General features: G+C 43.4%; 6 protein-coding genes across 12 annotated transcripts in view; 4 read left to right on the forward strand and 2 right to left on the reverse strand.

Moving 5' to 3' along the window:
* The first annotated feature begins 7,097 nt into the window (after window positions 1-7,097).
* On the forward strand, window positions 7,098-24,884 carry LOC115391946 (DNA-binding protein RFX7-like). The gene is made up of 9 exons (XM_030096387.1): window positions 7,098-7,336; window positions 11,247-11,280; window positions 13,675-13,760; window positions 13,968-14,090; window positions 15,564-15,681; window positions 16,838-16,921; window positions 17,018-17,231; window positions 18,852-19,132; window positions 20,253-24,884. The coding sequence occupies exons 1-9, from the start codon at window positions 7,209-7,211 to the stop codon at window positions 23,346-23,348; spliced, it is 4,164 nt and encodes a 1,387-aa protein (XP_029952247.1). The 5' UTR covers window positions 7,098-7,208; the 3' UTR covers window positions 23,349-24,884.
* A 3,719-nt stretch (window positions 24,885-28,603) lies between these two features.
* Window positions 28,604-58,807, forward strand: nedd4a (NEDD4 E3 ubiquitin protein ligase a). The gene is made up of 29 exons (XM_030089234.1): window positions 28,604-28,841; window positions 31,606-31,679; window positions 32,290-32,368; window positions 32,478-32,516; window positions 32,730-32,783; window positions 46,120-46,170; window positions 46,604-46,665; window positions 46,782-46,884; window positions 48,165-48,328; window positions 48,430-48,547; window positions 50,038-50,205; window positions 50,501-50,584; window positions 51,438-51,557; window positions 51,678-51,935; window positions 52,355-52,432; window positions 52,555-52,609; window positions 52,734-52,792; window positions 52,897-52,962; window positions 53,051-53,280; window positions 53,486-53,607; window positions 53,698-53,768; window positions 53,855-53,950; window positions 54,054-54,127; window positions 54,217-54,277; window positions 54,366-54,425; window positions 54,518-54,625; window positions 54,752-54,848; window positions 55,038-55,110; window positions 55,263-58,807. Exons 1-29 carry the CDS (start codon window positions 28,797-28,799, stop codon window positions 55,363-55,365), a joined length of 2,772 nt encoding a protein of 923 aa, XP_029945094.1. The 5' UTR covers window positions 28,604-28,796; the 3' UTR covers window positions 55,366-58,807.
* A 778-nt stretch (window positions 58,808-59,585) lies between these two features.
* On the forward strand, window positions 59,586-64,539 carry tex9 (testis expressed 9). Its single transcript, XM_030099094.1, has 12 exons — window positions 59,586-59,630; window positions 60,449-60,579; window positions 60,972-61,035; window positions 61,162-61,238; window positions 61,484-61,520; window positions 61,617-61,690; window positions 62,019-62,167; window positions 62,266-62,357; window positions 62,591-62,764; window positions 62,862-62,996; window positions 63,735-63,869; window positions 63,942-64,539. The coding sequence occupies exons 1-12, from the start codon at window positions 59,589-59,591 to the stop codon at window positions 64,017-64,019; spliced, it is 1,188 nt and encodes a 395-aa protein (XP_029954954.1). The 5' UTR covers window positions 59,586-59,588; the 3' UTR covers window positions 64,020-64,539.
* Window positions 63,079-68,144, reverse strand: mns1 (meiosis-specific nuclear structural 1). The gene is made up of 10 exons (XM_030099081.1): window positions 68,005-68,144; window positions 67,719-67,925; window positions 66,796-66,923; window positions 66,612-66,714; window positions 66,173-66,402; window positions 65,788-66,004; window positions 65,452-65,559; window positions 64,882-65,139; window positions 64,407-64,517; window positions 63,079-64,315 (listed from the first exon to the last, which is right to left on the reverse strand). Exons 1-10 carry the CDS (start codon window positions 68,005-68,007, stop codon window positions 64,241-64,243), a joined length of 1,440 nt encoding a protein of 479 aa, XP_029954941.1. The 5' UTR covers window positions 68,008-68,144; the 3' UTR covers window positions 63,079-64,240.
* Window positions 68,145-69,330: 1,186 nt separating this feature from the next.
* Window positions 69,331-87,616, reverse strand: znf280d (zinc finger protein 280D). 3 transcript variants are annotated; one of them, XM_030096334.1, is made up of 18 exons: window positions 87,481-87,616; window positions 81,145-81,275; window positions 79,049-79,257; window positions 78,862-78,961; window positions 78,556-78,780; window positions 78,386-78,460; window positions 78,166-78,272; window positions 77,773-77,948; window positions 76,265-76,422; window positions 76,073-76,173; window positions 75,840-75,986; window positions 75,151-75,285; window positions 74,844-75,073; window positions 74,115-74,255; window positions 73,946-74,014; window positions 73,746-73,861; window positions 73,629-73,650; window positions 69,331-72,299 (listed from the first exon to the last, which is right to left on the reverse strand). In XM_030096334.1, exons 2-18 carry the CDS (start codon window positions 81,266-81,268, stop codon window positions 71,954-71,956), a joined length of 2,481 nt encoding a protein of 826 aa, XP_029952194.1. In that variant the 5' UTR covers window positions 81,269-81,275; window positions 87,481-87,616; the 3' UTR covers window positions 69,331-71,953. The 3 variants fall into 3 exon arrangements, with proteins under 3 accessions (XP_029952194.1, XP_029952187.1, XP_029952204.1); XM_030096327.1 differs by having other exon boundaries at window positions 73,629-73,653; XM_030096344.1 differs by lacking the exon at window positions 73,629-73,650 and having other exon boundaries at window positions 72,139-72,299.
* A 21,717-nt stretch (window positions 87,617-109,333) lies between these two features.
* The window catches only part of tcf12 (transcription factor 12), a 78,446-nt gene continuing 77,571 nt past the window's right edge, over window positions 109,334-110,208 (forward strand). For all 5 annotated transcript variants that reach the window (XM_030098106.1, XM_030098270.1, XM_030098180.1 and 2 more), the window contains exon 1: window positions 109,334-109,490. The gene's annotated coding sequence lies outside the window, so the exon portion shown is untranslated. The remainder of the gene's footprint in view (window positions 109,491-110,208) is intronic.

Here is a 110,208-nt window from a genome sequence, read left to right on the forward strand (position 1 = left end):
GGACTGAAACTCTTCAGCTGAGTCACACAAAAGCCCTCAACTACAGAGACAGGAATGAAACCTCTCCACACATTGCTCATTGTAATATGAGTGCCCCATTGCTGTTGGTCACCTGAAATATATCATATAGTAAAAAGCAAAGTTTCATCTGTAGAAATATTTTGCTCTATTGAGATAATGAAACATAAGAGTGTCCTGGAACCCCTGCTTATTTGTTGAGATGATGGCTTTAAAACTAGCTGAAAGAAAATGCTTATTTTCTATCAATGATCAAAACAAGAGACCAGAGGATCTCAGGTTCTTCTTTAGAAAATGAAGGGAAATAAAGTTTAAGTTTGTTTGATTGTCCACATGTCTCAGAACATCTGCTTAGTAACGTTTGGGAGGATTATTTCATCCTAAAGATTTTCAGATGAAGAGTTTCTTGCATGTATATAAACTGTCTGTTTTAAGTTTTCTCCACAATAAATTGGTGTTTTGTTTTGTTCTGTCTGATGAAATCCTGGTGGTTGACTTGATTGGGTTGATCCATTTCTTGGTTTTTCCATGTAAGATGCTCTTGTCCAGTCCCCTTCCGTGTAAAGCCTGCCTTTGCCTTTGTCCTTTCCATTTAATTTTGTACTCACCTGTCTGGTCCATGTCAACATACACTTGTTCTACCTGAATGTCTATTAGTCCTCCTCTCTTCAATTGTGTTTCTGGGCTCGGTTGTCTTTGGTCCTCTGTGGCGTTGATGTCCCACAGCTTCTGTGTTTTTTTCCCAGATATTAACTGTACTGTGCTTCTGACCTCTCACTTCAACCCTGGATTGTGCTTTTTGACTTGGCTCTGTTAAATAAACCCTGCTGAAACTCAGTTTTCTGCCTTTGGATTCACCATGATTGGTGACAGTTCTGTGGTAGTGCATTTGAATCCATCCACACATTTGGGAAATGAAGCTTGGAACTTTTGAAATAAGAAATGAATCTTTGTCTCTGTTAGATATTTTTGAATAAATGAGGAATTAAGTGTACTAAAGACATAGCAAAAGGAGGAGTTGAATCACCATCCAGTGTTTCTTTTCCCTATAGGTGTCTTGTACAGACCTACCAATAAAATTAAAATATCTCCCAACAGACAGTGCTGCTGTGTAGCAATAACTCTATCATCTGTCCAGCTCTCACTGGTTCAGATGAACTTACTAGCACTGAAGAGGTGCTGGTTAGACATCCACATTAACAACCGCATGGATAAAAGACCCAGGAGGAGTGACTGTCTCCACAGGGACCTGCCACTGAGATGCCTGAGCCTGAGTCAGCTCTGTGCTTGTCTCAGGAGGAGACCTGAAGACCAGAAAACAGGTGCAGTCGTTGAATTTACCAACAGTTTTTAATCCTCAACTCACCTACTTCACAGGTTTACAAAAAGAACAGCTTAGAGCCACGACATGTGTCTGAAGCGTGTAAATACGTGGCTTATGGAGGAAGTTCTGAAAGAAGTCAGAGCCGTGGACACTATTATCATAGTCAAAACTGCAAAAACTCTTGACTTGAGAAAGGCATTATGAAGGATTTGCTTCAGAAATTGGGCAGAGCACAGAAGATCCATGTTACTGCAGAAAGGAGAACTTGCCCGGTATTTTGCTTTTTGTCTAGATGAGATGCACGCAACACAGAAAGAAGAAAAATGCATTTAGCAGGTTCTTCTCTGCTTTGAGTAAAATAATCTCACGGCCTGTCAGGCTCAGTTAGAATGGAAAGATAGGCTAAGTTGCTCTTTGCGGTAACACTGCAATTCTGTGAGGCAGAAATAAGGAAATCAGAAAAAAAGATTGATGATAAAATGCAATTGTAGCAGACTGTATGGTGGAACAATAGATGGTCCTCTCACCTCACAGCAAGGTCATGGGTTCAAATACTAACTGGGCCATTCTGTGTGACGTTTGCATGATTACCCAGTGTGTGGAGCTTTCATCTGTGTTCTCCAATTTCCTCCCATGGTCCAAAAGGACATGCATAAAATGTTAACTGGTGATCTCATACTGGCCCTAGGTATGAATGTGAGAGTGTGTGGTTGTCTGTCTCTCTGTGTTTGTCTTGTGATGAACTGGAGACCTGTACAGAGTGCATGCTGCCTACACCAATAGTTGGCTGAGATTGACTCCAACACCCCAGGGCCATGAGCAAGATAAAGCAATATACAGTAGAAGATGGACAATTGGAGTAAAATAATAAAATAAAGAGATGAACTAATCAGAATAAATTTAATTTGATCTGTATTTTCATAATTCATTCTGCTCAACAAGAACAGTTAAACTTGAAAATCTCTCCTGCCTCTGGCGTGTAGTTCAAAATACTGATATATGACAATCAGACTTTACTTGCTATAAGTCCGGTGTGGGCAGAAGCAAAACGGCTTCAGTCAGACTTTATTTCAAAATCTACACAGGTCCTTCAGAAACATTGATTGTGTTTTATCGCCCCCAACTGGAGCATCTCAGTACTTCAGCAATTTTAAAGCTCGAACGTGGTGTGTCTCTATGTTTATTCCGATTAATGTTGCAGCTAAATATGTAAATTGACAAATGAGAAGGGTACACAAAGTCGATACCCACCAGGGGCGTCACTAGGTTTTGAGGACAGGAGGGGCTCACCCCCCAGGAGATGCACAAGATGTGACTGAACATATAGCGCACGAGCACAAAACTTCACAAACAGGTAAAAATGACTGAGAAATTATTCATTACTATTTCAGTTTCTTTGTTTTTTAATGCAGTACAATTACAAATAAAGGTTTGCAGAGCAGCAGCATGTTCAGTGGCTCTCAAACAGGGGTCACCTGACCCCCAGGAGTCCAACAGCCATAGCTTGGTGGTCCATGGGAAAATTTCAAATAACATGATAATAAATTAGTAACTATGTTGTACCAGTTTTTTTTAAGTATATATCTACCAATGGGTATAGGAATGCACCAATAACATTTCTCCCAATATAAACTCTGACATGACTGTCAGCGATACTCTCATCGCTCCTGTTGCTGCTTCAATGTTTCTAACATATTTAAATAAGCCTCTTCATCAGGTGCTGCTGACTCTAAACCAGCAGAACTGAGAAGATATCATGACCATGATCTGGAGTTTGGTTTCATTGAGAGCAGAGACAGAAGACCAGGATGTGTGGAGAGTCTTCAGCTGGTAGCAGATGAAACCAAGAACCCACCAAGCTAAAGCAGTTCCTGATTACCAAGAACCAGAGTTCAATCACTAAACGAACAATTTCTTTTTTAAGAAAGAAGTGAAGACTACATTTATGCACACAGGGAGCTTCTGATTTATTGGTAGAGGAATAGAGAAACTGTGTCCTGAGAAACAGACTCACCTTCTCACTATTTTAACCTGTTAGTGATCTGAGTGACTGAGATGTGTGTGATACGACTTGTTATACATATTTACTGGATAACTGTTATGTTTGTCAGTTTTCTGCCAGTGATTCTGACAGAATCAGTAAGTGCTGAGTAAGTGCTGAACCACTTCAGAAGGTTTTGATTTCTTTGTTCAACAAACGGGTTCATCAGGACTGAGTCAGTGTTCATAATGTTTGTAGTTACTTGAAGATGAAAGAAAATCTGTGGTATGGATCTTCAGATCTCCAGACTTTATTAACAGCTGCAGCACAGAACATCTCACTGCTCACACTGATTAACTCCTTAACTTCCTGTTGCCTGCTCTAACTGCAGGAATCCAATGAGCATGTGTGCTGACCCCTGACCTGCCTGACTAGAACACAACATCCACATTACAACACTGCTCATGTTCTGAAAGCTGTGATATATTATAAATTGTAAATACTGTGAAGTGAAAATGTAGCATCATCAAGCCTTCACCTGTGTTAGCTTAGATAATCCATATAGCATTTGTGGTTACAAATGGCAGACTGTAGTTAATTAACATGAGGATTAAGAGGAGTGAGGCCCCTGGAACCAAAATATTTGAGAACCCTGGTCTTTAATGTTAAATCCAGGTTTTATTTGTCAAACAGGGAGCATTTCTCTAGCTGACGCTATGAAGTGAGGGGAAACGGACAGATCATAAGTCAGTGCATAATAATCGCTTAGGGAGACCGGGGACAGTTGTAACACAGGGACAGTTGTAACACTCTCAGTTTCACCAATCAAGAAGGAGCTGTGGCGTTGTCCTCAATATAGCCCATACCCACTTCTAAAGTGAGCTCACAGGTGGATTTGCATGTCCCTATTGTAAAAGCTCTCAGTTTTAGAGAAGAAAAACTATACTCAGGCAAGAAAGTAAAAATTTTCTCCCTAAATATTTTTTCCATAGTATCCTTTGCAGATACAGTTCTTTTACTTACATAATTTCAATCATTAGTTTCTCTAGTTTAATTTGATGTGTTACAGTAGTGCCAGCTTTGAAGCTAAAAGCTAAAAATGGTTTGCTTTTTAATGGCTGCCTGGGTCAGGGATGGTTGTAACAATTTTCAAGAAGAAAATGGCATTATCCTCGTCACATTTCCACCATAATGCAGTTACAGATTGCAACCCCTAGATTGTAGCGTGTATGATCTGTTTAAAAAATGTATCAACACAGCATGGATGAGGATGAATCCTGCTAAAGCCATGAGCATCTACAACATCCTGAATCTGGTTAACACTGCGATCCCACTTGTGACACCAAATAACATACAAGCTAGATTTCAAAGTACACAAATATGGCCTTTTAATCTCAGATGACTGACTCCTCAGATGATAAAAACATCTGCATTGTCTGCTTGGAGCACTTTGGTAATTCATGGCCAAAGGAAGTGTGGATCAGATGTCAGCAATGTAGATTTTGGGCCCATGAAGCCTGCATCCCAGGCAAGGACAGGTACATTGGCCACAATTGCCTGTCTGATTAAACAAAATGGCAGTTTACATGGTTAATAGGTTCAAGAGCGGTTTGTTGATTGTTCCATAGATCTCTATTTTATTTATTTTTTTCATTTCTCTATTGATTTATTTCATATTATATATTAGTATTGTATTTAACTTGAATTTTTTTGTTATTTTTATCATTGTTTTTGCATTCTTGGATTTATATTGTTCCTTCTTTAAAATTAATTATAGCTCTTGCATATAAATATTAGTGTGGATCTTTGTTAAGCATAACAATTTTAGTGTTACAACTATCCCCAAGTAGTGTTACAACTTACCCCAGTGCCGGGGTAGGTTGTAACAACATACTACTTTGTATTTGACAATAATTTACATAAACTGTCATGGTGTCTTAAAAGTACAACTGAATGTACTTTATAGAAGACAAATGTGGGTACTACATGTCAAAATCTGAGATCTCCAGCACAAACAACAACCGAGTTACACTTCTCAAACAAAAAGTGTTACAGTTGTCCCCAGTCTCCCCTATATTAATTGAAAACTCATATTCTGGCCCATTTATATTGAATATGCAGGCATTTTTTGCTCAAAAGATTTTTTTTTCCTTTTTTTTTTAACAAAACAACACTAAATTATTTGTGGGGTGAGCAATATTTTAGGGGGGCTTCAGCCCCCTAAAATAGGTCTAACAACGCCACTGATAAACACACACTTACAGACACAGACAGATTAACAGTTTTACTTAGAGATTATGCTTTCAGGGAGGCCCACAAGTGAAAAGAGACTTTATCTTCTGTCTTTATTTTATTGGCAGATTATTGCCGTCGTAATAAGTGTCATACAAGTCATGTTGCAAATATTTTTCTTTTCTAAAACATTTTTATTTCAAACATCTGACTTTGAAAAAAGTTGTTCACTGACATTTTCTCTCTGATTAGCACAGCCACAGTGTGAGAGTCAGATTGTCTGTTTCTCTGAGTTTGCCTTCTGATGGACTGCCGACCAGTCTATGATGTCCCCAGACTTCTGTTCAATGTCAGCTGTGGTCAAGCCAATGCATCTGCAGTCCTGAACAAGACAGGTCAGGTGCAAAAGTATGATGGATGGATGGACGGAAAGAAATCACTCATTTCTTTCTGACTAATAGTTAAGTGTAGTTAGCATGCCTGTCTCACAGAGAGAATAGCCTTGTTTCAAGTCTACTAAGAGATCATCTCTATAGAATTTGCATGATCACAGATTGGTTGATTGGTCCTCAAATGGTGAGCTGCCTGCCAAGAGTTGCTTCGAGGTATGAAGAATAAATTATACAACAGTGCAACTTATGCATGTTTTAGGATTTTCTGGTATTCTCCCAGTCCACAAACATTTCTTTGAGAAATTGGGCTCCTTGAAATTGCCTGTACAAATGAGTGTGTTGCCATTCTGTGTGTTTGCCCTGTGGTGGAGTGTGACAGAGCTGGAGAAGCAGAAAGGTTGGATGGATGCAGCTTTATCCAAAGATGAGCAATTATTATAAATGCTGTTTTTAAAAAAATAAAGAAAATTAAAAAAGTACTCATCTCAAGCTACTAAAACAATATGAAAATATGAGTTATTCTTCATGGCATGTTCAATAGAAAGCATGAATTTACCGGTACATAAAATACCTTATTCAAAGTAGTTCTCAAGCTGTTATTCTTCATGTAATAACTATAGTGTGACAGGAAATTTTTATGGTAAAACAATGGATGCACTAACTTCAAAAATGCTAAAGGTTATTATTTAGTAGTACCTTCTGGTTTTCAAAGAAATGTACTATATAATGTGAAGTAGTTATGTAGTTAATACATATTTCTAAAGTAGAAAAGGAAGCGAAACCCCTTCAGCAAAGCTTGACTGAAATCAATGAGAAGTCATGTTGACCGCGTCTGATTGACTGTAATGTGCGCGTGTGCGTGCGTGTGTGCGTGTGTTTTGATCGCTGGGCGTGCCAGTGCGCATGCGTACGCTCGGCATTTAAAAGCCGTGCCACTGACAGACGGGAGCCGCGGCCGTGCCCTCCACTCATCCACTTGTTTACCAGCCGCCGGGTTTCCGCGCAGAGAGCCGCCTGAGAGGCTCGGAGCTCGGCTTCACCGCCTCTCCGGAACACGAGGAGTGGAGGGAGGGGGGCGGGAGGGCAGAGGGAGGGGGGAACAAACAACAACAACAACAGCGGCAGCAGCAGCAGCAGCAGCAGTGCTGTCCCGTTAGCATCGCCGCGTCCTCCGGTGCGTGGGCGACCGTACCGGGCGGCGGCACCCGTCCACGCCTCCTGTCCCGTCCGGATCCGTGCACCTCCGAGGCCCGGAGGAGCCATGGCGGAGGAGAACCTGCACGGACAGGAGCAGCAGCAGCAGCAGCAGCAGCAGCCGAACGCGGAGAGCCTCCCTGGCCTGCTTCCCGGACTGCAGGGCGCTGAGCTCCGGATCAAGAGCTCCATCTGGTAGGGGCATGGTCTCATGGTCTCATGGTCTCATGGTCTCATGGTCTCTTTACTACTGTGCGTCAAGGGACGACTCGTCCGCACGCGGGCCAGGGACAAACAACAGCGCGCAAAATGCGCACGCTAGGCATTTATACACGCTCAGATTTAATGCATATGTTTCGATTTTATGTTTTTGTCCAATCTGAAGTGTGATTGTACGAAAAAAGAATCAGTATGGTTTTTTTGTTTGTTTTTTTTTTTGCTGTAAACATCAAATAGTGTAACCACAGAAAACAGAATGATTTGAACAGTTTCGTTCACATTTGTGAACCTGAACTGTTCAGTCAGTGTACTTCACATTGAAGTTCAAGTTCATAAATACACTCAGTGGTTACAGAAGTAGGTCCACCTGTTCAACTGCTAATGCAAACAAGTAATCGGTGGAATCGCAGGGCATGGCTCAGTGCGTTCAGGCATAGAAACATGGCAAAGCTGAACATCAAGGTGAAAGGAAAGGAGATAGAAGTGACAGTAGGAATATATCCATCAGTCTTCTGATGCTAAAATTCAGAGGAAAACAGCAAACATAAACGTTGGACTTGTTTCATCTCAGGTTTGCACTTTGTGTGAAACAAACAGAATGCTAAAGCTGATGTTTCAGTTGATCCTGGCTCAAAATACAGTAATAGATTATTGTAAAACTGATGTCTGGTCTACTGAACTTTGATTTCTTGTTTTAGAATTTGGCACATAAAAGCACAGATCCGTCCTGTTTTGTGTCAGCAGTTCAGGCTGGTACCAGTGTGTCAGGTGTTTTCTTAGAGACACACAGACACACACAACAGGTCCATTTGGTTCCAGTTGTTAAACACCACAGTCTACCTGAGCACTGTTGCTCCTTTTATGATCTTAATTTGACCAGCGTATATGAGCATCTCATGGCAACATCCAGCAGGATAACCTGTCATGTCACAACTCTCCAGTCAAGTAAAACTGGTTCTCTCAGCACAATGATTACTGGACTCAATGGCCTCTGCAGTCACCACATGAGAAGACACGCAGCTGATAAACCTGCAGCTCCTGTGTGATTTGGTTCTGTTAATAAGGAGCAAAATATCAGATCCCCAAATATGTGTCTGGGTCTGTTTTAACTGGACCTGTTGTGTTTGTTTTTCATGATGTTGAACATTGTACTACAGTGTAACAATGTGCTCATATGAATTCTTTGAGTCCCCAGATACATGATACATGACACTAAAGTAAAAGCTACATTTTGTTCTATAAAAGTACAATCCTGAAGTACAGTCAAAATATGCAAATCACTAAGACTTGGGAAAGACACTATTGAAAGTCATCATCACTAACAGATTAGATTATTGACATCTTGAAGTTTATGAATTTTACTCTTACAACACAGATCTCTGCAACAAATGACACTTCCAAACAAGTCATTGCTGGATATCATTATTAACTAAAACCACAATAAGACCTACACACACTCAAGACAATTTGAGATGACCAATGACCTCATATTACAGTCATCTTAGCTAAAAAAACAAGGATGCAAATAATTACAGGGGCAAAATCGGCTCTTCTGAATAATACAAAAAAGTACGACTTCAGTAGTTTTGGTCTTAATGTAACACTGCTGCGGCCGTGTGAAGGAAGCAGTTTGATGAAATACCTGAATCTATATTTTTATTTCTGGATGTGGTTGAAATGTTTTCAAATACTTTGTTGCCATTCATTCTCACCAGTTTACATTTTAGGCATTTAATCAGGTGAAGACAAAGTTAGACTCTGAAAGAATTCACTCAGCTTTTACGATTTGACACTTTCAAAATCCATTCATCTTCTGTTGCTCTACCAGTCCGGTGCAGGGTGGCAGGGCGCTGGAGCCAACCCCAGTCCATCACAGGGCACGAACACTCATATTCACACTTAGGGGCAGTTAAGGGTAAACAATTAACCACATGTATGTGTTTGGCTCATGGGAGGAAACCCGCACACATGGGGAGAACATGCAAACTCCACACAGAAAGGTCCAGCTGGTATTTGAACCCAGATCTTCTTGTTGTGAGGTGAAAGTGCTAAACCACTGCCGCACTGTACCGCCGGCATTTAAAACCTTTCTAACATTCGCTGGGTGTTTGGTGTATTTTTGATTGAGAGCTGACACGAAACATTTGAAAGCTGAAAAACTGAAATCAGAATAAAATAAAACCGACTAGTTTTCAGTGTTATGCATGTTTTTTCCCTTTGTTTTGTCTTTGCTGGTTAAAAACCAGTACTGCACAGCACTGAAAAGCTGATCGTTTCTAAACAATCAAGTGGTCCCCTGGATCTTTTTCTCTACACACTGAGGAGACGGCCTGAGCAGGCTCTGCCTTTCGGTGTGTGTGTGTGTGTGTGTGTGTGTGTGTGTGTGTGTGTGTGTGTGTGTGTGTGTGACGACACACTCGTCAAGACACCCTGGGCGATGCTGGCAAACATCACTAAGAGTCTGATTTAACGGCAGGCAGGTCGTGTTCCGGTTACAGCAGGTTGACAAGTCGTCAGCTTTGGATAAATTTAAGATGCGTAAAATATTGAAACATGTAAAACAATATATCTCATTGGCTGCAACGAACTGTGCAGGAAGTCAGTTATAACATCACACTTCTTCACACAGCTTCTGCCTAAAATGAGAAAAGAGGTTTTTGAAAAGGCTCTTTGAGGGGAGTAATGCTCCTGAGCTGAATCTACTGATGGTTCACATTAACGGCGCCTGCTATGTTTGTAAGACAATGTTCTGACCTTTTTATCTTCTCGGTGAACTTGAGTACGATCGTTTAAATACCAAAGAGGCATGAAATGCCGAAAAGTCGCCCGACCAGCAAAGACGACAGTTCAGAGTTCAAATGTCAGCATGAAATATCCTCGACTGCCCCGTCTGACCGCGCTGCCGCCAAATTATCAATAGCTCATTGGGATATTGAATATTTGTCCCACGCCACAAATGTTTAACCTTTAAGAGGATTAGAGCACAAACACTGACGCTCACCTCGGTGACCTGCTGCCAGGAGGTTCACGGGAGAACAAGACGGCTGTCGCCTGGGTCAGCAAGTTCATGTGCAACAATCAGTCCAGTGATAGTCTGAGCAAACGCACCGCTACCTGCCGGTTTCCATTAAATCCTCTACATCAGAGAGCTGCTCCTGCACACGATCGCGCTTTAATTTAAACACCGTCTTCTTTAGTTTCTAATAAAAGTTCTTGCAGAAAGTTGCATCAGGCGTCGTTCAGTTTACAAACCAAATCTGATGACAAACAGCTTAATGACGGCCTCCCGGTCCTGGGAAATCCTTGGCCCACCTGGTAACAGTGAATTAAAGCGAACTGTTCTTGTCGTGGCTTAGACCGTCTCCTGATCGTGACCTGCTCGGTGTTGTCGTCAAGTAAGAGTCTTTAAGTGTGACCTGCCTTCTGCCTCTCTGTCAACAACAGTCTGACCTGTCTGTGGATTGCAGAAGGAAAGACATTTTCTTGCCGTCAGAATGGACGTTTAGCCGTTGATCTGTTTCGCGTGCGCTATCTGCTGCTCTTGATGATCTCGTTTCTTTAATCATCGAGGACAATTCGAGATGGGTTTGTGAATAAAATCAATCGACAGAACACATCAGCTATATTTTACACACAGCTAAAAGATGAAAACCTTTTTTTTCCTTTTATTTCTACCTTTATTATGTGCGTGTGCGTGTGTGTGTGTGCTTGTGTGTTTTACATATGACATGTGTTCCTGGTGGAGGGATACATGACCTGAGAGATGCTGAAGGGAGGGTCGTCTCATGCCAAACATTCCTCTGCTTTATAAATAAATACACTTTGAACACAGGAGCTCATGTTACACTGACTTCATACTAATCTATACTATGTCTCTATTTTGCAGCAAATCTGTCCAGTTAAAGGTAGAAAGCATTCTGGTGAGTACTGCTCTTATTTTTAATGTATTTAGTTCTGTTTAATTAAAACATAATTTCTTTTTTTTACATTTAGAAACCGTGTATTGATGTTTTCATCATGTTCATCCAGGTGGTTTGTTTTTGTCCAGAGGTGATTTAAAACAACAACAAAAAAAATCAAATCTGTGCAGCAGTTTTTAAGATCAGCCTGGGGAGAATGGCTTATGGGGATCACCGCAATGCAAAAAAACACATTGAAGCTCAAAGCTGAAACACTATTAGAAAACCTGGTGTTGATTCTTCTGAGCCTACATACAGTAAATTCAAGCTGTGAGCCCAAATAAATGGGCTTCATTCATAATAGCTATTTTCACTGCTCCAGGAGTTTTGAATGACTTTCAAACTTTACATGCACACAAGATCAGATTGATCAGCGGACAGAATGAGATGGGTAATCAGACTACCAACCTCAGCAGTGAAAGGCCTCTTGCTCTACTCACTCAGCCATCGTGACCCCGGGTGGCGAGGATACTGGATGGTCTTCTCTCAGCTATTAAAAACCCTGTGAAGTGAAAAATACATTTCCACAGTGTATAGTTGAGTGTATGAGCTGTGTTAATTTTGATCTGTGACTGAAAATGTCAAATATGAAACGCGCTCCTTCTTTTTGGTTGTGCATAATCGAAGAGTAGAGATTGACTCAAGACACGTTCGTTGGGGCTCTGTTTACTGTCTTCGCTCATCATAGGTGTGTTTGGTGAACCAATCAGTCCGTTACCTAAGAGATGTGAAATGCTCCTGCAAAAATAGGCCTGGTGCATAGCTATAGCCCCGCAGGAAAAAAACAAAAAAGCAACGTGTGAAATGCGGACCTGCAGCAGACGGATGCTGCTGTGCTGGACATGTTGCTCCGCTTTCCCAGTAACGGAGCAGAAAATACTTCAACTCTGAGTTTTACAGCATAGTGAATGACATCGGTGCTTTTTGAAGGACAAACTATCTGCAGTGACGCCAGTTGATATTTCTCTGCTGCAGTTGCTACCGAACAAGGAAACACAGAATTCAATTTAAAGAAAAAACAAACTTGTAGATCAAATAGACTGAAACCACTGCTTTTCCCATTACATCTTTAAATATCTAATTTATTATTAATAAAGCTGCACAAAATGAACAAGGTGTCCAAGTAAAATAAAAACAAAAGCAACAAATACACAGAAGTAGCATTTTGTTTCTAGTTTAACTAGAGGACACAGTAACACAGACACTGATGGTCACTGCCAGCAGAACAGGAAGTGAGCCACCCTGAAAATGACATTTTCAGAGTGAAACTCTACATTTTAAAGCAAACTGTTGTAGTATTACACTGCCACAGGGAAACGGTGTTTAGATTCACTCACGAAACACAAACATTTGCGTTACATGCCTGCAGACTGTCAGAACACGTTCGGAGCCGTTCCTTCAGACCACATGATCCCGGTCTGCTCGACGCGCCGGTTAAACAGTGACGGCTCGGCGGATGCTTCCTTCTGTTTTCATGTAACGAGGATTTGGATCATGTTTCACCCTCAGACAGACATCCTCTGTTGTTAACGGGTCAATGCCTACTTTAATGTCCTGCCTTTAACTGATGATGCTTCAACACTTTTCTTTTATGCTTTCTTTATTATTTTGCCTGTACTCTCCGTCTTTTACTTTGTCTCTCCCTTCGCTTTTATTTGTTGCATGTGTCTATGGCATCTGTTTTTGCAAAGCATTTTGAGCTGCTTTAAAGCTATGATGGGGCTCTTTGAATGTAACAGATGATAATGATGCTGTCATTATTGTTGTGATGGATAAAAAGTAAATAGAACTTTTTTTTAATTCTACGTGGCAGATTTCAGATGTGATTAACATACACAACAGATGCAGAGTCTTAGCAGAAATGACTTCTCAGTCCAACACTTTAACCCACTGCAGTCTCATTAATGCACACAAAGCAAAAATGTCATGTAAGAAACGAATTAAGATGGTCGCCTTCGTTCAGGTAAAATTTTTGCCATGGCTGTTCTACTGAAGCACATAACACTGTACACTGAGCACGTTGTTGTTACAGTGATTTGAAAGAACATGGGCTTGCTGTCTAAACACACGTTGTCACTATATTTCACCATCATCTGACAGCTGACACTCTTAGATTTAATTATTTTAACTCTAAAACTGAATACTTCTTTTCTTCTCAATTATTCATGGGTTTTTTGTTAATCTTTAATGTATTTCGTTCATTTGTTGTGCAGAAGTTTGTGATTATTTTCTTTTCTAAATACATATTTGAAGAAACTTTGTTAAAACCTTATTTGTCGCTAATCTAACTTGCAAACATTATTGTTTGACGTTTGACTGTAAAAGCCTTAAAAACCTCTCTTTCCGTTCTCACAGCAAGATGTGGAGAAATTCTCCGACATTGAAAAACTCTACCTCTACCTTAAGTTGCCTTCTTATACCAGCAGTACTACTGATAAAAGGTAAGACATGTCTTCCTAAAACGTTCACGACACAGAAAGGCATTTAAATAATTCAAAGAAGCTTCATAGCGGTGATGTGAAATGGCAGCAATGATAAATAAACACACAACTTCTCAGTCTTGAAGTTACAGTGACTTGTATCCTGTGTTGTTGGCCATACGTCACTTGAGTTTTTTTCTTTTTTTTTTTTGTCACATCTTTCATCAGTGACCACAGTGGCCTGTCGTCAAGTCGTGTACAGCAGGTGCACGCCTTCAACTGGATCCGCAATCACTTAGAGGAATACCCAGAAACCTCTCTCCCCAAGCAGGAGGTCTACGACGAATACAAGTAGGTAGAAACCAAGTGGAGGCAAGATCCACTTGAGTTAAGTTTATGTTCTGCAAGTGTAGCTCTCACAGTTTTAATTAAACATGTTGGAGTAATTAACACATACATGCACATGAAGAAGTAATCAGTGTGACCAAAGTGTTCGCTGGCGTTGGTGTTTCGCACAGCGACTGGCGCTTTGAGCTTCTTTCTCCTCTAAATTGCTGCAGGCTAAAGCGTCAGTATAAATAGATGCTGCAGGCATGAGAATCACAGAGCAGCATGTGTCGGTAATATTAGAATGGAAAGTCTGAGACAGTCATTGAAATGCTCTGACAGTGTTATGTAACGGTCTTTTTAACTCTACTAGAACAGAAATACAGCACCCTCCAGAATTATTGGCGCCTTCAGGACACATAGGTGAAAAGGCTTTGGAGACGCAGTGTGTGATTCTACGGTAAAAATATCATAAAGGTCTGAAATTAAAAAAATTTAGGCTTCAGTCACTTCTGAGTCCAACCTTGTGAAGTCAGTTTAACTGTTATAAGTTACTTAAAAAATGCGGTATTGACCACAGACCAGGTGGCTTCATGATGCTTACCATTCTTAATATTCATTAATCAGTTTGCATCAAACAGACTCAGTATAAAAACACTCAATGACAGTGTTGATTAAAAGTTAAATTTGGATGTTGGTCTCAACCTGAACATAATTTAACCTTAATATTGTTTAAATTGTACAGATTCATTGAAGAGTTACTGACCTTTATTAGACTGACATGAGGTTGATCCGACAAATTATCTTATTTCTGAACCTCATTTAATAATATAGTTAAATCATTGCTGAGCGAACAATTAAATAGTTGAGCTACACAAAGCTTCGCAATTTTATGACAACTCATAGCACCTCTGCTTTTAACTTGTCGTAAGCACAGAAACACCCCTGCGTCTTTTCCCTCTGTTCTGACTCACCTGTTTATACTGACAGCCTGTGCTGGACTGCAGTGGGGAAGAATGGAAAAGCATAAAGTGCAACATCAGAGTTTTTGGACACGTTTTACTGATGCACAACAAGCTGTAAACAAATCAGTTCACCTTATTGAGCAAAGCAATAGTAGTTGCCTTTTTACCAATCTAGCAATTGAAGAGCATCATTTGGAGTGGTGTCTCTGGATGAGCATTCTTTTAATTCAGCTTTACAGCTCCCAAGACCTATCGTGCTATTCAACAGCAAGAAGTCTCACTTTGCAACAAGAGCTGATTTATGAGTTGCTGATGAACAGAGCAGATGGGCAGATGTGGGGTTTTCAAAGTATTTTTAAGCTTTTAAACAGAGAAAACCAAAAAAATGCGAAGTAATTGGATATCAAAACAAACCAATCAGGATAAAGAAACCAAAACACTGTGTGGGCACATCACAGTCAGGTTATAACTCAGTCAGTCATTGGATGATCTCTGTCCTGTTTTTAATTTTACTTATGTTGTTGTGTTGCAGGAGCTTCTGCGACAATCTGAACTACCACCCGCTGAGTGCTGCAGACTTTGGAAAGATGATGAAAAATGTCTTCCCGAACATGAAGGCACGTCGGCTTGGCATGAGAGGAAAATCAAAATATCCTTGACTGGAATGGATTGTAACAGTCTGGCCTGTGTCTCTGGTCACAGACCATCTGCTGCTGCAGTTCATAAGCCCTCTAAATATAGACGTGAAATGAAATAAAGTCCCCCCTCAGCCTCAGAAGCACAGGCATAATGCAGGGACCCTCAGGAGAATCACTGTCATCTTGACCTTTAGGACACTTTTCTTCCATTCAGCTGGTGACGTCAAAGTGCCTTAGTTTATTGTGGTGGCATTTATTGAAGGTAAAGGCAGGAGGTGAGGTCCATAGTCTGAAATGTCTGGTTTAAAAATCTTCAACAGCAAATTCGGGTTTTTTACTTCTTTTTTTTTTTTTTCAAAGAAGTTACATCCATAAATCCTTCATATACGTATTTGCAGTTTGAGCATTTGAACTGAGGTACAAAAGCAGACTGCTCGGAGGAGCACAAAAGCTCATATACACAAAACACTTTGGACAACACTGAACTGGGTGTACTGGCTATGAGGTGAACACACCGGCCACGGCGCCATAAACCTTCTTTCTAAATACAAGCTGCACTGACGCAAATATTCAGTTGTAGCTTGTGGAATCACAGCAACATTTGAACCAGTTGGTGTTTTGTTCATTGCCAGTGGCTTAATATTTACTGCTGAAACACTTTCTCACAGTAGATTTTGCTCTTTCTTGCAAGAACTCTTGTCGAACTCATGTTAGAAAACAGTGATCACACTCATTCACTGCTGGCTCCTTGTGTCAACCTCAGCAGACCGTTTTGTTCAGTGTTACGCTGAAATGCAGCTGTCACTTTGAAAAATGTTTCAAGCAATTCAGGGAGCCAAACCTGGAGGTTCAGAATCCTGCAGCTTTCACAGAGGCCCTCCTCCACCACACCTGAAGTTAATCATTTTTCTATCGATACACTCTTGTGTTGGAGCATGGAGAGGACCAAAACCTCTGGACTTTGGCCCCTCTGGACAACATTATATCTGAAATATAACGCCTTGTTTCATTTCATAAGTAATAAATGTGAAAATTACTTTTTATTCAGATTTTTAGACATTCACTAGTATGGTGATGTTGTTCTCACAGAGTTTTCTGATGTTTATTTATATTGTCTGTTTCAATACAGTATGCTTTTTTTGGTCATTTTTCTTAACACTGAGTCACGTATTGCTACAGCGGACTAAGGAAGAGACCTTTTGTTCACATGCCATCTTTACCTACTCTGGATCTACATAAGACAGCAGATGCAGTAAGATCACTTCAACCTGTCTTTTGCATTGTTTCAGAATATGATCTTTGTACTCTGTCTGTATTTCTTACTCTTATTTCAATGTGTTGTGTGCAGAGTCAGTGTGATGTTCTGGAGTCTCCAGGTCAGCTGGGCAGCATCAAGGAGGATGTGCGATTTGCAGCGTGCGACCTGGTGTGCGAGTGGGCTCAGAAGGTCCTGAAACGGCAGTTTGATGCCGTTGAGGACTTGGCTCGCTTCCTAATCGACAGCCATTACATCAGCAACAAGTCTTTGGCAGCTCTCACCATAATGACCGGCACAGCAACAGGTAAGATGTGAAACTGGCCTCAAGCTGTGTGAACTAAAAAGGGATCAACAGTGAAATCTGGTGGTCAAAGCCTGTTAGTGCATCTGATGCAAAAATTAAAACAGGATCCATTATTTCCTCCTGTGTCACCACAATGCCCAACGTAAATGTATTTTTAAAACATCTTTACATTCACTTGGAGCCTGGCCATCTGGTATTGGAGAAACACTGCAGTGTCCAGCAGATGAGATGACAGTGTTTTTTTTTTTCAGCTGAACGAAGTCTTAAGCATCCAACATAAAGCTTCCCTCAGAGTTACTGAATAAAACATGTATTTCCTCATGACTTAAACCAAAACAAAGATCAAAATCAAAGTTCCTCTAAAATAACATGATGCTGACATTTAAGTTAATATTCAAGATTTAAAATGAAATTTTATATGTAATAAGGTGGTGCAGTTAGGCAATAAATGAGAGGTTTTTGAAGCACCTTTTTGTTTAAACAGCTCACAATACTTTTATAAAATTACATTTTTGCAAGTGTTTGTCTCCCATTTCTCAGTTGTTTATGGGCTGTTTAGCTTTTATTCTGTTTGTTAAATTGAACATACGTAGGTGCAGGTGTTGATAATATTGCATCAAAGATAGCAGTGGAAGCAAAAGTCTAAAGGTTACATATTGTTCCTGTATTGCAGGATGAAATCCCATCTTCACTTCATTCCTCTGTTAATCAAGAGAAGCTATGGTTTTATGAAGGGAGGCTTCATTACTGCACTGTTGGCAATATTTGTGTGGATGAGTCAAAAATGCTCAACTTAAAGCTCGTGTCCGGAGTTTTGAAAGAGAGAGGTTTTTTTTAATCCAATGTCTCGAGGTTCCGCCCTCCCTCTGCTTTCATGAGCGACCAAGCCACGCCCCTTTAATTGTGCATGCGTATTATCTGTCGGGTGAAAATGAGAGCCTCCGAGTCCTACAGCGTCCTACATGTTTAACTGTTCACGGTGGATGTTCAGCAGACAGTGGATATATCCAAGGTAAGCGCGGCGGCTGCTGCGGAGCTAACTCTCCTCTGCCTGGGCGAGCGGCCGTGCTCTCTGGCTCCGCACACGTTGATTGACAGCGTGACAAGGCGGAAGCTCGCAATCTATTGGCTGAAGCTGACCGGCGCTTTTTCGGATAACATGGGGGTCTATGAGGCGAAGGCGGGGCTCATAAATAGATTTTTATAGTGCTTTACGCTAATGTTATAATATAGTATCGAACAAGACTGACACATTTAAGCTCTGTTAAAAAATGATACATACTCTGGAAACGAACGGAAACTGCGGACACGAGCTTTAAAATGTTTGTGTTTCCATCCTCAGAACAAAAGCAATCAAAAAACTGTTTTGACTTCAAACAAGAGAAAAGGAAAAAATAGAAATTCCTTTTAAATTGGTCATTATTAACATCAGAACTAAAACACTAAGTCTTCTTGTCAAAGTTTGAAGATGATTCAATTAAGAAAAGTTTAAATTTTGATTAAACAAATTATAAGATTATTAAAGCATCTCATGCATTTTGAGGTACATTGCTGCTTCCACTACCTCTGATTATAGTTACATGTGAAATGTTTTTGTATCTCTCTGCTTTCTGTCTTCAGAGGTCAAAGCTCAGCAGACTGTCTCAGCCTTCGTCCCCACAACGGAGGCTCAGACTTTCCAGCCTCACTCGGCGACACTGTCCTCGCCGTCTGTCGACGCGAAGCAGCAGCTCCAGAGGAAGATCCAGAGGAAACAGCAGGAGCAGAAGCTGCACTCTCCTCTACCTGGAGACGGTCAGACCAAGAGGCCAGACAGCAGTGTGCCTTGCGGGACCCCCACCCCTCCGTTACCTCCCCCGACCATAGGCATCGTGGTGACTGCTGTCCCAAGCCCAATCACTGTAAGCAGACTGAACTCACCTGTTGATGAAAATCTGTTATTGTCATCGGGTTAGGAAAAACAACAAAAAAACATCTAGAATTACTTTGAATATGCAAGATGATGAGCCTGAGCCTTGTTTTTTTTAAACAGTCTCATGCTTGGACACTGTTTTATTTCTTGGCTGAGTTTATTCCAGATCCTCACTCTTCTGCTCATCCTCCTCATTGTGGTTCTGAAGTCCAGATTCCTCCTGTAGTTACACCCCTCCTCTCTATCAGTGAAAAGTTTCTGAACGATGTCTGGGAATGATGTTTGTTTGTTTCTAGCTTTGTGCATTAATTTAGCAGTTTCAAATTCTATCAGATGTGGGAGTTTTAGTAGGCTGTATTTTTATAAATAAGTCGCTGGTGTGGTCATGGAAGTCGTCTTATGAACCAGTCTGATGGCTCGTTTCTGCAGTGTGCTCAGTGGTCGGAGTGAGGATTTGTTCCACAAAGTAACTCAGATATGCCAGTATTACTGAACAGTACAGAGTGTGTAAAGCTTAACTGTTGAAAAAGTATTTTGCTTTACTGAGGACTGTAATACTCTTTGGTATTTTGGTTTGCACATATTTGAACTGAGGTTTCCAGCCAGTGCTTTGGTCGATTAATACCACTTTTTCAATTGATCTGAGTCTGATGACATTTCCCTCATGAATTGTTATTGGCTTTCCCCTTTGCAAAATATATTTGTATCATTAGCCAATTAAAAAAAATGAAGTACTGTGTAGACCTTGCAGATGTCATTTATATACAGAATACTGGTAAATAGTTTTGGTCCCAATACTGACCCCTGGGGGACACCACAATGTCCAAACATGAAGACTGAAAATCCCCCACCTGTTTTTCCAGTTGTTGTTGTTGTTTTTTTTTTTTTTTTAATAACAAGACTAAAGATCACAGTAAAGATCTTACAAATAAAACATTCAGCAACAAATAATGCAAAAATTTAACTGATATCAAGATAAACAGCAGCAATCAAGAGTTTATGGTAAAAAGCAGTAACCACAGAGAAATGGCAGGATATTACTTTGTGAATATAAAATATTATCTATTATTCATTGTTTCTCGTTTGTGCTTTATCCTCTCTCTCTGCAGAGAAGCGGAGAGCTGATGACCTCAAGTCCAGTGGGAACGCTGGAGAGCAAAGTGCTTCCCATCAACTTCCAAATGGTGACCCAGCCAGTAAAAGCAGCCAAACCGAGTCCCAAACCTGCCCAGAATATTGTTCCCAGTGCGGTGGGGGAGCGCACGGCCCGGCAGCGCTATGCTCAAATCCTGCCCAAACCTTCAGCCGCCACTGCCATCGCTTTGCGCTCGCCCTCCACCATGATCATCACCAACAACCCCGTTAAGACTGTGATGACCTCGTGTCACGTCAGCCCGGTCAGTTTAGTGAAGATGACGGCCATATCGCTTCCGGCCACCATCAGTGAAACCACCGCTTCCCTTACAAACACCGCGGTGTGCGCGGCATCTGCAGACGTCAGTTCTGCCCTCACCGAGGACAGTGGCTCTGATCAAGCCATAAGGCGCACCCCTGCGGCGTCCATACAGACCCCAATGCTCAGTCCAGGACTGGATATCAGCAGTGATGTTGAAATGGTAAATGAAGATATACACAGAAACAGCCTAACACAAAGTCCCAGCAATCAGGGTTTGACCCAAAGAGCTAATATGTGTCGAGTTGGAGGGGCTGCCCAGAGGGCTGCCAGTGTGCCCATCCCTCAGACTAAATGCTTTCCTGGTCTGGAGGAAACATGCAATGGAAAGGTGTCTTTAAGCATTGACACTGTGACAATAGGTGAAAGCAGCAATGACAACGTTTGTGAAACAAGCGCTCCGTCCTCTCACAATGCCAGCACCGTTTGTTCTTCACTCTGCTCCAGCAGAGCACCTTCATTTGAAGAAAGCTGCCACACAAAGGAAGGTAACATATCCAGGAAACGTTCAGGCCTCAGCCCAGACACCACCCCAGTCAAAAGGGTATTTGTACCCCAGCAGTCAGCAGAGGGTGCTGCTGGTCTTGGGTACATTTCCAGGCCAGGCGCTCCAGTTAGACCTGAAAGTGCACCAGTCACCAGAGAGGTGGAGATGAAATTGAACTCTACCTTGTCCACTCCAGTCAATACACTCTGTACGTCCTCTTTCAGAGCCAGTGGATTTTACTCTGTTGCCAAAACATATAGCTCAATACAGAGGAAAAATATTTCCACTGTTATGGAAACTGGCACTCTCGTCAGTCACCCATTAATGCAGCAACATCAGGGGCACACAGTGGCGAACATGCAAGCTGTTCCCAATAATCCCGGCTTTCAGAAGTATTTGGGTGTGAGTTCAAACTCGGTAATGGGAGGTCTGGAAGGGCAACAGCAGAATTACACCGAGTCCAGTCCTGCTCCTGAAAACCTGGGGTTTTTAAGCCAAGCGCCGTCGAGCGGTCAGCTGCCCCTGCAGTCCGTCATGGACTACTTTCACTTTGATGATGACGTGACTCAAGACAGCATCATGGAAGAATTGGTGCAGATGGAGGAGCAGATGAAACTCAACCGTCAACAGGAGTTCAGAAGCTGTGCGGCGCTGCAGGGGCAACAGGCTGCGATACCAGACAGCATGACGTCCACCAATCAGACCGTGACTGGCTTCTATCAGACAGCTAACAACAGCGGGAACCCACTTCCAAGTCCAACACCCACACCCACGCCAACGCCAGAAATGATGGGTGGAGCTCAAGGTCTGACTGGCGAGAGCCCCTGCTCTCATATCGCATCCACGACCCCAGTGGACAGCGCTCTGGGAAGTAGCCGTCACACCCCTGCAGGTACGCCACACTCCAACTGCAGCAGCACGGTGCCTCCCAGCCCGGTGGAGTGCAGGAACCCGTTTGCATTTACGCCCATCAACTCCAGCATCACCGGCTTCCACGACGGCAGCACCGTCTCCAGCAGTCCCGTCAAGCCCATGCAGAGGCCGATGGCCACCCACCCTGACAAGACCAGGCTGGAGTGGATGAGCAACAGTTACAACAGCAGCGGTGGGAGTGCAAACAAGTCCAACAGTGGGATGGGTATCCTTCCCAGCTACCAGGGCTACCAGTTTCAGAAGCCTCACGCCTTTGCCATTCCTCATGCGCGACACCATGACAGCCACTTTGCCCGTCTCACTCCAGTCTCACCCGTTCAGCAGCAGTTGGCTAACATGACCCGGCAGGAGGGCTTCGCTGTGCCGGCTCCTCTGGATAACAAAACCAACGCGGCCACTACAACGTTTCGCTGCCGCAGTGTGAGCCCTGCTGTCCATCAGAGGAATCTGAGTGGAAGTACAGGAAACGGCTCTCTTTCCAATGTACCCCGTTCACTGATGTCTGCATTTAATCCTCTGGCAACACCCGAGGAGTTGAGCATCTTTCCGAACAGCCAGACGGGTTTTGGGGCGAGCAGCATGGCTCAGAGGAGTCGCTCTGTGCCTCTCAACATCATGATGCAAACTGAAGTCCTGCCGATGTCGGCCCAACTGTGCAACAGCAAAAATGTTTCCAGTGTCTCCCTGAGCAAGCTTGATGGGGATCGTGATGACTCTGTGCGGGGTGTGGGCATAAATAATTCACCTTCCACCTATACAGCACGCATGAACCTCACTGAGATCCTGGAGTCTAACCCTGACCCCTCCTGCACTGAGGGTCACCTCAGCCTCACTGAATCCACTGCCATGTGCAAACTACAGGGGCCCAATTATCTCATAGAAAATGCTGTCAACGATCCAATGGGTCTCCCAGCAGGAGACAGCCAAGTCCAATCAGTCTCTGGAGGGCAGTCCACAATGTTAGCTTTAAGCTCACAGCAGCAGCACCAGCAGCTGGATTTCAGCAGCAGTCAGGAGATGCTGACCGGTGGCGGCCTTGCTGTCGGCACTCAGTTCATGGAACAGGTGTCCGAGCTGACGACCAGCGGAGCAGAGTTCCCCTGTGAGATCAGAATGACGTCGGAGCTCTCGAGTAGCATCAACGACCTGAACGCACTGGACACAAACCTACTGTTCGACCCAAATCTGCACCAAGGTCCTTATCAGAATGCTGTTCCAGAGGAACTGGTGAACAATACCCTGTTTCAGCGTATTGCCGGCGAGACGGCACATGCAAGTGATCTGGACTGGCTGGACAGCAAAGATCATCCAGCTGTCGGTTTAATGGGCTGAAGAAAGAGCTTCTTTTTTTTTTTTTTTTTCAAGCTGTGTTGATCATGGCAAAGTGTGGTTGCTGTTTGTTGTATTTATTTTTAGGCATTTTCACTTTATAATGCAACACTGGACACAGTGATAGGTGTCCAGTTTAAGTGCCAGGCTAAAATGAGATAAGGCTTATGCTGAAATGCTGGTCATTTCCCTCCAGACAGCGCGTCGCCTCACGTTGCGTTAGCAGAACACACAGAACAAACCAAAACAGAAACCTAACTCAAAAACTAAAATCTTTTATGCATAATATTTATCTCAATCATTGATGTGATTCATGATTATACAAAGCCATAGTAAAAAAATTCCTTGTATTACTTTAAGGAATCTGAGAGGAGAAAAGGGACACCATGTTTCAATCATGTTTTATTAGTTTATAACCACATAAAAAGTAACTATGCCATTTTTTTAAAATTATTATTATGAGCAGGTTCTCTTCAATTAATAATGCACTACAGTATTTGTATAGAAGCCATGAACGGAAAAAAAAAAGAAATATGGTGTTTTCCACATGTTTCTCGGCCAGAGGTGTTCCTCCCTGCCTGGATGGGGAAAGTGAGGTGGATTTAGCAACTTCAAACTGATGTTTTTTTTTCATATGAGTACACAAAAAAATTATTTTTCTTTCTCACTTGATGCCACTGAATCCTGCATACTGCAGATTTACATTGTGAAATTTCGACTTATGAAGGTGACATGTGATCAAAGCATAAATTACAACAAAGCAATTATATCAAATGAACATGTGTGGAACATTAGTATGTGAGAAAACTTTACCTTTGTTCAAGATTTAGATTTCCCCCCCCCCCCAGCTTTAAGACATGTTAAAAGAAGAGAAGTCCATTGATGGGAATCCCAGAAATATACTCTGTCATAATATATCAAACGTATAATGCTATGCATTTAATATAACAAATTTATTGCAATTTTATCTAATCTTATCTAATTCTTAACACAGTAGTGTAACATATTGATGGGATACCTGGTATCTTTTTGAGCAAGCCAGACCACTGCAAAGACAAATTTTGTAACCGTTCTATTTTATATATTTATTATCCCTTTCAAAGATTATGAGAAATGTAATGTGTTTAGTGTCTATAAAACTGGGGTGAGAGGCCAAATTCTGTAATGTTAATCATAGAGTTCAACCATTTTCAGTGCTTTTCTAAAGTGTGTCATACTTTTTTTTTTATTACTATGCATGTTATTAGTAATAATATTGCACTAACGTAAATATAAAATGTAGAAGGCCAAGCAATTCACTTAAATTTTTTTTTTGCGAGATTAACAATCAAATGCACTCTATGGATAAAATGTCATGCAATGCTGCTCTGCAAAGATATCGCTAAAATATATGCACTAATTATCCATGTCAAACAGAAAATTGTGTAGAAAAATCTGCAAGCTCTACTGCCAGCAAAGTATCTGTGTTTATTGCCATGTCACTGGAAACTTGTGTTCAGCACTCCCGTTACCATAGTTTGAATAAAGCATGAATGACAGGATGGATGGACAAATTAAATCTATTCAGATGCTTTTTTTTTTTAACTTCAACAAATGATTGATTCAGATAAATCATATTTGAATGTGAACTGATGGGAATAATTTTTTTTTAACCTCTTACTCTGTTTATGATACATTAACAGTCATAAAGGCTTTCTGTGTATGGTTGATTGTGTGATGGTGGATCAGCCCAGACGTGAAAGTGGAGTTGACGCAGAGCCGCGGTGTGCGGACGTCACACCAGCACTGACTGCAAAGGTGCTTCTGAGGGCCTTTGGTTTCCGAGCCTTATGTCTATGCCAAAGATGTAACCAAAAACAATCTTCGATGTGATGGACAAACTGTTACTAGATATTCAACAACTGTATTCATTCATTTCAGGAAAAAAAAGAAAAGAGTGAAAACTTTTTTCCTGAAACAAGTCAGTTGGGAAAGCGTTTTCTCTTTGTTTACTCTTGTAGATGTTTTCTTCAAACCTGAGCAGTACATACTGTTTCTAAAACACTGCATTTTACTGATGCACTGTTTCACTGTGTTAGCGGTAGATCCGGATGTGTGTGTGTCACATTAACTTTATTTGTTGTACAAATCGTGAGAGTTGCCTCTTGTTTTGTTTCACAACTATTTATTTATTGTGTGTGTGTCATGGCCATGTAAGACTTTATGTTACGTACGACTTTGGGGTTTGCATTGAAAATAATGTAATATATGCACTGATTTGGTGTTTTGTAGCAAACAATATTAGTGTAACACTACATATCCTATAAAAAGGTTTTTTTTTTTTTTTTTTAAGCAATGGTTCATATTCATATGGTTCATATGAGAAATTTTACCAAAACACGTAAGATTGAATTTGTTACCTGAAATCATTTAGAATTAGACTTTGGTGGGAAACATTTAAGAAAATGTGTAAATCTGACTATTAACAGTATATCTCTGTAATTTTATCTGAACACACTGCAAACTCCGTGCATTGAGTCTAGCCCTACACATTGATAAAAATAAACAAATAATGCTGAATAAGATTATTGTGAGAAATGAGCAACAAGTGTTGTTTTTTTTTTATATATAAATGCAGCTTTAGTGTTTTTGTTCCTGTCAGTTCTGTTATTGAACTGAGCTGAGTGTGCGGTATTTGTTGACCCTTGCTCCTCTGTGTGGTTCAGAGCTGTAGTGCTGCCGTCCACTGTTGTTGGTTACAGACATCTTTTGTTGTTTGCGTTTTTGCAGTTCATTAAGGGCTTTTATAAAAGAAAACTATCTGTTTATACAAGTTTTCTGGTTTTCAAAGACCTTTTTTAAACTTATTAAAAATTTTCAATGATCTATAAAGTCTGTTTTGTTGTTGCTTTTTTTTTAATAAATGCATAATGGTAAAAGAAGTGGTTTTATACAGGGAACATCTGAATTGTCACCTCTGACATGTAGCTCGCTTGGAAAATGTTTCTTTAATTAATTAGAAAAACTGCAGATTAACAAGCAAGCATTTTCATTTCATGAACCCTAACACAACAATAAAATATCTAAATTGTATTCAGTCTATTTTGATTGAAACTCTGGATTATCTTTATAGCATGTCTTCTCTCACAGTGAATAAAGCCACTTTAAAGCTGACTGGGCAAAAAGATAATAGTAAAGATAAATGACTGGCTAGAATTTAATGATATGGACTCAAGATCGGGAGCTCACAGGTTTGAATCCCACTGAGGATCCCTGAGCAACACCCTTGACCCCTATCAGCGCCTCCTGCAGCCTAAAATAGGATTGATCAGTGGGGGGGAATTTTAATTTGTCTTCATTTTTTAGATTAATTTGTTTGAAATATGTATATTTTTAATTGAATGATTTATTTCACTTACTCCATTTTACAATTTTTCTTTTCAAAAGTTACTTCTATTATTAATATTAGTTGTGATAAGTGTGTGTTGTATGAGCATTTACTTCAAGGACACTTCCGAGGCAGGTTTTATTGCAAGTGTTGTTGATCTCTCAGCTCAATCATCTTTATTTCCTAAATCATCAAAAATCACTTGACACTACCCTCACAACACTCCCCCTGATTAGACCAGATTAATCAAATCATTATGAATTCATTTCTGAAAGGCACACACACATCAACACAGCTGTGTACGATTCACCAATAGCTTATTACTGCTCTTATCTCTTACAGCTGCACATGAAACAGATTGTCTTATTTCACACGTCACATGGAGCCAAAATTATAGAAGAAAAAAAGTCAACTAAAGTTATAATCTACATGTCCCTGGCTGTTTTTTTTTTTTCTTCTGCCTCTCTGCTGTTTCTTTAGAGTTACCCCTGTGGTTGGTTTTCCTGCTGGGACAAGACAAACATGTATGCTGAGGAAAAAGGGCAAATTCCATGAGCTGCAGTCTGCAGGAGTTTAATTAGGCAGACTAAACTAAATGAAAACACCTGTCTGGCTGGATGTGCAGGTTCTATAAAGGCCACGTGCACTTTTAAAGAAATACACATATTTTACAAAGCGTTCATTTAGAGCAAAAAAAAGTGAATGAAGACCCATCAACTCAGTAAGTTACAGATGTTTTGCACAGACAGATGTGCACATACATAGTTATAGGGACCTAGCTACTTCACATATTAGCTGGGCTTTATTTACATTTTGATTATCTGCATAGTATTTACATTAAAGGATTAGAATTTTTCACTCATAAAATTCTCCTTTTTAAATCATTTTAACATTGATTTAAACCAATGTGGGAGACTTGTAAAAGCAATATAAATGACCTATTGTGATTGTAGTCTCCTGTTTCTGAGCCAGCTTGCTGGTCCAATTTGCAAAAGAAGGGTTGGCTAAGTGGCTGGGTCTATCGCCTCACATCAAGATGTTCCCTGCCTTTTGAAATCAATTAGTGACTTCATATCACCCCTCGGTGTGAATGTGAGAGTGTGACAATCAGCCTCTCTGTTTGCTCTGTGGTGTGATGGTGACCCCCAGTGACCTGTTTTCATCCACAGTCAGCTGAGTTTTGACTCCAGTGACCTGTGAACCTGAGTCAGATGAACTATTGGAGAAGATGGATGGATGAATGGGTGGAGTGATCAACAGGCTTTCAGTTCATCTTGCTCTGAGTGTCCCTTAGCGAGGCACTGAGTCCCAAATTCTTCTCAATGGTCTACAAGCCCTTCAAACATTACCCCTCCATACCCAGTGTGTGAAGGTGTGTATGACTGATCATGTCAAACCAATTAAGGCATGAAAAAAAATCATGAATTAATTATTTTTATTTACAAGACAAAACGTAGCTTTGTGTGAAAATAGTGTTACACAGATAAGCATACACAAATGAATATAAGTTATAAGAGAAAATATAGCATTGTGTTAAAACTGTGTTATATAAACATACATAAAAAAGTTTTTGTATGGTTAATAACTGAGTTCAGAGGAAGAAAATCAGAGCTCATACAGGTCTGGGGGTTTGGAGGGTGACTGACTGGTGTCATCTGCTACAGAAAGCTTGGTGTACTTTTTGAGTGGAGGGTGAGTGTTGTTGAGTGCTTCTTCCACCAGGGAAATGAATACAGATGTCCTCTTTGTGGTTTCCTTCTGGATTTCCTCCGGCTCTGGCTGAGACAAGAGGAGGAGGAGGAGGAGGAGGAGGAGGAAAAGGAGGAGGAGGAGGAGGAGGAGGAGGAGGAGGATGGATACAACTGGGAGTGACTGACGACGGTGTCACAGGCGGCTGCAGCCACTGGGTCAGGTTGACGGTAGCAGCAGGGTAAACGCACGGAGGAAAACCAAGAGGCGGAGGACTAAAGTCAACCAGCTCCGGGCGCCTAGTGGGGCGGACTACTGTCTTCTTCATCCACGCTTTTCTCTGGCTGTTGTCGTCGCTCTCTGGGAAGAAGAAGAAGAAGAAGGGCGAGGATATTATGGCTGCTCCTTCCCCACAGATCCGCGGACTTCAAACAGATGAGGTAAACTTGGGCATTTGTCAACCAGCTGCTCGCGCGTCGGTCGTCCAGCTGGCTAACTAGTTAACCAGAAGTTAAACAAGGGAGGAGGTCAAGCTGGAGTTGGCTCCGAGCCAGACAAACATATTACTTAACGTAAAACCAAACAGAAACACCCTGCTTGGCGGTACTTTTTCTGAGCAGGAAACCAGCAGGAGGCTTGTCACCGCCTCTCCGTCCGCTCCCCACGCTGATATCGAACAAACTCTTCATTAATAGTTTAGATTCGGGGCCTGGCTGCCACCGAGAAGAGCCCCCACGAGCCGAGCGGGCTGGTTGCGACATTTCCAGGAGATGGACCGTGAACGAGGGGCTGTGATGGGAAATGTAGAGAAGTGCTCGGAGTCGAGGCTGTTACGTCATCCCCGCACTGATTGTACTGCGACGTGCACGCGAGAGGACGATCATAAAAAACACGCGCTCCTGTTGACGCTGTCAGCAACGCACAACACAGCTAATGCCTGCTGGGCTTCACCTGGTCTCCTTCTAGGGTTTTCAGTTTAGGAATTAATATTTATTACCTTTGTTTTATGACTTTGGATCTTTGTGGTGTTTCTTAGTAGCAAATGAAAACTGATGAATTTAAAGTAAAAGTCTGTTTCAGTGTAACAGTTGTAGCAGTTTCGGGCTAAATTGAAAATACTTATTAGTTATTTAAAATTAAAAACCATCTAACTAGTGCAAATACAGTTGTGTGTTTGTTTGTTTTTTATTTCTTTCTAATGGATCTACACCGCTGATAAGGATATGGGAAAACATCAGGAAGTGCAGGAACCAAATGTGACTATCTGATGTGAGTCAAGGCATGCAGCAGAAATGGGAGGTGGAAACTCCAGCAATGCAACATTTTGTCGAGCACTAACCAAATAGTTGACGTTTTTATGGCTGGAATATTTTTATTTTTATTTATTAAGGTTTTTATTGCATCACTGTATTGTATATTCAATTCAATTCAATTCAATTCAATTCAATTCAATTCAATTCAGCTTTATTTATGAAGTGCCAATTACAACATGGTCGTTTCTCGACACTTTTACAGAGAAACCCAACAGATCCACATGAGCAAGCATAAGCGACTGTGGAAAGGAAAAACTCCCTTTTAACAGGAAGAAACCTTTGCAGAACCAGGCTCAGAGGTGGCAGCTTTCTGCTATTCCGGTTGGAGTGAGGGGACAGAAAGAGAAGGAGATAGGACAGACAATTTCTTGTATCTACATACAATTCATATATAAACACAGGCTACAGGAGGAACAATCATCAATGACATGGAGCAATACATGACATGTAGCAATACAATGAAATTACAGTAGTACAATGAAATATATACATGTAAATAATGCATATGAGCTTAAATAAAATTGACATGAATGCTCTCAATGACTGACTTATGAAAATATATATTTAAATGAACTATATTTAATATAATTACATTGTCAGTTACAGGATCTTGTCTTGTATGTAATATATATGGCACCTACAGTTTAAAAACATAGTACATCAGAATCATATCGTGGTAGATGAATGAAATCTTTTAAAGTTTCTTAGTACATGTCAACAAAGACTGAAAGTGTCATTCACTTGTAATTACAAATATCAGTGACTTTTCTATGACACAATCTAATCCAGCATTATCTGTAAATCATTCTTAAATGTATCTGTATCTACAAGTGCACGAACACACAGGCACATATTTGTAGGTGCAGTCCAGCCATCGTGACAGAGCAATTTTTATATTCAGTTTTTCCCTATTTGTTTTGTATATATGCAGGTTTGGTGTCCTAACCATTTGTGTCTGATTTTTTGTTTAGCTTTTCCAGCTGTAATTACCTCCACCAAGGAGATCATGTTTTTGGTAGGGTTTGTTTGTTTTTGAGTTATGTTGCTAAAAGACAAAGTTATGGACAGATTATGTTGACATTTTCAGGAAACGTCTGAAATGGGACGAGGAAGAAGTGATTAGATTTTGGAAGTGATTCGCATTAAACTGAAGGGGGGCTGGGCTGTTTGACAGAGGTCCACGCTCTCCGAGTGCTCTTCTAGTTTTTATTGTTTGGTGTTAAGTTAAACATTACACTACAGTATCTTTCTGGCATTCAACATTATTATACATAACTGTGTAATAAATAAATATAGTTCAGATGAGTGTCTTATCTATTCCCATAAAATGCATGGTAGACAGTCGAAACAGTAAAGTCAGGGCTGTATTTTTGCTCTCTGTCCTGGGCCTGGATGAGGCCAGGACTTCAGGCTGGTCCTGGTTTCTCGGTGTACAGCTTGTCAAAATGTCACTAATCACAAAAGGTAAATTGTAGCATTAAATCTGCTGCTGGGTAACCAGTGATCGTTGCTCTTTAATCGTGTTGTGTTTAACAGTTTTATAGCAGTAAACAGCACTGTTCTTTAACAGTTATATTAAAGTATTCCAGCCACATTATTTTAGATTTTTGAAAATCAAAATGTTCTAACACTAGATTGCCAGGTAAAATGGCGGCTCTCCTGCTTTTTGGTCATTAATGTAAAGATAAATTTTAACTGATATTCATCTTTGCTCTGTGAAGCGTTACTTTACATTGTCTGAAATTTGATGTCATTAATCTGTTTTGTTAATGTCATTATGCTTTGTACACTATACCATGATTTCATTCTGACTTCTCTCCACATTTGCAATTTTCCTTTCTTCTTGATCTGTTAACAATGTTTTTTGAAGGTTTATCTTTCATTGTTCCAGGACAACTCCAGGATCCTAAAAGTGAAAGTCATCGGTGGAATTGGGCTGGCAAAAAAAGATATTCTCGGGGCTAGGTATGACGGGCAAACTCGAGGTTCACTCAAATCACATGATGCATTGTTAACACACTAGTAAGTTGCTCTATTGCATCACTCTCACACGATTAAATGTTTATCTGATCAATAGTCTGATGCAATTTTGCTAAAACAGGCAAAAACACTAATGTCCTCTTTGCAACTTTTTTTTTTTCACCTATAAGATTAAAAATGCACTTTGTGCTCTTAAATCTGCAAATATAGTGAATCGTTTGTGAAGCGTTGTCTGTGATTTGTCATTTCATCATGAAATTATTGAGAACTATTGTTATTGCAAAAGAGCAGAATTAGTTCCACTCTAATGCAGCAGTCTTCACTGTATACGTCTCCCAACAAAAAACTGCTGCCGGTTTGACTGGACAAGAAAATGTGAACAAGATGTGCCGCACATGTTTTCAAAACTGCCATCACAGCCAAATGGTGACTGTCTGCTGATCAAACGTTGACTGAAAGGAGAGACTCACTCACGGCAAATAAACCCCTTCATAAACTTTTAAAACAAAGAGTTCAGAGAGTATTTCATATTCTGAATCTTTATGGATGATATCTGTAAACCTGGATCTCAGTGTGAAACTGCTTTTCCTTGCAGCGATCCGTACACCAGACTGTCTCTCTATGATCCTATCAATGGAGAGCTCACGAGTCTTCAGACCAAAACAATAAAAAAGGTGCGTACTTTAAAAGATAGATGTCCTTTTCAGACCTGGAATATGTGTGTGTGTGTGTGTGTGTTTTTTTTCAAGCAATTTTTTCTCTCCCTTGTGTTTCTTTCTGCAGACTCTGGATCCAAAATGGAATGAAGAATTCTTTTTCAGAGTAGGTGAAATGCCAACAACATTTACAGAAGCCCTTCTGCCTCTTGTGTTAATGGATGTGAAGAAGTTTAGTTTGAGGAATCTGGTTGAATATAAAGCAATAAAATGTCAACCTAACACGTTTAAATCTGTCAATCACGTTGGCGTCTTTGACCTTTGATCGTCTTAACTGTACTTTCTCCAGCTTTTAATGCAGCTCTGCATCTTGTTTCAGGTCGATCCGCAGAAGCATCGACTGCTGTTGGAGGTATTTGATGAGAATCGACTGGTAAGTTGCTGAGTCATGTTAAATTTTCAACAATTTGTTGTTCGGGTTGGCTTTAGATGTTTGTGATGGACATCTTTTTCACTACAAATTGCCTTTCCTTTCTGTTGTTTTCACAATAGAATCTATTTCTATATATATATATATGGATGTGTTTGTAAAGCAATAGTGGAGAAATTTACCGGTGCATTTAAACAATTTGCATAAAACAGGAAAATCTATTTTAGATATATAGATTTATCCCACATAAACTAAAATATTTCAAACCTTTTTCATTGAATGATTTATCATTTTATTTTGTAAGTCCTGAAAAACATTATTAGCATATTGTTTTAATTTTAATTTGATTAATATAGCGCCAGTAAACAACACGGAGGTGATGGCTTTCTGCTGTTGTTCTTTGGGTTAGAGGGCAATATATTTAGTATGTAGCTGTTGACTTATTTACTCACAATGATTCAGATTCACATGTAGTGCATTAAATATATGGCAATGAGAATATTTAAAAACAGCTTTGCAAAATTAGCTGTGACATTAGTTTTATTGACAAATTGTTGCAGCCGTATTGCAAAAAAAATTATACATCTGGACCCCCAAAAAAGTTTTGTTTATGTCTATTTCATAATCTTTATTATCGCACAAGCTCACATAAATGTTCTTTGAAAGTGAACAGCTGACTGCGTGCGTGAAATTGATGGCGTTTTGTCATCTAATGTGCTCATAGGCTGAAGGCAGACTGATGTGCTGCTTAGACTGGCTGCAGACATATCTGACAGTGACTCAAGTATTGAAAATCAATCTTAAAAGCTTCTTTGTTGCAAAGGGACATGCTTAATTGATAGCCATGGCAGACCTTATGCTTACAGTTTGACATCTCTGGAGTGTACCCTGAGGATTAATCTCAATAAATTAAGCTGCACAGAAATATAATAAGAGAACACATTGTTTATACAGAGCTGTGAACACCAAACTTGTAAATGTGTAATATTTTCTGTTGATGGGGGCGTAATCCAGCCTTGAGGCATTTAACTTTGGTTTGTCAGATACAGTGGCCCTTATTTTGCCACGACATGTGACATATTGTTGGAAAACTAGATTACCTTACTACACGGGGCAGTAAATACGGGCAAATCTGGTGTTGTTAAGGGCAACATGTCATTTACACGTGCAGGGTCGGTTCCAAACAGTCACGTCACGTCTCGTGTTGTTTGGAGGGAACGTTATGGAGTACGGTGTGAGGCTGTGGGTTTCGGAGAGCTCCAGCAGGGTCGGGGTTGAGACTGGTGGTGGGGACAGCAGGAAGGATCTGGAGGTGGATCATGGGGATGCCTCCCCCAACATAATTTTTTTTTATGCCTTTGATTTTTTATATGCATATAAAGAGTGATCACTTGTTTAAAAAAAATCTCTTGAATTAAATGATGAATTCTCTAAAACCAGAACAACACCACAAATGTTACAGTTTCTGCAGTTTCTGGACTGAGCTGTCCTCGGGGACAGCAGAATGTGTGTTTAGGATTTTTTAATTGACTGTGTCTGTTTATAATATCAACATGGTGGAAGTTAGCTGACATCATTGCCTTTAAACTTGTGCAGTTGACCGTGTACAGCCACGCTGGGGCTTGAAATATGGAAAATAATCTGTTTACATAAAAACACAGATGACTTAATAGGAAAAAGTGGAGAAACCTAAATATGTAAGCAAAGAAAGCTTCAGGAGCTAATGCAACACAGCTCTGATTGCTTTTTATGTTGCATTTTCCGCATTTGTTATTTTGAAATTTGCATAAAACAACATATTTGAAGATACTTCTCTGAGCTAATTAATTGTCGTAACAGTGGTTGGACAGCAGCAAAGAAACTATGTTTTATTTCAGCTTTTCTCCTCACCCTGCTGTGTTTTCAGCATTTGAATTATAGTTTTTCTTCAGAGGGAATATTTCACTGCTCCATTAACCTGTCCTACTGGCCAAGTCTGCTGAGTTATAACATGAATCAACAAAAGGACAAGTCAGTGCACAACCATTTGTCATATAGTGGCTGGAGTTGCCTTCAATTGTTCAGAAATTCGAATAGTTCATGCACAGTAGGCCACATTTCTAGGAGGTTTTGGCACAGAGCATGCAATTGTTTGGTTCTACTTCATCTTTGCTGCCGTGTTCCTGATCGTTCTGGTTTTCTCGTTGTGGTTGTGCTTGCATTCCTGTTGTTGGTCATGTTTAAACCAATGCAGTTTCTTCACGAAACTGCTGTGGCTGTTTGACGTGTTTCACAAGATTTCTCTCAGACTCATTAAGAACACTTTGTTTCAATATTACGAATAGTAAAAAGACACAATGACTCACAGAGCCCATTGACATAAGTCAGTCACTCCACCTTCACTCTGCACATTCTGTAGTTGAGTTGAATGTTTCTAGAATGAATTTCTACATCACACACTTCAGTCACATGCTGAAATTTAACTGGGTGTGACTGAAGTGAGTCTGCCTTGGCAAGTTTCAGGTAGAAATTTTGAGGGTGTGTCGGTGCTGAGTGTGTGTGTGTGTGTGTGTGTGTGTGTGTGTGTGTGTGTGCGCGCGTGTTTTGCTTTGAAAAGAGCATTGGGAAGAGAACACAAGGAAACTTGTTCATTTTGGTTTTGCTGAGAATGAAGCCGAGCCTGATTGTCGTCCCCTCAGAAGATGTGCTCAGTGGATAGCTGTTGCTCCCCAGTGGCAGACTGTTATTTACTCTTACTATTATTAGTCATGCAATCCAGAGTTTGACCTCTCACACAGTGACATAATGAGATTATGATTTATCCCGGAGCGTGTTGAAGCACACGCAGTGTTTCATAAATGTTTGTTACTGTTTGTTAATCTTTTTTTCATGAAAAAAAACAAATAAAAAAAAAACAAATCAAAATCAATGCTACTGAGTGAAGACGTTTCACCAGCAGAAATATGTCTTCAATCGTCTCCAACGTCAGTGTAACAGGTGCACAAAATCAGCAGTGAGAAACACAAATGTTTAATTAGGAAAACTACTTCTTCACGAGATAAGACACACACCCCCACACCCACACCCATACTTAATGTGGGTGTGGGTGTGTGGGTGTGGGTGGTTAGGCCCCCTTGTCTCCCACAGACAGCTTGAATAGAGGGCATGCACATGACATCCACAGCATGCACACGTTGCTATGGTTACACCCCCCCCTTGAATTAATTGCCACAGTGAATTCACATGGGAAAAGAACATGGAAACCACCGATAAAAAGCTGTTCAGCAACCAACGACACAGATTCATAAAAAAGCTAACGGCCAAAGGAAATGCAGCACAAACACAGGAATGTGTGTGTGTGTGTGTGTGTGTGTGGGGGGGGGGGGGGGGGGAAATGTACATTCACTGTTTTTCAGATTGAACTTCTGTAGAGGGTGAAAGTGCACAAACTACCTAGAAACAACCACCCAGTTAACAACCAGGAACCAGTGGTGTTTCATGCTTTTTGAAAGATGACCGTCAGTGTTTTGTCGGACAACATCTAAACAAATGACTAAGTTATTCATGTTCGGTTTTTTTTTTTTGTATTTATGGTTTTACCTGGTAACTTGCATGTGTACGAGGACGGTCCACACTTGTTTGGCTCTGTTCTGCTCTGAAACATTTAGATGTACACGCTGAGATACTTGTGCTTTTTCAGTATTATTCAAGTTAAGTGGAAACATACAAATTAAACAAACAGCTGGCTGTAATAATGCCAGATGAAGTCTTCAAACTCTCAAACATTGCTCAATGTTCAAACATTGCTGATCAAGTATTTGCAGATAAAATAAGGTGGTAAAAGTTCACATATTTGTCATTTAGGTTAAAACATTGATAATTTTGTGACAACAAACTCTGTAAAATTCAAAATAGTGATTCAACCTTTTTCTTTTAACTAACAATGTAAAGGCTTTACAATTCAGGCTTTATTATATATAAGCACCATATAAATACCTGATGCAGTAAAGAAACCTACAAGATGAAAGACAACTAGAAGAGTAATTAGTGGTTTCAGAAAAAAAAAAAAAGAAATTGCATAGCAAGTTTTGTTGATTAAATATATTAAGCATCAAACTCTGTATTACCACTTGAGATGTTCTTTTCTGCTGATTTGTTTTCCCTCTGCACGGCCGTGAACTTGTCATCAAAAGAAGAACAAATACACTTTAGCAACTTGTTAGCTGATCTCACTCCAGGTGTTGATTGACAGAGCCACCCCGTCTGACATGCCTGACCACAGCCACACCCCACTGACCCAGTTTGGACTGACAACACCTGCGATGATGTGTTGTCTGAAGAGTTTATTAAATATAGCCTGTCCTTCAGTGTTTCCTCTGACCATGACGCTCAATACATTCATGCATGTATAACCAGCAGCTTGGCTTTATTTTTGGCATATTACATCTGACTGCATGACTTGGCATATATGTGAAGCAAGTGCGTCACTGGTCTGATCTAATGGCTTATGCAGCGCTATCAACATCAATTCAACCTGCCTTTGGCTTGAAGGAGTGATTAATTGCCAATCATGGGCTTTCCTGGCAATGCGTCGCGTTGGTTTGGAAAATAGGCGATGAGTTTCTCTGCAGTGGCGAGCCTCCTCCAGTGAATCATGACTTTATCCTGGCTGTGCCACTTTTAAATATACTGAAAGTGACAAGCGAAGTAATTCTGTGAAATGGGCCACCATGTCTCACAATAGGCTGCCATTAATAAACAGGACTGTCAACGGGCTTGTAGAGGAAATCAGAGGAGCAGCGATGGTTACATGAGGTGTCAAATAACAGGTGTCAAGTCACTGCAGCGGCCGCACTTCCAGCCACTTTTCTTCGCTCTTATCATCCTGACTTTTCTGGAGTCGAGCGGATAATGTATCACAAATTACCCTGTGAAGTCTTCTACGAAATATTTTACAGCTTTATTTGTTTTTTTGTTTGGTTTTTCGCTTGAAATGTTTCACAATTTTTTGCAGTTTGTCAGTTTTTCTTCATGTTATGGTATTTGTTTTTTTTTTTTAATATGCTTTGAGATTTTGATCTCAGTTTGGCACAGATTTATGTTGAAAGTCATTTTAGTGTTTTCCTGTAATTCAATAGCAGTGGGTAAAAATATTTGTGGGAGAACCGAGCAGCAGAAACATTAGAAGCGAGGCTGCAGCAGGAAGTAGAGTCTTGAGTGAGAGGCCCCGAGCAGATGTAACAGTTTACCAGAGCTTCACTCTGTCATGCAGCGTGGATCACTGCTGTGGTGTTTTGTTTTTTGTTTTCCTGAAATGATAAACAGGAACGAGGTGGCTACAGAAGATAAGAGTTGTTTAATATTAGTCCATCTGGATCTTGAGGAACTTCCACAAAGCTAAAATAAAAATTGGATCGGAAGCGGAAGCTGGATCTCTCATGCGAACTTTTGTTATTTTTTTAAGAGGATATCCTTAAAGGGGCAAGGAAAAGGCTTTGCTCTAGTTTCAAAGGTTGTGTGTTTGGGTCATGTCTCCAAACAGAACCACTGACCTCCTCTGAGTAAAAGCTGAGATCAGCCTGGAGAGGAATGTAGGTTGTCACCAGAGCTATTTTGGCAATGTACAGCCACTAATGATTGTGATCACAGAGCGTACTTCGGAGCAGTTGCTTCGCTCGCCTTTTTTCCTGCCAGCAAGTTTGATCATGCAGCTCTCAGCGGCGCTGCAGGGATTAGAGAGTTAAACGAATGGCACGGCGGCTCCGCTTGCATTTTGCGTCAAGGAGAAGCCACACGGACCCCCTGTCAGAAAGCCTCGGCAGCCATGGTGAGGAGAGAGGAGTCGGAGTGTCAGCTCACAGCCCCGCAGAGAGTCTGGCGCACAGCTCTTTCCACTTGAAGGTGACTCCTCTGTCACCAGACTATAGTCACAGTCGCTACTCTTCAGTTTTCATACCGAGGGTGAACGCCGGAGGATGTAATAAGAAGAGCGTTGTCCAGATTTCACTGCAACCCTGCGGAAAGCTCAGTGGAGACGCTAATGGCAATGTAGAGGATGGAGACTCGGGGGCTATCGAAGGAGGAGCAGGTACGGGCTCTGACGGAGGCTCATGCAGCAGCAGCATGGCCAGCGATGCCGGATACTGTAGCAGCAGCAGCATCTTTGAACCGGAAGCTCCAGAAAAACACAGGACCACCCAGGAGAGAAGTCACTTCAGCTCCAAGTCCAAGGTCCCACTGAGGAGGTGCTCCTCCCTGGTTATATTTCCAAAGAGCCCCTGCAGCACCCCACCCGCTTCCCCAGTAAGTCCAGTGGCTCTGCCTGCCCTCCCACCAGAAAAGGAGTCAAATCAGTTGTCTCTTCAGACATCTGCCGGCGAATACTCGCAAGACGACGACGAGGTGACTTGCAAAGGGTCCACCGCCACCGCGGCAGTCAGTGGCCATCGTCCTCCGAAGGGAAGCTGTCCGGCCGAGTTCAGGGACATGAAACACATGGTGCAATTTAATATTCCTTTACAGGACGAACCAAAATGCAAAATGGAGGAGAGGAGTAAGGTAATGGAACTGTCATCTGCCCTCGACAGATCAAACCGTCACTCTAGCCGAGTGCTACTGCACTTTGCCCACCAGAGACCAATCCCGTCGGGGAAAGGAGCTACGACCGACGCTCAGCACCCCAAGGGTGAACATGACGCTCACAAGAAACTGTACCGCAGTACCTCTGCTTGTTTGTTTTCTTCAGAGAAAAACCATAAGGTGTGCTCGCCAGGAAAGGGCCAAGAAAGGCCGGAGGAAAACCACTGTCATCGTGCAATACAGAGGAGCTTTTCCCTCGAGGTGCCCTACGCGAACACTGGAATTTCATGTCATGTTTCAAACCCAAAACTCAGCAGCCCTTGCTCTCCACATGTCCACATCCATTTGTCACCTTTTTGCCCAGCTAAACCACCAAGCTCCGTCACTGACGTTAACTCGGGTCACAAAGGGAATGATTCTAAAAGGACCCCTTTTGACGACACGAAGGTGAGTGCTAAGTTTCTTAACTGGAGAAAACCTCTGCTCGGTGGTTTTCAGGAAGAAACTGAAAAGTGTGAAACTTCATGTTGTGCTGAGAGGACACCTTCTCTGAAATATATTAGAATATAATCTCTCTCACCCCCACCAAGAAAACCTGACATATCAGAGCCCTTTGAGCGCAGTGGACTTGCCTTGTAATGTTGTTGAACTGGCTCAAGTACATTCCACTTTGCATTACTTGGACTGAACTGTTGACACCAGCTTTGTTATGTAATTAATAAAATCAGCGTTGGACTTTCACAAATAACATTAACTGCTTAAACTCAAAGCTGTTACAGAAAACGTAGCTATCTTCTAAACAACGTGCAGTGCTGAAAGTTTTTCCCCTCTCCTATTCAAATCCTTAAAACTGTTTACTCAAGAGTCAAGCATTGGACTCGCTGCAACACGGAGTGACATTCAGTAACTGAAAAGATCGCTGCAGCTAAGTCATGCAATTAACAAGCCCAATGTGGAGAGACTTTCAGAGGTATTTGGTTACATTACAGTGAATTCACTTCCATATCAGTTTCTAAAGAATGCCCAAACAGGAGGAAAGAGCATGTGGATCCGTTTGTCGTTGTGTGAATTTGACTTTAAAACAGTCCTCCATTTTTATTATTCTGTTAGCGCTATGAGTAATCGACTTAAGTATTTACCCAGGCTAATTTTAGTGGTGGGAAAAGCGGTGCCCCTTGCTGGTATAAATAAAGTGCCTCTGAAATATTCCCCCTGACTCCAGATAGTCTGGTGGTCTGCAGCACTGCTCTGTCAAGTGGATTCAAATTTAACAGTGTGATACGAGAGCAAGCGCTGTCATACCAGGGCCCCCCCCCAAATGTGTGTGTGCGTGTGTTTCCCAGCAAACGGCTGGTGCGTTACCTTCTCTGTGGGTCCCCCTACCAGGCAGTGTTTGTGAAGTGTCAGGTGTCAGTCGTCCACTTTGCATTTAGCGGGTTGTCAAGTAAGACACTCTTTAAGTAATTAGCCTGTCTCTTTACTAAAAACAAACAAACAAAAAAAAATGCTCCTGTAAATCTGTATTGCTATTTTTATTTTCCTCCTGCCACCAATGAAATACTCTCTTCAAAAAGTCTAATTATTTTTCACTAGAAATGACCAGCTCCACACCTTTGTATACATTTTGACTGAATGACTCACATTCAGACATGTGACCCTCAAAACTGTGTCTTATCTGAAATGACGTGGAAACAAGGGAGATGGCGATCAAAACAAATGTCCTGAGGTTTCGCAATGGAATGGAAATTTTTCGAATGCGATTTATGGCTCAATGATCTTTATACTTTGCAAAAGCTCTTCCTTTTACAGCACAGTCATGTGACACCAACAAACAGTCCGTATTTAAAATACGGACACGTGCTGCATTGACAAAACATTTCCACTCTCTTTCCTGAATAGCAAAGACAAGCCTTTTAAAGGTACAGATTTGAATTGTCATTTTCCCAGCCTAACACTATCAATTTTTCTTTTTCAAATGTTTAAAAACAACATCCATAGCATTGATTAGTTGATTATGAGTTGTGCTTTTGCTTTGTGGATGTTCTTTTTATTTTGTGAATGCACTGTGCTTCCATAAACAGATATGTTTTTTGTATGACACAGTTGTACACAGTTTCTAGATGATTACTCAAAATATTACAAATAGAAAACTATGGTTTTCAATATGATATCTTTTAATTTAAATGCCTTGAGACAAAACTCTATCTGAATCTTCATGACGCAGCAACAAATAGAAAGCTTCTCGCTGCAGAGGTGAAGGTGTCTGTCATGCTGCGTCTTATCAGCATTGCAGTCATAATACCACGTTTCCTCCCTCAAGTTAATGATCAACCGAGTGTGATCACATTACAAGTGAGGTGAAGAAGATTAAAGAAAGAAGCTTCATCTGAGCAGTCATCGGTACAGAGTGATGTTGAGACAGGGACTCCACCCAAAATTTCAGCGGTATCTCCTTGTATTTCAGCAAAAGCTTCAGAAACCTGATGAGTTCTGTGTGGCTGCCTAAGTGTTTTTTTGTAGTTGCTTTGCTCTTAATGTGTTATTCAAGTTCAGCCTCACTCAGATTCCTTCTGACACGGTAGCATGTGCTTTGCTTCCGGCATAGTGTCCCTCCTCCACATCTCACCGAATTTACCAACTGCAGAAAGGCTTAAAGACTGGATGATGGCAAGAGAGGCCCTTTTCCTCTTCTGAGAGATAAAATAGACGTCATACGTGTGTCTGTTCTCCTTTCCCCACAACGCAGCTGCCTGAAACAGCTCCATGTGGTAAAACACAACAGTGAAGCTCTGTTCTGACATCAGGTGGAGCTGCGGTTCAGGACGGGTCATCGTCACTCAGTGTGATCAGCCTGCTCCGATAACATTAGCCACGGAGCTCTTCAGAAGTTTATTTTTCACAGGCTGCTGTCCACCTGTCAAAAGTAGTTTGTCGTTGCAGACCTAAGATGGATTTCACTGCGCTCACTCCGTGGATGCCCAAACGTGTCTGTAGCCGTACAGTATGTGGTCAGCACTGCTTAATGCCACATACTAAACTGAGGTGCATTTAGTGTCACATGAACCTTCAGGGGAACTGAACTCTGAATGCACGTTTATCTCTCGTTATCTTTTCTTGGACAGCCTTGTCACATGTTCATATATGTATATATATATATATGTGTGTGTTTGTGTGTGTGTATATATATACATACATATATATATATATATGTATATATATATATATATATATATATATATATATATATATATATATATATATATATATATATATATATATATATATATATATATATATATATATATGTACACACACACACACACACACACACACACACACACACTCTGTATGTTGCTTTTGTTCCACCTCAGGCAGGGAGTTTTCTCGGAATAATGTTTGCTTCACTTCCTAGTCCGTCTGTTACACATATAAGGTAAAACACTCAGCTTTCCAAACTAGCAGGAGCAGATAGTATTAGTTAATGTTTGATTCAGTGCTGGTTTCCTGCAGACTGAGCCGAGTCATTGTTTGACCAACGGATCAATTTGTGGACCACCATATAAACAAGCTGGCAAGAATTAAATGTAACAAAGGGGAGCGCTGTCTCGATTGAAGACCCCGTGGTGTGATGACTCCTGATTATGCAACAAACTTTTTAAGTCTGAAATTCAAGCTCAGTTCACAGCAACAGAGAAGTTGAAATTTCATGTGAAAAAGTGTGAAAGGATTCTTAACGATTTAGGTCCCTTTTCCAATTAAAAGTGTGAAATACACTTGAAATATGAGTGTTAGATGTTTTTGAAGTTATGGAAGATGTCAATAAGGATACTTTTATGTAATGGGTGGCAGTTGAGTTTTAGTAGTTACTATGACTGTATTTTGGCTCTGTTGGTTGGAATGAGGAACTTTCCTGGTGACTAATCCCTCAATGCACTACCTGGTGGTAAGTAGTGATATTACAAATCAGAATATGTGTTGGTGGTTGGCTAACTTGTTAGCTACACAAGCATTTAAGTATATGATGTTGATGTCTTTGTGGTTTGGGATTTGTTCTTCAAAATAACATTTTCTTACTGAACCCAATTAGACCAAACTCAGTTGTGCTGCATTTGGGGTTTTTTTTTTTTCTTGCACATTATATTCTTCCGCTATGATTAAGGCCTAGATACTCCAGACACCAAGACTAGTTAAATAATACTCTGAGCTAAACAATGTCGACATAGTTTAAGACAGGACAATGAAGTTGAGCTTCAAGTTTTCATTAAACCTAATTACTCTGTTGCTAAACTGGGAGAGTTTATATCTTCATATTATGGAAACTTGTATTTTACCATAACTTTTTGGAATAAATTAAAGCTGTTTTTTTACGTGACCACAAATACTGTGTATATATTTTGCAGTAATATATGCTGTCCACTTGATCTCCAGTCGGTGGCTTTTGTCGGAGTCTAAACATCACACAGACATATCCAAACTGAGTTTATTAATATTCTGTTAGCTGTAATTTTTAAATAAACACAGATGGTAGTGAGGATATTAGCGAGTCTTTTTCATCTCAACAGTAATGACGGTGCTTCATTTCAAAGCTGTTGTTTGAATGACATGAGTTTTATCAGGGATATAAAGGATCTGATGTTCACAAAGACATATAGCCTGTCTGATGTTCCCGGCTGTAAGGGCAGGACGCAGGCGGCCTCCATCTATATTTGTTCACGTAAACACTCTGTACTTCTGTCAGACAGTTTGACCTGCTCCGGGTGTTAATTTGGTCCCAAAGCTGACTCCCGCTGCGCGGTGTGTTCGCCTTCAGCCGCCCGCTTTTCAGACTCTAACCACCAAAACAAAAGGCACGCAGTGAATCTGCCAAGTGGTCAAAGTTAAGACGCTTTATCTGCCAAATGTTATAAAGTTTTAACCCCTGTATCGCCGGCGATAACACTAAACCGCTGCTCAGGAGTGGGCTGATGAACACACACCTCTCTGCATTATACGCTAAACGCAGTGCAGATCAAGTGAGACGACTCTTATTGTTTGAAGGAGGGTATTAGAGCAGTTTTTCTGCTGAGACGTAGTGGGACAGTGTTACCTGCTTTATCTGATTTAACAGAAAGGAAAAAAAAACAACAACTTGCACTTCTTAAAGGATATAAATCTCCTACTATGATTAACTAATGATTCTTTGACACTGTAGCTTTTCTTTTCCTTCCTGTTGTGTTTGTTACCAAATATCAGTTGTGGTCATCCAGCTAAAACATTTCAAGTGGATTTCATTTCCTTTTAATTTTCATGTTATGAAAATGAAGGGGGAGAAGACACAGTATGTGAAAATATTTTATTTCATAAGATCAGATGGTCTTTTCCTGTATTTAATGAGAAACCATTACAACAAATAAAAAACTGGAAGTCTTCTATTGATTATTTTAGTTTTTTGTTTGTTTGTTTTTTGAGACGATGGTGCCTCACTAGTGGTAGCATATTACAGGAGCGCTGATCCCTTCCTTATGGAGCCGCTCACTGTTGCGTAACAAATTCACACCGCTTCTTATATATTTGTTGACCTGTGAGCTGCTATAGCATGTAAATCCCCCCTGAGTGAGATGAATAACATGACCTTATGAGTGGAAACTATCTAGTAAAACAATGAACTTTCAACAATTTGCTGACATTTTTATTTTTTGAGATGCACCTGGAATTCAGATTTGAGACGTTCCCTGACCATAATAAGAAAAGACAGACGCGAGTCCTTTTATATTTAGAAAAATGAAATAAAACATTGCCTTTATCAATATCAAACACGGTGATGTGTTGGGAGGGATCAAGGATATATGTGCTGGCTGTTTCTACACACTTCTGATCTATGCTGGTAAATTATGAAGGCGAGGTTAATATGATCCAGTTTTGTTTCGCTTTGAAGACTGTATGAAAGTATTAATTCCCCTGATTTTTCTGCTGGGACGATTGGATAGCTCTTCATTTATATGTTTATCAAGCCAAGTTATTACATGGTATAATGTCAAATGTCTGATGACTTGTAATAATGGGAGTCTTTTTTTCAATCTGCATCCAATAGAAATGCCTCAGTGCGTTTCCTCTGCACAGCAGCAGCACCAAACACTGACAATCTCTTTATATTTTCTCTTTAGAATGCATCAAGTTGATGTGCTGCAAGAAATGCTTGTGGAGGAATATAGGTTTCAGGTGTACTTGACAAAAAACAGTTTTTTTTATGTTGTAGAAATGTGGTTTGAGATGGACCTTTACTGGTGGCTCTTCATAAAGGAAAGCAGAGTATTTTGAATATGTCTATAACCAAGTGTGTGGGATTTGGTTACAAAAAGCATGATCAAGAAAGGTTTGGGAAAATTTTTGTCACAATAAAGTTACAATAGTTGTTTTGGGGAAACTGTTATTGTTTCTCCTCTCCAGGGGTCAAAAATGACCAAACAGTCCTAAAACTGATTTTATTGATGAGTATCACTGAGTCAGAAATGTATAACTATCTAGTTTGGACAAACTTCGCTCAATTCAAGCATGGCTATAAGATTGCATTTTAAAAAGTATGTAAGTTAATTAAGATCGATGTGAAAACCTTTTTTCCAACGTTAAGGGTCACAGTTTCATGAGTTTACTTGTGGGTTCTGAGGATCAATCATGCCTGAGCCAATCCTCTGTTAAAATCAATCCTTTCTCTGTTGCTGTATGTCGGAGGCCATGATCATGTCATGACACTGGTGTGTGTGTGTGTGTGTGACTCCCTCTCTCTCTCTCTCTTTTCCACCAGACTCGTGATGACTTCCTCGGACAGGTGGACGTCCCTTTAAATCAGATCCCAGTGAGTGCTTGGTCGCTGTACAATGTGTACAGTTGTGTACCGGCGCCTTGTGACCGCTGCAGCTTCACGTGGCTCCATTTGTTTCACTGAGGGTTTTACTGTTCCAGCTCTCGACCTCAATCTCACCCATGTCACCGTGTAAACATAAACACGCTCGCCCTCATTCTGCTGCCTGTTCCACATCGCTGTGATTAGTTTTGGAAACACAGTTGGTCGTGTTTATGTTGCAGTCCGGCTTTTGTTTTATTATAAATACGACACCTACAAATTAGCCCTCATGGTTCATTGTCACCACCACTACATACAGACGTGTTTTAAATGATTCACTGTGTCTGTGGTGCGGCGTCCGGCTGCACATTTATTCATTCAGTTGTCAAGTTATGAAGCATTGGAAGATTTTTTTCCTTTTATTGTGTTGTTTTTGTTTTCTCAGACAGAAAATCCTAACACAGAGAGACCATACACATTCAAGGATTTTCTGCTCCACCCACGGAGGTTGGCATGGTTTTATTTCATCTGTTTTACATTTCATCTTTTTCGTCTGTTTGGTCGTATTCTTTTTCTTCACCCCCATCCTCCAAGCTTTGAAATGTTTCGTTGTTGTCGTGCAGCCACAAGTCCAGAGTCAAAGGTCATCTCCGTCTCAAGATGACCTATCTGCCAAAAAACTCCGGTTCAGAGGAGGAGACGGCCGATCAGACTGAGGAGACGGATGTAAGTCAGTGCTGAGCCAGATTTCCCGTCACCCTCACTCCTCTTGTTTTAATCAATGAGCCTCAGTGTGAAGTCAGCCGTCGCTGACATAAGAACATCTAAATGATGTTTTACAGACTTTGTTTGGAGTTTCTATTGTCCTTAAACCACAGTTGCATATCAATCATCTCTTTTTTTTTAAAATTAATTTATTCAGTATTTAATCACCAAAATAGAAATAAAAATACTTTTATCAATGTGTTTATGTAAAAAGGCTCTGACAGAGTTAGACTATTTAACACACATTGTCTTTTCCCCACCTGTTGGCTTCGCTTGGTGTCTGAACACAGAGGTGTTATTCATCCGCCAGCAGCACAGCCTCTTTCAAATAGTGTCAGACAGCTGCTGAGCTGCTGGCTCACACGCCCGCACGAATGGATCAGCAGTCGCTGGCTTGTTGGGTTTAAGATGGCGAGGTGGAAAACATATCATCCAACACTCGTAAACACCGGCAGAACCAAACTGAAGCTCTCAGGGAAGACAGCCTGCAAAGTAATCAAACTATTTTCAGTGTCTTGTATCCGTGTGTTTGAGATAACTGCTGATTTTACCCACAAATTCTCAGTTTAATAAAGAAACGTTTATTTAATTATTCATTGATTGAAAACGAGGGAACCCTCCCCGTGAATGTGAAAGTGAAAAAGAAAAAACGCCAACACTACGTACAGTATAATCTTATTGCAAAACAGTCGTTAGCGAAAACTTTTCCATTTCCGTTTGATTGGCTGAACATTACTGGACAGAATCAATATCGTGATGATTGTATTGCTTTCTTTCTAGCAGTCAGCCGATGATTGATGGTCGTCTGTCTGAGGACAGATCGCTGTGTTCAGTGTCCTCTAAACATTCTTTTAAATAAGGAATCAACAAGTATCAATATGTGTCCAATTTATTGAACAGTTCGTGTAATGAATACTGAAGAAAGCAAATTAATTCCAGTTCGTTAATTTCTGTGGCGTTTTGTTCTTTAATGATAACAATAATCTCATTGAAGAGCCAAGTATAAACTTGTTGCTTGTTTTCAATGATGCAACAGTTCCTAAAGTTGTTTTAGCAAATCTTTTGGCTTCTTCTCGTGCTCAGAGGCCTGGAGGCTTCAGCTCTGGCTCGTATCATACTTTGTGAATGGTTTCCTCCTCCTCCGTCTTGATGCTTGCTCTTATATATGTTCTATTAAGATATCTTCTACCCTCCAAGGGCCTGGCTGGGAGTGTGAGCCTCTCTGTGTTTGTGTTGTGCAGCCTGGCTGGGAGCTCCTGGAGTCTCAGGACATGTCGGGTCCCAGACAGAGCCAGCTGCTGCCTCCTCTGCCCCCTGGCTGGGAGGAGCGGCAGGACAACCTGGGGAGGATCTACTTCGTCAACCACGAAAACCGAACCACGCAGTGGCAGCGTCCCACCGCACAGTGCGCCATCTCCACTCTCTCCAGCAAACTCACGTTTCTTCTTTGTTGGTGTATTCCCAGTATGTGAGACCCTGTGTGTGTTTCTGTCTCCCCTAAAACAGGGACGGTAGTTTGGAAGTTCAGCAGAGCCAAAGCAACAACCGAGATGTGGAGCAGGCTTTCATTACGCGCAGACAGATCTCAGACCACGATGAAAACGCCACGCAGGAGTCTCCCGAGGTAATCCCTCCGTTTCTTCATGTTGTGTGTGAAAGTTTTCAAAACTATCTCGAGTTTTCCACTAAACAGACAATATAGAGATTTCAAGCAATGGTTTGTACGTATGTTGGGTGTTCATGGTGAGTGTTCGTCCTCAGTTTGACAGTCAGTTATAGTCTTATGAATATTGTTTTAGTTGGCGTGCTGCTTATTCTTCATTTGCTGTACTAATGGCAGAAAAGTTTCACTCTGAATGTGAGATTGGTGACGGTCCTTTTCAGCAATAAAAGCAAACTCTTGTATTCCCTGCAGGCAGTGCTCTGCTCTGGTCTGAGAATACAGCATGAGCGTGGTCAGCCCTCCATCTTCAGCTGAAAACCACACACAAACAGCAGCAGTCTTGTTTTCTGACATTCCTCAGTTTGACATGGCTCATGTATGGGTCGTAACACTGCCCACACTGAAGAGTTTACAGATACCAAGTCAAGTTGTATGATGCTGAACTTCAGTCGGGGAAAATCCAGCATTTCATTTTTTACTTCTTTTCTGGAGGAGAAAATCTTCTCGATGCCCTGTCAGATGTGTGAAACCAACAGATGACTGATCTATATAGAACTGTTCATAATTTGTTGTTTTCCTTGTTTTATTTGCTCTAATCACACACTGGTTTACAGCTGCAGCAGTCACACTTAAGATGGTGAACGTAGCGTGATGTTGAGCGGGTAAAAAGTGAGACATTTGCCCCAGTAGATCGTAGATCCAGAGAGCAGGGGGCGGAGAGTGGGTGCCGAGCTTCATCCTGTGGCTTGAAACTTGACTCCAGATGAAAATGAATGTGTTTCCTGGGTGTGTGTTGCTTCATCTTTTCCATATCAAGTCGATCGCTGATATTATGGCTGTCTTTGTTTGCAGCGTGTTTCTACTGCACAAAAATGGGAGGAAAAGGCTGTTGCTGTGATTAAACAATATAAAAACGGACTGCTTCTAAAACTGCAGCCAAAGAAATGTGCACAGATGTGTCAGCAGATGTTGGAACCAGGTGTTGATGGGGGATTTTCTACGGTGCTCTTCTGGCTGGTGTTTTTCTCATAAACATTTGAGAAAATCCACTTAACAAACTCACTGAAAGGTTCATTATAACATCGATATCCCAGTGGTTTCAGCTGTAAATACACACACACTTACTGACCTTCAGGTCTCCTAACAGTTTGATAAACATGGCTGTTACATTTCTTCAGGATTTCGCAGACAAACATTGTAAATAAATTGTGAAACGGGATATCTGGTTTGATTGTTCAGCTGAATTCCTCATCAGGATGAAAGCTGTCCGCTCGGTTCTCATGGAAATGTTGGGAAAACAAAACAAAAAACAAACAGAAACCTTCTTCACCTATGCACAAAAATAAGAACTTAATATTTGGTTTTAACTTTAACTTTAACTTTAATCAAATAAACCGTCAAGTTTGGCCAAACTGCTGTTGATCATTTTGTTTTTTTTTCTCATCTTCCAGAGCTGGGAGATCATCGCCGACGACGAATGCACCTTGTACCACAACAACAACAACCAGCTGGCGTCTCCTTCGTCCCACGCACCCGCGGAGATCCAGCCGTGCTGCGACGGGGTGAACATCATGCACATTTCAGGGGCCACAGCTGGCGAGCAGCGCTCCTCGCAGACGGTGAGTCACGCTCCGTGCATTGCAGTCGCTGCGTATCAGAGGAAGTGGCTCAGATTCAAGTAGAAGTGAGTGAACGGAAGCTGCAGGGGAAGTGGAAATGCAAACACATTAACCCTTCATCAGGCATATTTGGTAGCTTGTTGCAGTTCTATCAACTGTGTTGGATTTCTGAGACGATTATTAAATATTATGTAAAATACAAGCAAGATATACTGTATGTAAAATTGGATTCTTTAAAGTGTGAAGAATGTACTTTCCCAGTGTTCATTTTCGTCATCCTTCCTCTTTGTTGCAGGATCATGTTAGTAATTCACGCCATTCCAGTCTCAGAGGAAATGCCCACAATTCAGCTGCAGAGGAACATCCTGCGAGTCCTGTGGTGAGTATTTCCCTCACTGTTGAAACCACTTCTCCTAAGTTTTTTTCCATGCTGGTGCTTTCTGCTTCAATGCACACAGTAGAATTCATAACAGAAATGTAAAGAAAAAACTCAAAATACTCACATTACTATGATTAAGTACTCTTTTTATGTTAGTTTTTGAAGTATGAGAATGTACAACATTGAGTGTTGATGACTGACGTCACAACTTGAATGACGCTTTTTAACCAACAACTTTATTTAAAAGAAGGATCTCCCGATTTCAGTGCATATTTATTTACTGTATTTTTTTATATCCATTGTTGTGTGTCTGCTGATTGTGCTATGAATGCCGTTGACAACAAAACTAATCTTCCAGTAGTCATAAAAACCTGTGTTACAAATAATCTAACTTCTGTTAGATTATTTGTAACAAGAGTGTAATGCTATCAAGGACACTTGAAGCGTTGTCATCATTCTTGTACTCAGGTGAAAAATCAAGTTTAACTGTACTCTAAATTAGATGATTGCAATAATATAATTAGTTGTAACCTCAGATAGTACTGGTCTCCAGTTGTTGTTGGTGCAGCAAGTTGCTGTCAAGTCTGACAGATTGACAGTTTTATTCCCATATCTGCTTCTCATCCTGAACCTCAGACCACTGACAGGCCTTTGCTGTCGTCGAGTGAGTGAATGTGACTGATGTGTAAATGGAGCTGAAGCTGGTGCCACATTAAAATGTGCAAGAAATATTAAATTCCTTTGATTTTTTTTTTTTTTAACATGTAACCCAACGCTGATGATATCCAGCAACTTGACTGTTCTTTTTGGGTAATCATCCATGTGTTTGCTTTATTTCTTTATTATTGAATAGTTGCTTGCGACCTCAGCGGGGTTGCCTGCAGGCTGGGAGGAGAAGCGGGACAGCAAGGGAAGGCGCTACTACATCAACCACAACAGCCGAACCACGACATGGACACGACCGCTCCTCCAGGTCTCTCATCGATCAGCTGCATTTTTTTTTATATTTCTATCACTGCTGTTGTTCCGTTGCATGAACTCCTGCTCCTAATTCCATATGTCTTCTTAAACTAAATTGCTCATTGTTGGACAGAGAACCTCAGAGGCAGCAGCTCCAGCCCAGCCGCCAGCAGCAGCGGCGGCGGCGGCACCGGCAGCACAAAGCAGTGCGGGTTCGTCTCAGAGCGCCACTCCACCACAGCTGCCTTTGTCCCCCGAGGACTCTCCTCTCCACACGCCGAGTCCTGAAGCCACGGCCGAGTCCGGCTTTCTGCCCGCTGGCTGGGAGGTTCGCAGCGCTCCCAACGGACGACCTTTTTTCATCGACCACAACACAAAGACGACTACCTGGGTAATAATTATTAGAAAAAAAAACTATAAGTAGATTCCTGTCAAAAACCAAGATGTTGATCTGAAAACAGTTTTTTAATAACACTTCTGTTTATGGACATTAATGAAACCTTAAAATGAGCGATTAGCTGTCAAGGAGGTTTTTAAGGCCATGACTGCTGCACAGGTGGAAAAAAAGCTTGTTGGGTGACGCTGATGACGTGTGATTGAGACAACAGGCTGCAGTCTGAGAAAACAGGGTGTGAGGAGACTCCCGAAGTGTCGAAAAGAAAAGACTCCAGGGTTTGTTTGGACAAACAGAACCTACAGTTTGTTTTCAGGCCCCTGCAGTGTACGACTCACAGCGTGTATATCACCGCCGGCCCTTATGCAAGCGTTTCCTCTGGCACTCACACACACACGTTTGTGTTCTCTGAACAGGAAGATCCCAGGTTGAAGATTCCAGTGCACATGAGGAGGACTGCCTCTCTCGACCCCAATGACCTGGGTCCTCTGCCGGTAACTTCATCCACTGCTGAAAACCTGTAAAAATGAATCGGAAGACAGTGTGTCACAGTGTAAGTTCTTTTCAGAGCTTGTGTTGCTGTCGTCTTAAGTCTGTCTGATTTGTTTGTTTCCAGCCTGGATGGGAGGAGAGAGTTCACTCTGACGGGAGAATATTCTACATTGATCACAGTGTGTATATCTATTGAGTTCATTCAAATAATGACATTGATTTTATTCAAACTGACTGTGCATGTTGGAGCATCTTATCAACAAATTGATAGACGGCTCTGCTTTCTCTGCTTTTCTCTCTCAGACACCAAAACCACCCAGTGGGACGATCCCAGGCTACAAAACTCTGCTATAACTGGACCAGTCAGTATTCAGTTTATTTCTTACTAACGTAGCTCTGTCACAGACACGGCACGAGGTCAGAAGTGTTTTTCCCGCCCCTGAACGCCGTTCTCTGTTGACCACAGGCAGTGCCTTATTCCCGAGACTATAAACAGAAGTATGAATACTTCAGAAGGAAGCTGAAGAAACCGGTGAGTTTCCTCGTGCGGCAGCTGTTCCTCTCAGATCGTCACCTTTGACCTCTGAAGGATGACTCGCCGCTTCGCGTTCTCGTTGCAGGCCGACATCCCAAACCGCTTTGAGATGAAGCTGAGACGCAACGCCGTCTTCGAGGACTCGTACCGACGCATCCTGTCGGTGAAGAGGCCCGACCTGCTGAAGGCTCGACTGTGGGTGGAGTTTGAGGGCGAGAAGGGTCTGGATTACGGCGGCTTAGCCCGGGAGTGGTTCTTCCTCATGTCCAAGGAGATGTTCAACCCTTATTATGGACTCTTTGAGTACTCTGCCACGTGAGTCCCAGACGCCGCTGTCTTTTTGGCTTGCTGTTCCCGCACTCGTGTCATATGTAACCAGAGGCCTCTGGGACCGGGGTCGCCCTCCCTGTTGGCTCGGACTTCCTGTTGTTTTTCGTCGCTGTTTGAGAGAAAATGTGAACAACCCATAGTAGTGTCAGTTTATGACATTCTTTTAAATGTGGTAATATTTGTCTTTCAGGGACAACTACACTCTGCAGATTAACCCCAACTCAGGTTTATGTAACGAGGACCACTTGTCCTACTTCAAGTTCATCGGCCGCGTGGCCGGCATGGCCGTGTATCACGGCAAGCTCCTCGATGGTGAGAGACGCCCGGTGAAACACACATTATGGAAAGTTTCAGACATTTTGAAGGTGTGAGCGGATCCTGACGTCTCTGTCTTCTTCCAAGCTTTCTTCATTCGGCCTTTTTACAAGATGATGCTACAGAAGCCAATCATCCTCCAGGACATGGAGTCTGTCGTGAGTAATCACAATATTCAGGAATTCAAATGTCTACATGGAACCAGTGTTGAATCTTTGATTGGCTCTGCCGCTTTTCCCTTCAGGACAGTGAATATTTCAACTCACTGATGTGGATTTTGGAGAATGACCCGACAGATCTGGATCTGATGTTCACCATCGACGAGGATCTGTTTGGACAGGTTTGTCAGCATTTTCTTTTTGATGCTGATGTTTCACTAGTTCCTCGATGTTTAAGTTACTCTCTGTAAAACTGACACCTTATATCTGACCCTCACTGTTCAGACTCACCAGCACGAACTGACGCCGGGCGGAGCAGAGATCGTCGTCACTAATGAAACCAAGAAGGAATACATCCAGTAAAGAACAGAGCTCCTCACTGAAAAGAGAACTGATTTATCTTGTTCTCGTCATGTCTTAATGCTGATCTGTTGTTTGTGTTTGACAGTCTGGTGATGCAGTGGAGGTTTGTGAACCGAGTCCAGAAGCAGATGACTGCTTTCAAAGATGTAAGTTTATTTTCTATGATAATGACAGACCCTCACTACTCGTACATGCAAGCATGTGTCAAAATCTGGCTGATCTTTTGTGTTGTAGGGATTTTTTGAGTTGATTCCACAAGATCTGATCAAGATCTTTGACGAGAATGAGCTGGAGGTGAGTTTGTAGTTGATTTGATGCACAGAATAGGATCCAGTTAAGATTTCCTTCATAGCTGATCCGTCTTCCTGCTTTCCCTTCCCTGACAGCTGCTCATGTGTGGCCTTGGAGATGTGGACGTGAACGACTGGAGGGCCAACACCAAGTACAAGAACGGCTACAACTCCAACCACGTAGTCATCCAGTGGTTCTGGAAAGTAAGACAGCTTTCAGCAACAGAAGACGATAAAGGAGTTGTTGTCTGACCCTGCTTGAATTTTTTTTTTTTTTGAAGTAGCTTTGTTTCAGCGATTCAGCTGCTGGTTTTCTGTGTGTTGCTGCAGACGGTGCTGGTGATGGACGCAGAGAAGAGAATCCGACTCTTACAGTTTGTGACGGGAACATCGAGAGTCCCGATGAACGGTTTTGCTGAACTCTACGGTAAAATAACACAGTCCGTCTGCATTACTGCTTTCAGTTTGTGAGTCAGCTGTACTTACATTCTCATTATTCAGGACTGGTCTAAACAAATGTCCTTCTCTGCCTCTAGTTTTTCACAGTTTCATAATTTTTTTTAATTTCAGTTGTAATTATGTCGTCTTCGCTCTTTTTATCGCTTTTATTATTCAGGGTCTAACGGACCACAGCTGTTCACCATCGAGCAGTGGGGCACACCTGAGAAACTTCCCAGAGCCCACACATGGTGAGACGCAGTGTGATCATGGAAATGTAGCCTGAATATAATCTATTATTTTATAGGATCACATGTGATTCCTGTTTTGTTTAATACTCCTGATTTCTGGAAATTCCTTTCTGTTTTTCCATGTTTTTTTTTCTTGAAACTTTTCCTTACAGCTTCAACCGGCTGGACCTTCCTCCGTACGAGTCTTTCGAGGAACTGAGGGAGAAACTTCACATCGCCATCGAGAACGCCCAGGGCTTTGACGGGGTGGATTAGAGCGTGCGGGTGGTCGCAGGAAGCCCAGATGACATGACTGCCGCCGGAGCGAAGCCGGGCTGCGGGACATGGTGACGTTGATGAGGAAAAACAAGCTGTGCGTCAGATTCGGGGTCTTAACTCGTCAGCTGTGTGACACGTGAAGGACAGTCACACCACCCTCGCTCTGGTCCTCTGCTTAGACAGACGTTTGAGAAAGAACTTTCAGTCTGGAGTGAATGAGGTATTTCTATATCGCTCCGCATGTTCTGAAGTTTACAAATCAGGTTTTCTTATTTGATTCTTTATAAGTCGCTCCAAGATGTATTCACTTTTACTCGTTCAGCTAAAATGCCTAAATATGTAAAGAACTTGATTCTTTGAAAAAAAAAGATGATAGAAATCAATGTGAATGCAACCTGTACAGTATCGGACCGAAACTTCAAACCTTAAAGAGTCGTTGTTTTCATGTGCTTTGAATTTAAATCTTTTTATATGTAGTGCCTCAGCCATCCTGGAGAATTTTTCAGTGTGGTTCTGTTGCTTGAAAACTAACCGTCTTTCCAGTATAGAGATCAATTCTTCCTATTGTTCTGCTGTTGGAATGTTTTGTTCCAATGCATCCTGGAATTAAAATCGATTTGTGAAGGATTGTAACTTTGTATTAGTCACTCTGACACTCACATGAGGCAAAACATTTATTGTGACACAAACAATAAAAGCAAATAGAATGCCAATCTACGTATCAAATCTGCAAATACGAGTGTTAATACCTCTCTTTTATTAATTGAAAATGTGTTGTTAATATCAGATTAATATAAATCAGGTTCAAAGTGTGGAAGAATGAAGCCCCTCTCACAAAGCCTGATCCACCTGTGCTCCCAAATCTGACACGACACAAGCTGTGTTTCTTTTGAAGAATTTTGAATGTTTTCACATTTTCACAATATTATTATTATTGATGGCTGTTGAGATCCAGTGGAAATAAAAAAGCACAACTCTTGTTAGGATAATAAGACATCTATAAAGTCTTTTCACATAGTCTACAACTGTCATATCTGTTACACCCACAGTTTTGTACTAAAGCTTATTTTATCATTTTATAAATAGTCTCCATGACTCTCATAATAAATTTACTTTAAAAAAGTGTGTTTTAATAATAGAATTATTTATTTTACCCCTACTTATTTGCTTTTTTTATTGTGATTTTTTTTCTTAGAAAATTAGATATTTAAAATGCTGTGAAAATACCATTTTGATCAAACGACTTTTTCACCTTTTAAACAGCATTCCTAGTTGGCAGTATTTTTTTTCCACCTTACCTGTTACTAATCGTCTCTTTCCCATATTTTGCCTTTAGTTGGCCAAAGTCCTGGTCTGACAGTGAAAAATTAAGAAATAGTATGTGAGTCAAATTTTTCATCCCTCTTCTGACATTAAAATCTGGTTGGAGACATTAATCCACAGACAAAATGCACCAAAAATATAACATTCAAGGCCAGCTAGGTGGGCCTGAAGGGCCTGTCTTATTTGTGGTGGAGATGACGGTGCTTCTTGACATGCTCAAGAGCTTGGCTTACAATGTCAAACATCTGTTTTCACCTCTCTCAAATTTCACCTCTGTTCTCTTTTCAGGGATGATTGATATGTTGCAGAATCTCAGTTTATAAAGCATTTTGATTCTGATGTAATTTTAGTGATTTGGACTGATTTGTTTGGTCCGTTAGCAGTCAAGATAAATGACTGTTTAAATTGCAGTTTATGATGCTGCAAAGCAGAATGAACTCTTTACAATGGTAAATAGTTTTCAAAAGATACTGTACAGCTTGGCATTACAGCAGGGCCACGGGTTGCAATAATCAAACACTGTGACAAAGTTGTTCCATTAAGCCCAACATGAGAATGAAGAAAAAAAAAGTGACTTATGATGTGTCTCTACTGCAATTTATATCAAATATGAGTGTTCAGCCCGCTTTGAAATATGTCAGTGAACCACCTGGAGGGGAGAAAAAAATCTAACAACTTTATTCTATTTAATTTTCACCTTCTTTTTTTTTTTTTTTTTTTTTTCCATTCCACTGCATCAGAAAACAGTAGATCCCAAATGTGGACTTCAGCAGCAGCAAATGTGCAGGTTAAATACAATTTGAGTGACTGTAGTTAAACTCATAATTATTATGGTAGTGATGTACCAATACCAGGACCAGAAAAAGATGAACTCGTCATACTGTTCGTCTCCATGTGGTCCACCGATCCAAAGAAACTGTGTGCAGACTGTGTTGAAACCCGCTGTGTAAATGTACATACTGACATCAGATCACTGAAAACTACTTGATTTTTGAGGTAATCAAATAGCTTATAAATATATTGAACATGTAAGGATAATGTTAAATGTACAATGCTAAGTGCATTTCTTGTCAGGACTGTGAAAGTCACAAACGGTTGGCAAAAAGGCTAAAAAGCAACCTTCGCTGTTCAGTCAAGTTCAACACTGATCACATACCAGAAGATTAAGCCTTGTGTCTTCACATTATATCTCCTAACCATTAGGTTTGTATAAAAACAAAACAGACAAACTGACTTTACACAGTTTCAGTACCGTATGGTAAATATATTTGTTTCCTTTTGTCATTGAATGATAACAGCTTGTGTTCTTCTACTTAGCAAGAGTGTCTAATTGCAGTACAGTGCTCTATTTTAAAGAGTGCAACTTTAAAAGTTGTTTTGTTGGTTGTCAAAATTGTGTACAGATTAATGTTTTCAAAATGAGTAATCGCTCGTGATGCCTTTGTAAGAAAGTAACTGTACTTAAAGCAGGGGTTTTAACATTTTCTGAATGGTGAAACACGTGTTTACACTACCTGCCATGTTTACAGGTCGGTGATAAAGGAAGAAGTTGTGGGTTGGTTCTTGTCTCTGACAACACAATTTTATACTTATGCTTTTATAAAGTGAAGCACTTTGTTGATATTGATGAGTCTTACTTCTTCTAAACTGTCTGAATCTTTGCTAATCTGTCAACTGCCGACTGCTTCAATCACTCTTTAAGAACACGATCGTATGCTTCAAGTGCACATGTGTTAAAGTGTTTACATGTGAACATTGCTGAAAATAAGCACATTCTCTTCTTTCGCTTGTATTTAAAAATAAATACCAAGGCCACCATTTGTAACATGTCTAGAGTTCTATTATGGTAAAAAATGTTCTGATCTCTGAATGAAAGTACTGTTATATATGTATTGTCTCCATAAGAATAATTAATACATCAACACTTCATTTCTGAAATATAATTTTTTTTGTTGTTGTTATATCATTGTAACACCTATAAGTGCATTACAACAATAGCATACATGCAACATATTTATATGACAATTTAAAGGGTGAAATGAAATGGAGCTGTTGAAATGCATAGCTCAATAAACTGATTATAAATATATTGAAAATAAACAAATATAAAAGCAAATATCAAGTGTGTTTTGCATACTTTGCAGTTCTTCTGTTGATGTGACCAGTCCAACGACCTGTCCACCTTAAAACTGACAATAACAGTGTTCAGTCATAGATTCCCCTCGGCTGTGCTCACAGCCATTAGTGCAGGTTGATTTCACATATCGCTGCTTTGCATAGATAGCACAGAGGGTTTGATTGGATTTCACAATGTGACATGACTATATTACAACTGGCGCTTTGTAAATTGAATGAAATTGGCTGCACAGTGGTGTGGTATCATTTTCAGGGAGCACAGTAATGTATTAGTTAAAACACTGCAGCATGAAGTTTAGTTCATGCTGTTTCAGTGCGTGGAGTTTGCATGATTTCCCTGTGCTTGAGTGGGCTTTTCCTTCCAAGTAAAAAAAAAAAAAAATAATTCAAAAACTTCAGGAGCTTTGGTGCTGGAAGTATAGTTGCCTCAACTTGCCTGCCTCCCTGGTTAATAAGAAAAACCTGGTTTAGAAGCGCGACAGGTATGTGTTTGGTGAGCTTCTGCTGCTTGGCCCTGACAGAAAACAAAAGAAGTCAACAGTCACACAAAAAGATGAGTTTCGAAACAAATGCGTTTCAGTTTGTAGAAAAATGTTGCTATTTTAAGAAGAAAAAAAGAGCCATAAAGGTAAAGCATTCTTTACTGTCTTCTTACATATTCGAAAAGCCAGTTTTAGAATGTCCTCACTGCGTTTCCGTACCCTCACAAAGGCACGTGAGTCTGTTGCTAGGCAACCCCCATCGCGTTTCCTCACTCAACAATGGCTGACAGAAGTTTGGAGAAGAAGTCCGTCGTTTTTCAGGTGTGTATAATGTTTTATTTCACGTTGAGAGGCTGAACAAACGACTTTAACACTCGTCGAGAGGACTAGAGCCGCTAATCAATGTTTCAAATTCATGAAGCTGATCTACTTTATTAACAAATCGAACTTGCTAACTGTGCGTCCTACAGTCCGGTCGTGCAGTCAAGCAGGGAAGACTCACAGTTTCCAGTTATCACATCGAATTACTGCGCTGGATGATTGTGTTTCAAATGATCGACTTCAAAGTCTTGTCTCTAAAAACTCACATGGTCTTGTGGCTAAATAATTGTCAGAACATGAAACATCCAGACCCCTGAGGTCTGCTCAGTGTTCCAAGAGTCAGAAGCAAACTGACTGTGACAAAATTGACAAAATAAGTGTAAATAAATACACCTTTGGAGCAAACTTCCTGAACCCCTGAGAACTGCTGACACACTCACTTCTCTGAAAACTCTGTTCGTTGCTCAGGGTTTCACTAACCTGGAGGTTTACTTATTTTATTGCCTTTATCGTAAAAAAAAAGCTTTTAGTGTATTGGTTAGTGCCCTCGAATTACAGTGAGATGAAATATGCTTTTTTTAGTTTGATTATCAGATTAAGATATCTTATCGCTTAGTTTTATTGTATTCCTTTAATTTCTTGCAAAACACTGAGTTGCCTTGTGTCTGAGTGGTGCTTCAGAAATAAACCGTGAGTAGTTGAAGATTTTATTTGCAGTAAAAGTTAAACTCAGAAAGTGGCACTGAGTTGTCAGTTAATGAGAAAATACCCACTTGAGAACCAAGTATTGAAAAACCGCCTCTCCTCCTCATGTTTAGAAGAAACGTCCAGTGTCTACCAGCAAGGCTGAGAAGTCCAAGAAGGTTGAATTCAGACAGAGGGCTAAATCTGCCTCTTGTCCAGCAAAGACACTCACAGATGATCTTCTGGCCAAGGAAGAACAATATAAGTAAGACTGTTATTGGTTTATTTTAATAAAATTATATCTATTTCCCTTGTCTGTGCACCAAGTTAACAGTTTCGACTAATTTTCCATGAAAATTCTGTTTCAGTAAATGTGTTATTGGATCATTCATTCAAACCTGGAGAGACACAGTGTACATTTATGTTTTATGATATATGTCATAATGTCATAATTCACAATGCATGAATGTCTTTCTTTATATTTGTGCCACATAACAGCGTTCTAATACACCAGAACTTTAGAACTGCTTTTACGATATATTTGACTCTTGTGGGCAGTGAATATTGGAAGTTGTCCTCATTTTTCATCTTCAGCAATACAAAAGCAATACATCTCCTGAAGTTAATTTTATTTTTTTTTATTATTTTTTTTATTAGACTCCTGAATGCAGAGATAGAAGCCAAAACAGCAGATCTAGTGAGACAGACAGAGCAGCTGATGGTAAGTACATTGTTTGCATGCTTGCATTGAGTTATTGATAATTGTGTTCAAGTGAGTTTATCAGACAGGATGTCACTTTCAAAACTGATAACTCAAAAGCACTTCTGTGTTTTCGATGGCTTTTAGAGAGAACAGAATGAAGCTCTGTCAAAGCCCAATTCCAACTTCCTTCTCACTGACAACGAGGACGACAACAGTTTAAGGTGGAAAAAGAAAATCTCTGAATCTATAACTCACCTCACTGCTTCTAGTGCTTCATACAGTGCCTCATCAAGGCGTTGCAATAGTCTTTGTTGTAGAATAATCTAGCTTCTGTGCTACTAGGTACATTCAGAAAGGTATTGTTAATTAAGTGAACACAAAAAAATATTTAGATAAAGAAATTTTAAGTGAAAATCTTCACTTACCTTGCTGTTTTATGTTTTTTTTTTTTTCTTTTCACCACAAGGTTTTCAAAACCTCAACTGGAGCCAGCTGGCCTGAAGGTATTCACTGTCTGCATCTCACAACCACAAAGATATTCTGTGGAACTGACAGCAGTTTAAAACTGTATTATATAATACTGTGTTTTCATCTCTCAGGTGGTCACTAAGAAAAGGACCCCAGCCTCACTGCAAAATAAACAACAAAGAAAAGAGCTTCACAATGAAACAACGTAAGTTTCATGTGTGTTTGTGAGTCAAGGACTGAGTGAAATTGATCGATAGATTGATTGATTGATAGATACTTTATTAATCCCCACTTGGGGAAATTCAGGGTCATGCAGTAGCAACACATAAAACAGGAGAATAATAATAAATAGCATTAAAAACAACAGATAAAAAAAAAAAAAAGAATCCCGTGTATAAACCCCAGCACATTAATGTTACATTAGCAGTGCTCATTATAAAATCGAATGGCAGCAGGAATGAATGAAATAATTAGCAGTTAGGATTCTTTGGAGGCTGCTGAAGGTTTTCATCCTGTTTTTTGCTTGTTTTCAGAGCCTCTAAGGAGTCTCACCTCAATGAGCCGGCTCAGGATTCTTTCTTGGCGAAAGCAATTCAGAGCATGGAGGAAAAGATGGGCGAAGCTGTCGCACCTGAAAATATTGTGGATGAATTGTGTGATGCTGGAGACGCTGTAGGACCAGGTGAGGCTGATATAGCTTTAAAAACAAGTAGGTCTTATGAATGATAATCTCTTACTTGTGTTTTTTTTTGTTTCTCGTTTTTCTTATTCTCTGTTAAGGCATTGCAGATGCTCAAATCCGAGTTTTAAAGGCAAAATTAAGGATAATGCAGGAAGAAGTGGATCACCTGTCCTGTGAATATTACAAGAAGGTATTGTTACATTACATGAAGAATTATTAAAGAGAGAAATACTCTTTCTTTAAGGCTCTGTATTCTTCTTTCTAAGGCTGAGTTTGATGTGACCAGATCAGCATAAAGACACGTGTACTGTTGGAGTAAAATGAAAATGATCATCATGTTTCTGTTCTTCACTGATACACCAGAGCTTAAAACTAAAGGTATCATTAATTACTTTAACCTGTATGTCCTTTCTGATGTTGTAGGAAGATGAAAACATGAAGCTGTGTGCAAAAGTGAAGGAGCTGGAGGAGGATCGAGCCCGCCTGCTGAAGTCCTCAAACATCCAGCAAACGCAGATAGAGAAGCACAGAGCTTCAGCTGAGGAGTCTGCCAGGAAGAGCGACGGTCTCCAGCTGGAAGTGTCGGGGCTGCGCAAAGTCCGTAACAGCTGAAGCACAGACTGAGAGCATGTCTCATATCTGATGTGTAAAGACTGACAGAATCTCATCGGATTATTGGCTGTGCTCTGTGCAGGAAATAGAAAACCTGAATCGAAGCCACAGACAAGCAGCAGCTGTCCACAGCACCGTGGAGGTCCGCCTGAACAGAGCTCTGGAGGAGGTGGAGAGGCTGAAGGCTCAACTCCACAAGATCAGACTGACCAACAAGGTAAAAAAACACACACAGTGACCAATGGCTTAATGTTCGGCTGAAGGTTTATTTACATTTGTTTTATTATTGGCTTTATGTTATTTGTAAGATACTCAAGCCTGATTGGTTATCGGTGTTTCTCAGTTTTTGATCTTTGATATTTATTAAACTCTTCCTCTCAACTGAACCAACATACCAAAATGTTTTTTTCTTGAGTCGTTCAGGTGAAATATTTCATCAGTACAAAGTGCTTGACTTAATCACAGAGTCCTGCATCAAGAGTAAATATTATTTGATAGTTTGGTTGTTAATCCGTGATCGATTGTAATCTCTCTTTCACGCTGAGAAAATGTTACGAAGGTGCAGTAAGACACTTCAGTTCCTGAGGATTTCTAGAAAATGTTCAAAGCAAAAGAAACATGGTTTGCACTTTTGGGGAAAAGAAAAAAATATTCAGTCTTTATTTAAATACACCATTGAATTCCTCCACATGAGGGGGCATAACAGCAAAATTCTGAGTGCTTTCTGAACAAATTCACCTGTTTCAGTCTCCTGTAAGATCAAAAATATTTAATAACATTTTATGTGCAGCAGGTGAATTTTAGTCTCATAGGAAGCTAAAACATATTTGTGCAAAAAATGGAAAAAGACACAATTGTTGACAGCGATAGTTTAACCAGATCTGATCTGAAACATTGAGCAAACGAGGGAAGACTCGGATCATCTTTTACACGACTCTTTCAAATTGTTTCAAAGGAAAAGATCAGCGAGGAACATCAGGGTAGAGAAAACCTGGAGGCCGAAAACAAAATGCTGAAAAAACAGAAAGGAGAACTCATCGTGGGATTCAAGAAACAGCTCAAGCTGATCGACATTCTCAAAAGACAGAAGGTAAGCGTCTCCACAGCGACCCGATTAATCTGACTGGAACTGGAAACCCGAACAGAGTCTCTGTGTGTGCAGATGCATTTGGAAGCTGCGAAGCTGCTGTCCTTCACAGAAGAAGAGTTCCTGAGAGCTTTGGACTGGGGAAAGTCATAAACACACACATATTCAACATTTTATGATTTTCTCTTATGAAAGAAAACAGTCTTCACACTTTCTGAATCACAGTTCAAATTAAAAAGAAAAAACAACTTGAAACCACATTGTAGAGTCCCTAAACTGCAACACATTCACAGTGACCTTAAAGTGCCCTCTGGTGGTGAAACTGAAGGAGAACCGTGTAGTCTCAGCTGCTCCAGCCATCTTCACTGAAGATATCAGAGGTTTAAACTGTTAAAGTTTTCACTTAGATCTTCATCATCATCTTCCTGTTCTCTTCTCTGGAGCACATCCTGAGAACAGACAAATCAATGACACCTTTGTTATGTCTACATCTGATTTGTGACGTGCAGAACGATTTCTGACCCACAAAATCCCTCAAACCTTTTGAAAGTGGTCGAGGAGTTGTAGACGTCGCTGCTTCTCCTCTTCGATTATCTGTCTGCGCAGCGCCTCCCTCTCCTGCTCAATCGCTCTTTCTTTAGCTTCCAACTCCTTCAAGAGAAAAAGCAAAATACATTTTTAGAGATTAAAAAAAAAAAGTGTTTTAGAGAGAATTTTGAATAAACATTCAGTCTGTGGTGAAATTATTGTGTTATGTTTTGTTTTTTTTTTTTGGGGGGGGGGGTTCTGTTTCAGTCTTTTTATTCCTGTTTTAGTCGTGTGTTATAGTTTAATCTTTTTTTATATCCAGCACTTTTTTTCAGCCATGGTTGTGTGAAAGCACTTTATAAATAAAAATGTTCATAAATAATTTAGGTAATGGTCTAAGTTGCTCACATTGTTTTGTTTTTTTTTTTACTTGCTAAGTGTAAATATTCATCTGCAGATTAATATACACACACGGTGTGGTTCGTACCATGTCCAGCTCACGCTGGCGCCGTCTGTCCTCCAGCAGTTTCTCCACAGCCAGCTTGTGTTCGAGCTGCTTCAGGCGTCGCTTGCGGTCGTTCATCTGCTCGATGCGGTCGTCCTCCGCAAACTTAGCCATCATCGTTTTCCTGAAGGCCTCCTCCTCCTCCCTCTCCGCCTGCCTGCGCATCTCTTTGAAAGCCAGCTGCTCCTGGATGGTTTTCTGCATCATCAGCCTCTGTCTGGCTTTATTCTCCATCTCCTCCTGTAGGGCGAAACATTTCTAACTTTTAAAATCATTCAGGTGGAAATACTGTCCAAAGGTCCAGGCTTAGAGGTTTTGTGAATGACAGCAGGGAACGTTGTCTTTATAAAGAGTGAAAGTTTGCAAATTTGGATCCAAACTCACTGGACGATGATTATCAGGTAATTCTGACAGTAAATAAAATTCAAACGTAAGCAGGGAATGGATAAAATATAAGTTGTGATGCATTTGCAGTGGTATCAACAGTCTTCTCTCTTGACGTTACAGCTGTAAAATGTCATTTTGAAGAAGTAAGACAGTGATGACTCCTACGATATCGCGCTGTCTGTTGGCCTCTTCTTGTTCTTCCAGATAGAGCTCCTCACGGATCCGCTCCATCTCCTCCCGCTGCTGCCTGTCTTTTTCAATCTGCTCGGCCACCTGCAACACAGAGATGTTTATTTTGTCACTCGTTCCAACCATAGGCACAGTGGTTTGTAAAAGGATTCATATTGCTTCAGCTTTTCCACATTTGATCACATTACAGCTACAAATGTAAATGTATCGTATTACAATTTAATGTGATAGAACAATACATGTCCAAGCTCAAGGAGTATAAATACTTTTTGGATTGGCTTTATGAAAAAAAAAAAAAAAAAAAAAAACAACCTTTTTATAGAGCTGTTCCTTCACATCATCCTTCTCTTTCGTCTTTGTCACTTCCTGCTCCTTTATCAGCTGTTTCTGCTTTGCGAACTCCATGATGCGTTTGTTCTCGGCCTCCAGCTTCTCTTGCTCCATGCGTCTCGCCTCGGCCTTCTGCCTTTGGAATTCCTCAATGCTCTGCTGTGTGGCTCTGACTTTCTCCAGCTTCAGCTCTCTCTCTCTGACGGGAAAACAGGAGTTCTCTCTGAACCCGTTATACTGCACCATGTCAACACAGAATCCAGGTGTGAGAGGATTCTGTGTTTCAGACTCACACACAGATATATAACAAGTTCTGACTTCAGTCAGACAATGCCATTGGATGAACTGAGTTTTCATGCTGACTCACTTCCGATCCTCCTCATAAACTTTCCTGACGATCTCGTCCACCATGAGCTTCTCGGTGAGGTACTCCTCGTACGCCTCTTGTCTTTTTCGCTCCCTCTCCATCATCTGCTGCTCCAGCTCTCTCTGGTACTGCACCACCTCCTGGTGATGTTTCTGCTCCAGCTTCTGCTGCTCACATTCTGCCCGCTCCCATTCACTCCTCATCTGGCGGGTAAATTCGGCCTCCTCACGCTAATGTCACAAAAGATGCAACCAAGAAAATACTGTTTTCAATTCTGCACATTAATAGTTCAGTCTGTAGGAATAAGAAAGATACAACCTCTGTCCCCATTATGTCTGAGAGGAATAAAAAGATTTTAAATCCGTATTTAGACAAAGTATACTATGTACTTGAAGTACAACACAACATAAAACATTGACTGAATCAACAATGCACATACCATGGTTTCCAACCTCATAGCTTCCATCTCTGCGATCTGTGCAGCTACTTCTCTATGGGCATATACACTCTTTAGTCTGGAATCCAACTCCCGGAGCTCCACACTGTAAAGCATAGATTGTCAATTACTTGAGAGAAGAAGATGGAGAATAGAATATTCAGTCATTCCTGAGGCGAGTGAGTACCTGTTTTCTATAATGTGCTGCCTCATCTTCTCCTCTCTTTGCTTCTCATTTGTGATTCGAGCCAACTCTTTAGCGATTCTCTCCTCTTGTTCCAGCTGTCTCTGCCTGTTTAATCTCTCCTCCTCTGTCTGCAAGTTCAGTTGAATTTTGATTATTTGCACCAACTGATAAAAGGACACTAAAAGACAGACTTTCCTGATTAATACCAAAAATAGAGATACAAAAAAAAGCAACAACAGACGGGACATTATCACTTAAAGACAACAAATAACAGATTGCAGTTCAAAATAACAGTAATATTGTAAGATTGGTGCATCTAACATGTTTGTTTTGTTGTAAGCAGCCACAATATGAAAAGTAGGTTTATATGAGTACTAAAAAATGACTTAACAGTAGCCTTCCTCATTGTTTGGACAGTAAATCTTATTTTTGCAGATCAAAATCAATTAATCTGCATGTCAGCTTTGAAACAAGAGAAATGTACTTCAAGGAATTTCACAAACACTCTAAGAAAAACTGAATAAAAGATATATGTATAGAAGCATTTGCATGTCAGTATGTATGTCCACAAATTCCAATACAAGTACAGAAACTGAGATTAAAAAGTTGCAGAAAGAAAAAAAAGAGAGATTATAAACAGTCCTCATAGCTACTTAGCCAGTTTGAATAACTGGAGATCAATGTTTACAACTTTGTTGAACAGAACACTAAACTGCTGTACCTCATCAGGCAGGATGATGTCTGCATCAATGAATTCATCAGGCTCTAAAGTGTTAACCAGAACTGTGATGAGAAAACAGAGAACCTATATAGTCTTTGTGAATCGATGGGGGAACAGAGGAGGCCCGACAGGTCTTTTTTGCATTCCACCTGTGAGCAGATCATGACAGCTGATGAGACGAACTGTGTGAATAGCACGAGACCTGGAGCTGAGCGCTCTCGCGCTCCCTCTGCTGGAGCTCCTCCTGCATCTGTCGGAGGAGCCTCTTCCTCTCGAAGCGCTCCTCGTCCTTCTGTCCGGCCTGGATCTGTCTCTCCTTGTCCAGACGCCTGGTCTCCTGTTCCCTGTGCTGCTCCTGGTTCTGGCGCTGGATCAGCCTCTGCTGGTGGGTCCGCATCCAGTGGCCGCTCTGTCCGAGAAGCGAGAACAGACCGTGAAGCAGAAGCCGCTAGCAGCCAGCTAACGGACAGAGCACGAGGAGGATTTACCATGTCTGCGCTGTTTGTCGGCTCCCGCCTCCTTCACTCTGTCCCTGCGCAGCTGTCCTGCACGTTAAACTCACTCGATGAACAGATTTGAAGTTGATTACGTGACGCCGTAGTTAACCCCAAGAGGTTCTTCCTCCTCTCGCGCGCTTGTTTGGCATGTTGTTGTCCTGGAAACGACGCAGATCAGTCGTTTCAGCCAATCAGAATGAGTGTAGAAAATGACGTCAGATCCGCGAAACTTGAACAAACTACTTGCTTGAACATGCAAAAGTTTTTGGAGCCATTTCTCATCATTTTATCATCTAACGAAGTAAAAGAAGTATCTTTCAGACTATAGTAAAAGTTGTCTGACGACGTGTTGTGGATTTTTTGTGAACACACCGAAACAGTTACTTATTTTTCTCTGTCCTCACATCATTTCTGTTATTTTCATCTGTTGTAAATTATCAATCAATTTCAATTTATATTGGAAACAAGTTTTGTTTGGCCTGAACCGGTGTAACAACAAAAATTCAGTGGTGCACTGACCCAAACTCCACATTCATAAAAGCTAATTTAGAAAACCTGTTGTGAACTTTTCTGGTGGAGATCAGATATTATTAGAAATCCATCCATTTGTTTAAAAATCAGAAGGCTTTGAATATTTTACAGATCTGTACCCAATAGAACATTATCTGATACTGATCTCTCTTATCCACCCCTGATATTTGGTGTATGCTACATTGTACTTCCTTTTGTTTTCCCCCTTGCATGTTTTCACTTTTTGTACTGTAGAACGTTTTTTTTATTATTTTGCTTTTTATAAGGTATTCATATTTGTGCATTATCTGTGCAAATAGTTTTCTTAAAAAAAAACAAAACAAAAAAAAAACCTAAACAGAATTGTGTCTTGTTAGTGTGCCACATCATCTGGCCTGTCAGCACAGAGTGGATGAAGCTACATGGAGAAATTGAGCAAAAATTATTCTAATCTGCCTGAGTTAATAATTTTTTAAAAGTCAGGTACTTTTAACTGCATGCGCTGCAGAATACAGCTAGTAGCAGACATGCAAAACTCAACAGAGTGTCATGGAATCACGAATTAATGAGTAACAGCAATAAATCAGCTGCGCTACATTACCAATATGCAGACAACTGTCAAAAGCAGGGTTCAGGATCATGAATACAGAAGTTAATGAGGAGGCTGACATAGTAACAGGTAGGTTGTGTCAAGAAGCAGCACAGAAAGAAACTCTGCACCTGATTTCATGGATTTAATGAACTCAGATGTTCACCTGTCACTAGGCAGGTGCTTTGTCAATACAGAAACAACCCAACAAGTATTGTAATAAAGATTTATTTACATAACAAAGCACAGGAAAACTCCAAACTAAGCCGAGTTATTTGAGCACTAAGAGCAAAGTGTCCTCAGAGGAACACACCGTCTTTCAGGAATGTGGTTAGAACAGGTTTTGTAGATTACAGCTATGGAGCCATCACAGACAGAGACGCATTTACAGACTTGCTTTACTGTATATACAAGTGAAACTCTTTTTAAAAAGCTATGAATAAACAAAGTATGTCTCATTCTTTCACTCACACACACAAGTCATTTTCTTATTTTACTATCAGTGTTCACAACCCAAAAAAGCAACATAGTTTAGTTCATAAATATTTGGACATTGACACAAGTCTTATTTGTTTACCTGTATGAAGAAACATGATCAAATTATAGTTTTGCAATGGACAGATTGTGCAGACTCAGTTTTCATTTGAGGATATCTACATTCAGAGTGGAAGTACGATTTGGGAGGATCAGCTCCTTAAAAAATGTCACCCTCTTTTTAATGGGGCAATCTTGACAATCTACTCCATGGACAGGTGTGAGGAAGTCCTTCCTTATGTCATGATCAGTTAAGCAGATAAAGTGGAGTTGTTTTGAGGTGTGGTGCTGCATTTGGATGCCACAGTCCAAGGAGCTCTCTATGCAGGTGAAACCAGCCATCCTTAGGCTGTGAAAACAGAAAAACACCTTTTTTGTTGCCGAGGAAAAAGAAGAAGAAAAAAAAGCCAGCACAGCTCTGGAAGAACATTTTTTGTTGAGGTTCAGAGGATGGGGAAAAAAAAGTATGGAAAAGAACAACTCCTGATCCACAGTAGTGGATCATAATGTGTAAAACATGGCGGAGGCAGCATAATGGGCTGGGCTGCATGGCTGCCAGTCACTGCTGTTGACTGATGATGTGACACAGGACAGAAGCAGATTCTGATTTGTTCAGAGACGGACTGTCTGTTCAGATCCAGCTGAGCTGATTGGGCGGCATTTCAGAAAACCGATGAACGATGAAACAAAAACATTCAGCCGAAGCAACTAGAGTTTAAGAAGCAAAGTGGAAAATTCTTGAATGACCAACTCCTGATCTTAAATAAAATGAGAATGCATTTCATCAGAAAGGCCCACAAATGGCAGATGAAAGGATGAATTGCAGCGCCGGGTGACTCAATGAGTTCAAGACTTCAGGCAGTCACTGCCAGCAAAGAGCTTTCAGCCAAATATTAGAAATTACATTTTATTTTCAGTTATTGAATTTGTCCAATTACTTTTCAGAGGTTATAGTTAAAAACTGCTTTGAATATTTCTATATTCATGCAACTTGTTGAGTTAAAGCTAAAAGTCTGCACTTCAACTGCATCTGAACCGTTCCATTCAAAATTCATTACGATAAAATGACAAAAAAACTTTATCTCTGTTCAAATATTTATGAACATAACTACATGCCACCGGCATCTGAGTGGTGAAAACAGAGAACACAGCAAAGTCTCATGTTGTTCACCTGCACCAAACGCAACCTATACACATCTTTTTTTCAAAAGCTGGAAGTCACACTTAAAACTAAAACCTATAAGGGGGACTGTGTTTTTCAACAAACACCCCACAGTTGTCCCACCTATAAAGCCTCCACCAAATCACATGATTCACAAAGCTGACATCCCCTTTTTCCGTTGAGAATCAGACTCTAGTGTTTCATATACATATGCTTTTAACTGTCTTTAGAAAAGAAAATAAGTCTGGGCTCGCTTTTCCCCACTCTGGAAAACATAATTATAGATATGTGTTGGTGTTGCAAACTCAGACTAGAATCAATCAAATGGTAACTAAATATAAATAGGATAGAAAAAAAATACAAACAAAACTAATTTGTCTAAAATATGCCCCACGCTTCCATAAGACCACATGCATATTTTAAAACTGAAATGTTTGAGTACGTAGCCGCAAGAGAAAAGTCGGTCTAAATTCGACTGACGTTTTACATTCAAGTCAGAAATTACTTCAAATCACTCTTCATGGTCTCAAAGATCATTTCCACTAATTTGGGTAGACTGATTTCATGTTAATAGTTGGAACTGGGAGGAAGCTTTCTGTATCCAAACTTAGCTAAAGCCTGTAATACATCAACTACAAAACAACAAACAAAAAAAAAAAACAAAAAAACAAAAAAAAAAAAGGGAAAAACCCAGGCAAGCATCAACCGGAGGGCTATACACAGAACCAGCACGGTATAAATGAGGACATTTTCCTCAGAATATATAAAAACAATCAAAGACACCATCACTCCTTAAAGTGCGATGAAAGACAGTCAGTGGTCTGGAACACGTCAAAGTGCAGAATATTAATGTGACGTTACTGCAGAAATCCCCCACCACAACGTTCACCAGGCGAGAAAGAGTGGATGCACTTTCATCTAGAGATAGAACTACATTTTACATGGTTAGGCAACGCACGTTACAGAGGAGTCAACAAGTTTTTACCAGTTTTATTAAAACTGGCATTGCCAATCATTCCACTTGAGATTACTTCCCTTAAAAAAAAGAAGAAAAAAAAAAGCATCACAACTATGAGAATTGTGAAAGAAAAGCTGACAAAGTCTTTTTTTTTTTTTTTTACAATGTCAATGTTCGATCTTCGGACTCAGGCTTCAGGCTGCTCCTCCGCTGCGGGCTCCAGCACGGACGCCGGCGGCTTGTCGCTCTCTTCTGGACTTTCTGAGCTACTCGCCGGCTCCTCACGGCGATCCGAAGCCTCTTCCATTTGGCTGGACGTGGAGGAGGCGCACGCCTCAGCCCGCTCCGTTTCTTCTTTCGTGGAAACATCAGTCAGGCTGAACTCGGTGGAAATCTCCTCCTCGTACACTGCGGGGGACAGGGGCTCTAGAACGGGCGGCGCCACACTGGCAAAAGTCTCGTTTGGTGTTTTAGCGGGTTCTGACGGTGACAGCAGCACCTGGGTTTTGGCTGGCGGGCTCATGTGGAGAAGCCTGTATGCATGCAGTGAAGCATCAGAAAGAGGTTTATCGTCAGCAAATCAACCTGAATCGACAAACGACGTCGTCAAACACTAAAAATCTTATTCTTTTGGGACAAGTCAGCATTTATCAACAATTTCTGTAGATTTAGCAAAGTTCAACACAAGATTAATTTTCTAAATTATACAGATATGTAAAATACAAATGCCAACAAAAAGAGAGAAATGGGCTGAAGCCAGCGCCCTATTTATGACTATTCCATGGAATAACATGGACACAAAAGCAAAAACTCAAAACAACAAAACCAACAAAAGAAAGAAGAAAATGCAATAATTAAATGTTAACATGCAGTTTGAAAGGATGATGTTAAAAAAAAATGATTTGCATTCTTCAATTGATCCATTCTTCCAGTTGTTTTCAAAATCTGTCACTTTGTCATGTTGAATGTGGCAAAAACCTACGATCAGGCTTTCATTTGATTTAGGATGAAATCAGTTTCCTCGTCACAGAAGCGGCTCTTTGTCAACTTCACTTCTCTACATTTGTCAAAGAATTAAATAAATAAGATCAACAGTAAACATGCATCAAAGCATCGGAATTTCATCTAATCCAAGTTCGTCTAATTTCTTATAATTAGCGAACTGCTGTATCAATAAAGAATATCGCATTATGCAGTTTACATGATCACTTGAAGAAGTACAGACTGTACTTAAAGCTCGCAGCTCATCACTGCTACATTGATGAATTTTGCACTTTTTTTGTTGTATATTCTCATTTAATTGACGTGAGGTTGATACAGACTGACTCAGTGCCTGACTGACTCTGGTTTGTTGCTGTCATTGGATCTCCACAAACTCAAATGACCACAGTGCATTGTGGGAATTTTCTGGCTTCCCTCCGAAACAGCTGATCGTCTCTGTTGTTTTACAGACATTTACTATTTTTCTTAAGATAAATAATATTTTGCTGTAATGCTCTCCTAATATGGTAACTTTTAAGCTGAACGCTTACAGATCAGACAGTGCGGACTGCACAATGACAGATAAACAGCGCTTCCTTCAGACAGGAAAGTAAAGTTTGTACAGACGGATATTCAGCCCTGAACACTTCTGCTGGTGGGTAAAGAAAGCTTCATGTTTCCCTTGTGGGTGTCGGTGTCCCAGCAGAGCTGCTCCGGGTTAAGCAGCAGACTCCACTGTTGGTGACACTCGGCCACATTTCCATCGGAAAAATCATGGAAGTGTGGAAGCGCAGTGTCACCTTTAAAGAATCAATCTCCGGCCTTGAGCATGATTGAATTAAAATAAACAGGATGTAATGTGGGTAGTAGTTTCTACTCACACTCGATCTTTGGCTTTGAAATCTGCTGGGTTAAAAACAAAACAAAAAAACCTTTTCAAGAAAGTTGTGACACTGAATGCAGGCTGACAGTGGTGGCGCTCAGAGAGGAAACTCTACCTTTCTCCAGGATGACCTTGCAGGAGTGATTCGGTCGGTCGTTCAAGTGTTTGGTCATCAGGTCGCCACCGGACGAGTCCACAATTAGGTCACAGTTGAGACAGATCAGAGTTAATCTGGAGAGAGAAACGATCCTGTTATGTTCAGGCTCAAGCGGGATCGGGCTCCCTGGTCTGTAGAGTTAGAGCTCCTGCGCTCACTTTAGTGCTGACGAACACTTCTTGTGGTTCATTTTGTGAAATCTGTTCTTGGTGATGGTGCTGTGGAATCTGAAGAAAGAAGGCACAGGAAACATTTCCGTTACAAAATCCGCACAACGGAGAGAACGCAGAAGGCACCGATACACATTTAAAGGAATCAGTTGCTCACCGTATCATATGATTGCTGATGGACACTTTGCAACTTGTTCGATATTTGCAGGCGCCACAATTTGAAACCATCGGGAAGTGAGAGAAGAAGTCGTCAATGTCTGCGTTGCATTCGATGCAGGTATAATGTCCTGGATAGATGCTGCAAGCATAGCATGAAGTCAGTGAAGCAGTTTCTCCTCGTGAGTTCAGTCAAATTTGCTGACAGAGCAGTAAAAGTAGTATAATTATTTGATTTCCTTCATTAGCGATGCTGCTTCATGCATCCGGCACAAAAAACCAGTATGTAACTCAGTGCCTGTTTCCATCGTGTAAACACAAGTCGTTATTTTCTGAAAGCCTGTGACAAAAACCAGTCCTTTGTTTTTGATTACTGTCTTATAAAGCAAATTTAACAGTCATCTACTTAAAGAAGTCCTCCTACACACTGGATTATATTTAGTCTGCCTAATGAAGAGTGTCCAGAAAATTAATTGAATCCCAATTAGCTCTTTTGTGAGCAGGTAGGCTTTAACAACATCCATTAATTTGCTCCCAGCCTGTCCTGAACGCTCGGGAGGCGGAGTCGGGGCGGGATGAGGAACCCTGGAGGACGACACTGGGTTTCTGTAGCAACTTGCATCATAAAGAGGTTACCGTTAAATAAAATGATATCTGTGTCTTGTATGTAACCCCAGCTAGTGTGTGCAATTTGAACTGTGCTGCTGTGTAGAGACGCTGAGTTTACAACCTGAGGTGTCTGAGGGACAGGTTGTGCTTGGCCATTCGACGATCTTGCTTCTTGGCCTGGGCCGTCTTGGCTTTGCCCGCTCCGGTCACATTTAGCTTGAACTTGGAAACACTGAACGGAGGTTTGGTCTGATGGTTGGAACTCTTCTCTGGGCTGGTGACGTAACTGCATCGGTCCGCTGAGGCGGCCATGACTGGTGCCTTTCCTGTGAGGGACGCTCGAATGGTCACCTGCAGACAGGAACGCAACACGTGTGACAACTGCGTCTTAAGAAAATGGAAAAATACAAAAGATGGCGGGCTCAGACCTTTGTACCCGGAGGAAGGCCCTCCAGGGCTTTAGGTTTCCGGAAGGTTTTGTGGACGTGAGTCCGATGCTCCAGTTTCTCCTTGTAGGTGAGGAAATTCAGTCGGCATTTCCCACAGCGATGGATCCCTTTTTTCTGAAACACACACACAAAAAAAAAGGTCTAACAACTGAAACACAAAAGAACGTGATGAATAAGTGGTGCGGCTGGAGGCTAATTACTGAGATGTTTCATTTGGAATTCACTGGAACTGTAGAACAAGCATGATCTCTTCCAAACGCTAAGAATAGAGGCGCAATTAATTCATTGGGTTCTAACTCCTCCATATTGATCGCTCATTCGGGGCAGGTGAGGAGAAGCAGGGTTTATTGTCAGCTGTTTATGAATTACAGCGAGCCGTTCATGAGACAGCCGAATCAATCCAAACCCAAAGCCAGAAGCACAAAGCGAGCGTGAGCTCCAACTTGCGAATCCGTTTTCAAATTCAGCAAATTGTGAAACAAAAGGAGAAGAAACTGCTCTACTCTAAATAGAGAAATCTGCAATGTTTCAGGTTGGTGTGAGACGGAAAAAAAACGAGTGCTTTCAAAAAATCTGATTGCGATTCTGGCTGTATGTTTGGAATCACGGGCCTCTAACACGTGTACAGTACTGATTATACAAAGGGAACACTCTTAACTGCATCCTACCTGATGTTTCATGTAGTGCTGCATGTATATGTGGCTGGTCCGAAGAACTTTCAGACAGAAGGGACACAGCAGGTCCTTCGTGTTTTCGTGGACAGTCCGAAAATGCGTCTCAACGTCCGAGAAGAAGGACGACCTGTAATTGCACACCTGCGGAATCAACCAAAGAGAAACTCAGTACTGGTGATCGCGCCCGACGCAGGATGCGAAATGTGACTCGGTGACGGCGGCAGGACCTGGCAGACGTAAGGCATTTCCCCGGGTTTGTGGTTTCCCTTCATATGTTCCAGCAGCACCTGCTCTGACTCAAACGCCAGCTCACAGATCTTACAATTGGCTTAAATAAAGAGAGCGTGAGAGAGAAATGGATCAAAGTTACAAAAATCCAAAGAGTGAGCTCCTCTAGATGGTCGAGGCAGGTCTCATACTTGAAGATTCGATGGGACTGTGCGCGCTCTCGATGTGGCACTGCAGCTGGAAGGGGGTCATGTACTGCCGGTAGCAGTGCTGGCAGGTGGTGTGGCTCTCCCAGCTCTCGCTGTTCTGCTTCTCCAGCTCCAGGTGGTGTTTCATATGATTCATGAACCTGTGAAGGAGACGGAGACAGACAGAGAGAGAGGGGGAGGGCTGTGTCATTTCCACGCTCCTCAGACTGGTTCAAATCAAAAGACTCCCAGTGCAGATTAAACACGTTCTCACTAAAGAAAACACATTTCTGAGTTTTAGCAGAGTGTGTATCGACTTTAAACAGGAATGTTAGGATCAGCAAGTTAGCGCGCAAGACTGAAAAAAGCTAGAAAAAGACCAAGATGTTAAATGTGTTCACAGGAAAAAAGGACTTGAAGTTTCTGATTGAAATGCAGAGTACAGAGAAAATTACAATGTCACACCTGTGATCGCTGCACGTGTTGAAAACAATTTAGCATTATACACACTGTAATATTATGAAAACATTAAATGAGAGAAACAGAGAAAGAATAATTCCATTTCACTTCTTTAAGCATGTTTGCCATTTACACACCTTTAATCTGTTAGTTAAAACAATGTGTGCATTGATGTCACCCAAAATGGCTCAAACATGACTGAATTCAGCGTTTTAAACACCTCTTAGGGTTTCTACTTGCATGCAGTAATTTGAGGAATATTCTTCAATGTAATAAATAGGTGCATTAAAACCAAGTAGTGGGGATTTAATTGAATATTTATGGCCTGTGTGCGTGCAGTGGTTATGGTCCAGGTCCCAGAGGTTTTTGTGATAAATGACGCACTCTCAGCGAATCTCACTCCTTAAGCATGCATAATGGCTCTTATAATATCAGCGATTACACAAAAATTTGGGCTTTGCTTAACGACGCAGTGCCCCGCAGCGGCGAGGAGCAGCTCCGCAGCTACCCGCCACCGCTGCCCCGGCGAGACGCGGCCCATTTTTCAGTCCCGTATATTGTGCTACCTCAGCTCCTCTAATAGAAATTTTTTTTCTGTGGGTGAACTCTGACCTCGAGGCTCACCGTACAAATGTGTTTCCCCATTAAAAGCAGCTTACAGAAGCTTTTTTTCTTTTTTTTTTTTTTTTGCGACGCTCCAAAGCAAACTTGTTTAATGAAAGGAGGCGATCGTACGCCACCTAAACTAGCAGTCATTTTTCATCTTTAGGCCCCCGGGGGAAATGGTCTGATATCGCCATCCATCTGAGAGCAACGCTGCGGTTTGGGCAGAGGAAGATCTCCACCTCGTCTTTATTGTCAGAGGACAGACTCTGTTTATTTCTTAACGTCTGGCTGTGAGAACATTTCAGCTGCTGTCTGCAGGCAGAGAGGAACTGGTGATAATCGGTTTATTTTAAACCTCTTGAAATTTATTTCAGCGTTTATTGACACTGAGCACACTGGCGTAAGTCAGTGAACACATCACGAACACTACGAAGGAATGAACATACCTGATGTTGTTCTTGAGAATCTTTAAGCAGCTCTGGCACTTGAAAGTGGTGTTGGTCTTCTGCGCGTCCTTCTTGAACACGTCGCCCTCGAAGCGGCCGTAGTAGAAATCAGAGACCAACATGATGCGTTTGTTTGCGTTGAGAGATGAAGAACCTCCGAGGGTTGCAGAGCAACTCTGGAATAAAGGAGGACAACTTCAACACTTTGGTTTTCAGTCCAGTTTGAGCTTCAGAAACAAAAAGGACAAAACAAACTGATGCTGAGAGTTGATCCATCTCCTCAGTTAGAGAAGAGCCATTAGCATCACCGCCACTACGACGGATTAACCATCACATTTTAACAACAGCAGCTGTGCGGCAGAGCATCTCTCTTTCCAAACCAGTTTCACTCACCAACATGTGATAGCTGAGCGCCTCATCTGAGTGAAATTCCTCCAGACAATTCGGGCACTTTTTCTTCAGGACGCCATTCTCCACTCGTACGGCCACCTTTGGCGGCGCTACAAGAAAGAACATCATTAAAAATTACAATAATTTAGACACATCGGCCATGAAATGACTGCAAAAACACAAATTGATAAATAAAGAAAATTGTCTAGGAAAACAAACTCACGCAAGTCACGTTTAACTCTCTTCACGGCGCTGTCCAGCTCCTGTGGCGTCAAGCCTCGCTTCACTAAACTTTGATCTGCATCACGAGAAGTCAAACCGCCACATTTCAGCAATTTACCCAGCTGATTCAAGCAGTGGCATGATGTATAATCAACACATTGATACCACTACCTCTGTTAACGTTGTTGACCTTGACGGGCAGGGAGAAGGTCTGCACAGCCTGTGGGTTGGGCCGGCTGAGCTGCAGCTGGCTGGACTGAGTGGAATACACGGCGGGACTCCGGACGTTCGACAAAGTCACTACGTTGTTGCTTATTTGTTGCACCTGAGGCCTGTGGACGACGCCGGGGATCACCGTGCCCGGAGTGACCTGCTGAAAGAGCTGCTGCTGGCCCGCTGGAAGGAAAGACGATACACAGCTGTAACTAAAAGAGGACAGAGATTCACCGTTCTGAAGGATTCCCCGCTGAGATTCACCTGGTACGATTGCAAACGACGTCCCGGGCGGATACCGAGTCCCGAGGGAATTGATGAATTCGCTGCTGTTTGCTAATTGTGGAGAAGTGACAATAAAACCCTGGGGAAATAACACAAATGCACTTTTTGACTGGTGGTGTTGTGATTGTAAATCATTTGCAAGGGATGGATTTTATAGAAAAACTACCTGATTATTGACAATAACGGGCTGCGGGGTTACGGTGCTCAATGTGGGCGGCGCCGTGTTCACTGCGTTTCCTGTTATGCTGAGGGGCAGCACTATGGGTGACGGGACAACGGCCGGCTGAGGAACAGTCCGCTTCACTTCCTGTTTGCCCACACTGTTCCTCTGAGGACGGGGAGGAGGGCTGGACTTAGCATCCTTCTGGTTATTAGCTGTAAAACATTTAAGAAGAAAAAAACAAACTGATTGCTGTAATATCTGCTTAAACTCATGGAAGCACGCGACATCAATGAAATTATAATTTAGATAAACTGTAATAACTTCAGAGCAAAACCTCATCTTTCTATTATAACGTACAATGGGCAAACCAAATAACCAGATTAAGTTAGATGTAATCAGTAGCTTGACTCCTAATGTGACCAAATCCCACATCCTCGTCCAAATCATAAACATACAATGGGGGAAATAAGTATTGAACGCATTAACTGTTTTGTCATTACATTTATTTCCAAAGATGCAATTCATGTGACATTTCTTCCAGACACTGGTATTAACTCAAATAATCCACACATGAAAAGAAATCACAACATTCAAATCCATAAATAGTGATTATGTGGAATTAAGTGCAATAACACAGGAAAAAAGTATTGAACACACCATGGGAAAGCTGTATAGTTTGTCAAGGAAAGGCACCATACCATCTCACACCTGAAAGTAATTAGTCTTTGTACTTCCTATAAGTGCAAACCAACATCAGCTGGGTTAGTGCTAATTGATGGCCCTATAAACAGGTTGTTTTTTCACCAAGTAGTCAAACAAGACACATCTCATGATGGGTAAAAGCAAGGAGCTCTCTCAAGACCTTCGCAGCCTGATTGTTGCTCAGCATCAGAATTGAACTGGTTACAGACTTATCTCAAAGAATCTGAGTATTCCAGTAAGCACCGTTGGGGCCATTATCCGCAAGTGGAAGAAGCATCACCTTATCATCAACAGGCCGCGCACAGGAGCTCCTCGCAAGATTTCTGACCAGGGAGTCAGAAAGATGGCCAGAAGAGTTCTCAAAGAGCCAAGGACCACCCGGAAAGCACTCCAGCAAGACATGGAGGCAGCAGGTACAAGTGTTACAGAGAAAACGATAGGCAATGCACTCCACCGCCATGGCCTCTATGGACGCTCAGCCCGCAAGACTCCGTTCCTCAAAAAAAGGCATGTTGAAGCTCGTCTAAAGTTTGCTAAACAGCATCTGGATAAGCCTGTGGAATACTGGGAGAATGTTGTCTGGTCAGATGAGACCAAAATTGAACTTTTTGGCTGTCATACTACACACCATGTTTGGAGGAGAAATGGCACTGCACATCACCCAAATAACACTATACCAACAGTGAAGTTTGGTGGTGGAAACATCATGGCATGGGGTTGTTTCTCATCTCGTGGTACTGGCAGACTTCATATAATTGAAGGAGCAATGAATGGAAACATCTATCGGCAAATTCTTGAGATGAACCTCCTGCCATCCACCAGGATGATGAAGATGAGACGGGGCTGGACCTTTCAACAGGACAACGATCCGAAGCACACGGCAAAGTTGACTCTCGAATGGTTTAAAAAAAAGAAAATCAATGTGTTAGAATGGCCCAGTCAATCACCTGACTTAAATCCGATCGAACATTTGTGGAAAGAACTAAAGATAAGGGTTCACCAGAGGGCACCAAAGAATATTCAGGATTTGAAGACAATCTGTGTGGAGGAATGGGCAAAAATCACACCTGAGCAGTGTGGGCGATTAGTTCATACATACAACAAGCGTCTGGAAGCAGTCATTGCAAACAAAGGCTTCTCCACAAAGTATTAAACAAGTCTCAGATAGTGTGTTCAATACTTTTTTCCTGTGTTATTGCACTTAATTCCACATAATCACTATTTATGGATTTGAATGTTGTGATTTCTTTTGTGTGGATTATTTGAGTTAATACCAGTGTCTGGAAGAAATGTCACATGAATTGCATCTTTGGAAATAAATGTAATGACAAAACAGTTAATGCGTTCAATACTTATTTCCCCCATTGTAAATGCAAACAGAGAAAGGTTTGACGTACACAACACTCCCACAAAGATGGGCTCGTCGTCGTCGTCGTCGTCTTCTATCAACTGAACTTCTGATGCTTGTTTCTGCCACGGCTCCAGCTCCTCCTCCACACACTCCATAAAAAGTTCCGACATCGTGAATCTGCAAAAGAAAAGGAAAAGAAAAAAAGGCTTCAGCCAACATTCAGACTTGTTTTTAAAAGTACTGGAGGAAGCAAATACCAAATATATGCTCCTATCTATAACCGACTGTATCCTAATGGTGGGTTTTCCCAAATCACAAGGTTTTAGGTTTGATCTCCATCTCACCCTGTCTATATGTCAAAGTGTCCTTGAGCAAGATACGGACTCCTGGATTGATACTAGAGACCAAGCACCATGCATGGCAGCTGTCACCCCTCTGGCCGTGTGTGAGAGAGTGGATGAATTGAGCTCTTCTCTCAGGTCTTTAACTGCCTCACACTATGAGTGAAATCCATTAAAATAACGCTTTCATTACTAAATGTTTATGATGCTAATTCAGTGCCATTTAAACTGACTACAGCAATTTCAGGTTTATTGTGCCTACCTACATGTTTCTGTTGCATGATGATGATGATGATAATAATAATAATAATAATAATAATAATAATAAAAAACATCAACAAAGCCCATTCAAAACAAAAGGCCATTGAAAAAACTCTTTTCCGTGCTAAATTAATAAACAGCTTGATTGCAGGACAGAGGCCCCAAACGCCGATAAATCACACCAAGCTGAAAGATGTGAATTCACTTCTAAATGTCCGGTAATGATTTCCTGATTTCCATCGCATGACAATCCAGGGTTGCAGTTTGTTAGTGTGCAGACCTCACATTAGCTTTTTATTCATTCAACATGATTTTGGAATCGCAAATCAATTCAAACTCGCGGCTTCCTTCGAGCACATGTTTTGCTGAATACACAGGACATCAGGCTACGGTTTCACCTTGAGTGTTGGGGACTTGGATTTAAATTCCAGTCGCCGGAGGAATAGAATCCACCTAAGTAAAGAACCACAGTTACATCAACGGACTCAGGTGTGAAATTGGAGCAGAAATTTTCTGCATGTGCACTGACAAAAACCCGCTGACTGCTAAATCTACATGTAACATACGAGACGGTCAGCAATACGATCTCTCCTGCATCCACCCTCGCATAATCTAAACATGACAGAGATGCATGATGCCCAATAAGTGATGAAGTGCTTTGCAAAGTGAATCACTGACCATGTAAAATCTCTCTCTTCATAAGCAACCCCTCCTCTCTGGTTCAAGTGTTGCAGAGCGACTCAATGAAGCAAAGCAGTTTTAGAACTTGAGCTCAATTTGACATGGCCAGTGCAAGGACATGTAACTGACTGCTCTTCAGTCTTTTGCAATGTGTTTTATTGTATGTTGTGCAACCTCAGCTGCAATCTGCATTTATTCCATATGAGCACTCATTCACTTGAAATATATCAAAAAATCATGCTGTGCAATTCCACCACCAGTATAATGTATACAAAGCAACATGTAAACATTATCACCCACAGCAAACCTTTCTCTATTTACACATCAAATAAAAACATCACAACATTTCCATTTGCTGCACTGTGGATGATGAAGATTTTCAATGTTTTTCCAGCGAGAAATTTTAAAGCTGTGAACTCTAACATGTAACTCTGAGAATAAAACAAGAAAAGAGGGTTTTTCCTGGTTTCAGCTCGGCTGAATGCCTCTCTGTGTTGAGTTTGCACGTTCACTCTGGGTGCTCCAGCTCCCTGCCATAGGCCAACTCTGAGGTGCCCACAGATGTGAACATTTTTGATTTGATTGGACAAAGAAGCTGGATGGTGTGACAGAAGCGCAGTTAACAATAGCACTGACTACTGATGCAGTTGTTGGCTCACTTCAAATAAAGTTCCAGTTTGTTTATTAAAAGCAGGAATGGCAGAGGTTCATGAATAAGCATCAAATACCGCAAGAAGAGCAAACAACATTTTTAAAAGGTTTAAACGGTGCAATAAGTAATATTATGTCACATAACGCTCCCCCCTCCTCCCCTTCGGAAAGCGTCGTGCAGGTTGCCAGTTTGGGAGACTAAGTGAGTTTAGACCGTTCAGGCGTGTCACGCTAGCGCACGCGTGGCCGATGGTCATTGGTGCATCTGACGGCATGGTAATAAAATATGGAATGTTGTGAAGCTTGTTTGGCAACTCGGGAACTCACATATGATTGGCTGTGGAAACCGAAAGTGTGACGTCTGGCTCCGTCCACTACAGCTGTTCCGACCTGTAACTCTCATTTTGAAAGAACAAAACTTGTTGATGGAGAGGACAGATTGTTTAAAGGGACCGTTTCTTCAATGAAAGGAGAAAAATGAGAATAATTCTAACTATTTTAATTGTAATGTTTTATTATTGCACCTTTAATAACATACATGTCTCGAGAGTTTCTAATTATGTTAACTTCATGTCAATCATAATGCAAGACACTGATCTGTGGTTTCTCATGGCATGACCACAAACTACAATTTATATTAAAAAAAAATGGTCAGTGCACATCAGCAATTGAGCAACCGATATTACCTGAGCATGTGACCAACACAGAGGGCTGTGTCATCAAGAAGCACAGCATTATGGGAACGCTACTCAAAACAACAAGGGCAAGCCAGCTGGCTTTTATAGTAGTTGCCAACCAGCACTGACTGCTACGTTGAACAAAAAGGGACTCCAATGGCGAGCCAAAATAACACTGAATGGACCGGGCTAAAGAAAAAAAAAGAGTTGGGCCATGGCAGAAACGGAAAGGCAAAGAACTGGATCCATGTTATCACAGAGTGGTCAGTGAATGTTAACCTGTTGCTAAACTTCAAGCACCCATATGTTTGTAATTGATGCCCAATGATACATTGTTTCAGCATCTAGATGCAATATACACAATAGTTATAGCGCAGGTCCCTGCAATGTTGGAAACAAATGAAATCAATGTTCCCGACAAGGGGACCTAACAAACCCACTGTGTGCAGTGATCCACCAATCACAATCGCTCTTAGTCAGTTTGCTGAAGCAGACCACGCCCCTGCACATGGAGTGAGTTGGTGGTAACAACATTGAAAAATGAGCAACAAACAGGCTAATTGTCGAATGGCAGGAGTGCAGCACAACTTAAAGTGCTATTCCGATCATGTGTTGAATTTTTTATGTATTTCTTTTATTTTCCTTTACTTTATTAAAAAAATTCTTTATGTTAACATGTTCGAAATAACGCACCAACAAGCTCCAATTTTCACATAAATCACCCGTTAATTTTATATTACGAGTTAAAGTTTTGCATAAGTCATCCTATCACAGCACCTCCTCTGTCCACGTGACAGACTGGACCAATCACATTTACATCCAGTTTCAAACGTTCAATATGGAGACGTCCTGCTGACCACCTGAAATCTTCAGAATTGGATTTCGGAACGCGATGGGTGACGTCATGAAAGCTTTATCCATTGTATTTACCATCTATGGTATAAAGTCAGAAAAGAAAGCCAGAAAAACAGGGAATACTACTAACAGGGAAAAAAATCCCATACTGATAACCAATATGCAACTGTAAGGGCTTAAAGTTGACCGGCAATATTGATTGAATTCAAGACAGACACACAGAAAGGGTAAGCTTCTCTCACAATACTGCTCTCCAAATAAAATACAAAGGGCTACTTCTTCTGAACAGTGTGAATTAGATACATTCTTAGATACATTATCAGCAATAAATTAAGATTTTTTTTTTAAAAAAGAAAGGGTGTGAAGTGTGTAAGCAACGCACGCACGCACGCACGCACACACGCACGCACGCACGCACGCACGCACGCACAGTACAGTAATGTGCATCTGAACGGCACAAATCAATGACAGTGGGAGTTTTGGCTTAAACATGACATGGATCTGGTCTCGACCAGAGCCAGTGAAACTACTCCCAGTGATTCCTGCTGGCTCCTTGCATCTTTCTTCTCCATGGCCAAAATACTTCCAAAACAGCCAACACGTTGTCATGAAAAGTTAGCTAGGCACAGTACAGATAGTGCTACAGGCTGCTCTGACAGCCGGCTGCAAAATGTGGGATGGATTCCTGAATGGAGGCACATTTCAATGAGACAAGTAAATTCAGGAATCTCACTGAGACACGCCTCCATTCAGGAAATCCATTCTGCATTTTGCAGCCAGCTTGCAGGAATTATCTGTGGAGACATTTCAGCAGACAACATTAAAGCACAGACATTGTTTACGAATTGGAAATCTCTACAGGTTTGATCAGAAATTTCCGATCCATTGATATCGAACCCGATACTGAATCAGCCTCATCCTTCCATCTATCTTCAAATCTCAGCTCAGAGTGACGGAGGACATTAAAACGAACAAATGGAGTTATTAGTTTAATATTAAAAATCTTTAATCTTTGATATTAAAAATATCGTGTCAGGGCTTTCTCCCATACCTTCCAGCCCTAAACAGAGGCCTGTTCCTTTGCTTATCTCATGGTGATCTTAAGAACGGCTAATGCAGACAATGCAGCAAGTAGATAGTATTTTTCAGCTCAACAATCTAAACTCAATTCAATCCCCTTATTCTTTTGATTAGATTCTGCTCAGTGTTGACCGCGATTTCCCACAATGCTTTGCGTTCACCACAGGGAATAAGTGAGATTGGAGTTCCGTGTGCGCAGGGGACTGTGGGCAGGGTCAAAGGTCAAGGCACATAAACACTGTGGCAAGATGGCGTCGTATGGTGGGTAGCTGCCAGATCCCCTGGCCGACTTGTCAACCAGTTGGATGGGCGAGAGCCAAGCCATGACCATGTGGCCCCCCACCATGTGCGGAGACTTGGCGGAGTACCTCAATGAGAAGAGTGAGAAGGACCTTCAAACCAGACTCTTGACGGACTACAAGGAGGGGAAAGCATTCTCATACTTCGATTCTGCGTGGTCATCATCTTCTGGTTGTGTGTTGGCTGCACGAGTTGGACAGGAAGCGGAATTGTGGTCTGTGAGTGCTGTCCCAACTGTGGCGGTCATGTCAGTGCTGTTGTCGTCCATGCCGCTGGCCATTTGACAGTCTTCTGGCTGCGATGTTGGGTGGTCATCTCCTGAGTGGAAGAGATCTCGAGGAGTATGGAGCTTGTGCTGGGCCTTCGGAGATCGATCGGCAGTATATCCAAGCTGAAACACAGGGTCAGGCCACTCTGTTGTGGGTCGCCCTTCGGAAAAATGCTTCGAACACACCCGGGAAAATCTCTTTGGCAACCAGTATCTTCCTGAAAAGCAAAGAAAAATGTTAATTTTATGACTTTTTGTATCAACATTTTTAAGATCATTAGATAGAGACAGATATAACAGTAACTCAAAAAGTAGGACTTTAAAATCGTGCACAAATAATTAAAAAAGTAAGATTATTTCACCTGTTATTTCGTCCTTTCTTTTGATGAGCTTCACCCAAGCCATTCTCCTTTCTGGGTTCTTCCTCTCAGTTGAAAATGGGAACAGCATGAACGGCGGGGGGCAAATGCATCTCCCCATATCTTGTTTCACCCCAGGGTGCTCTCGGCAGTCAATAGATCGCCACTTGTTCAGCGCATAATCGCCATTACCACAACCGATAACAGCACACACAGGCATAGTTTCAACTGGACTAAAGCCACACCAACAACTTCCCAAGCTGGACAACACTCTTTAAACTAGTTTGATCAAGAGTCTGAAGAAAGCAATATGGCGAGATGAGGTTGTTTATATACCGTGACCTCTGACCCGGAAGTCAACAGCGGGTTCTCGCACATGCCAGTTTCAACTCCAATCTCGCTTATACATTATTAAGGACTACAAATGAGCAATCTCTTGTTAAAACGTAGATGCCACTCTCAGTTTCAACTGAGTTCATACTCAGTTGCACAATTAATTCTCAGAAATGTGTAAACAAAACAAACGTGAAAGCCGCTTTCATCCCGTGAACAGCATCTGGGATTAATCCAAGTGTTTCCATTCTATTCCATGTAGCATTAGCAGCTGTTATGCTAGCCTAGCCACTTCACTGGGAGTGCAGCTAGCTTTTCCAGCTAAGGCTAACATTTGTGTTTTGTTGCCGTTTATACGCACAGATTACTACAACCCGCCACACGGTTAAGCCATACAACAGCCTCGAAATCAGATCTTCATATGGACACATCACTGAGCAGCTTCTGTTGTGGAGCACAGGTCCTTCATCATGTTAGCAGGTCCCCGTTAGCATGCTTCGGGTCTGCTGGAGGGGGGTGCTGCGGGACAAAGACTGCGCTCACAGTTTGGTGTTTCGGGTCCCCGGTTCAGCCTACCTGCTTCACATCCAGCCTCTGGATCACTCACTGAAGCCGCGTAGTGACAGCAGATCGAGTCCAGGTGCAAGCTGAGCAGGACGCGGCTCAGGCTGTGCAGGTATACATGACACAGATGGGGAGAGCGCGCGGCAGGGCCGGAGCGACGGAAACACTCGAACGGTCTGCACCAATCAGAGCAGCGGGATCTTCCCCACGAGCACTTCCTCCAGTGTCTGCTTCCTGGTCTCCTGATGGCTCCTCCACTCCAATTACTCTTCTTTTGTCTTCAAAAATCGATGAAATCAGGTTTTTTTTTTTTTTTTCACCAAACTCGGGGCTGTTTTAAAGAGATGATAAACTGAAACACAGACCAGAGGTCTACTCAGATATTTTATATTTTAATACATAAAGCATGCAGGGTTTAGGTGGACAGAAAATTCCAGAGGCCACCAGTGACTCTTGGAAATGTTCATCTAAATAATTTAGAAATTACTCAACATGTCAAATAATATTTTAGAATACTACAAGACTTGTATGAAACAATGTCTTGATTAACTTGTTGCATAAAATCCATCTTATTTCAGTGTAAAAAAAAACACCCACAAACCTCACAGGTACTCCTTTAGCAAACACGAATGATATGTGCTTCACTTTTAATGCAATTACCATTCTTCAGTTCTGATGGAATAACACAATTTGGCATTTCACATTATTATCTGCATAAGAACTGCTGACTTAAAGGTGTATTAAGAAGTTTTCACATTTCATGCAAAACAACGGCCCCTCCAGGCCTTGGGTGTAACTGCAGCTTAAGTGAAACGCTCGTGCCTGTGGCTTGCATCCATGTACGTGCACGGAACTGCATTAGCAGCCTTGGCATGCAGAAGAGGCGATGGATTTGCAAGAATGGCTTCAACTGAAATAAGTAAAGTCATATTTGTAATTTTTTGTCAGCCTCCTTCATCGCTGTTTTAGTAGCGCTTAAGTAACCTTTAAAGGTGCATTAAGGAGTTTGCACATTTCATACGAAACAACGGCCCCTGCAGGCCTTGGGTGTAACTGCAGCTCAGTGAAACGTTGGTGTCTGTGGCTTGCGTCCATGTACATGCCCCGAAGAGGGGAACTCCTTCCTCGCTCTACGGAAGATACAAGAAGATTCGTTTTTTTTTTTTTTTTAACATGGTAACGTCATTGTAATTACATAAACAACTGTAATGGACAAAGCTATAGGGAAAAGATAGCAAAAATTTATCGACACGTCTATCAGAAAATGCAACCGCAGCAAAATCTGACGAGGCAGCAAAATCTGACAGAACACCAGCACTTAAACTTTCAAGTGACAATTTAGCGCTGTTAGCGTTCTACTTCATGTGGTGTTTAGCCCACCTACGGGCCCATTTTCGTTATTGGTACTCCCCTCGGGCACCAGCCAACCACTGAGACAAATCCGAAACTGACGCGCCAATCCCCTACATGCGCTGGCACACTGCCACGCCCCTCACCAAGAGGATATAATTAGCGCGCGCCTGCTCCACTTCCTTCTTCTTTCTCAGCCCTTGAGACATTATGAAGCTACTGTTCAAGATGAATATTCAAGATGGACAAGTCGCCCCGCGAAGAGTCGCCATCCGGCGTCGGACTGTTCTCCTGCCGCGGCTGTGGCACAGCGCTCCTGGAGCAAGACCGCCGCAAGCGCTGCTTCACCTGGCTGGCAGCATCAGTGCCAGCGGGCATCCGGCCCTGCCTGCCTCGCCCTGCTGCTCAAGGAATCCGAGCGGCGAGCGGCATTCATGGGTGCCGTTTCACCGACTCCCGCCCCAGGCGACGCCGGACTTCACCGCCGTTCCCGCCTCCTTCACCGGCTGGGCCGAGTCAGGCGGGGATCTCCACAGCTGGCACAGCTCTTCTGGATCAGAGAAATCTGCTTGGCACGATGATTCCCTCTCCACGTTCTTCAGAGCCAGCGGTCTGAGTGCCCCCTGCGAGCCTGTGGAACACCTTGCGGGGCTCTTCACCTCCACTGCCGAACGCACCTGCTTGGCGCTCCCGCCGCTGCCTCCGGAGCCCACGCAGCGCGACTTCGCACTCGGGCTAGCAACCCAGTCACGGGCTCGGTCCCAGACTGCTGTGTTGTGTCCCACCGTGCCATCATTCCAGGCCAACGTGTAGTGTGACTGGTGTGCACCGCTCAACGCCAAGGGGGCGGTGAAGGGCTACCGTGAGTACTGCTGCGTGGACGGCTGGCCCCCTGTCTCCGGAGTACCTATGATAGAGGACTACGTGAGGCTCTGCCTGTTACCCACCTCCACTCCGTGGCCCAGCGGTAAACCCAAGCTGCTGTCTGAAAGAGACAGTCGCATGGTGGGCTTCCTGGATCGTAGTTATGCTAATGGCAATCAGGTGTTTGCCTTAGCTAACAATATGACCTTTCTCTTAGGCTCCATGGATAAGCTCTGCCACGAGCGGTCAGAGCTGTAGCTGTAGGACATCGAGGAGATCCAGAATGCGGCCGAGGTCCTGATGCACATGTGCCGCGCCACCACCATCAACGGAGGCCGCACCATGGCCAGCGCCCAGATTGCCATGAGGCACCTGTGGCTTGGCCTCTCCTCCCTCTCAGAACGGGACCAGAGGGGGATCCTGGGGCTTCCCCTGTTGACATCCTCCCTCTTCGGTCCAAACATCCAGGTGATCACTGACTGTCTGGAGGCGGCTGCCCTAGGCTCTCAGCAGCTCACCCCCCACCTTCAGCCCCGCCGTGCGCCGAACCCGCAGCGACAGCGCCCTGCAGAATGACAAAGGTCTGCCCCCTGGGATGCCGCGGCACCTGACCAGACCCGCTCAGCTGCCCGCCAGTCCTCTTCCTCCCAGGGCTCTGACCAACCGAGACGGTCCCATGCTCCCGAGTCGCGGAGCGCCCCGTCTGCTCGTTCACCTGCATCTGCTGTTGTGAAAAATGTGACAATTAAAGGCCGTCAAGCCCGTTACATCTTTAAAGAGCAACAGTCCTTCCTGTCTCACCGTGTTTGCATGACTGAAGCATGTCAAACCCGGCAGAGCTCTCCCTCTCCCTCCTTCTGCTGCCTCATAAAGCGGAGGGTCGAGGTGACAGGCACGCTTGCGACGGCGCCCAGGCATCCTGGCAAGCAGCTGTTCCCCGCCGCTCGTGCCTTGTGGAGCTGTACAGAGCGTGTCCGTGGCGTCTCGACCGCCGGGATTGCTTCGTCGGAAGCTTCCCACCACCGCCTGAAGCAGCGCCGCCCGCACGCCGCTCCCTCAAGAGAGGGGCGCGTTGCGCTCAGCGCCAGACCCCCCGCTCCCTCGCCGGCTTTCCCTCCGCAGCGGTTTGCAACCGCGGGAGTGGATCACAGTGAACCGGGCCCATTCGCCCTCACACCGTGCGTTACGCACAAGAGGAGCACCTTCGGTTACTTACTGTCAGCTCGTAAACGCCCCAGGCTGCGTTCCCCACCTGCATCTCCCTGTGTGAGAGCAGCGGTGCTTCAGAGCGCTGGGATCATGCCGTCTCGCGTCCCTGCCGTCGAGCGCTCGGACTCCGGCATCATCGGCGAGGCTAGCAGCTGGAAGTGTCTCGGGACTATGCCACCTCTGCCGGCTTCAGCAACAGCAAAGCGCTGGTGCGCGACCCCGAGGCGGCCACCCACACCGCTTCTTGGAACGCCCCGTCCGCAGCCCTTTCGCCAGGGGCCCCCCGTCTCTCAAGGCCAGGAGGGCGGGTTGGCTGCCTCCCTTGTCCATGGTCATGGTACAGCCGCTGACGCTCCACTTCCAGACATGGTGTGCGATGCTGGGTGTGCACCTTGACTGTCCAGGACGCTGAGATGCGGTTATGCCCTGCAGTTCGCGTGTCCTCCTTTCAACGGGATCCTTCGTACGCGGCTCGCGTGCCCTGCAGGGGCGGCCGCTCTCGAAGCAGAGGTGTCCTCGCTCCTAAGCCAGGGCGCGGTAATGGAGCTGAGTGCAGAGGAGGCGCATTAGGGTTTTTACTCCCCCTATTTCTTGGTTCCCAAGAAGAACAGTGGGATGAGACCCATCTGGACTTTCGGGTCCTGAACGCTCATGTGGCCACCAGGAGGTTCCGTATGTTGACGGTCAAACGCCTCCTGGAGAGCGTCCGCCCTGGTGACTGGATGACATCAGTTGGTTTCACGGACGCCTACTTTCACATCCCCATTCTGAGGAGGCACAGGAGCTTCCTCAGATTCATTGTGGGAGACAGGTATTTTCAATACAACCAGCTCCTCTTTGGCTACTCCCTCGCTCCGCAGACCTTCACCAAGTGTGTCGAAGTCACGCTGGAGCCCCTCCGTCATCGTGGTCTGAGGATCCTCACCTACATCGACGACTGGCTGATACTAGTGCCATCTTATAAGGAGGCAGTGGACTGTACGGCCCAGGTCCTGCACCACATCGAGCTCCTGGGGTTCGTGGTGAACCGGGACAAGAGTGTGCTCATCCCAGCTCAGCAGATGGCTTATCTGGGATTGGAGCTGGATGCTCTCACCATGACAGCCCGCCTCTCTGAAGAGAAGCGAGTCTCTCTCCTGTCGATCCTGAGGTCCCTGATCGCGGTGCCCTCAGCCCAGGTCCACCGGATCAGGACCGTCCTGGGACTGATGGCTGCGGCCCACCCTGTGGTTCGCTTGGGCCTTCTGCACATGCGCAGGCTCCAACGGTCGTTCAGTCGCCTCCACCTCTTGGGGAAACGGGACAGACACAGAAAGGTCCCGATCTCGGCCCAGGCGTGTCAGGATCTCCTCTTCTGGTTGGATCCTGCTCTTCTCCTGCAAGGAGTTCCCATGGGTTGCATGTCGCATTACGTTGAGGTCTTCATGGATGCGGCTCTCGCAGGATGGGGAGGCACCCTAGGCCACCTCGCGGTGGGCAGTGCCTGGGACTCCACACCCATTCACATCAATGTGCTGGACATGACTGCGGTGCTGCGGGTGCTGCTCCATTTCCAAGCCAGACTGCGGGACAGCCATGTGCTCATCAGGTCGGACAACACCACGGTGGTGGCGTACCTGAACAGGCAGGGGGGAACGTGGTCTCCCACCCTACATCGCAAGGCGGCGGAGATCCTGCTGTGGGCGGACCGGCACCTGTCCTCTCTGAGAGCGCGACATGTGCCCGGGGCTCTCAATGTCGGCACGGACAGAATGTCCTGGGGAGGCCCACTCCACAACGAGTGGGGCCTGTCCCCGTGGGTGGCAGCCCGACTCTGGCGCAGGTTCAGCCACCCAGTGGCAGACCTTTTCGCCAGTGCAGAGAACCGCACAGTGCCCACTCTGGTTCTCGCTCAGGTCGTCAGATGGACCCCCTCTCGGGGTAGACGCCTTCGTGCTCAGGGTCTGGCCTACGGGCCTCCTGTATGCGTTTCCTCCGACCCACCTCTTGGCCCTGTTTTTGGGCAGGGTGAGGGTGTAGGGCTTCCATGTGATTGTGGTGGCCCCGGACACCCTGAGTGCCCGGTGGTTCCTGTACTGGGTCCAGTTGGCAGTCAGAGATCCATGGCTGATTCCCAACGGGCCCGACGTGTTGCTGCAAGCAGGGAGCGCCTCCCCTTTCCTGGGCAGGAGACTCTTGGCCTGGAAGCTGAAAGAGTGAGACTAGTGGGACTAGATCTCCCCCCGGCGGTGGTTTCCACCATCCAGAACGCCAGGGCCCCCTCTACTGTTAAGGCCTACAGGTCTCTGTGGCATCTCTTCACGTCTTGGTGCTCAGAAAGGGGTTTGGACCCAATCTCCTGCGCTATCGGTGGAGTATTGGAGTTTCTGCAGGCTCTGCTGGACAGGGGTCGGGGGCGCTATTGCAGCTGCCTATGAGGCGCTGAATCGCCCGCCGCTGGTGGTGATTCGCGCTCATTCCACACGGAGCATGGCTGCCTCCGTAGCTCTGTGCAGAGGTGTCACAGTGGGTGACATCTGCCAGGCTGCTTCCTGGGTGTCCGTGTCCACTTTTGTGCATTCATATCTAATGGACATGTGCACAGACACTGTGGCCATGTCAGTTTTCAGCGAGAACAGGAGTTCTGTCTCTTAACTGTGTTGGCTCTCGTCCAGTCCGGCTTCTGCTTCCCCGGGGGGGACTCAGACCGAGCATGGTTACCGCCGCCGTTATGTTTTGTGTCTCGGCCAACGTGTGTGTGCCGTTGTTACGGTGTTTGGACACGTCTGCGGGTGGCACCTCGATGCAAGGCTCCCTGCCCTAATGTTTTTGGTGGTTTGTTGTGGCTGTACTGGGCGTACAGCCTGTCTACTTCCGTTTTTTCCCTCGCCAGTCCTGTCAGCACGCCAGCTGAGAGTACATTCATCCCTACGGCCTTCGCCTTGGTGAGTACCAATAGCGAAGACCTTAGGTGGGCTAAGCATATCACGAAGTAGAATTAGTAGTTACTTAACGTAACTCCAGTTCTATGAGCGTATGCGTGCCCACCTGGCCCAGCTGTTTGCTTCCTTCTTGGCTGATTCAGAAGAAGACAGATTTGCCGCCTGGACTGCTAATAATATACCCTCATGGAGGGGCGTGGTGGTGTGCCAGCGCCAGGGCCGGCGCTGGCTTCTCAGGCACCCTGGGCAAGCGCAACACGAGCGCCCCGTGTTAGTGTCGCAGAGAGTTGCGCCGCGAGAGTTGTTGAGCGGGGGGGGGGGGGGGGGGGGGGGGGGGGGGGGGCAACAGCCGGCAATAGTTGTCGAGGGGCCGAGGGGCGCGAGCGAGCGAACCAAGCAGTGCAAGCAGTGCACGGCTCAACCGGCCGTCACAGTGGCGCACCCTGGGCGGTGCGCCTCACGGCCTCATCAAGCGCCCCTCTATGGCTCGGCGCCCTGGGCAAGTGCCCCGGATGCCCAGCCTAATCTCTGGCCCTGGCCAGCGCGTGGCTAGGATTGGTGCGCAGGTTTCAGTTTTGTCTTAGTGGATTGGCTGGCGCCAAGAGGAGTACCAATAGCGAAGCCTGTAGGTGGGCCTGCATACACTCGTAGAACTGGAGTTACGTTAAGTAACTACCAATTTTCTTTATCCCGTAGTGTACAGTGTCAAAAATATTAGAGCCCGACCAGTATGGGATTTTTGGGGCCAAACATGCAATTAATGGTAAACATGGTACTTAACAGTTGCCTATATCTTATGTCACAAAGATTATTTACACAACTTAACACATTGTAAAATAGTCTTATATTAGATAATTATGGACATGGGTGTTAACAGATGCATATAGTCAGTCAGGCTCTAAAAATATATATTGTAAATGAATACTTTCACTGTTCTACTTCGTAAGTGCTTAGCCCGCCTACGGGCTTCGCTAGTGGCACACCTCCAATCTCTGTCCAATCCACTGAGACTATACAAAGCTCGACGCACCAATCCCCCGCACGCGATGGCGCAGCGCCACGCCCCACACCGAGGGTACATAACCTCGGATGGCGCTAAGCAAACCCTTCTTCTTTCTCAGCATCTCCATGAGACTTAGAAGCCTCTTCTACGGATCAAGATTCGACTTGAATGGTTCGCCGGCCCGGGACCAGTCGCCATCAGGCGTCGGGCCGTTCTCCTGCCGCTCCTGCGGCATTCCGCTCATCGTACAGGACTGTCACGAGCTCTGCTTCCTCTGCCTTGGCTGGCAGCATCACCGCCAGCGGACCTCCTGCCCGGCCTGCCTCGCGCTGCCGCTCGAAGAGAGCCAGCGGCGAGCAGCCTTCATGGGCACAAACTCCCCGGCTCCTGCCGGTGAGGACGACGCCGAGGAGACCACCGCCGCCGCCTACGACTGGGCCGAGATCCGCGGCAGCGTCAGCAGCAGCAGCAGCAGCGTGTCTGTGTCACGGAGTTCGACTCGGTTCGACTCCGCCTCCACCGCATCCCGTCTCCCCCGTGAGCCTGTGGAGCACCTCGCGGGGCTCTTCACTTCAGCCGCCGAGCGCACCGGCCTCGCGCTGCCGCCGCAGCCTCCGGAGCCGGTGCAGCGTGATTTTGCACTCGGGCTGGCAACCCAGTCACGTGCTCGGTCCCGGACTGCGGTCCTATGTCCCGCCGTGCCGTCGTTTCAAGCTCACGTGCAGCGGGACTGGGGTACGCCACTTGCCGCCAAGGGTACGGTGAAGGGCTACCGAGAGTATTCTTGTGTGGAGGGCTGGCCGCCGGTCTCCGGAGTGCCTGCCATTGAGGACTCCGTTCGGCTGTGCCTCCTCCCCCGATCCTCCGCCTGGCCCGGCGGAAAGCCCGTGCTGCCGTCTGAAAGGGACAGGCGCATGGCGAGCTTCCTGGATCGTGGCTACGCTAGCGGCAACCTGACGTTCGCCCTAGCCAATAACATGACCTTCCTCCTGGGCTCTGTGGACAAGATCTGCCACGAGAAGTCTCAGCTTTCCCCCGAAGACATCGTGGAAGTCCAAAATACGGCCGAAGTCCTGATGCGCATGTGCAGAGCCATCGCCGTCAGTGGAGGCCGCGTCATGGCCAACGCACAGCTCGCCATGAGGCACCTGTGGCTTGGTCTGTCTTCTTTATCTGAGCGGGACCAGCGGGGCGTCCTGGGACTCCCCTTGTCCACCTCTTCTCTTTTTGGGCCCGATATACAGGTGATCATCGAGCGCCTGGAGGCAGCAGCACGAGGCTCGCAGCAGCTCGCCCCGCACCTCCAGCCCCGCCGTGAGCCGCCGCCGCAGCGCCGCCGCTCCGCGGACCAGCGGCGTCCCGCTCCTTGGAGCACCTCGGCACCTGGACAGACCGGACCGTCTTTCCGCCGATCCTCCCGGGGCGCCGATCAGCCCAGACGGTCCCGCGCTCCCGAGACACGGAGCGCCCCGTCCGCTCGACCCGCACCTGCCAGCAAACATGCAAATAAAGGCCGTCAGGCCCGTTACATCTTCCAAAGAGCAGCAGTCCCTCCTCTCCCCCGTGTTAGCATGATCGAAAAGTGCAAAACCCGGCTGGGCCCTTCTCCCTCCCTCCTCCCGCTCCGCGATAAGGCGGCTGAGGACGGTGAGCGGAATGCGCACGGAACCGCCTCTTCACCGGCACTTCCTTCGCGCTCTGGCCGCAATGCGGCTGCGGACGCGGGGCATAGCAGCGCGCTGGAGCCGCTAGCTTTCCCGCTGTGTGCGTCACGCAAGCGGTGCGCTGCTGATGTCTTTTCAGCGCCCCGCAAACGCTTCAGGCTGCACTCTCCACCGGCTTCGGCTCGAGTGAGCATTTCGAAACGTCAGAGCGACGGCTCCGGCCCGGCCCGGATCCCCGCCGTGGGGTATCCCGGCCCCGGCCGCACCCATAGCGCTCTCCGCAGCGTCTGTCCGCCGACCTCCGCTCGTGTTAGCATGACGAGGCGTCAGAGCGGCGGTGCCGTGACGCCCCGGGCTGCCGACGTGCAGCGCCCCAGCCCCGGCGCCACTCATGCCGCTCCCAGCGGAGTTTCTCCGCCGAGCGGCGGACTCACGCCGGCCGGGGTGTCCGCCGTAAAGCGCCCCGATCCCGGCCTTATTGGTGTTGCTCCCGGCAGCGCTCCCTCGGCTTCCCCGTGTGTTGTCACAGCGGAGCCTCGGAGCAGCGGAGCTCTGCCGTCCCGGGCTCCCGCTATTGAGCGTCCCGGCTCCGGCTTCAGCATCACGGCCAGCGATCCGGAAGGCTCCGACATCAGCACCGAGGACAGCGACCCGGAAAACTCCGGGATCGCGCTGCCTCTGCTCGGGTTGTCCCCAGCAAAGCGCCGGTCCGCGGCCGCCTGGCGGCCGCCCGCTCTCATTCAGGGGACGCCTGCTCCACAGTCCTTTCGCCGGGGGCCCCCCGTCTCCCGAGGCCGGGAGGACGGGTGGGCCGTCCCCGCTGGCCGTGGTACAGCCACTCACGCTCCGGTTTCACACGTGGCGTGTTATGTTGGGACCGCTTTCTCCCTGGCTGTCCAGGACGCTGAGAAACGGTTATGCCCTTCAGTTCGCCTGTCGTCCGCCTCTCTTCAACGGGATCCTTCGTACGCGGCTCGCATGCCCTGCGGGGACGGCCGCTCTCGAGGCAGAAGTAGCCTCACTCCTCCGCCGGGGTGCAGTCACGGAGCTGACCGCGACAGAGGCGCACTGGGGTTTTTATTCCCCCTACTTCTTGGTCCCCAAGAAAAGCGGGGGTGTAAGGCCCATTCTGGACCTGAGGGTCCTCAACACTCACATAGCCACCAGGAGGTTCCGCATGCTGACGGTCAAACACCTCCTGGAGAGCATTCGACCTGGGGACTGGATGACTTCGATCGACCTGACGGACGCCTACTTCCACATCCCCATTCTCAGAAGGCACAGAGCCTTCCTCCGCTTTGCCGTGGGGACCAGGTATTTTCAATACAACCGGCTCCCCTTCGGCTACTCTCTCGCCCCTCGCACCTTTACCAAGTGTGTCGAAGCAGCGTTGGAGCCCCTCCGTCGTCATGGTCTGAGGATCCTCACTTACATCGACGACTGGCTCATACTAGCGTCCTCTCATCAGGAGGCTGTGCTGCACACGACCCAGGTCCTGCACCACATCGAGCTCCTGGGGTTCACGGTGAACCGACACAAGAGCGCACTCACCCCAGCTCAGAGCATGGCTTATCTGGGGTTGGAGCTGGACTCGCTCTCTATGACTGCCCGCCTCTCCGAGGAGAGACGGACCTCCCTTCTCTCGACCCTGAGGTCTGCAGTGACCACACCCCTGGTCGGGGTTCGTTTGATCAGGACCGTACTGGGTTTAATGGCCGCGGCCCACCCAGTGGTCCGGCTGGGCCTTCTACACATGCGCAGGCTGCAACGGTGGTTTGCACGCCTCCGCTGCGTGGGAAAGTGGGACGGATGCAAACGGTTCCCGATCCCGCCCCAAGCACGCCAGGATCTCCTTTATTGGATGGATCCTGCTCTCCTAATGCAAGGAGTTCCCCTGGGCTGCGTGTCGCATCACGTCGAAGTGTTCACCGATGCGTCTCTCGCGGGATGGGGAGGCACCCTAGACCACCACGCGGTGGGCGGTGCTTGGGATTTGACTCCCACTCACATCAATGTGCTGGAAATGACGGCGGTGCAGAGGGTCCCGCTCCATTTCCAAGCCAGGCTGAAGGACAGCCATGTGCTCATCAGGACGGACAACACTACGGTGGTCGCGTACCTGAACAGGCAGGGGGGGACCCGGTCTCCCCCTCTTCATCGCATAGCGGCGGAGATCCTCCGGTGGGCGGACCGGCACCTCGCGTCTCTCAGGGCGCGTCACGTGCCCGGAGTCCTCAACGTCGGTGCAGACAGAATGTCCCGGGGAGGCCCACTCCACGACGAGTGGGGCCTGTCCCCGTGGGTCGCAGCCCGACTCTGGCGCAGGTTCGGATGCCCAGTGGCAGACCTTTTCGCCAGTGCAGAGAACGCACAGTGCCCACTCTGGTTCTCGCTCAGGTTGTCAGACGCCCCCCCTCTAGGGGTAGATGCCTTCGCACACAGGAGCTGGCCGTCGGGCATCCTGTACGCGTTCCCTCCAGTCCACCTCTTGACCCCGCTGCTGCGCAGGGTGAGGTTGCACAATCTTCACGTGATCGTGGTGGCTCCGGACACCCCGAGTGCGCGGTGGTTCCCGGACCTGGTTCAGTTGGCAGTCGGGGACCCGTGGCCGATTCCCGACGGGCCCGACGCACTGCAGCAGGCAGGAGGCGCCCTTCGGTCCCGCCCCTTCCTGGGCGGGAGGCTCCTGGCTTGGAGGCTGAGCGGGTGAGGCTGGTGGAACTAGACCTCCCCCCAGCGGTGGTGTCCACCATCCAGAGTGCCAGGGCCCCCTCTACTGTCAAGGCCTACAGGTCTCGGTGGAAGCTCTTCACATCATGGTGCTCGGAGAGGGGCTTGGACCCGGTCTCCTGCACCGTTGGTGGAGTTTTGGAGTTCCTCCAGGCCCTGCTGGACAGCGGTCGCGCTGCATCCACCCTGGCGGTGTTTGCATCGGCCATCACAGCGGGCCACGGCGGTTTCGGCCGCTTTTCTACACGCAGCCACCCGCTTGTGAAGCGGTTTCTGCGCGGGGCGTGTCGGTTGCGACCGCCCCCCAGGCATGTGGTCTCTCCATGGGACCTCCATGTGGTGTTGGAGGGCCTTAAGGGACCTCCTTTCGAGCCTTTGGAGCAGGCGGAGGACCGCTTTCTCTCCTTTAAGGCCGCCATCTTGTTGGCGCTAGCATCCGCCAAGAGAGTTGGGGATCTCTGCGCATTGTCAGTCCACCCATCCTGCATGGTGTTCAGCCAGGATGGGGGACTCGTGCACCTCTGGCCTAACCCGGCCTTTCATCCCAAGGTGATCACTTCGGACTTCCGGTCGCGAGTGATCCGGGTCAGGACGTTTGACTCCATGCCTGGTTCGTCTGGGGACGACCCACGCCTGCGGTCACTGTGCCCGGTCAGGGCTCTGCGTCTTTATGTCCAGCGCACAGCTGGCTTTCGCACCACGGACCAGCTGTTTGTGAGATTTGGAGCCCGGGGGCGTGGTTCCCCGCTGACCTCTCAGCGTCTCGCCCACTGGGTGGGGGGCGCTATTGCAGCTGCCTACGAGGCACAGAATCTCTCGCCACCAGCAGTGATTCGTGCTCATTCCACACGACGTGTGGCTGCCTCTGCGGCCCTGTGCAGAGGGGTCACGGTGAGTGACATCTGCCAGGCTGCCTCCTGGGCCTCTGCGTCCACCTTCGTGCGTTCGTATCTGTTGGATATGTGCACTGACTCTGTGGCCATGTCGGTTTTCGGCGAGAACAGGAGTTCAGTCGTCTAACCGTTTCGGTCCTTCTGGCCTGGCTGCCGCGTCCCGGGTGGGCTCGCGGACCAGGGGTTCCCCACCTGCCGCTCGGCTCTGCCGCGGTCTGCGGATGTTGTTTACGGTGTTGCAGGGGCAGGAGTTCTGCCGCTTGCTGTTTTTGGGTTCGCTGCCGCTCCCCGTGCGTGGGACGCGGGCCAGGGGTCCCCCCCTTCACCGCCTGCCGCTGTGGTTTCCCGGCCGGCGTGTGTGTGTGTCGCTGTGGCGATGCTTTGTACGTCGTGGGCCGCGCTACATCGCTAGGTGCCCGCCTCGTCCTTCGGGAGTTCTACGGCCGTTCTGGACGTACGGTTTGTTTACTTCCGTCTTATGCACCAATCCCGTCAGCAGGCCAGCTGGGAGTACATTCATCGACCTACGGCCTTCGCCTTGGTGAGTACCACTAGCGAAGCCCGTAGGCGGGCTAAGCACTTACGAAGTAGAATTAGTAGTTACTGGATGTAACTCCAGTTCTACGAGTAAGTGCGTGCCCGCCTACCTGCTGGCCCAGCTGTCTGCTTCCCTTGTTTTTGCTACGTCAGAAGAAGGGTTTGCTTAGCGCCATCCGAGGTTATGTACCCTCGGTGTGGGGCGTGGCGCTGCGCCATCGCGTGCGGGGGATTGGTGCGTCGAGCTTTGTATAGTCTCAGTGGATTGGACAGAGATTGGAGGTGTGCCACTAGCGAAGCCCGTAGGCGGGCACGCACTTACTCGTAGAACTGGAGTTACATCCAGTAACTACTAATTACTTCACCAAATGCTAGTAAAGATTAATACTTCTTAAATATTTTGGTTTGATACTCTTCTAAAACACATTTTTAATGTTAAAGATGAAATGAACCTCGGCGGGTTATTCACTGCCCTCCAACGACTCGAAGAATCCATAAAGACTCTTGGAGAATCGCTTCATCAATGGTTGGACCGTTTGGAGGCAGCACAAGAAGAGTGCAGGGCAAAACTGTCTTGGTCGGACTTGGCAGCACCAAAAGAAAAACCATACCATACCTTATACCATAAGAGCAAGTCCTGGAAATCCTTGTCCAGAAATGGTACACAGGTCTTCTGAATTGTGCCTTCATGGGTGTGGTTCATAAGTGTTTTTCAGGGCCTTCACCCTACATCTGTCTACCTTGGGTGGCAACACCAGAGCCTGCGCTCTGGGCACAAGCCCTTCTGCCACAGTCCAGGAAGTGTGAAACTGTTTGTGTTTTTTGTTTTTTTTTCTGAAACAGTAACTAAAACAAAAGAAATGTAATCAAGCATAACACAAGACTCAAGAATATGGGTAACAAAACCAGAAACCACTTCTACTGCTATGGACACTTAATCAAGATTCCCTGATGAAGTCTGCCAACACATCTTGAGATGACTATGACTATGTGTGTGGGGGCAAGACGGTGGGTGGCTGCAGAATTTTATGAATGTGTTATTATCGTGTTTTCTCATTTTTGCTAAAAGTCAAAATGAAAATAAAAGCTTGACTGACAAACAAAGATCAAAAGATTTGCATTTTTGACACAAGGAAAATCAACATAATGGAAAATACACTGAAAACTCAGACCAAGAGACCTCGGACATAAAACACAAAACCAGCACTGCAACAGACTAGAAGCAATGCTGCTCTGACATCCACTCCTTCTGTGAGAATAACAGACACCCTCAATCTTGTATAATGTGTCACATGTAACAAAGCACTGTAGTGCTCTCTGCAATGTGCCTGTCAACTTAGATACACATCTGATCGTTGATAATAATGACAGCAATAACAACAATAATAATAAATAAAGAAGTGTAATTTGTGAAGAAAATAGCAGATCAGTTGCTGGAAGAAGTATAAAGATGGATGGACAGACAGACAGAAACAGGACATAGCCACTACCAGACTTCAGTTAATTTTGTCCAATGGTCAATAACATGATGGCTAAAGCCCAAAACTGACAAAACCCTGAGAACAAAGCTTGCAACTGCCGCCTGTGGACAAATGTGTATTTACATGTGTTTTCCACCCTTGAAGTGGGTATATTCTTGTCTTTCTATCAGTTTTAGGATTTAAAAAGAAAAAAAATCATTCTAGTATCCCATATGAGGAGCTTTTTATTATAATTTACAGTTGAAAAATCATCCATACTTTGGATCTTTATGGGACCAAAACTTCACCCTCTTGCTGAAACAGTTAAGCATTTGTATTATTAAGTCTGTTTCATTTGACTTCTACTTGTTTCAAATATTTTTTAAGAATGTAAAATAAGTGAAATTAGACCAGCGTCTCACCGACTGTCTTGATTTTATTGCGAGTCCGCTCAAGTTGGGACGAGCTGACTTTGTCCAACAGGTGGCAGTCTGGATTCATTAATGACTGTCAGAAGAGACCCATGAATTCATTTGACCTCAGTAATAAAACTTGCTTTTAATGTTAACTATTCAGGACAGTTTGGCTTTTATTAACTTTCATCCACAAACATTCAGACATCAAAGTAAATGTCTATAATAGAGTAATATCCCCATTATTTCTTTTATTCAAGATGTTTATTTGTGAAATCACACACCTCTCTTCTAAATATGTGCAGGGTTTGTTTATGTGAAAATGAACATTTTGTACTCTTTTTCAGGATGAAAGTGATATTTCTATAGCAATTGTTGTCATAATGGGGCTATTTCATGAAAAGCTATTTTCTCAATGAGGCAATCTGCTGTCCGTTGGGCTCATGATTCAAAAGCTAAAAGATTTAGAGAAAAAGTCAGACTGAGGTCCGACAGCACTGTAATTGTGTGATTATGAGCAGTCAAAAACTCAGCATGCGATGTCTGGCCTCTTTCAAGACACAAATAACTGGCAGAGTTGGATGATGTTGGTAAGATGGGCTCATGAGGAAACGTGAAATCCTTTCTGCTGCAGTGCTCCTTTTAGGTCAAAAACCTGTTGCTTCTCAGTTTCTGAAGACTTCAGGAAGTAGGTTTTCACAAACATTTCAAAGAAAGCGATTAATGCCAAAGCTACTTGTTAGGTAATATAGCTTTACTCACTTATCTCTCTGCCAAAGAGCTGTTTAGTTTTCAGTCCCGTTCTCGTGTGATGCATTAAACGTATACTGTAGGTAAAACAGTGGAAACCCCAGTGACTAAATTAGGGAAAACAGTTGTTTTCAATAATTTTGTATTCTTTGAGGTGTCTACATGTCATGAAGTATATCCGGTGGGTGATTTGAAGCCTCTGATGAGCAGGTTTTAGCTCATGGACTGTATGATTACGTCTTTTTGTCTACATACATGTTTTTGTGAACATATCCAGGAGAGTCATGTAGGACATTCTTGCTGATGAACAGATATTTTTAATGACATATATTTCTCTAAAGATGTGCATAAAGGTTTGTAGTATCAAGAACAGAACAGACATGCATTGGTAGATTATTCCTTTGTTGTACCAATTCCTCTTGGCAATAAATTGAAACCAAGTCTACTCATTTTTTAAGTGGTGCCACATTTGTCAGTACGAGTTGAGCAGCAGAACTGAGTATGTGCACATGAAATACTTTCCAAATTCCAAACGGCTTTTCTTTGCTATTAGATTTGAATCTTTCTTGGGGATTTTGGTAATCGGGTGCCTGATTGTCAAAACTGTGTTAGACGATCAGTCCAGATCACTTGGCTTGTAAGGTCCCAGCTCTGCTGATTGCTGCACTGACAGAGGAAGAGGTCATGTGATCGCGTGGGGCGGAATCTACCTTTCAGGAAAATCACAGGGCTTTTCATCATCACTTGGAATCTGAATGCAGTGGTATAAGATTTACTACAAAGAAGCTTTGCTACAAGAAAGATATAATTCACCAAAAAACAAATTTGCTGAGTTTATTTGTGTAGTTTGCAGTGAACAGTGTTCCACAGTTACAGGAGCAGAAACTGCAGGATGGATCCAGCTCCATGTGATTACACTGGAGTCTGACATCCAGACTGCCCTCCAGACACAACGACATTTTGTGAAAAATAAATGTCCTTGTTAAAGAGATCTGAAAGTGCAACAACGTGTGACTATACGACTGTAATTGTTGATGAATATACTAAACAATTGCACCACCAACACTGAGCTGTTTAGGTTTTTTTTTTTCTGACAGTTTCTCACCACATCACATCTGCGAGTTGGGAACACTGTGTTGAGACAATTTCACCATCTTTGTTGTCTGAAACCAACAAGCAGAGGCCAAACATAATAGTTTACAAATAAAAAACATATTTGCGGTAAAAGCTGTGACAGAGAAATAAAAAGAGTTTCTGACTTTAGATGTTATATAAAACATAAACTAAAAATATCCAAAACAAAACGGGGAATGAGTTTCCTTTTCACTCTGCTGTCCATTCTCCTGCAACATGACCTTTTTTTCCCAGCTTCTTATGTCCATTAACATTTTTTTATCTGAATCATTGAATGCGGTGCCAAAAGTGTTGGTGGTTGTGGGAACATGTTTCCTGAAGCTCCTTTTGGTGTTACAGGCCTCATTCAGTAAAACATCTGGATGAGATGGGAGGGGAAACCCCGAGTGAAGCATCAACATCCCACTCACTCCCTGTACTGCTCGCATGTGGGTTTTATGGCTCCCTCTCCGCCTAAAGTGTTTCATCATTGTTTTGTTTTCATTTGCATACCACATTTCATTTACACACCAAATGGGGTATTTGCTTGAAGTTGTTTCAATTAGTGTCTGAAACTGTTAAAAATCTGATTTTGAGTAAAAAGACTTTGCAGACACCAGGCCCCCTTGACCTTATTGTGGAAAATGGGTGGAGAATATGGGCAGAATGAGTGGGTGACTGGACAGCTCTTTGCAAATGAATTAGTTGTCTACTGTTGCCTCACAGTCATGTAGTGGTTTGCACTCTTCCCTCACAGAAAGAAAACCCCGGTTCGATTTTAGGCTTAGAAGCCTTTCTCAGGGTCTAGTAGTTATTGCTGTGCATTGCTTTTATTGGTATTCTGGTTTCCACAGTCCAAAGTGTAAATTACATGTAGATGTGAATGTATGTGCGAGTGGGTTTGCATACGTGAGTGCATGTGTTGACGAAGAAGTATAATCTGTGCAGGATGGACCATGGACAACTGAGATTAGCTTCACTGGATAAAGTCATACAGAAGATGGAGGGATAGTTACAGCTCTGCATTTCAAAGAATTAGTCTGACAGAAGTCACTTGGTGTCAAGTGCTCAAACTCACCCTGCGCTCTGCTCTCTCCACACCCTCATGCTCTGAGTCAATTCAGTTTGAGCTCTGTTCCCTTATCAGTCATTACAGTTTCAGTCAAGATTTGCCTCCTTTATGCCACCCACACAACTGTCTGCTCACTCAAACTCAAGCTGTCGAACAGTAACAAGATGTCTTAATTTAGGACTGTCAGCTTACAAATCTATTCTTTAAAGTTATTTATCTTTTATTAAGGTGGTATATCTGTAGGCACCTGTTTGTGATTGGCTCGATATTGCATTTTTAATAAACAGAACATCTGTTGCTGGACGGGAACATTGTTGGTCCTTTCTCAGATATTGATATATTTATGGGTTACTGGCCAACATGAGCCCGGCTGTGTGGCAGCGCGGAGGAAAAAGTAGTCCCGGCGCAGTGACAGGGCGGATGGTCCTGCTGCGCTCCACGTTTGTCCGCGCGTGGTGAGTTTGTTTGGTTAAACGGGACATTCAGACAGAGCCACGAGAGATTCAAGCATCTGCTGTTTCCCCATTTGTGTTTCTTAACTTGACTCTGTACGTTTACCTCGAGAAATAAGATGTGAAGTAAGTTTCAGTTTGAAGCAGCGCCTAATGGCAAGGAGGTCACTGAGGTCACGAAGCTTTCTTTCAGTTTTAAAGATTTTACAGCGTATTCTGTGTTGAAGTTTTTATTATTTTCAACTTAACTGAATGCATTCATACGTTTTGCTTTTGTCAAACTCTAAAGAGTTCTCCAGACCCTGGGCAGAGTTTGCATCAAAGTACAGATTACTTCCCTTTTTTTTTTTTTTTAATTTCCCTCAACTTGTAATTGGTTGCTTTTCTGGCACTGAGTTTTTGGCAGCTATTGTCTGATGATATCAGGCTGCTGCCTTCCAGCGGCCATCCTTTACATCCGACACTGATGATTATTTATGGAAGCAATCCCAGCTCATTTACGCCAGCAGTGATAAAACACAATGCAACACCTAAACTAACTCAAATGCAAATAAACAACACAAACAAAATCTACAACCTATACATTAAATTTCATTCTTCATTGATGGATATTCTTTTTGGTAACAGATAACAGCAAAGCAGCAAAACTTAATCAGGAAAAGTTGTGCAATTATAATAACATACAACTATTATAATTTTTTGTATAGTATATAAACAGATAAACCTTCTAAAACACAACCAGCAAATAATTACTAATTAAAAGGAAAGCCTTTCAAATAAATAATCATGCTTTTACAACTGTAATTTATATGTCCAAACAAAAACATGCTGAATAAACAATGGAAATAAACTTAAAAGTGTAAAAAGAAATGTCAAAACACTCCATTAAAAAAAAAAGTTTCCCAAAGTATAAGAACATTTTCCCACAATAGAAAGAATTTCAGGATAAATACATTGCAGCAACTGAAAATATTACATTTTGGACTGTTTACATATTTCATGTTGTCAGAGTTTCTCATTCGGAATCTGAACAGTCGCCCAACATCCGACTCATGAAAACACAAAACGTAGCTAGTCCATACGTTGCTACAACAATGCAGTTCAAATTCATGACATTCAGTGGAGACTGATGAATGCATGGAGAGTTAGAAAAGCTACAAAAGGCGAGATACTTGGTTCATGATAAAAGGTTCCCCAGCAGTGTTTTCCTACAGCAGCCAATATACACAATAAAGATCAATAGATTTTACCTCCATGTAAAATAAATGCAACATTAATGACATCATCCTAAACTAACATTTCTATATTTATGATGTATTCAATTTATGCTGTCAGCTTGAAATCCTCTTGAGATTACAGATAATTCTTTTAAGCTTTTAACATGACACACTTGGGGAATCTTTCTTTCATTTAGATTGAGAAAACAAAATATATATTTTTATAAAGGTCCCCAGAGAAGAGAGAGCACACCTTTGTGCGTGTTTATTTTACAAGACAAAATGTATGAAATTATTCACATCTCCACATGAAATATAAAGAACAAGAAGCCTCTGGAAGTCTGTTTAGCAGATCTGTGGCCCTGCAGGCAGCGGCCCACTGAGCAGTATGTTTGGATTGTGTATTTAATTTATGTTGGCAACACAAAGAGTTATTGTTATGAATGACATTGCACAGCAGCATTTATAAGAGATATTTGGAATAAAGCTTTGTCAGCTAAGAACACAGTTGGCTTTATGTTGCATAATTATTAATTTTATCATTATTATTATTATTATTATTATTTACTTCAAAATGTTCAAACTATGTTACATTTCTACTCAGAATTACAAATTCACTAGATGATTATCTCCCTTCACTATGGTACACTTATGATGTACCAATCTAAAAGCTATATCACCCCACTTTACACGGATGCATTATTCATTTTGGGGATTGATACTTAATTCACAAACTCTTCCAGAGTGCCCAGTTGAACAATTCTCTTATCAATTAGACCTCCAGGTCTTTTTGTAATGTCTGTAAGAGAGGTTAAAGAGGTTGCTATTCAAATATCATTGGTACAAAGTGATGCCTGTGATGAAAGTTATAAAATGGAAAATAAAATAAAATCAATTTTAACAAGCATGTTAGAGTAAGTTTTTGATCCATCGTTATTTTTAACTGTAAAAAACTGAAATAATATGAATAGACATGAATAGTGTTGTTGTTTGTGTTGCGTGGGATTAAACTGAAAGCTCACTTTCTGTGCTGAAGAAGCAAATGATGAGGAAATTCTATGATTAAATGTCCAACCGAAGAACAACACTAAGAGTGGAAAAGTAAGCAGAATTTACTGAACCAACAAAAGCAAGAGGATGCAGTGGCGCAGTGGGTATCCTGCTGCCGCAGTGTTAAAATAGACGTGCATGTCTGTTCAGACTGGTGATCTGTGTGGAGTGTACAGGCCTCGGCCCACTGTCAGCTGGGAACAACTGATAAACTGAATAAAGTGTCCCGGAAAATAGATAGATAGCAGTGGTTACCACTCTCACCTCACGGTGAGCGAGACATGGGATCAAATCCGGGCTGGGCCTCTCTCTGTGGAGTTTGCATGTTTCCTCCAGGTACCCAAGTTTCCTCCCACAGTCCAAAAACATGCAAATATCGCTAAACCTGGCTTAAGTGGCGATCCTAAATCATCCTAGGTGTGAATGTGAGAGTGTGTATTTCTGTCTCACAGTGTTTGCACTGTGCTGGACTTTTGATGTGACCAGGGTGTCTCCTGCCCGTCGTTATAGCTGCGATCGGCTCCATCGACGATGACTGTATTGTGGATGTATCGAACAAAGTTAAGTCGAAGTAGTGAATATATTAACATAAAAATTAAAATGTTTATTTCTACTTTGAGACATCGTTGGCAGCCGTCATTTTGTCACATTTGTATGCCACTGAAACGTTTCAGCCTTTGTGCCCCTCCTAACTTGAAAATGGTTTGGATCCCTGAAAAACATACAGGCGACTGTGATGCATTCTTCTAATTTATTGGTCCTTATGAACTAGCAAAGACAAATAATTGACAAATATTTTGAGAGAATATCTGAAGGATCATCAGCTCTGCAGACAGTTGGTCAGACCTGTTGTCAGTGCATCCACTTGTGTAACACCTTATTAATAAATACAAGCGTATAGTGACAGATTACATACTGTTTCAAACCCTGGATGGATTTATGCTGCGTTTTGAATGCATGTTTTGCAGCGGCGGCGTGCCGGCGCTGCTGCAGTGCGCCGGCAGCCTGAGATGCAGCGTTGGTGATAATAAAAGCAGATAAAGATAACGCCGCCGCGCATCAGCGCGACTCCCGCAGCATCTCCCGCTGTGCGGGACCGTCATGTCACCGTGCGCGGCGGAGGGATACAGCAGCCGCTGTCATCGTGGTGCTCAGGCTCTCGCAAAGCAAAAATGTCTGCCTAAGGGAAACTCGTAACTGATATATAGAGGATATTTCCCCCACTTATTGCTGGTTTCACCCACATTTCGCCGTTTTTGAGGCGTGTTGCCAGAAAGCGGTTCTTCACCAGATCACCCTAGTCGGGATTTTAAACGGAAAACAGGTAAAATAGCAGTGGGAGTTTGCCAGGAGCTTTCGGACCCGTGAAAGAAGTTGGGAGTTGAGAGACAGAGAGAGAGAGAGAGAGTGAGAGTGAGAGAGAGAGAGACCATCATTGCGTTTTGTAATGTGGAACTGGAAATTCACTTTGTCATTTACAGTAGTATTTGTCCACGTTGGCTATCTTGACACAGCGTGCGTTTCACGTTCCAGTCCTTTCAGAGGCATCGTCTAGTCCGCAGTACCGGGGCTTGGAAGCCGCTGCAGCCGCTCGCTAGCTGCCTCCAGTCCGTATGAACTGCCGCTAGCCTCCTAGCCTGCTAGCTCCGTGACGCTTGGTCTCAGCGATAACAGTGAAACCACAGGAGACCCCCACGCACAAATCACTGACATTAACTCGGCCACAGACGGGCTCTGGCGGGCGGCTCGCGGTGAATGTCTCACAGGCAGCAGCAGCAGCAGCAGCAGCGCGGCGTGTTGAGGAAGGAGCGGACGCGATGCTGCAGGTCGTGGCTTTAACAAGCTGAGACATCCATTCAGAGCGCTCCTACCTCCCCCAAAAAACACCCCAAAACCAGCCCGAGGAGAGACGACCTGAAGGTGCATGCTCAACACGTCTGCATCGTTTGATTCGTGATAAAAAGAGAAAGCGTCCCGGGCGTGCGTGTCTGTGTGTGTCTCTGTATGTGATGCGGCGGTGCAGCTTTAACTTTACTTGGCAG

The sequence above is a fragment of the Salarias fasciatus genome, chromosome 1 (assembly GCF_902148845.1).
Source record: "Salarias fasciatus chromosome 1, fSalaFa1.1, whole genome shotgun sequence".
Lineage (NCBI taxonomy): Eukaryota > Metazoa > Chordata > Actinopteri > Blenniiformes > Blenniidae > Salarias > Salarias fasciatus.

What these genes read in the sequence shown, in the direction of transcription:
- LOC115391946 (XM_030096387.1), top strand. Translation starts at nt 7,209, where the DNA reads ATGGCGGAGGAGAACCTGCACGGACAGGAGCAGCAGCAGCAGCAGCAG. An exon ending in CGGATCAAGAGCTCCATCTG is followed by an intron (nt 7,337 to 11,246) that starts GTAGGGGCATGG and finishes TCTATTTTGCAG; the next exon opens with CAAATCTGTCCAGTTAAAGG. An exon ending in AGCAGTACTACTGATAAAAG is followed by an intron (nt 13,761 to 13,967) that starts GTAAGACATGTC and finishes ATCTTTCATCAG; the next exon opens with TGACCACAGTGGCCTGTCGT.
- nedd4a (XM_030089234.1), top strand. Translation starts at nt 28,797, where the DNA reads ATGGCTGCTCCTTCCCCACAGATCCGCGGACTTCAAACAGATGAG. An exon ending in TCCCTTTAAATCAGATCCCA is followed by an intron (nt 46,171 to 46,603) that starts GTGAGTGCTTGG and finishes TTGTTTTCTCAG; the next exon opens with ACAGAAAATCCTAACACAGA. An exon ending in ACTCTGCTATAACTGGACCA is followed by an intron (nt 52,793 to 52,896) that starts GTCAGTATTCAG and finishes TGTTGACCACAG; the next exon opens with GCAGTGCCTTATTCCCGAGA.
- tex9 (XM_030099094.1), top strand. Translation starts at nt 59,589, where the DNA reads ATGGCTGACAGAAGTTTGGAGAAGAAGTCCGTCGTTTTTCAG. An exon ending in GAGCTTCACAATGAAACAAC is followed by an intron (nt 61,691 to 62,018) that starts GTAAGTTTCATG and finishes GCTTGTTTTCAG; the next exon opens with AGCCTCTAAGGAGTCTCACC. An exon ending in AAGTGTCGGGGCTGCGCAAA is followed by an intron (nt 62,765 to 62,861) that starts GTCCGTAACAGC and finishes TGCTCTGTGCAG; the next exon opens with GAAATAGAAAACCTGAATCG.
- mns1 (XM_030099081.1), bottom strand. An exon ending in CCAACAGACAGCGCGATATC is followed by an intron (nt 65,140 to 65,451) that starts GTAGGAGTCATC and finishes TTCGCCCTACAG; the next exon opens with GAGGAGATGGAGAATAAAGC. An exon ending in TCCTCGACCACTTTCAAAAG is followed by an intron (nt 64,316 to 64,406) that starts GTTTGAGGGATT and finishes GTCTGTTCTCAG; the next exon opens with GATGTGCTCCAGAGAAGAGA.
- znf280d (XM_030096327.1), bottom strand. Translation starts at nt 81,268, where the DNA reads ATGTCGGAACTTTTTATGGAGTGTGTGGAGGAGGAGCTGGAGCCGTGG. An exon ending in CGCTCAGCTATCACATGTTG is followed by an intron (nt 77,949 to 78,165) that starts GTGAGTGAAACT and finishes CCTTTATTCCAG; the next exon opens with AGTTGCTCTGCAACCCTCGG. An exon ending in AGCACTACATGAAACATCAG is followed by an intron (nt 75,286 to 75,839) that starts GTAGGATGCAGT and finishes TGTGTGTTTCAG; the next exon opens with AAAAAAGGGATCCATCGCTG.